The sequence below is a fragment of the Scomber scombrus genome, chromosome 5 (genome assembly GCF_963691925.1).
Source record: "Scomber scombrus chromosome 5, fScoSco1.1, whole genome shotgun sequence".
NCBI lineage: Eukaryota > Metazoa > Chordata > Actinopteri > Scombriformes > Scombridae > Scomber > Scomber scombrus.
In genome coordinates, this window is record NC_084974.1 from 4316016 (window position 1) to 4460194 (window position 144179).

Consider the following 144179-nt stretch of genomic DNA (forward strand, 5'->3'; position numbering starts at 1 on the left):
AGGTCTGTTGAGGAGATAATTTTATATATTCAGGGTGAACTATCAGTTATTTCATCGTTAATATGTTCAATTGGTTTAAAGGTGAATGAATGTTTAACGTTACGTTAACATAGCGCGCGGGGAGAAGCGCATGCTGCATTCAGGGCTCCTCGTAAATTCAGGAATGTATTGCCAAATGTACAGGAGTAACTGTCTCTGATTGGTAAGCAAGGTTGTGAAGGTAACTTTGATAACTTTGAAATGATTTATATGGGAGATCATTTCTTATAAAACAAGACGTATCTCTCATTTGAAAATGTATTCATTAGTTCATGTAGATTTTGGAATATAAAATAAAGATATTTGATGAAAAAAGTCAAAAGTCTGGCATGAGCTTAATTGGTACTGTGACACCATTTGTGCTCCAAATAAGCCCACGTCATAATTTATTTACAAAATAAAAAAAAATATTGATTTCAGAGAATTAAAAACAGCAATATATGTATTCAGTAACATGTTAAATATTAAAAAAATGAGGACCCCCCCCCCCCCAGCAAAATCTTAAAAATCTGACTTCAGATGTAACTCCCTTTGTAATCAACATTTTCATCAGTAACTGTAGTTTAATTAAACATTTTTTTCTCAGAAACTGCAACAGATTACAGTTACATTTATTTTGTAATTAAATTACATAACTCCGTTACATGTAATTAGTTACTCCCCAACACTAAGATTACAAAAGACACTCAGTTTTAAGCTATATTTCAAAGCTACATGACCAATTAAGTCCTGAGCTACTGTACAAGTGACAGATCCTTTCTCAGGTATGGATTAAGAAGGTTTTTGGAACATAAAAAATGTCTCTTTTAATGAGACTAACACAAACTGGCTGTCTTGGACATGCGATGCCTCAACCCCCCCCCCCCCCCCCCCCCCCCCCCCCCCCCCCACCACCAACATACACACACACACACACACACACACATTTTATTCCATGTAGCCTGGTTGGATTAGATCAATGGGATTATACAAAGGAAGATTAGAACTACACTGTGAGCACAGTGGATACTGGATGAAGCTGCTATAAAGCGGTGGGTTTAACTGCAGATCTATGCTGCTGTCCGGTGTCAGCAAAGTGGTTTATTTCAGTGTGTCGAATAAAACCATAAAGCAGCAACAGAAGCTAAAGAGAGTAAATTCATACATTCAAGAATATGTGTAATAACAAAAACAAATAACCTACATATACATAGTAAACAAAATACATTTTCATAAACATATTCAATTTACAATAATTCACATGCTGGTTTGGTGCAAAAAACAAATGTATCAAGTAAAGCCAGACTGATATATCGCTTAACCAATATCATCGGCCGATAATGGCCTTAAACAGATAAATCGATATATATGTTGTCTTATATGCACCGATACATTTTTTAAGTTATATATAATATATATGTTCTGTGTGTTTTATTATTTATATTCACGGTTCCCATACAATGAATACCACCGACTTTCAATGACGCAATGAGGCTGCCATTTTGCTTTTTTAATCAAATGTCTCTACTGGATGGATTGTCATTAAATTTAGTGTATATATATATCAGGATGGACTGTTATACTAGTCCACTAGTAATCATCAAGTCAAAATTTGAATTTGTCAAATAATTACCTGCAAAACTAATGGCATTCCCATCAGCCTGGGTGCTAATTAGCAAGTGTTGGCATGCTAGCACAATAAACTGAGATTGCAAACATGACAAACATTAGCCTACTTAACGTCAGCATGTTAGCATTATCATTATAGCATACTCCCATTATTGTGTTTGCATTTAGCTTGAAGTGCCAGTGTGCTTAAGTACAGCCTCACAGAACTGCTAGCTCTTATAATATTAATAGGGCTTCATGCAGTATTGCTTCATATAGCTTAGCATTGGTCAATGCTATCATAGTGTTTTGAATCTCAAACACAAAGAAAAGTGATTCAATATGCCAGAAACATGGATATGTATAAATACTCAGAAGTTTTATTCAGTCAAAAGGTGTACAATGTTGTTTTTACAATAGAAACACAGTGTGACCTGCTGTGCAGGATAGCATTAGCAGATGGTTGAGTTGCTTGTGTTTCCAGCTGTTACATACCGTATAGGTCAGCAAGAACAAAGAAAAAGCTGGCCACCTGCTCTCATTAGCAGGTGGGAAACTGTTTGCATCCATACATTTGCTCGCTCACAGACCTGCTGTGGCATTAGCTCGGTAATAATTGCTGTGGAGATTCTGAGAAAGGCTGTCTTTGTAAAACAAATGCTACTTAGGTGGAGAAATGAAGTAGAAACTAGTTAATGTCAAGTATCTTCCTTAATAACTGTATTTAAATAAATGACTTGCACTAACTATAGTATAGAATATGTAGATGCAGGGAAACACTAAGAGGGAATTTGACGCTAAAAAGACTGTACATTTGTCAGATATCCACTTGATATGACTAACTCAGACTTAAGATGAATGGAGAGCAACCATTGTTTTTGCATAATCTTTTGCTAGATAGATATATAGATATATAGATAGATAGATAGATAGATAGATAGATAGATAGATAGATAGATAGATAGATAGATAGATAGATAGATAGATAGATAGATAGATAGATAGACAGATAGATAGACAGATAGATAGATAGATAGATAGATAGATAGATAGATAGATAGATAGATAGATAGATAGATAGATAGATAGATACTTTATTGATGAACAAAAACAAAAGACATTAAAATGCAAGTCAAGGTCCAAAGGTCATGGAAAAGAACCAAGCTGTATTCAACAAGTTACATTTTAAATCATCCTCCATGGCTTATATCTGGTGTTGTTGTAAAACAGACCAACTGTGTTCGCCTGTGGAACTGGGAGTCCAATCACTATCTAACTCATTCAAATATTTAACAGGAAAGAATGGGAGTCTTGGAGGATGTTTATGAATGTGATCCCTGAAGAAAACAATCATTAAGGATAACATTTTTATGACTCAGTCTCCAAGTTTAGACAGTGTAGAGAAATGTGTCTTGGTGTTGTTGCAGAGTTGCATGGAAAATGTGGAGGGGTTTGGACATTACACCATAGCATATAAGAATGACTTAGAGAGAAAACAAATGTTTAGCAATGATCCCCTGTCAGAGAGCACTGGAGTCTCTCAGGAACTTGAGCAATGACTTAAAAGTGACAATGCTTTTAAGGTCATTTGAGGCTATAAAGAAGCCGTGATCTGAGTTTACTGCAAATGCCCGTGCCCTGTATGAGCATTTAAACATTTATCACCCATGAGCCCAGCGAGACCTGCATATTGCAGCTGCTTGTTCATGAAGAGTTGTGGACTGTCAGAAATACTGCTATACTGTTTGTAGTGAGGCAGCTACACCTTCGATGTCTCTGCTTCTACTAAACCATTGTTGGCAATTTTGCAAATCAATGAGCAGGCCAGTATATTTTGATTCAATCTTGTGATGTACTGTAACGATTTGATTTAAATTGCTGATTAGACAAAAACCTTAACAACACATTCACATCTAGATATTTGATCCAATTAAAAATCTCCCAATTAATTTTCCATATAATCTCCTATAAGTATGGCTTTGTGATTGTGATTTTAATGATATATTTTATGATAGAGGATTTTAGTTAAACTTAAAAACAGTTCTGTTTTCTGGTGAGAAGTCTTATATTTAGACAAATAATAATACATTAAATATTTTACATGCTTTGCAAATACTCATTTGTGGTTAAGATTCTATATAAATCTATAATAATAATAATAATAATTCTACTTCTGTATTATGTAATATAATATGCTAATTCTATGATATAAACAGTATCTTACTATTCTGACATTAGATGATATTTTCACCCTCAGTGAGAAGTGTATTGTTGCTGAGAGTTGGTAAGAGTTTGTGTATGATATATTAATTTAACTTAATAACATTTTCCAAACGTTTCACATAATAATGTCATCATTTTGTAAAGTGAGTATTTTTTATGTATATTTTTCATGCTAGGCTTGATGATACGGGATACATTTGTTGATAATGTGGCGTTATCGGTTTCATATTGTGTTTTTGTCTGTTTTTATGTGACTGTTGCTGTCTGTTTTTTTAATATGTTGATTCGTGTTTATTTTTATGTTCGTCATTGTGTGTTTATCGCCTGCTTTTGTCTCTCAATAAAAAAAAGACATTGTGTTGGAGCAATCGCAGGCTTGTGAACAGCCTTTGTGTGCAGGAGGCTGGTTCTTCCCGACATTCCCATGGCTTGTGAATACAGCATGAGAGCGACATCGCCGCCAGTAGAAGGAGCTCTTCAGTCTTACCTCAGTCCGGAGCCAAACATACACAAACATGGCGATATCACAAGCGGGCAAGATGCAGTCCTCTCTTCGGTGTTCGTTTTATTTATTAGTCCTCTGGTTTGCTGGAATTAACCCGTCGACTCTTCGTCTTCACCCCGAGCAGCGTTACATGCTGCCGCAGAATAGAGGATATTTCACGATACACGCAAATGAGGAGTTACCGGACGGGGATGGAGGAGGCGCCGCGGCTCGAGCGCTGCGACTGGCCGCTCTTGGTGCGGTGGAAGGCGGACGGGACTCCGGCGCCCTCCCGCTGCATCGAAGTCGCCGGAGCGCTGGAGAATCGACCATGCCAAAGGTGTACGGACAGGTAATGTGGTAGCATCCCACGGCACCGCTCAATAACATTTTGAACACTGTGTATCACCTCAGACTGTCCTTAGCTGGAAAAGGGTGTCTTGGAGAAATAACGCCACGGTTTTTAAATTATTTTTTATTTAAGTCACATTATTTCTTGCACCTTCTGCTGAAGTAGCCCTGCTTGTATTCACTGTTGTATGAAGATAAAGGGACCCAGAGCGCCCTGTTTAACCTCAAAACAGCATTTTCGAATACCGTTTTATGAGTCAGTCGGTCCACTTGGTGTTTTCGACGCAGCTGGATAACGTTACAATCTACTAAACACGGATACAAATGAATGTCAAGTCATAACCCTGGTTTCCTTGTAGTGAGGTTGATGGTAACCTGTGTTTGGCAGCTCCATACGTACAAAGAGAAATCATAGAAAAAAAGTATATAATGATAGTCGCAGTTTAAATTGAATTCACACAGAAGTTACTAGAATACCTTTTTTTTTTTTTTTTTTGATTTGACGCCTTTGTGTACGACCGCCGATAAAGAAGGAAACCAAACAATATGATTGTGTAACAGAGATGCTAATGCGAGATGAGGGACAAACGGTTGTAGCTGCTGTTTGCCTTTTATTTGCCTCCAGAGTAAGTCGTGCTGGAATTGAATTTGCAAAGTTTATGTCCAGGTTTCCAGGCAGGGACCACACAGATCCAAAGCAATTAAGCTATGGAGCCAAACTTCATTCAAAAAGGTGGCAATTTAGTGCACTTAGCAGTCAAGTGCTACACACACACACACACACACACACACACACACACACACACACACACACACACACACACACACACACACACACACACACACACACACACACACACAGAAGAAAATGACTTTGAAGACATTTTTGGAAACAGTAGCAGAAATGTGTTAGTTAGGAAACTGTGACAACACATACCTTCTTTTTTTACCTCCATCATATCCCCATCAACCAATGCAAATTCTACTACAAGTTGTTAAATGAGGTGGAAATTGAATATAGACTTTCAATTATCTGGATAACAGATAAACAGTCTAACTTTTCATTCATGTATAGCAAAAGGAAATAATCGGTTTTTAAAAGGGCTTTGGGGTAGAGGTGTCTTCACACATGACAGAACACAACATATTGGTGCTAGCTCTAGTTCACCAACCCCATTCTGTCTAGATTTGAAAGCAAACATTTATACCTCTGTAACAGTTCAGCAGCTGCTACAGCTGTTTTTCCCAGGCTTTACTGTAAATTAGCCGTATTTAAACAAATCAAACTCTCATGTAATTACACACACATTTTGTTTGTGACCAGTATGATACTTATTGATAAAAAGCAGTCAGACATAGGTGTTGGTTTGCAGAATTGGTGTATGGTTATTGGCGGCAGTGGAGTCATTAGTGCCGGTACAACATTATCATTCATTACAAAGACATTTCATCCAGTGGTCCGACATTGTGCACCGTGCTGCCGCGCTCTCCAAGCCCTCCTGGCATTATAAAACCATCGGACACTGAAAACACGGTGATTGAAGAGGTGTAATGAAGCGTCTCGGAACAAACTGCAACAGTCTCGATTGCCTGGGAAAAACATTTCATCCCAAATGAAAGTGAGAGTTAGGGCAGTTGTCATTGTGAAACTTAACAGAGGACTGAACTGGTTTCGGATCCTGTGTTGGTTCCACAATAAGCACAAATTGGCTCGATAGGGAATCTGTGCATGGTTAGAGGTTTGATTGGATGCGGGACCACCCAAGGGCCAGTCACGGGCCAGATGAGCAAGATAGTTAATGGTAGAGGCCCATAGAGAGTAGAGCCTGAACGATATATTGGTCAGCCGATATTGGCCTATCATCAGTATGTATCAGCTTATATGTTCTCCAATATATGCCGATAGTTCTTTAACTTATATTGATAACTACATTTAAGGGATCAATACTAAAAATGTATGTTTATGCATATATTCTAAATTTATATATAAGATTATCGGCTGACATATTGATATTAGAAATTTCTACTCCTTCATATCGGCATGGGCATCAGACCCAAAAATCCAGTATGGGTTGGGCCCTGATAGATAGCGATAAAATAACTCTTTCACATCTGTAAAAGCAGATGCAAAACCTCATTCAAACAATGGTGTAATTAAGCAAGTGATTCACTTAGTAAAAGTCCCATGTTTATGGTTCAGTAGTGGTAATTAAGTAGCTGTAAAGTACTCCCTGTCATAATTATTTTATGTAATGTTTATGTAAGTCTAGAATATTATATAAGTTTACAGGGTTAATAAATGTTTCAACATGCAAGACCAGTGTGTAAAAAAGGTAATAAAATCATAAATGTTTGAATAGATAATACAGACAGGAATAAAAATAATGTGAGCTTGATGGAGGAGGAGAAGTTAAGCAAAGGAAAGTGTTTTCTCTCTGTTGTCCGTCACCAGTGGAACACAGCCTGCCTCCTCAAGCAGACAGCCGCTTCCTTGTCTGGTGACACCCGCAATCCAAACACAGCAGACGGGACAAATAGCCTCCAGAGTGTGATCGGGATCAGGTTTCTTCACAGGGATGCAACTGGAGGAGGTTGTTATTAAATGCTTAGCTGGTCAGGTGCTACATGTTGTTTTTGTTGTTGTCCCTGTTGGCTTGTAGCCGTATGACCGGACTTGTTAAGAAGCTTGAGCGGGAGCTGTAATTAGAGATAATGGCTCGATCTGAGCAGAGTGCGGTTTGCATTCTTAATCATGCATCCATTGACCTGTAATCTGTGGGGAACGCACCCCGTGTGAGGCTTGATGGTGGATAGCGTTGTGCTTCTCCATCGCTAAGGCCAATGCGATGCACTCCTTGATGCAATACCAATACAAGCAACTACCAATGTGGTAGGATTTGATATAATGGTATAAGGTTTGGTATAATTCAATTTAATACAGCTATTTAATTTCTTATGCATAAAGCGAATGATACATTTACTAAAAAAGTTACATTTTTACTTTACACATTTCTTTCTCCAGTAATGCAACTCAGTCAGCATCCCATTCTACTGTCTATTCATACTCCAACAAACCCACTTGGACCTTTTTATAAACAGACCTGTTCACAAGTCCTTTATAGCGTAGTGATCTCTGTCTCCAGTTGACGTGCATACACTCCGTGGGCCAAACAATTACTGTCAAAATAGTTTAACAATCCACTTAATCTGCTGTACGGATCAATATTTCTAGAGTTCCACCCGTAATGTTTTGGCAGGGGCACCACAGCGGTAGCATGTTAGCACGCTTGAGAAACCGTTTAGAGAGGAGGAATCAATTTAAATACCAAATTATTGGTCACATTTCCAAATAGTGAAGGCATGGGGCCTCTACTGATTAATATATAAATAAATAGAATTAATTAGTAATAGTTGTCATCCCAAATTGTAACACTTTTTTAAAATTGGGGTAATTGTATCGTTAACATTTCACAGTTACTGGCTGTTATAAGGTCAGAATAGTCTGGCCATTAATAAAATAGGCCTGAGTGTTTCTCAGTATATTCTTTAGTAGGCTTGTACAGACACCATACAAACCACACAGCTGCTGCCATTGCTGCTCTTTGGCTAAGCAGGTACATTCTTCATACGTTCTGATCAGTTTTCTGTGTGGGGAAAAAAGTAGGCGTACACAGGTTTGTAACCATGTACAAGCTTCACTGTTTAACCAGTGTTTGATTAGGAACCGGTTCTAACCCTGTGCAGCAAGCGTGAAAGGGCTGTGCCGGTTGGGAGCTGGTGAGTGGAGCTAGCTTTAGCCTGAGAGCTAGCTGTAGCTACAATCTGTCATCATCTAAAATGGATGAAAGGAGAGAATATCTTTACAGCATTTGTTCTCCTAGTTAAAGAAAAAACCTGCTACGCCTGCTGCTAATGTAGGATATAGATATAAGTATCAATAAAAAAACTATCATTTGTAAAACACTAAGCGTGATAAAAATACTTCGTACGAGGGACATCACAATTATAAACTGAAAGTGTCTGCTCTGTGACTATGTCAGGACAGAGTAGCAGTGTGAGACCCCTGTCTTCTCTCCTGCTCTCTGCTGTAAACACACGTAGTAGTTAGTGAGCAGCTGCTCTCATGGCTCCCTGGGTCTCCGTGCATGTTTTGGGCAGACACTCTCCAGCTGTAAGGCTGCTCAGCCTGCTCTCAGATGGTACCTGGGTTGCTCCAGTAGCCACAGCCTCACTGTCACAAGCTCTCTCTCTCTACTGCACACTCACTCCACACGGAGCTGATTCTTAAATGAGCTATCTACTTGTATAATGCATTTTTTTTAGAATTTTAAAATGCATTGAAAAAAATCTCAGATGCCCAGGCCCGGCGGGCCGCCAGGCTTACAATACACTGGCGGAAACCCTGTATATCTATTTTGATTAAGACATTAATCCAGCCTTTTCAATCCTCTGTAGGCTCGCTTTGTAAACAAACAAACCACACAGAATCTGAAAGACTCATTACAGCTGAAGTCACCATAAAATTGCTGCAGATGCAGAATACTTAACTCCTGGACCGCCTTGATGATCTGGAGAATAGGTCCCTTCGAATTGTAAACATTCCCAAGGACAGCAAAAATGGCAGGACCTGTGAGTCCATGTCTGAGCTTCTGAGGGAGGGCATGGGTGCTGATGTGTTCCCAAAGCCCCCAAAATTTAGCAGATCACACCACACACTCTATGTTGTATTTTTTTAATAACCAAAAACCAAAAAACTTCCAAACTCTCTCTGGCACAAGCTCTTGTAGTGCATCTCCAGTCTCTCTTTCTTCCTCCTCAATCTCTCTGTTCTGTTCTTGAACACACTGTAGTGACAGAGCCTCTACCAGCTGTTAACAGACTGTTATGCTACCTGTACCCAGCATGTCCTTTGGTTGCTATAGATGAACTGGTGCCCTGACAGTGGAAACTGGAACAGATATCGCCAAAACAACCAGTGGATGTCTTGCTTGCCTACTTTTGTTTTCAGTTTTGTTGACTGATTATGATCATTACCTCACATATTTTATAAATGGAATTAAGTAACTGGAACACATCATTTATTGATGTTAAATTAACTATATTTAAAAATTTAGATCTCATATCACCCCGCCACTAAGTGCTCTTCAATGAAAAACACACATTTATTAAAATTTTCTTTTGCTGATTTTCTGGAAATTTGCTTAATTTGGAATGTAACATAGCTTGCGTTAAAGTTCTGAAAAGTTGAAATTTTGGAGATACAGTACGTTTTTTCATCAAACAACAATATGCTAATGAACAAAATGACCTAAAATGAAGAGTCACATGACAGTTTTAACACATTCTATACCTGTGTGAATATTTTCTAGGGCTCCAACTAACAATCATTTACATTATCGATTACCTTCTCTTCATTTTATCGATTAACAGTCAACGAATTGTTAAAAATTCACAGCCTCTCGAAGCTTACATTAATCCCTTCAGTTGGTTTTCTTTTGTTCGACCGACAGTCCAAAACCAAAAAATATAGAAGAAAAAACGAAAAGCAGGAAATCCTCAACTGAAACCTTTTAATCAATTAAAAATCAAAAAAAGTTATCCATGACTTTTAAACCCAAAGATTTTCAATTTACTCATTACTGTTTTATAGAACAAAGAAACATCCTCACATTAGAGAACCGGACTTGGGACAGTTTAGCAGTATCGCTTTAAAAAATGTATCAAAATGATTGTAATTATTTTTCTATTTAATCTAAAATGACCACATCAACAAGTGTCAACAAACACTGAAAATGAGAAACTGTACAATAGCATTGTTAAATTAAAACTCTTTGCCCTATTTTAGGTCAAATTCACTGTTCTAAAAATACATCACGTGTTTGGTCACATTGAATCCATTAGCTTCTTAGTTCATAAACCTGTCTCAGTGATAACAGATCATGGTCAGTGGTGTAGGATGAATTAACTCTGCTTGCTGAGAGAAGCATCATAATGACAAGTCAAACACTATTAAATCCTCATATCTGCTGTTCTTTCACCAGCTGCTGTTGCTCTTGTTGTTCTCAGACAGTGTCACTGCTATTTTTGGTCTCTCAGCGTTACAATTAGCCCTCTTAATCATCGTGTGCTGGTGTAGTGTGGAGTGTAACAGTAAGAAGCGACGCAGTGTGAATGCACAGTTGTTTCAAACTATTGGTGTTTGGCACCCCTTTTCTCAGGAAGTGGTGCTCAGTCAGTTTTCGGGAAATATAAATGTTGAACTGATCCGACTCAGTTTACCTAATAATTACACTCAGCTGATTTATGTCTGGTGACCGTATAGGGAGCGTCACAATTTGATTCAATTCAGGTTCCTTGGTATTCTTTGTTGAAAACTGCTTCTTGATTACACAGAAAAGGGAGGGGCGCTGTTTTCAGGCTCTCAAACCAGTAAAGGCAATATAAAACATGATGGGAAGTTGAACTAACAGGTTAGAAGAAGGTCTGACTGAAGAAAAAAGAAAATTTACTTCTCCTGTCACTAATATTAACCGTGGCCTGTTTCTTGGACGGTATATTGTCTCACAAATAATCGTGATAAACGATATTATTGTCATTTGAAGATCATTTTATACCACTGATATAATGATAATATAATAGCATTATAATGTAAGGAGGGCGGGGGAGGGGTGGGATTGGAAAGTGGGCGCTACACTACTGTAAAAACACATCCCAGTGAGGAAAATGCGTTGAGTTTTTTTGTGATTGTTGCGGGCAAAAATCCTTGATTATGCGTCACGTTTTCTTGAAAAATGCGATGGAATATACGGGATATTTATGCAATTTTATGCGATGAAATTGCGGGAACTTGCAAAAATTGCGGACTTCGGCGATTCATGCGCCGAAAGTGCGGCGTCTTTGAAAAATTGCGGACCCCGCATAAATATGCGGACTTTGCCAATATTGAGGTCAATAAAATGATCAAGGTCCATGTCCATGTATCATATGATAAGTCCATATATAGACATGATGATGTTGATAATTATGTTATTGTACGATAAGTCGATAACGTAATTATCGTGACAGGCCTTACCACTACAGAAGGGTTGAGAGTTGAGAGTTATTAACATTAGGTCCCCAGCAGTGGGCTATACTAAACCCATCATTACTGTATGGCTGCAGTCATTGAAATATTAACTATTTCTTACGTGCTGTGCTCTACACCATCTCTCATCCCCTTTTTTGTTCCCTTAGTATAAGAATCACATTTTGAAATCCACTCTCAATTACATCAAATTAAATTTCATTTCTTACTGAAATCCTTTTTATCCCCTCGATGCTTAGTGCCAACACTGGAGCCGTGTGTCGTGTAGGAATACATCATTAGAAACTGTTATCAGTAAATGTCGAGAGATATTGTAGTTGAACGCTGTTGTGTTTGGTGAGTGTGTTGACCGGGCCGACCAGTGACCCAATAAAACCTCACACTGCTGAGAAGTCTTTTTTGGAAAGCTCAGTTAACAGCTTCCATGGTGATAGATGTTTCCCTCCAACATTTCAGAGATAAAAAAAGAAGCAATGCACCAAACCCAGATCTTTGTCTGTGGTGTGCCTGCATATACCTTTTTTGAGGGAATTCACGCTGCATTTAAACCAATGAAAGAGCCCTGCTGAATGATACTAAATCACCTGGCACACACACACACACACACACACACACACACACACACACACACACACACACACACACACACACACACACACACACACAGCATCCTCCAACCACCAGACACACACTTCACACACCTTCATAACAAACTCCACGCATCTTTACCCGCAACGCTTGCGTGATGACAGCGACTCTCAAATCCTCCTTAAAATTAAACACTGGCTCTCACTCCCTGAGCTCTGGCTGGAGGCACAACAGCCGGCTCTATGTCTATGTGTGTTTGTGTGTGTGTGTATGGTAACACAGCACTTTAGCCCTAGTATGAAAACATCCTAATTTGTTTTTTTGTCCGGTCAAGTTTGTGCAGCTGCCGTTAGGGCATTTCAAACGGAGCTCTCTCCCCCTCTCGGCGTGGAAGAACTTTATGCCTCTTCTAATTCAGGGTTAAAGATAAAACCTTGCAAACGCTCATAAACGTGTCGCCCAATTTAGCTTTTATCGTCTATTTAAGGTCTCATCTCGCCATCTCGGTCAGTCAAGACGTCAGTAAAAGTTAAACCTGAAAAATAACCCAAATCTAGAGGTCTGTTGTCACATAGCAGACAAGCACAGTGGCTCAATAATGCTTTCCCTGTAGCCACAAACACACACACACACACACTGGAATAGCAGCTAGCACCTGACGAGAGCGGCTCAAGCCTCCGTCCCCTGCCAGTCCTGCAGAGATGATGTCATCGTTTGAGACCGGCTGTGGCGCTGATGCTCTCCTGGCCCACGATGCATACATTCATACCCTCCCCCCCCCATCCACTCCCCCTACCTCTACTCCACTCTTGCTGTTGAATAATGGAGAGCTCAGAAGTGAAGAGAGAAGGGGAGGGTGAAGGGTTTTTTTTTTTTTTTTTTTTTAGGCTAGAAGCCCGAGCGTATTTGTGCGCTCTCCGTTCCGCTCCTTGGTAGTACCAGACACAGAGCCCCAACTCCTCCTCCTCCTCCTCCTCCTCCTCTTCCTCTCTCGCCACCAACGGGGATATCCAGAGTGCCAGAAGGGTGGCGAGGAAAGAGAGGAATGCAGCAGAATAGAATTAAAAGTGGTTTCTGCGTGTTCACTGTAAAAAAGCCGGAGCTCCCAAGTTAAAACAAGTGTCATTTTTATGGATGCTAAAGCTCTTTTCTGTCTTATTTTGAAAGATTCTTGTTTACAGGCAATATCAGAAGAAGTAGGAGAAGGAGAGAAAACCTGCCTGAGAAACAGGGTGAATGATCTCACTTTGCTGGCAGATATTTGATCTTTCTTTAAAGTCAGATTTCATGAGTGAATAAGAGCTCATATTGGAAGACAACAGGTTAACAGCATTGTCTGGAGTTGATTTAGACCTTAACTGGGATGGCGTCGGCGTTCTCGCTTACACCGCTTAATCCATTGCAAATATATGCGTGGCCTGCACTTGTCTGGTCTGGATGACTAATGCCGCAAGAGCCCGGGCCTGTTTCAGACTTACATTTTTTTTTTTTTTTTTAACACTCTCCCCATAGCATTTAATGTGATTTGTGAAAATTAAACTGTCTAAATGGCACTCGTCCCATCCTGAATAAACAATACACAGCACATTGATTGCATAACCGGTAAAGATGCTTTTTAAGCGTTGTCAGGCTGCCAGTTGAAAGCTCTCTCTCTTTCCTCCCTGTAGCCAGAAAACACCAGAGGCATTTAAAAAAAATGTTTTGGATCCACGCTCAAATAAGGAGTGTTAGCCAGTTTCTCAGCGGCATGTAACGGCTTGTTGGTGAAAGGAAAAGCCTCGGGATGTGTGACACAAACGAGTGTGTGAAGGGACAACAAATGGCTTCTTTTTTTTTTTTAGAAGTGATGGAGAGGGTCGTTGGAAGGTATGATATGAGATAAAGTGCACAAAAGGCACTGATAACTTCTCCAGTTGAGTGATGCTCCAGGAAATGAAGAGAAGTCATTTGAGGACAGATGATTTAGCCTTTAGACTGTGTTTTGTTATTCTGTTCCAGGCTCTATTTCTCTAATTTGTCTCTCTTGTTCTGTTCTGTACACACATCATCTATTGCACGTCTGTCCGAGCTGGGAGAGGGATTTAAGGAGTTTTTCCCTGTTCAAATCGAGGTTCTAAGGAGGTGTTGCTGTACAGACTATAGAGCCCCATGAGTCAAATTTGTGATTTGTGTAATGGGATGATACAAATTGAAATTGACTTGAATGTGTTCTCTCAAGGTGTGATGGTCACCTGTGAGCTGGTGGTTGACTGACTCTGAACTGGGTTGAAGTTTAACCACAACCACACCAGACTTTAGTAGAGTATTCCAAAGATTTAACGATGGACTCACAAAACGTTGTTGGACAAGATGGACAGTTAACCCTGCTGTTGTCTTTCTGTCGACAAAGCAACTTTTGTCCTCCCTGGTCAAATTTGACCTCGTCTTTTTAGCCAACTTCATTCCAACTTTTTACCACGGGCTTTACACATATTTTTGGAAATTATGGTCAATAGGTCTCATTTAAATTAAATTATACCTCAAACAAAAAAAAGCAAAGTTAATGCAGTTTGGTACAAAAAACAACGATTAATTGACTAATCGGATCAGTGGTGGTTCTAGCTTGTAAGGCTCCCGGGTGAACTCCCCTTCAGCGCCCACCATAAATATAGATCGATAGATAGAAATAACCATTTATACCAAAATGATATGTAATCATGAATACAAAAAATGAAATACAAGGAATAGAAAGACATTTTGTAAATACATAGAAGTAAGTTATTTTAATTATTACGAATTATAACATATTGCTAATAAAAGTAAACTGCACAAATCCCATGTCACACACAAGTAGAACAACACATTTATAAATCAATATTACCATCCTCTAGCAGTGTCAACCAAGAGTCAAGACTAAACCATTTCACCTTGGTGGTGTGAAGACTGATTTTAATTTTTGCATCATTAGGCTACCATACAACATGATGTGCGCTAGACTCCTCAGTGGAGACCTGAGGTCAACCTACTGCTGCTCCTCTCCTACTTCTGACTGAGATCTCAGCAGGTAGAAGCTGTTAGTTCATAAACTAGAAGTAAGGCGCGCAGTGTAACAAGGTAAACTGATCCACACGGTGACATTATATCATTGACGTAAATGAGCGATAGTGTGTGTGTGTGTGTGTGTGTGTGTGTGTGTGTGTGTGTGTGTGTGTGTGTGTGTGTGTGTGTGTGTGTGTGTGTGTGTGTGTGTGTGTGTGTGTGTGTGTGTGTGTGTGTGTGTGTGTGTGTGTGTGTGTGTGTGTGCGCTCCGTGCTGCCCCCGGTAAGATGCTGGCTGCCCATACTGCCACTGAATCGGATGAATTACTTATATTATTATTGAATAATATATGATATTATTATATCAAGGTTTCCTAAGGATTTTTGAGACAAAGGTGACAATATCTGGAGAACATGTGGTCTCCCACAGGGAGAGCAGCCTCCAGTTAGCTCCGGGAAAGTCATCACTGTCCAACACACAGAGGACGCAGTTATTTTCTTCACCTCAGAGTTGGGTTAAGTTGTTTAATGCTGCTGTGTGTGTTTTTCAGCTGCTTTTGTTTGTTACTGCTGGAGTTCACCGCTCCGCAAAGCACGAAAAACACGCCTGATGACGTAACCGACAATTATCCACTATTAAATTCGTCGGCGACTAACTCTGTCATCGATTTTTGTCGACTCATCGTTGCACCCCTACTCCAAACCACAAGATGATTTTTGTAAACCCTGCATCAATTAATTCAATTAAACCTGGTTTGACCCTACAACAAAACAGTTGGTACATGTGGTTAATATTGGTCTCAAGCTTGCTCGTTGCGTTAACTCACAGTATATGTTTTAATCGGCCCGCCACACGGCCAGAACCTCAGTTTTATCTAGTGACAAGTCCTATAAAGTTAATACAAACAAGATGACTGTGTTGACAAATAGAGAGAAAGGCATCGTTACTTTGTGAATTCTACTATGAATGGAAAGTAAGAAGGAAAAAAAAAAAGACAAATATGGAACCAGATGTCTGGAAGATGCAGACAATATGATCTTTGTGTTCTGCTGCAAAGTTCAGTTTTTATATCACAGCAGTCTGAGTCAGGAGTACAGTTTGCAGCCATACCATGTAAATATACTCATTTCAAAAAAGGATCTTCTGACAGCAGCTTACATGGTAAAAGTCCAACTGATCATCCGACAGCCAGATCATGGATTGTTCAGGGCATTAATGTAATGTCATTTTATTTGGACAAGGACCATGTACAGTAAAAAAGAGAGAGATGCATTGTACTAGGATTTAGCAAAATTGCTGTTTTCTGTAGTCCCTGGGCAGGTTGGTGGAGCAATATCAGGCACCACGACATCCCTTAAACTGAAAATTGGTCAGGGGGTGACCAGTTTGGGGCTAAAATCGGGCTTAATCACTACAGGGTCTGCCAGGCCTTTCATCTGTACTCAGATGGAACATTTAGAACAATCTACAGATAATTAAATTAGCTAATTTTATTAATATCATTGACAGTAATAATAACATCACAGTAGAAGTATTAACTAAAGTAAAGATGTAGATTAATGATCATAAAAAATGACAGAAGTAATTTCATTATGTTCAGTGTTTAAGTGTTTTGCATTACCCCAGCAGCATAGTCAGCCTGTTAACTGAAGCTTTGGTTGGATTGCAGAATATTTATGTTCCTGTTGTTCAATTATATCAGCTCCACATGCATTTCTGAGAAGTCATAATGTCATAACTAAAATGTATCTACTCATGCTAAACCTGATGGATAGCCCCCCCCCCCCAATTTAGACTGAAGTACAGTCCTATTTAAAGTGAGAAGAAATCACCAGCTCATCAAAGGCTCTCTTGCTAACAAGCTCCTCGTTAACTGCACTGGCTTTGCACAGTTCCTGCACCACTTGGCACCTTTATCAATCGCCTTCAAAGTCCACCTTAATTAGATTTTCTTTTTCTACTTTGTTAATGAGACATCTTGTCTTTTAACAGGAAAAAGAACCAGTAACCAAAAGGGAGAAACATCAGTTTATATTTAATCTAAGGAGATTGAGAATGTATTCACCTGTAGCTTTCTTGAGGAAAAGTACACTTGCTAATATTGTTATTAGAGCTGGGAATCGTTTAAGATTACAATAACAGTACCAATCCAAGGACCCTTAAAGTGATACCAATACCAACTGAGTACTTTATTTGATACCATCATGTGAATAGAAGCATTACATTTCATAAAATGCCACCACTCCTCCACATCTAAATGATTTGATTTTTACACAAATGCATTTTGAATGTCGTCAAATTATTATAAATGATTATCAAAGACTTTTAGATGATCACATTGCATTAATTTGAAGAACGCTTGCGTTGATTGGATGTGAGCAAGTCCATTCAAACAGTCATATTTTCTAGGTCTGGCTACCAAAAGCATCAGTTGCAGGTATCGTTTGAAGGGACACGCTTCCATAGGACTTAGTATCGATTTATTTCAGTCGATACCTTAAAGATATCGAGTACTGATACCAACCCAGCCCTAATTGTTATTTACATGGAGAAGCTCTTCAATCAGCTCAAAAATATTCTAAAAATGTCAAGATGTAAAACTACACAGATTCGTTAACACAACTGCTAACCATATACTGACTTTGACAGACTAAGAACAAGCTTGTCCACATTATGTCTCTGTCCCCCTGTGGCTCAACAGGACAAAGGAATGTTCTTTCTCTATGAATGTTAATTGACTGAAAATCACTTTGACAAGATTATAGGTAAGGGAACCCATTTTTGGGCTCATTTGAGTTTTACACACTAATAAAATGTCGTAATACCTTTCAAATATTTATATACAGACAAATAAAGAAACTAACTTTTGCATGACAGATGGTAGAAGTAGCACTGCTTAGTGTTGAGCCAATTTATGGTTTCTAAAAGTCTTTATGGCCTTTTTCCAAATTGCCTTTCTGCCAGTTTCAATTCTCTTTTAGGGACTCAGATTCAACACAATAGCCAGTGTTGGCCATTTCACCTGCACAGACGTCTCTGTAAAAGTGCTGAGTATAAAAAAAGCTGCCCAACAAAATGACATTTGTTTCAAGAGAAAAGAATGTTCAGTGAGTGGATTGATCACCGGTATTGGCAGCGCAGACGGTCACACAGCCTGACCGCATCCTGCTACATAACACAAGAGCCACAGAGTCTAAACAACAACCCACATTAGCTTTCCTGCTAAGTCTACTTTTTATTTAACTTCCAAACATGAACACGTGTCTTGTCCTGCACGTTAGCTTGTTTAATGAGCCACCAAACAAACACTTATGGTGGTTTGCTCTTCAGAATCCCTGTTTAGCGTCACACTGTCTGTCCATGTCTTGTAGCTACAGCAGTTTGTTTCCACTGTCTCCGTTCTGTAAGCTCACATCCGACTTTGAATAGTTCCAGTTTAGAAGTCAGAAAACCAGTTCTAGCCAGGTTAGTCACTGATAGTAATACCACATTTCCCATTTTCGCTGTATTTTGCTCATACAAACATTGTAGCAACATGTCCAAATATAGAAGTTGGACAGTGCTGTGTGTATGACTGATTTAATGAGACACAATTATTACTACAACTTTAACACTGTTGATGGGGGGGGGGGCAGCCATCTTGGATTTGGAGGTCAGGGCTGGTGAGGTTCTTCCGACTTTCAGAGTAGGAAATCCGACTTAGGGCGGCATTCCAGTTGAAATTTCAGACTGGGAACTTGTAAATTCTGACTTCAGAGTACAACTGGAACACACCATAACACCAGCAGTCTGGTAGGCTGCCAGCTGCTGTCAATCAAACACAGACACCCTCACGCCCCTCCAGTCGACTCAGACAAAAAGGGGCATTTCTGCACTTTTAAAAGCCATACTGAAAATGAATTAATTTGAATAACTGATTCATCATTTGAGTCGTTTTTTTTTAAAGCATTTGAAGATGTCACCTTGGACTTTTGAAACTAGGCTTGGCTTTTTTGTATTATTTTCTAACATCGAATGGACAAAGCAATTAAACGACAATGAAAATAATGTTGTTGCCCAAACTTGTTTGTGCGTGTGTTTATGCTTTTGGTGGTGATACTAATATGATATTTCAGTATCCTGTATCATACTGTAAAATATGCTCTAATCAAACACTGCATACTTTTATTCAGAAAAATTCAAAAAATGTAAGTAAATCAGTGAGTTTATCAGTGATTTTACTCTGCAGAAAAGTCAACCCGAAATGATAATTAATGGTAGTTTTTAGTATTTGATGCAGGATGTGGCAGTGCAGACATAAATCTAACTCCCCTCCCACCCCAGAGGGAATAGGTGACTATTAAGATGGCGATAAACTCACTGTTCCAGTCTGTTGACTCCTCAAGGTCTGACTGAGGAGCGACCCATCATGAAAAAGAGAGACATCCCTCTCCTCCGCTTCTTTCTGACTAGTTTGCTGAATCCTGTCTGCTACGTCAGGTATGAAGGGTTCGTACAAGATAGCTTCTGGTGAGGCGGAATGCATTATGCGTGTATGTATGTTTATGTGTATGTGTGTGAAAGACACAGACAGTATTGTAGGCTTGTTGTCTGTCTGCGATATGCTTGACTCCACCCCCGCTCCCTGCCCAACCCCCGACTCCCCAAGTGACCACAAAGCTGTCACAGAGATCGATGGACGGGAGCAGATAAGGAACACCTCCCTGTCACTTATAAAGCCACCTCCAGACTAGCCGCCATGTTGCAGTGTGAGGTGGAACAGGAAGAAAACAAGCACAGGCGGTTTGCTAAATAAGAGTCATACCATATTCACATAGAATACTCAGTGGGTGTGGTAGTATGTATACTCAGATTGGACCAGAGTGTGCATTATTTTCACCACATATTTCAAACAATGCAGCCTCATCACTACTCTGAATTCATATCCAAAGGTGGCTGATGTTTTATATATATACCTCGAAACAATATGCATTGAGTTTAGTTGCACAAATAACAGGAAACATAATGCATTAAAGAAATAAGATGAGATTTAAAAAAACAATAAAATCTACAAACATTTTTAAACAAAATTCACACAACATGATACACAGCTGCTAGAAGATATACTAGATGAAAGACCGAAGTCCACGACATAGAAAATAGGGCTGCAGTTAATGAGTTGTCAGTATCAATCTGTTGATTTATCAATGATTTGTTAAATAAAATGGTGAAACATGTTGTTCACCGTTTCCCAGAGTCCAAGGTGACGTCTTGAAATGTCTTGTTTCGCAACCCAAAGACGTTCAGTTCACTGTCGTAGAGGATGAAAGAAACACATTTGAGAAGCTGGAATCAGAAGATATGGATATTTTTTCTTAAAGAAATGACTGATAGGAGTACACATCCATCCAAAAAAATCAGTTAAATGATAGAAATAACTATTAGGCTGACACACACGCACACTTATATATAAAACATGAATTACATATTTACAATAATGAATAGTCAGCTGTCAGAAATGTTGCTGTACTGTTTATAATGTGGATCTTATTAACATCTATGCTTATACAGTATAAGACCAGTGTGGACAATGTTGCAAATCAGCGAGCAGGACTGTTTTATGGTTTTCTGATTATCTCTGCCTCAATGTGATGAAGCACTTTGTTTTGATCAGTTATTTAATCAGCCACAAACTGTCCCCGTCCGGCTATTTCATCCGGAAACCATTGCTGAATTGATTTTGAATTTAGCATATCCCAATATAAAATGATATTACTGATGGAGGATTTTAGCCCACCATCTTCCTCTAAAGGCACTACAGCTGTTAATGGATAACAGCTTCCTCTACTTGTTGGACTAGTAAAGTAATCAGGTTTTTATGTATTGACTTATCTAATGCCATCGTGGTGCTGGTACAGAAGGGCTCGCTTTGGACAAAGCTTGTTCCCTGCAGTCACAGCCGCCTTAAAGAGCAGGCTTCATTGAACAGGCCTGAGTGTGTACTGCTGCCTGTCATCTTATGTTACTATTGCTGTTATTGTGTGCTGTTGTGTGATACGCACAGTGCTGCGGAAAGGAATTTCCCCTTGGGGACAATAAAGTCTTTTTTTTCTCTATAGAGCATTTTGCCTTAAAATACAGTACGAATAAGAGGACTCCAGCCCATTTACTCATGAAAACTACTTGCACAGTTTTCTGTAGTATTTGAACTCTAACGTTGTGTAGGTCATAAAATATATTTAACCCTAACCCTAACCCTGCCAGAGCGATGCATTCAGGTGCATGAGTAAAAATGACTTCCCTCAGAAGTAAGCTGACGAATGCAGCCCTGCTGTAAGTGTTGGGCCTCCTGGTCCTCTGATCGACACTGCAGGTAAATGCTGGTAAAACACTGCTGAGAAGTGTCATTAATGATGACTGATGTCCCTGGTGAGGTTCAATACTTAACCAGGCACAGAAAAGCTGCAAAGTGACAGTCACTTGGCCAGTGTGTAAAGAAATGAACACCTGAGCATCCGTGACCTGAAAACAGTTGTAAAACCTTAGTCATGTGTGTTTTGAAGAGTGTGTGAGCTGAGCCTGTGAGTTGTGAGCCAAACCCTGAAGGCTTTAGGGTATCAGGCTGAGATTTGAACAAAGATCCTGCCCCTTTTTCTGCACATATATGCCCATCGTCGTGGTCGCAGTAGCCCCTCTCTCCCCAGTTTGGGCCACTACCTGTCATCAGAGCAGCCACATTAGCTGCCGCATTATCCGCAAGCCCCCTCTAAGCGTTAACGCTGCTGCAATTTGCTGCAACCCGGCAAATTGTTTTTATCTTCACAGTCATCATCATTTTCTAGATTCAGCTGTGTCAGTCCGCCGAGCCGCTGGCATCCATTTCGGTCTACGAACAGCGCAGCAAATGAGGCCTAAAAATGCAGAGATTTACTGCCGCAACACCTCAGCCTGAGAGACAGCCCTGTTTTTTTTTTTGTTTTTTTTTTAACTGAGGCGGCCCTGAGGGAGGCAGACTGAAGAAGATGGAGAGGAGGAGGGGGAGGAGCGGAGGGGCGATGACTAAAGCAAGAGATAGAAAAGCAAGTTGTCTATCAGTGAAGCTGGCTTTTTTGACAGTGGCTCATAGTCGTCTCATAGTTGGAAGTTAAATGAGGAAAAGGTTATATTTGTGTCCCGCCGGCGACACAGAGTCTAGTCCTGCAGGATGTCGGCTTTGCTGTTTTCTGGCGACGACTTCAGCATTATGTTAACGGAAAAATCCACACATGGGTCTTCGTACTCTCATACATCATCAATCTACGGTGTCCAACACTTTCCAGGAGCTCTTTCGTAATACAGCCTTTTAATTTTCTCAGTAGTGTGCTACATTTCCCAGGATTCCCCAACACCTTTAATCAAAACACAATATGTGCTGTTACTGCATTGGTGTATAGATTTTTTGAGGCCACTGTGGGCGGAGAGATATTACCGTCTCTGCCTTTTCTTCAGTGCATTTCTCCTCATAAGATCACTGTTAAATGTGCAGAATGGTGAATCCATAACAGGCCCAATGCAGCCGCTCTGAACTGCTGAAATGTTTACAGACCCAATATTTTTATGAAACCGAAGCGATCATGACGCCAATGTTTTGACGCTGTCACCCGAATTATTGTTGCGATAGTAAAAGGTACAAGGCAGAACTGGGTCAAGGGTTTGTCTCTGATCGCGGCTGACAGGGATAGCAAAGATATTTGTTGTTTATTTCACAGAGTAAGCCACTAGGAAAGTGCGGAGAAAAAGCATTTGAAGCAAAAAAAAAAAGGGCTTTCTGAGGCCTGCCCCTCACAGAATCATCAATAAAAGATAAGGGAAGGAAAGCAGCGAGGACATGAGATGGTGAGGCAGTGACAATGAAAAAGATGAAATAGCCTATTTCTTTTCATGGAGCTATGGGCCTGATGGGAGGTGCAGCGAAGGGAATTAGTGTAAGTTACAGCAAGTCAACACTTTGCCCACCCTGTAGACATACTGCACCTCCACATATGTACACATGGTCTAAGCTGGATCAGTCAGGTGTTCATATAGGCGAAAGGATGATGCTGTTGATATTCTGTGTTTTTTATCGTGAACAATTACCATTAAAAGAGCCAAACTAGCAATTCATTGATTATCAAATCCTTTTATATCTTATTCCTCTTTGCCACAGAGCTCCAATGCTGTCCAAAAACTGTTAAAAACAGCTGCACTGGGTGACATGTTGCTTCATCACCATGAACACACACACATTGTAGTTAATATTGACTCAGTCCTACTGCTGTAAATACTGATTAGTGCACCAAATTTTCCTAAATGTTGTATTATTCCATGACTGAAAATAGTCTGGAACAAAAGCAATATTTACATGAATTAAGTACTATTGCTAAAAACTAAAATGCCCAGCTGTTTTAGGAAATGACTGATGTATACACTATATGGTGTGATGTAAATATACATTTGTACACCTTCAATGTCACAGACAGGCTAGGAAAGTAGTGGAAGACTAACACATTGTTTTTCATCTTTCCAATGGATTTATTGACAGTAATAAAAATCAGCTTTATCCTTGAAGACTGTGAATGTAGTCATTGTAGTGACATAAAACAACCGTTTAAGATTGGCACTTTAAAGCTGAAATAAAACTATTTTTTGAGCCACTTGAGGGGAGTGGAACAAGCTGAAAACACAACATTAGCATAGTATCACCATGTGAAGCTGTTAGCGTGTTAGCATGAACTGTTAAACATTTACACATCCAGTAGGAAGCTAGAGCAAACCTAGCATTCATTTGGAGTCATGTTTTCTTTTTCTTTTCTTTTTTTAGAGAGAAGAAGTTTTATAAAGAAAAAAACATTTGAAGGAAACGTAAACAACCTCACATTTTATATGAGTACATGGTTAACGTGTTAGCAAACAATTTCCTATTTACATCTCACAGAAATGAGCAAGATTAACATTGATTTAAAGTCATTTCTAGCCACTCAAAAAAGTCACTCTTCTTTAAGCTCTTTGCTTGTTGTCTGCCAGTGAGCGAAATATCTGGCTCTTTAGCCGCTAAATGCTTTGCTATGCTAACCCTAGCTAGCTAGTAGCTATCTTTGTTTTGTGTCAGGCAGGTCGTGTACAGTAGTTCTATCAGAGCTTTTTATGCTGAAAAGAACTGGAAATGAGGATAATGAGAGTGGAGTTTGTGAACCAGAACACCCAAAAACAACAAGCTAGAAGACTAAATGTTATCACACATTTAATTAGCAAACTTATACTGAGTTGTCATTTGGTCTGCTCTGACATACAGGCTCTGCAGCTTGAGGTTATCTCAGGTCATAGCCTTTTGTGTGAGAATACTTTGGTGAGTTGTGATAAAGCTCTGAGGGCTGGTGCACTTTCTTGTGTGCTGTTGGTCATTGTCTTGTCTACATTGTTTCAGTTTGACATGCGGGTCATTGAAACTGGAAAGTTGTAAAGTGCGTCTTTAGTTTCAAAAATGAAAGAAGTGAAATGAGCGTGACTGACTCAGTGCCTGGGTCTAAATCACTACAGTCTTCCAAGGTTTATGACTGAGGTTTTATGTGAAGACACAAGTCTTTTGTGTGTGTGTGTGTGTGTGTGTGTGTGTGTGTGTGTGTGTGTGTGTGTGTGTGTGTGTGTGTGTGTGTGTGTGTGTGTGTGTGTGTGTGTGTGTGTGTGTGTCTGCTGTAGCCTCAGATTCAAGCCATATGTTGAGCTGATGACACGTTTACATTCATTCTCGGTACTGTGAGCAGATCAAGCTGATTTATTTGACTCATTCTTCTCTTTAAGTGTCAAACATGTCCACCTTAATAATAAGAGTGGGTAGCTTCATTTTAACACCAAGAGGTCATCATGGCATATGTCATTTTATATGACAGTAACAATATACAGTGTATGATGGTATACATTTTCAGGGAAATTCAATTAAGAAACCATAACCATAGATACCATAACCAGATGGTAATTGGTACTAAGCCATATAAATAGATAAATGTAATCCCTTAAAGGCGCAGTGTCATTTCTTCTTTCAAATATTACATAGTCTCAATGACCCTTTGCACACCTATAAACCATTCAGCTCATTCAAGGGTGCTGAACCAGTAACAAGATAAGCAAAGAAATTCTAGCACACATCAGGAATGTCTGCATTGTCTTTAGTAGCTGAGTCATAAACCCAGAAAACAATGGGAGCCGCTTAATGATCAATCACCTTTAATCTCTCTGTTTGTTAAGTAGTTTCTCTTATTCTATTGCAGCAACCCTGTTTCTCTGTTGCAACATTCAATTTGTCATCAGTCTGAAGATAAACATCTGCACAGTGTTTCATAGGCCTGATTGCCTTTGTCTCTTCCACGATGTTCACCTGTTGTTCAACCTGTTTCACCCTGCAGGCCAACCTGAACGACTCTCATAACCAGATGGTCGTCCACTGGGCTGGAGAGAAGAGCAACGTCATCGTAGCCTTGGCTCGAGACAGCGCAGGAGCCACCGGGCCCAAAACCAGCTCTGTAAGTAAGAGTTAAAGCACTAGACTAGACTAGACTATATGTTCACACTTCCCGTTTATCCCTCCATCTGCTACATTGACCAAAACAAAAAACCCACAGTCAGAAAAAGGGGATGCCCAGTCATTGAACACAACATTTCCCATAGTTGAACACACAGCGCTCCCTCACACTGATATCTCTCCTTTTTCTTTCTTTCTTGACTTCCTCATCTGGCTCAACGCTCACTTCTGTTCTTTGAACATGTCTGACTTGTGAAGTGAAGAAACAGACTTACTATAATTTGTTTCACTCATAGTGACATGTAGCATACTGTATACAGCTGTATAAACCAATACATGCACACAAATGTTTTTATTTTATTCTATATTTATTATTAATATTACTTTACTATCACTTTTATGTAGTCATATTTAGGTTTCAAATAAGCCCACTTGGGTTTTCTGCCTCTCTCTGCACTGTAAATTATTTGTTCTTGGTATTTTTTTCGTGTTCTTTGGAATTGTGCAGAAATAAACTAACTACTAGTTTTGAGACCAATACAAATACTGATATTGGAATGAAGCTATTTCATGTCATAACCAATATTTTTCAATTTTGACAGTTTTCCTTCTAAAAAAACTCCCAAACTGTGCAACAGTCTAGTGTTTCATCAGTATTAAGCAAATAAATAGACAATAATGTTATTATTGGACCCAAATGGACACATAGGCTAGGAGTGAGATGAGTGAGATGAATGAAGAGAGTTGATTACAAGGGCAGTACTAGTGAGTAATGGAGGTGGAATGAGCAGGGAGGAAGCTGGAGAGCTGGATGTTGATATGAATGAGGGTGAATGGCGTGGGCTGGCAGAAGGTAGCAGATGTTAAGTGGGTTGGAGAGCGGGCAAGCAGGTAGGCAGGCAGGCAGACGAGTTCTGATCCCAGAGCACAGGAGAGTCAGATAGCAGTTAGTGAGGAAGTCCACATTAAGAAACGAGTGGAGGGGGTTAGGCAAGAGGAAAACAAAAAATGGACGACATCCAGCTCACTCCCTACGGCACTCACGCAGGCGATTAACTTAATGGCCAAGGAAATTAATTCATCTAGGCTGCCTGACTCATCCCTAGCAGCTAGCTCATCTTTAAAGCAGTCACTAAGCCAGCTCAAGAAAAACTCCCTGAAGTGACTCATCATTCCACCCAGACTCCGCCGCAAAAGTCTTAAACTTAACTAAATAACTGAATAGTCCGCTACACCGTGGAAGCCCTGCGACAAAGTTAACGTAAGGCTGTGGCTCAGGACGTAGAGCTGCGTGGGCAAGATACTGAACCCCAAGTTGCTCCCAGAGGCTGCACCATCGGTGTGTGAATGATTATCAGCCTGCTTTCAGTGTACGAATGTGTGTGTGAATAGGTGAATGTGGCTTGTAGTGTAAAAGCGCATTGAGTGGTCGGAAGACTAGAAAGGCGCTATACAAATGCAGTCCATTTACCATAAGATTAACTAATGGAAGGGGAACTACTTCAGAGCACTGCTTCCCATGCTTTAGCCTTCCTCATACACACCCACACAATGTAAGCTACTTTGAACTGTGGAGTGTATCGGTGGCTGTTGTTCGAGTACTAATGAACACTGGAACAAAAAAGACCCGCATGTCCCCACATCTCCATTGTAGCGCTCCGGCACTGACACCTGAGGCTCTCTTGGCAGATAGGCTGGCATAACAGGAGATGGGGAATGATTAGGTTGAGCTGGCTCTCTATCTTAGACGCGCTGGCTCTGAGGCCGCTTAATGCTCCACAATTTCTTGAGGAACCCGGCCACACTGACTCACGAGGGGCCCCTTGTTGGCGAGGGTATGACGGAAGTTGGCTGTCGCATGGCAGACTTTCATCAGTGGCAAGGTGGATATCGTCCGAGCCTGCTGGGTCCATGTTTGGCCAGATCGTTCATTCATGATTTGTAAAGTTGACCCAAACACAGACACAAACACAGAGGGTGCATTCTGATACCCATACAACCATATTATTTAGTATATACCATTTAGTATGCAAGAAACAGATTTAGTATGTCCCAATACATACTATGTGAAATACAGTACACCAATAGTTCCATGATGTCCTATTACATCTGTTCCCATTGTGCAGTATGCAAGCCAGCATGCTTTTCTGGCTATTCTGACCCACAGTCCTCTGCATAGGGGAAGATACGTCATACCAACTGAGCCGCTAAGAGAAGCTAAGAGAGCCGCAATGACAGATAAAGAAGTATATCCTAATTGTATGCATACTGCATGCAACAGACCGTACTTTGTAAGGGTGGCTGCAGTACGTACGTAAAAGTAAAAAGTAGAAATATATGATTTGGAATGCAGTTAGACAAAGGAGCACAAGGAAATATAAGGGAAACTAGAGGCACAGCTGTAGCCATGACAAATAATTCATCAGTCATCATGTAAGAGATGAAAACACCATTTACACTATATCAAACTTTTCAGGCCAATATCAGCCCAAAGTAGCAGCCCAACACATAATGGTTCATTTATAACACGCCTTTTTTTCTTTCTTTTTTACAACCTCAGCCTCTAATTAGACCATAAAAATTTAGAAGAAAAATTGTATTTTCAAATTACCCTTATCTCTCACATACACCCACAACCATAAAGCCAAATGTATCGAGCCAGAGGAAGTTTTTAAAATGTGTAATAGTCTCTTGAGGGATGTGAGTGAGGGGATTCTTAAGCATTTTTTTTGTTAATTACAGAATAATGTGATTTAAATAATTCTAAATGAGTGAAAATAGATGTGAATATATTCTTTTGCATTAGGATTATGTCTGTGTATAAATTCAACTCTCTATAATCCAGAGCCGTTCTTTTTAACCACTTACCATGAAACTACAAGGTGTACTGTAGTCGCTCATTACTTTCTCTTTTTATCTTTGGCTCCAGGTCTACGTGTCCTATGACTACGGGACCGCTTTCACGCTCGTCTCCGACAAGTTCCAGCTGGCAGGGGCCAAGGCCAAGGACGGCAGCAAGCAGGTTATCTCCCAGTTCTACCACAGCCCTGCAGACAACAGGAGGGTAAGTCACAGCCAGTGCCTCGTACCTCTCAGATGAAGGTGTGCAGTATGATCACGTGCTCCACTATACAAATTAAGGTAATTGCTCCAAAGCTGTTAGGAAATCTCAGGACCATCCATCCAGGTCTTTAGACTTCATAGCTTTGGTTTCATACTCTGTTCAACCATCCAACATGCATTCTGATTTAACCATACACGCACCTGAAGTGAGACATGGTAATCGGATGAATTATACTTGTTGAAATTTTTGCTTAAAGGAAGGAAAAGTACAATTATGGAGAGAACTGCCAAGCCATTGCAGTCGAGGGAGTGGTTGCCTACAGTGGGGTAATGGCTTGTGGTCCTGTGGATTGGTGAAGCTCTTGCTCCTGAAATTGCTGGTAGTTATTATTCAGAGATGCAAACAACTCACCATTCGAGCAAATTTTTATTCCGCCTCGCTGTTCTGTATAAAAAGGTCCGGACACTGAATGGGGGACAGAGTTGCTGCATCAGTAAGCAGCTACAGGACACTGTTATTAGCAGCTGTGGTCGAGCGAGCTAAAGAGTGAATGAAGAGAGGGAGCGCTGACAGTAAGAAAGCCGGTGAATCAGATCAATAAAACGTTATTATCTGATTGTTTCACAGCGGTTACGTTCAACAGTACACATAAACTTCCCCACACATCTCCACTCAACCCTGCAGCTCAGCCTCAAACCTCTGAATGTGAAACACCTGCGTGGTATTTAAAAGCACACAGCAGCAGCTTTATGCTGCTTTAGTTGCTTCAGTTTAAAAACGTCTTAATGACAGATCTTTATTTCCATCTGTACAACTCGGATCCTGATCCACTTCTAAGACATCTGGAAGTCTTTTATTGATAAGACAAGTTAGTTTAGTTATTTGAAGAAACACAATGCAAACTTGAAACAATGTGGGACAAGATATTTACTGAAAATGTTAAAATCTAACAGTATTTTATATGTTTCTCAGTAATGAACAAGTTGAACTTAGATATTCACTTCTGCTTTCTTTGTTTGAGCTAATATATGGACATTAGTTTTTTGTTGGTTTGTTTGGAACATTTATTAACTGGTTTTCTTTCCCCATGCTCTGTGGGTGTGTCATCATCATTTATATCTATACAACCAGCAGTTAAATATTATAATATTTATAGATATAACGTCTTAATGTTGCTCTCAGAGTGCACCTGAACGATGCATTTGACTTAAAAATGTACAAAATGGGTCTCACTACCATAGTCTCTGAAAATGTTGTGGGATACACTGAACCACTGGATGTAATATCAAATTAGAAGTGTGTTGTTTTATTTGTGTGATATAGGATTCTTGCTATTAACTTTTATTGGCAATGTATATATATATAAGAGATAGAGTGAGTGTTGCCGCCAGTGTGAGTACCCCCCCCCACGCGTGCGTCATGTACTCACCTTTTTCAGTCCTTACCCGTTTGCATCCCTGATTATTATTAGTCATTATGATCAATTTAACTGCTACAATTTAAAATATTTACCATATAATTATTAAATGAAATAGTCCACTGTTGCAAAGGTCAAGGATCAAGATCAGGATCCTTCCAAGGTGGATTCATATCGTCCCAATGGCAACAAGTAATAATAATGTTTCTCAGGTACTTAACAGCTATTAAATACCAGGTGTTTCAATACGTTGCGTAATCATCATTTGATAAAGCGATTGATAGTTAATCTACTTAGTTGCTGTATGTCAGGAACAGCAGGGAGCTCAGCAGTAATGATCAGAGCACCCGGCCTGTGGAGAGGGCACATGGCTTCACAAGGCTGACGGACTGTCAGGGGGTCATTAGTCTGGCTCAGATGGGTTCAGTACAAGACAGAGCACAGCAAAGGAAGGAGGGAGTGGATAAGGGGAAGCAGACAGAGATGAAGTGATTGTACTGGACAAATATAGGTTAGGCAGAGAGAAATACAAAAAGCAGGATCTTCTCCGGGTTTCTGCACAATCTAGAAACAGGATTCCTAGATCAGAGCTCTAGGAATTATAAAGGGAACAAAGCTCCACTGTGCATGCTGGCAGACAAAAGACTGATGGTTTTTACATCTTTACAATCCACACCTTTAGAAGAATATTAGCTGCATCATATTTCAAGAACTAAATAGAACTTAGAGTTTATTTCTTCCTGCAGATTTTCATTTCTAAACTTTTAAAGTGTATTCGTCTGAATGTATTTCCCAGGGGTTTGAATACATATGAAACCAGATCTGCACAGCTACCTGTTCTTGTTTTGAGCCTGGTACCAAGCTAACCAGATATAACCTAAATAAAAGAGAACTCTGCTTGATGTAGTGAGTTATCATTTTCCCACAGGTAAAAAATCCCTTATCCCTTATGACAGTGAAGCCAGATGTTCAGTGGATGTTGGGTTTGCTTGGTTGCTTGATCTAAGACATGAGATGCCGTTGCTGTCCAAATGAGCTTCTAACTTTATTGTATTTATTTCTTTCTTTCGTACAATTCCATAGCTAAAGACAACTATTAGGATTGAATGTTATAATGAAGGATTAAGGGTCCTAAGGGTGTACAAAATGTTGTCTAAAGACAAGTGTTCATACCTGTTCCAAATGGCCAGTCTGGAAGGTGAGGTGAAAAGCCTGCTGTCATAGCCTAGCCTCCTCTGTTCACATCGCACTCTCTTTCTAATCTCTCTGAGAACTTTGTATTTTACATGTCTCTATAGTCTCGACAAGATGTTGACAGCTGTGCACACTGTTGGTATTTCATCTCTAATCCTAACCCTGACTACAGAGTAGAATCTGCTCAGTGAATCTTGAGTTTATTAGAATTTTTAGAATTTGAGTTTAACCTTCAACCAAAGTTACTAATCACTAAATTGACTGCTATAATCCAACTCTGGTCATGTTTTTTTTTTATATCAACCAGTGAAAGCTACATGCTAATTAAAGTGTAACGTTAGCTTTAAAAAAGGAGATAGTTCATCTAATTGCATTGCCAGGCTGAACCTGGCTAAGCCTATCATTCATGGTGGTACGCTTTGTTCTTCACACTATAAATAATGAAATTCATTATGTGAAGAATGAAATTGGAGAGAAACGTGAAGTGGAGGTGAATGTCGGATTGTCTGTCTTGGAAAAGTGAAATTGTTAGACACACCCTGATTATTCTGCTGTTGAATAGTAATTATTACACACTGCTAGACTCTTAAGTGTACTTTATATGCTGATGAAGATAAAGTAGCCAATAAACCAATAGATATACATGAATCCCTTTTTATTCCTGTATTAAAAAGACAGTTTTTAGAATATATTAAGTTAGCGTTGGCTCATACTAGGACAAGATATCAAAGGTTTTTGAGACTGTAGCAACAAACTAGACCAGCCCTCTTTTATTCAGACACGCAGAGATTTTAACAAAGTACTGACATAAAAATATATACTCTAGTTGAGGAAATGGAACGTTCTCCAACTTTCAGCTCCTGGTTTCATCCCTGCTTCTTGGTACGTTGTTATTATTCAGCGTACTGCACTCATCTGAACACTTGAACAGGCTCCCGCTTCCAGTGGGACTGAATTAGCAAAGCTCCATTGTACATTAGTGATCTGGCACCTCAGCTTTTCCAACACACTGCACACTCAGATATCACTGAAGCACATAGAAGCACCAGCAGACATTTGCTTCAGTAAGTTGTTGGGTTTTTTTTTTTTTGGGGGGGGGGTTAATGGAATTATACTCAGTGTCTCAAATGAATCAGCACAAAAGCTCTAACTTGAGATATACAAGAGGGGTACATATATATAGATATATGTTTCATCATAAAAATCCTTTTTTTTTTTTTTTAATTCTCATGTTCCCAATGCACCATTTCAACAATATAAAAACTGTTACCCTCCACCAATATTTACACTCCAAAATCAGTTTGTGTCATGTCTTCTGTGGCTCTGGAGGAGCTCGGGCAGTCTTTAGAAAAAACAGCCCTAATGATGTCATAATGATGTCATCAGGATTATCTCAGCTTGGGCTCAAAGACGATTATTATAGAAAAGCCAAAGTTACAAATTGGGGGCACTGAGTTTGAAACACCAGGAAGGGAGGGTTTAACAAAACAATGTCACTGTAGCCTTGTGGGAAATGTAGTATTCAGTCAGTATACGTCTGCTTCTGCTGCAGTTTGAGTTTGACCATTCTTTTCTTAATCTATCTTTCATAAACCCCCCAATTTAATGGAAGTGTCATTCTAAATTGCTGGAGTATTCCTTTAAAGACTGCATTAATACTCAGTAGAGAGTTTTAATTTAATGTCATGATTTCTGGATAAGAGGCGATTAAAAATCCTCCTTTTATGTAACTTTATTTCTTCTGTTAGTGTATCATGTGAGTCCATCTTATCAGTGCAGCTATAATGTGCCTTATTCATACAGGACTGAGAGGTTAATAGTGCAGTGTCCACTCAGAACAGGCCGATAGCTTCTCCCCTGGCTGCTATTTCAACACATACAGAAATGAATACAGTAGATGTGAAAGAACAACATGAAAGAAACTAACATTCTATTATACACAGATGATATAAATAAAAGACGATGTACTCTTACAGTAAATACATGTTCTTTTCTCATTTCATTAAAATAAGGGCTGGATTTAAAAATAAAAATGCATCAAAAAATAACATGTATGGGCTCTAAGCGCTTCCAAAACCCAGGTGACCTACGCCAAATCATGTACCTGAACGCCTCATTTGTCGTCACTTGCTGCTAACTCTGTTTTCTGTCTAGATACAAGTTCAGAGTGTTCATTCTTGATTAAAAGCACTGTTTTTGCTACTTTTCTCTCTGTAGAGCACTTTTCACTGACTCGTATCACGCCTTTATCTCTGCTCTCTCCCAGACACATTCAGGAGTCAGTCTGCAGAGCTGGTTTATTCAAAGTTTATTAATATTAGATGTATCGCGTGTCCAAATTGCACTAAAATTCAACACGACACTCCCTTTCCCCTTCCCCAGCAATCTACCCGCCAACTGTGGAGTTGAAGGAACTCAGAAAAGTGGGATGAGCACAGTCTAATTATAATCAAACTTTGTAGTGGCGTTTGGGAATACATGTATAGATGGTATGTTACTCTAAAGTAGCATCCAGGAGAGTTCTTACATCCTTTTTTTTCCTTCTCCCTCAGTATCTTTTCGTCGACTCCACCAACAACTACCTGTGGAACACCTTCGACTTCTGTAAGAGCGTCCAGGGCTTCTCCCTCCCCTTTAAACCCACAGACCTGTTGCTCCACAGCAGAAGATCCAACCTGGTGCTCGGCTACGACAGCTCTCACCCAAACAAACAGGTAAAGGCTCACTCCGCCTGCAGCAGCACCCACAGCCGCAGCAGCAACACGCAGTCATGTTGTTGTTTTATGATATAATCTCACGTTTGAAACCACATGAATGGCACAGGCATATTTGGCATGAAACCTGATTGAAATCTGTTTATTCAGCTTGAAACCCTTTTGCTTTCTTATTAGTCACTTCTTTTACAGTTGAGAGAGATCTCATCATCAAACGTCCCTATTACACAAAATCATTTTAGCTGCCAAGAGAGTTATATTTTCTCATACAAGCACCTCTAGTCCAACTATAAACAACGAGTTTGATCTATTTGTGGTTTTAGTCTTTTTGAAAAAAGGAAAAACACAGAAGAAAGTCCACACACTTCAGCTCCCAATGCAGGTATACTTAAACTATACCTGCATTGGGAGCTACAGAGTGTGGAATTTCTCCTACCTTTACAGATTTGGTCCAGCACCTGTTTTTTTTTTGTTTTTTTTTGCTCCAGATGCTCACATCTGCTACACAGCTTTTTAAAGGAATAATACAAAATTTGCTTTTCTTTATCATACATGATAATACAGTCGATATATTTAGATTTGACTGTTTTACATCACATGCCCTGCTATGAACAAATCTGAAATCATGAAGTATGCTGTAATACTTCACACCAATCCCTATTCATATTCTTGCTTCCATCCATCAAATGTCCTTATTATTTAAATCAGTGGGAAGTGTTTCCATTTAAACATTTTCAGCAGTTGTTTGATTCAGTATTTTATTACAGCACATGTTAACCAATAGTAGAAGTTTGGGTTTTTGCATGGAAGCTTTTTTTCGTGTGTGTATTTTGTTTCCTTGTCTCAAGTTCAAAGCACAATAGCGGCTGCACAGCTCTCCAGTGTTCTCCTTGTCACATGTGCAGGAGCTAAAACGAAGGAATGAGCTTGACCTACATTTTTACAGTGCACCATCCCCCCTCTTCTTCTTGTCGCCCCCCCCCACCCCCTCTCCTCCTCCACCTCCCGCCACCCTCTTCTCCCCTCCTGCCTCCGTAGCTGTGGAAATCAGACGACTTTGGGGAGACATGGGTGTTGATCCAAGAGCACGTGAAGACCTACTTTTGGTAAGATAAGCAACGCCTCGGCTCATGATGAGCACAATATGCACTGTGTAGAATACATACTGTAAACTGTGTTCTGCATTCAGTGGCTTAAGGAGGAAATGGAGGATAAAGATCATATATGAGAATGATGTGGCTAGTTTCACTTTCATACATTTTTTTGGCAAGCACAGTCAATCAAGCAGAGCTGATTCTCTTCACTTTAGATACAATTCAACCAATTCCCTGTCCAAAAATGTTCAAGTGCTCAACCACTCCCCTCTCTGTCTTCATAAACTAAACAAAGGTAGAACCCATTAATGTGCATGCAAGTCTACACTGCACCTCAGAGGACAAAGTTTCCCAAAAAAAATCCAAAATGAGTGCTGGAAATGAACTCAAATATTTCATCTTTGAATATAACATCATGTACTAATATTGTTCAACATGACAGGGATTGGTTACTTGTAGGATTTTCATTGACAATACATTATTTTCTGTGTGGTGAACCATGAATTTAAATGTCTTAATCATGGCTCTTCGACAGCTTTTCAAACAACTTCAATGGAGTGAGCATTTTTTTGGACATTGCGGTCATTCAGATGTTTTTTTCCCTCCCATCTCATGTAAAGGCAACACTGTCTGGATTCTGTTAACAGTAGTGACAGACTGTGCTTGTCTTCTAGGAAGAGCCCGTCAATGGGTCCATTATTTGAGTTGGTGAGCAGGATCAGACCTGAAGGCTGAAGGGGGGGGGGGGGGTCATGTTTACTTTCACTTTGTCAGTATATGTGTGGGTGGGTGTGGCAGTATTAACGAATGATGATGCATTAGAGTGTCGGTACATGTCACAGCAGCCTCAAATGTGTATATTATACATATTTTATACTCAATGGTGCCTGTTGTAACTGCTAGCAATACTGCGGTTGATGTAGTCACATGTTTAGTTACAACAATTAATGTGGTTGAATCTGTGAAACATCTCAACCACACCTCGGATTGTTTGAGGAGTGGACTAAATACCAGCAGAACAAGAAAGATAGATGCATCTTTTGAACATATTAAATGAGGAAATGAACTATAAAGAAGTTGTGATTTATAGAAGCTGTATCTCCCATCTCCTGTAGTCCCCAGGCGGCATCACAGAGGTCAGGTAGAGACACACTTGCTCAGTTTTGGCAGCCATGGAGATGAAAGGTGATCCAGATTATCTCAGGTCACAGAGAGAACTCGTTCCCTCTGTGCGCTATTTATATTTTATTGGAGCATTACTTATGAAATAAATGTCAACACCTAACATCAGTCAGTGAAACCTCAGAGTGATGGCTTCAACCTGACAACTCACACTTGGGATTTGTGTGCAAAGATCATGGTAAACAGCAAAAGGCAGTGGTGGAGATGGTTTCATGTATGAAACTCCAATTTCTGTTTTTGTAGTTTGATTAGGAAAAAAACCTCAGTGCAACCAGGTGATCCATGAACATGAATGATGAATACTTTAGCAACCTTACCAGAACAACACCAATTTGGGAGTTGGCAGTTGTGTTGAGACCAAACATGAGGTGAATTTTTGCCTTGCGTTATTTGTGTGAGTGTTGACCATGGGATCATTTGTAATTATTCGTCCCAAATGGCCAAAATACATTACTGTGCATTAGCCGTAAGCTAGCAAGTATTGAAAGGCACCAACCATCACTGAGGTTTTTTTTGCTCAAGTTGAAACCATTTCAACTCGCGTACATGCATATTTGCATCAGTTTGAGTCGCCTGGCACAGATTTGCATCTTTGCATTGACTTTGAATGTAGGCCTGTCACAATAACTGCTTTTGTTAGATGATATATTGTCTCAGAAATAATAATGATAAACGATATTATTGCCATCTGAAGATCATTTTATACCACTGATATAGTGATAATATAATAGCATAATAATGTAAGGGGGGCGGGGGGTATGATGTTGATAATTACGTTATTGTACGATAAGTTTATAATTATTATGACAGGCCTATTTGTAATAAATTCACTTAGCGTTCGGTCTGAACACCGTCACAACTCCACAGTAGAAATAAAAGCTAAACAGAACTTGACGGGAGGCAACCCTTTCCCGTTCTTTCCTGTTCTTTGTGGTGTGTTCAGGTGCATCTTTTGACAGAAGGCGCGAGTTGACGTGAGGCAACACATCAGTCAGTCTTTGTCGGCACTCGATGTGTGAGATCAGCTCAGGGTGTCAGGGCTCTTAAGGTCTTTATTAAATGTTTACTCGCCTGTGTCTTGCCCCGGCTTGTTGACTCTACATCCTGTTAGCCAGGCCCAAAGTTTATTGACGGGTGAATGAAAGACTTCGATAGAGGGTTTTTAACATGGGTCTTGTACTCTATTTGATTTTGCTCCTAAAGGTGCTTGTTTTAGACATCTGTACTGAATCATGTGTGCAGTATGTGGATGATAACTTACAGATACCTCTCCAAATGATTCTTGATGACAGGTGTGATTGGAGTTCAGGAAGGATAAATGGTGGTTTTAGAAAAATAACAAAATACAGTTTGAGTCATAAGATATATCGGTTAAGTAGATTAATAGTTACTGTAAGTAAGCTAAGTGAACTAATACTTTAAGGTCAGAGGATATATCATGCCTGTATATAAACAAGGAATAGGAATCATATGCCCATACATACACATACCTATACATACATACACATATATATGTACCGAGCACTCGTGCAGTCCCACTCCTGCTCCCTCACAAATGGACTCTTACCTATTCTGTCAAGTTATTTTATATATTTATAAACAAAGTGGCATCAATACAGCTAAGTTCATCTTATAATTGTCTAACTGTCACATTTAAGGTCATTAGAAGTATTATGTGTTATGTATCTCACCCATTTTTCCTATCTTTCTTCAAAGACATGAACTTGATTTCTGTTTCTCATAGTATTTTTTTCCATTTCCATTTTTCTTTACAAGATCCCTCCGTTTAGAGTTAATTAAATAGAGTGCAATTATTAGTTGATTAATAAATAATAAATTTATTTAATGACATCAAAACTATTTGGATAATTGATGAGTCATTTTGAGTCATATTTAAGTAAAAACTGAATATCTTTGTGTTGTGACTGTTGAAGATGTGTGACATTTGAAGACTTTTTTTCCCTGACATTTTATAAACCAAACAACTATTCAGTCAATTGAGAAAATAATTGACAGATGAATCGATATCAAAACTAATCGTTAGTTACAGCTCTAATTATAAAGCCTGTGAAGTATTTATTTGCACACTTTTTTTGTCGCCTTACAGGGTCGAGTTTGTCCTCATGATGATTTTAGAATTAACAAATTGTGTCTGAATGATTTCCCTTTAACAAAACACACACTGACTGGATTCAGCATTGCCTCCGAACAAAAGAAAAGATTACTTCCTGCTGTTAATCAAAACAGTTGACATATAGTCTGCTTAACCCAAAGTAGCCTTTCTTTTACTGCCTTTTGAGCTCTACCACCGCCAGCAGCCAGACAATGAAATCAGTGATTGCGTATCCCCTTTCCTCTGCCAAAAAGTTCAGCAGTCTGAGTCTGACGCTGTAAATTTAAATGAAAGCAGTCGGGATTTCGGGTCAGTGCTTCAGACTGTAAAAATCATGGGTTGTGGGGAAAATTAGGAAACTAGCACTGAACAACACAATCAGACCTCTCTGATGTCTCCCAGTTGATAAATGAGATGAATTAGATGAATAAATGTCTCCTGCAATGCGGTTCGTGTGGTTGCTAGATGGAAGCTCCTTTTGAGACGGATCACATGGAGCTGCGGGTCGCCCTCGCTGTCGCTCCACAGCCAAGCTAAATTACTTTTTGCAGAGAACACAGGCTTCTGTCACCGATAACAAGATAACACACACAGCGTCTGCACACAGCCACCCACACACCTCACCTAGATCATGTTCCCTTTTTTGCAAAATTGAAGGCTGCTGGATTTGAGAACTGATAAAGAGGAAACAAACCACAGGAAACTGTTGTCACGAAAACACCTGATTGTCAGCACTTCCTCATACACAGGAAAATAATGCATACCTGAAATAATACATACTTAGAAAATAAACAGATAGAACTAACAATAAATATACAAATAGAACAAACTAGAAAATGAACCCTTAAACCAAAAAAAGGCAGGTGCAAAGACAGTAGACGGGTTAAAATGTCGAATTTGAGATGTGTTTTGGGTTTAAGCCCTGTAGGCTGTTGAATTGTCAGTTTTGTAAATTGAAAACTGAAAGTAAAAGCTGAAAGCAGGTGAAATGTCAACACATTTTTAAGTAAGAGCAGCTAAAATGTCGGTCATAGTCTTAGAAATGAAAGCAGCTGGGATTGAATTTGATGAGTAAGCCGAAAGCAATTATCTGTAGGTAAGTATAAGAGATGAAAGCATCTCATATAACAACTGAATTAAAGCAATATTAAATAATCTGTATTCAATTGAAGTCAAAGCAAAGACAAAACTAAAACCATAGCTTTTTTTCCTCCTAATAAAAAGTCTATTCATGTCTATAAGGTAGAATCCATCTCACTTAATATCTGTCATGTGACTCCGAGCTTGTTTACTTGGTCTCAGTTGTCATTATCAATGAATGAAAACCAGCTTCAATCTATTTAATCAATTCAGGAAGGACAAATATGTGCCTCCGCTAATATGATAGAAGCTTGTTATTAGTTATTAATCTCAGCAGACATAATTTACCTCCTCCTCACATTTGTCATCTAACTGTATTGTCAGATCAGGTGAAAAGGAGTACCAAGTCAACCATGTTATCATCAATATTTATCCAGTCAGTCAGTCAGTCCAAACTTGAGAATTTAGAAAGTACTCCTATCACCATGGCAACCCGTGTAAAACCTGTGATAATAGGTTGGAATGAAGTTGGCTAAAATTCTAACACAGATTTGGGTGATCATTTATACCTCATGCTTCATAAACAGTCAAACCAAACCAGGTCAAATTGACCCACGAGGACAAAAGTTGCAACAACAGGGTTAAATATTTGTGTAGTCTCACAGTTTGCCCCTAACAGCAAATGAAAAAGGGTTATTTGGCTTGGATTGTGTGTTTGGACCACAAAACTTACCAGGACCTCCAGCTCCGTCTTTTATTTACCTCCAGACTACTTTTGTTTTGCGTTGTTTTGGTCCCTTCATGAATTGGAATCTTAAAGCTTGGCAGTAAGAATTTTTGACTTAAGTTTTAGTTTGTCCGGACACATCTTCCGTTCATTTTGGCCTACCCAGAGCACATTGGCATCCAATTACATCCTTGAAACACCTTTTAAAATCTTGTCCAAGTACAGTTTGTTTTCTCGAGCAACAAACCTCGCTGTGTTCTTTCAGTGTTCTTCATAAGCTACCAAGTGTCCTGTCTACAGCCCACTGTAATCACTTAACTGAGCCTTTTAGTTTCATCATCCTTGATTCATAGGTTTCTTGATTTATTTAGCTAATGATGGCATTTTGTGGTTGGCCGGTTACATCTGATAAAGTCTGTAAAAGCTACACCACTGCAGTGGTGAACCAGCCAAGAGAAACTGCAAATTATCTGAGGACAAAAGCAGCACAAAAAAAAGGATTGATCTTAAACTCTCCCCAATTTGGCTCTAATCCTGTTTGTTCTGGCTTTAGCGGTAGGCGCTACTGTTGTGCTGCAGATCAGTCTAGGCGCCGAAAGCCAGAGAGACTCGAGCCTTACTCGCAGCCTGCTGCTAGATGCATTCAAAACCAACCCAATCTGATGGGTCGATCCCCCACCCAACTCCTAATCCTCTGTGATCTCACTGCTAGGAGACAGACTGAGCGGCAAAATCCTATGTGTATACAACGAGAAGTGTACAATCTTTTCTTCCATATGGATTACAGACAATGCTACAAATCCAACAGAAAGAGAGATTTCAAATGCATTGAGAGAAACAAAAGGGAACAGGAAGAATAAGAGTCAGGGCATGTAGAAGGTTAACATAAAGCACATGTGATCGGAAGGACTAAATGTCACTACAAGAGAAGGGGGAGAAAAGCAAATTTGTCAATGTTGACTGGAAGTGAACACCTTTCTGAATGACGGTAGACATACTTACACATACTGTATGTCAGGAATTCTAAACATTTGGTATGAAAATTATCACGTCTATTAAAATCTTGGCTGTTGGCATCCTCAATTCAGAAAGGCTGGTATTGTCCTTTTAAAGATTTCAGGGCAACCCTTACTGAATAACAAGCAGAGCTGGTAGCAAATGGCAAAACAGGGAGGAAGGGTGTCAAGGAAGTGTTTAGAAGGGTTTAATTAATTCAAAGGAACAGGGACAGAGACAAGACTCTTCATGCACTCTCATCCCAGACAGTGTCCATCAGTTGAACAGGGACCTTTGAAAGAATGCCACAGAGGCCGAGCTCAGCCGAGACACTGCTCTCTCTGTTTAGCTCTCGAGACTCTGGAGGAAAACACACTGATTTGGAAGGCAGACGATAAGACGCAGTCAACCTCCTTCATTCATTCCAGATGACTCTCCGTGCCACGGTTTCTGAACACCCTTTTGCTGTACACTCATAAGCCACAAATAGTTTGACCACTCGGTTTTTCAAGGTTGACACACAGACAGATATTTTCAGTTTGAATACGCTGATGGTCCGTGTTTTTCAACATTTATTATGTTGAAATGTTGCCATTTTTATTGGGGGAAAAAATGATAAGGACTCTTTGTCTGAGTCAAAAAGCCTTTGAAACAACTCAGTGAAAGCCAGAATAATTCTGTTATTTTAGGTGTTGCAGCAGCCTCCCGAGGCAAAATTCAGTACATGTTTTTCAGACAAACACCTCTGTTGAGTAAAGTTCTTCACGCTATGACGATTTCTTAGATGAGGCATCTGAAGCAAAACTGGATACTAGCATTAACTCAACACCATTCTTCAGTCTTCAATTCATATCACCTACATGTCTCTGAACGCTGGGGGGGATAATGGGACAACCATTGGAAACCCACAAGAACACAGAAAGGACAAGCAGTCGCCACACATAAAGAACAGAGATTAAACTGCTGTGAAGGGACATTGCAAACTACTGATAATCATGAAATGTGTTTGACTAGCTGCAACAGTAAATGCAGACAGCTGGCCCATATCCGACTTTATCTACTGAGAGTGTAGCGATGCGGTTGGTCTGCTCCATCAGTAGGCTGGTTTAAACCACTTCAGCACTGATGGGTTGAAAGAAAAAAAATATCCTCAAATGACCCATAGTGGGAACTTTTTGACCTCTAGTAGCAGTGGCAGTTGTTGATGATATGGTGTCCAACTCCCTTCCTCAACCCCCTGCACATGAAACCTACTAAAATCTGCCACATTGCTCACTTAATGTATGTAGAGACTGAGATACTGCTGTTTCATATTTCATTGCTCAAAAATCTGAAAAGATTATAATAATCCAAAATTATAGTATCTGCATGGAGAGATACCACTATGAGGAAGGGGTGAAATATGTTTGTTTTTAGTCATTCAGGTCAAATGATCTTTAAAAGCGACCATGTAAAACTGCCACATGTACAGCACCCCTCATAATTTGGACACGCTCATATTGCTGTGAAATGCTGCAGGTATTTAATCTACTGAAAGAAAAGCAATGCATTGACGCCCTCGCCAATTGCCAAACCAAAAATGGTACTGCGTTTAAGAATGTAGAAAAGAGGCTGTGTAGGTGGTAAAGTGAGCATGAGATTAACGGTTTCCCCTATTTAAATTACAAAGTAATCCAAATTGCGCTTACATGCATTTGATTGGCTAATGCGGTGTATTGCGCGTTGACGACACAATGCATTGCAGCAAAACTCGAGCAGGATTCAAGCTTTTTGCTGCACAAGCCGACATCACCCCCACTAATGCTAACACATTTGTTCCATTGAAATGAATAAGGGGGCTGCATTGATGTCTCACAGTGTTAATGTTGGTCTGAACAACATCTTGTGGAAAATGGAAAATGGAGGAATGTTATCGTAACATCATTTAAGTGCAGTCGCCTTATCAGTGGTTTTCAATGTATATTTGTAGCAATGAGCTAAACTTTGGTGACACATATCCCACCACTGACCAAAAAAGCAAGCTGTCTTGACAGTGCTGACCTTTTGTGATGGGCAACCCGAGACTCTGAATAATTAACCGACTCAGAATCATCCACTAAATGATTCCTCTAAAAGTCAGTATAAGACCATATTGAATTATTTCCCAGCCATGACCTCAACAAAAAGACCTCAATGAGAGTGAATAACATTTATAATGAATTGAGACAGCTACAGCTGGTGATGAGACATCCTGTAAACCATGCAAAAAAATGCTGGGCCATGTACTGGATGTTATTGGATTATAAATTATTGGAGTGGGTAAAGTGACCTCTAAACATACAGCGTTTGGTAGGTGGAATATATACTGTACAATGTATATCATTGCATGAAGACATGTCTAACTAATTTATCTCTTGTTCTCCCATCTTTGTGGTTCTTTCCTCACCTGCTCTCATTTCTTCATATACCTTAAACTCTTTCCCTCCAATCCACCCTCTATCACCTCCTTCCATTTCCTCCAGGGGTGTGGAGCCCTACGACCCCCCCACCACAGTGCTGGTCCAGAGACACGAGCCCCAGGGCGTCTCCACTGTACTCAGCAGCACCGACTTCTTCCAGAGCGAACAGAACCGCAGAGTGATCCTGGAGCAGGTGGACAGCTTCCAGCTAAGAGACAAGTACATGTTCGCCACCACCACCAGGGTAAGTGAGATGGGGGAGGGGTAGCTGAATGCTCAACAAGGTTCGGAATGCTTTAATATTTTCAGTGAAGTTTAGAAATGATGGAAGGAAGAAGTAGAAGTTTAGTATCTTTTGCCTGTTGTTGTTTTCTAGCATATAAAAATGACATGGCTTCATAACGGTGAGCTTTATGAAAGGTGAAAACAATGAAACAGGCCGTTAATTAATTGGTTATGATGGTCATTTATGGCAGTTTTTACATCCCAACAGTATTTTTTTGTAATGCATCAATAAAAAAATGTTGCTTTCTTGGATGTAAATGGAAAGTTATAGTTCAATATTTTGGGAAATGACATATACTTTCTTTCTATCAGAGACCAGAGACCATCTCCAGCTCTGTACTTCACATACAAACATGATAGTGGCTCTAACTTTCTCATCTCACTTTTCACAAAGAAATGTAAATACAAATGTATCATCATATAATCAACTGTAAAGTATGCAGCTGCTAAAAAAACTTTCCTCTGAAACAAAAACGTTTACTCTTTACATAAAAATCTGTGGTAGTTCTGCATTTAAAATATGTCCCCAACCCTAACTTGACCTGTTCACACATATTTAAAGACCTTAAGTCAACTGATAACATTATTCAGTCGCTCTGTTTTCTTCTGTTTGGTTTTGGAGACTTAAAAAAACAACATCTTTGAGAATAGTGAGCACAGCTGAATAGCATTCACTGTCATTGACAGAAGCAGTCTGGTCAAGTGGAGCCTTTTTATACTTGATAATTATAATGAAAGGAGAGAGAGAGTGCTACAGTACTCACAGCAATCTGCTGTGCAAAATAATGAAGCTTGAAAGCAATGGTTGATGGTTTAGTACAGAACTAAAAAGACAAATCATTAATTCTTTTTTTGTTAGTTTATTTTGTTAGATAAATGTCATGTCCCACAGTAGTCTTTACTCTTTGGTTAAACAGTACACAGACATTTAATACAGCAACTGAAAGTAGCCATTTGGCCCCTAAAGTGCACCTGCATGCATATTTAGGACCTGTTTGTGTGCCTGTGATATGCATTGTAGCAATGTGGTGAACCACCAGTTTCCTATCTCAGCATAACTGACATTAGTATTTGGCTGGCTGTAACATGAAGCTCTGCATGTTTATCATTGTTAGTCCAGTGTTTGTGTAGTGGACGCTTCACTTAGACAGCAGACAAACAGACAGCGGAGCAGATGGCGAATATGATTTGGATCTCATCTCCTCTCTTGTTTCACACGCGGCCTCGGACAGATTTACTTTCCTCTGCGTCACATGTCGGCTCCGGCGTGGGCCGACAGCAGCTACGACGGTTGATTGTAAGGAGAGGTCGGCCGTGAAGGATTTGTCTGATCTGGTAATTAATATCAGATGGTTCGGCATACTAAGTTAATGCTTCTTGTTGTAGTTCAAAACCGCAGGGAAAGCAGGGAATTACATTATCTTTCAACACTATGATTAAGTGCCTATTTGCATAATTCTCAAATTTCTCTTCACCACTCGACTGTGTCAGCTGACGTTTGATATTTCTCTACATAATACATTTAAATGGAATGCGACAAACATACACTGATTTGAATGAATTAAATTACTGTGGCTTTGTTGCTATTTGCTATTAATGCTATTAATAATTAGTGTGGGTTATTTGATTGATGAAAGTGTGAAGAGACAGGTAACAGGGGTAGAAAGCAGAGGGAATCAAGCTGTGGATGTTGCCCTGATATGGTGTAGGTCTGAAACAGTAGGCTTCCAGAGTGGCCCTGCAAATAATACTGGATTAACAGTTTTATACGCCTCAGTTAGGCAGTAGATGAACAGTATGGTGCAAATTTACAGTGTACACACAAGCAGGTGGTGTTAAGCACTGGGCTAATGAAGTCAAAACAATACGGGGCTCTAATAATTCCACGGTGGCTAATGTGGTCAAAACCAGTGAGCATTGCATATTTCAAATTACTTGTGTGGTCCAGTGAGACACAGTGGTTGACCTGAAAATGTTGAGAAACCAGGGTGGTTTTCTGTTTTGAATGTGAAGCAACATGTTGTGAAGAGAAAAAAAAAGAGTCATGTGCATTGTCTGAGCCAAAGTGCACCATTGTGTCAATAACCCCTTTTAAAATATGAAATGTCCCATCATAAAAAACCTCCCTGCACCAAGCTGTCAATCACTGCTGTTCTCAGGCTTCTCATTTTCAGACGTTATAAGCTGAATCAACATTTATCTTGTGGGTTAGCCAAGCTGCTAAACAAAACTGTTGGCTGTTGCTAGTAAATGTGCACAAACATGTACGCCAAAGATGATGCGATAGAGAGAGAAACACCATACTGTTGTTTGATGTTTAAAAGTGAGGATTGTGTGCTTTTGTTCTTTTAAAAGACAGCGTGTTGAGTCTGCAGGTTAAACAGCCTAGTGTTAGCTTTCCAGCCCTACGTGTTAGCTAGGTAGCAGGCTAGTCGCAACTAATAGCACACACTGGTTGATGGCAAATATTAGTACTAAGTACGTCATATCAGTTCTAATCACCTCAGTAAGGATGTCTGGACATTTAGAGCTGAGCAGCAGCTTGTCCTGTTAGTCTGTGGAATTCTAATGTTAGCTAATGTTACGTTAGCTCAGCCCGCAAAGGGGGACTAGCAACCGTCAACAGGACCAATTTACATATTTGATATCTTCAACTTTTAACTGACAAACATAACCAGCAGTTTGTCTTGATAACCACAAGTAGACAACTACATGGCAGTTAATTTGAATGTAATAAATATAATGAAAATGTTATTTCTAGTATCACAGTAATGCTAGTGTCACTAAATGTTAGCTACAGTGAATTAGCCTGATTCTTTCTGAAGTTTTGAAATTAAAGTAACTTTGTCAATGATAAGGTTCATCCCAGGTGAAGGGGTGGGAAAATGTCTCGATTATACGATGCATCGCGATGCGGACCTGGACGTGGACGACTCTGCATTGATTAACAAAAGTCAAGAATTGACTTCCTCATGACCTGTAGTTCCCATATGGAACCTAGGTCTCTCTGCTTAAGTCTGATGATCTTGGAGCAGGTTCTCACAATACTGTTGAGACTATTTCTGTCCTTGAGTGACAGATTATTAAACCAACAGATAAAAGAATAAGTTAAAAGGCTTTCAATGAATGACTGATAAAAACCACAGAGAATCACTGGACTGACAGAAAAAGGAATTCAACATCTGAAGGAGATGAATCCTCTGCTGTCCACGTTTGACCAACACTTCAGTATTTTTGCATCCCATTTAAGCTGGTTGTCATAAACAGTGCCAAGATATTTGTAGGAGCTGACAGTTTCAATCTTCTCTCCATCTATGACACTTTCAGTGAAGGCCTTCTTGTCACGTCTAAAATCAATCAGCATTTCTTTATTTTTAGATGCATTTAATGTGAAGATGTTTATGTCAAACATGCATGTTGAATGTTGACATTCAGATTTTTAAAGTACTTTCAAAATAAAAAAACAGAGTTCATATTTATCTAACTTTTTGTATCAATTGATGCAAAATTAGCCATGCAGTAAGAAAGAAAAATGAGGATGCATCAATAATAATTTTAGAATCGATTCATAGCCCTTTGAATCGGATTTTAATTGAATCGTCAGCTGCAGAGATTCTCAGCCCTACAAAAGGTCATATCATATATGATTTTATATATGATTCCTCACTTGTTTAGTATAAATGAAAACAAACCTAGTGACCCCTTAAAAGGGACATTTTACCCCCTCTCAGACATTCCTGGCTCACTGCATGTAAGCTCAGATCAATGCATGTTTTACACCATCAGATGTAGCTACTACATGCACGGGTATAAAGGACGCAAGAGAGGAAGTGCGTTATCTCTATAGAGTGTTTGACTGACTGCGTTGCAGGAAATTGTTAAATAGCACATTGGCTGAAGCAACAACAATTTCACAACAGGAAGTTGCTGCACAGTAAATAAACATTCATGTGCAATTTTGAAAGCTGCTTTGAACTGATATGAGAAGTAAAGATTAGAGGCTGATTTCACTCAATGATACAGTAAAAATGTGAAGTGGTGCCAACATTACCAATACTGTGCACACTCCAAGTCCACTTACTTTCAACCACATCTCATGGTCTTCATCAGCCGGTGAATTTTGTATAGTTCTCATTATGGGATCTAAGTATGAGATTTCTGTCACATGAGTGCTAGTGATGAAAACCATGAGATTTAGTTAAAAGCTGCAGAAGAAAGGCAGGAAATAGACCTTGAGTGAAATGATTTAGTCAAACTATTTTCAAGGTTGAGAAAGAACGTTTTACACTCAATTCAGATCATAGTTTGCACTCATTCTAACAATAACTCTTCACTTACAGAACAGATGGAACCACCGTGTTAAATTATATCAAATCCAAAAATGTGTGCAGATCGGAGAACAAAACCTTCTCAAATTAGTCTGTGACCTAATACTGATCCATCTGGGGCTTGCTGACATGGAAAAGACAGAGACTTTAAGGACAAGAGGATGAAAAAAACACCCATTGGCATCACTTGGCATCGCTTGTTTGGGTTCTCTTTCTGAAGTCTTTCCTCAGAGGCGGTCATTTCTAGAACAGTTCATCAGAGCAGCATGTGATGAAGGAAACAAGAGGAAACACTAAACATTACCGATTTCTAGATAAGCTCAGAGACACTTTAATGTTGATTTAACAGATGTGGGAGTAATGGTGCCAAAGAAAATGTTATTTACTGCTGTTACTGTAATGTACCAAAACAGCTTTTCCTGCTTAATACTGGTCCTTGTAATGTTAGCATCATTCTCAGCTGAAACTGTTTTTAACAACAGCTTATGTAACTTATGAGAAAAGGAAAACTTTTTAAGCCGTGGTCAGACTGGAAGTGGTGTTAATTGCACACTTTCGGTCTATGAATGTGTTCATTTGACAGCTTAGAGTTGGACTAATTTCAAAACCTTCTATTAACTCCAGCTGTTTCTCTTATTTTCCTCTTTGATTTTCAAGTTCATCTCTCTATGTATGAATTCGTTATATAAGTCATACAGTCTTCAGATTAGTGCTAGTTTTCTTCAAAATAACACGTTTTTAAACCCTTCACCACTTAGATCTGTTCACATTCACTTCTGCTTTTACGTTGACGCGGCATACAATTGCCTCACCTCTGAAACAAACCTTCAGTTACCATCAAGGCCAAAGACTGTAGACTTTCATTCAAATGGAAGAACAACAGGATAATTCACTCATTTGTTTTCCCATTGCTGGTTGAAATAACCATGCACTGGCAGAAAGGCTGAGTATATTTTATATTTCTTATATTGTCAACAGGTTCCATGGACACACTACTTTCACGATTTTCGCTAAAGCCACTATCACCATCATTTATTTTGTCAGTCCCACAAACACAATCCAGATCAGAGGGAAATATGTTGATGGTTTATCACAAACTGGTACATTTCAGTTTAGTCAGGATACAGTTTTGAAACCATTTCAAATATTTGAATGGCAGCACATAATCACACCTGTTGTCCTCCCGGGTCAACCTGGTCTAGTTTGACTGTTTACAAAGCATAAAGTACAAATTATCACCCGATTCTATGAAAGTAGTGATGATTACACTTGCAATGAATGGAATGTAGTATAGAACCATCCATGTGAATTTTAGGCAATTATACAAAATCAATCCATATTTCTGATATAAAATGGGTCAAATTTGACCCAATGACATTAATCCAAATAGTTCACATCTAATGCACTATTTACTATTGATTTGGTAACATTTTCTGAAAATTGCAAGGTCCATTTATTTTAAGGAGTGTTGTTTTTTTAAAAGTCAAACAATGTATTTGTGAGTTTAAAGATTTAGGTCTTCAGTCGTAGCCAATGAGCTTCGGGCTGATAGCCAAACATAGGATAGGAGAGCTAGAGAGTATTGAGAGATAGACGACCACATTGTTGTTTTTCATCAGTAAGAAAAATAGAAAATATCAGCAGCTTTTCTCCTTCTTAAAACACACACTGACAACAGGGTTTGCCCACAAGTTGTTGTGATTGACCCTTGTGAGACCTCCCTCCACACTGGGCTTTGACCCAGACCTTCAGAGCTGATTAGACAAGGCAGATAGACCAGCGCAACCCTCAGTGCAGCCACTGTCCCCGAGGCTCGTACAGAGACGGTTTTGGACGAAGGGGAACGGAACAGATACAGACTGACCCGTCACAAATCCTCAGCTCTCTTACACTGCTCCCTTACAGTGCAGAGCCATCTATATCTTCAACTATGCTCATTAGCTATAAAAAGACTAATTCCTCTAGTCTAGTCTCAGTTACTTTCTCTCCTCTTCTGTCTTTAGTTTGCACTAATAGGATTAGAATAATGAAATATCACAAGTGCTTCTGGCAGTGCCAAGCTGCTTAAGCTAATTAAAGAGGCAGAAATTGAGAGTTTTATCTAACAATAGGGATCCTGAGGAATAGAGTGCTAATCGGACCTTAAAGACCCTCAGTCTTCAGTCTCATTGAGGAGACCCAGGCAAGATAACTGGCTTAGCAGATGTAATGGGGATGTCGATAAGGCCCATCCTGTCTCTTCCCAGTTATCTGTGAGCCATATTCCTGCTAATTTAGATCACAGATCCTCTCCAAAGAGAGAGACAGAGGCAGAGAGAGAAGAAAACAGGAAGTGGAGGTAGTAGGAGGAAGGATTCCTCCCATCAAAGTGTAGAAAACTTTAGAGTGGCTTTTGAGGCCCCTCGGATACTGAAAGTTTTCTGTCTAAACAGTTCAGTTTGGTAAATATTGAAGAGTGCTGAAAATTCCTGGCGGTGTCCCCTTTTGAATTACATTTTGTCACAGTTTTGCTAATTAGAGGGAGCTGTTAATAATGAAGTTCTTAACATCAATCATCCTATTTTGAAGCAGAAGGTTAAAAGGTTAGGTAAAATCAAGGGCATAATTTACACTAGGCACAGGGGGGGGATGTTCTCTCCTCACTTTCCAAAATCCTACTCTCGCTACCCCTTTTCAATTTGAATCTCTCTAAACATAACGCCCATAATGCAGATGAAAGAAACACTGAGCTGATAAAAATGCAAACATGCTCATTTTAGTCATTTGTACTTGTAATGTGCTCACAGCAAAAAGCTTTACGAGCAGCAGCAAGTGCTGTGTAAACTTTTTATTTTTAATTTGATGCCCCGGGTTTCGCCTCTCAGGCTTTATAAAAGTTGCAGTCTGATTAATGGAGCTCGTTGGGGCCGAAAGCACGCTGCATGCTTTCTTACAGCTAGAAATGTAACATCTTGTTATTTTTGCATTTATAAAAATAATTTTATCCATACTGTACATGACAATTTATGATTATAATACTATAACAAAAATAAACTAGATTTGAACATCAATCAACCAAAGACTTTTCTCTTTTTAAAAATGCAAATATGTCTTTATCTATCAGTAAACCTGGAGTTATTTTTGGCCACTAGATGGCAGAGTAACAGTCAACTATTAGGCTGTTGTGGCATATACGTTGGCATATACGTTCGCAAACAGTTATCTATTTACACATTAAGCAGGCATTGAGCAAAATAAGCATCCAATATAAGATGTGTTTTGGTGTCATTTTGATGGTTTTTAGTTCACTAATCACTCTTTACTTCATGTTGCTCTCCACAGGCTATTTAGAAAAATCTCTAGCTTTTTAGTGGCTAAATGCCACTACATTCACCAGCTGATTGCTAACTTTGTCTGCCTGCCATTTGCTACTTGACAGGGTGCTTTTTATCAGGGCTTTCTGACTAAAAACAGACAATGATGAGATCAGCAAGAACGAACTGAAACAATAAAGTTGCAAGCTGTAAAACCAAAACAATGAGCTGAAAGACATTAAAACGCTCAGTAGAGACGAAGGGAACTGTGGAGAAACAATTATTGCAGCTTTAAGTCAGGTGTATCAATGACACTAAATGTGTTTGTTAAACCTCAAGGACTCACACAGTGTGTGGATGACAGTTAATGGTATAGTAAAAGACACATTATCTTTTATTTGTGTTAAATTTATAACTACACACAGCAGACCCCAAGAGAGACAAGAAACACATGTGGGCTACTACTTGTAGCATGACAAAGGACAAATGTTTAACATCAGGGATTAAAGTCAGTCAGTACAACGGATTTCCATCAATTGGACTGCCAAAAGGCCTTATATGAGATCAATGCAGATCTGATGAGAATTTCAAAGGTATGATAATAATATAGCCTATAATGTGATACCCTAAATTATTATCACAACAAACCCACAGAGCAGACATGGGTGGCCTGCGAGACAATTTCCAAATATCAATAAATTGTTAAAATGGTGTTGCTCTTCACCGCTGTGTCTGTCTGCTGCACGGAGGCTCACCCTAACCCTAACCCACCTCACTGAGAGGAGCAGCTAACGTTAGCCTCTGCTGCTGTGGTTGAGCGAGCTAGAGAGTGAATGAAGAGAGGGAGTGCTGTCAATCTGATCAATAACAAGTTATTTTCTATTGTTTCAAAGTGGTTACGTTCAACAGCACAAATAAACTTAAACACACACACCTCCACTCAACCCTGCAGCTCCGCCTCAAACCTCTGAATCTGAAACACCGGCGTGCTGTTTAAAACACAGCAGCAACATTGGGTGGTTCACGGTAAGAAAGCAAAGTCTTACTGAGAGATCTTCTTTATGACTATGATGATGATCTCTGTATTAAAGAGCCGTATGTTTCACCTCGGGTGGAACTGAGCCCTCAAGGGTGTGCTGCTCACACAGAGACAGTGAACCAGGTGAAGACTGTAGGTGACAACTACACTCTTTGTGTTACTGTAAGTGCAATAAAATCTACCAGAGTAAAAAAAACAAGAGTAATTTAATTTAATCCACTAATTTCCTTTTGTATTTAGAATAATAAATAATACAATTTCTGGAAAACAGAAACAAAAAATGACCCGTTTTCTCATATTCTGAGACTGGATGTCATCACGGCAAGAGCAATAAAGATCAATAAAAAATAAAAATCCTCTCCATGTCACCGCAACGGTCTGATGGAGTGATTGAGCTCTTTTAATGTTAATAACAATTTTCTGAAGCCCATAAGGTGCTAAAATAAAACACAAACGATTTCTGAACATTTATACCTCAGACCCCCACTGTGATTATACAGACTGCAGTAGGCCTTACTATTGCCTGTAAGCTTTTCCATTTCATTTAGAAAAGAGCAGTAATGGTTAGTGGGTGAAAAATAATCTTGTTTAGCAGAAATAATTGCCGTTTTCTTAGCTGTTCCAACCTTGTTTTACCTTTAAATCCTAGGAAGCGACTGATTTCTTTATTTTTTGCTTTAATCCCTTTAACACTAAAAAAAAAAAGCACCTACATAGACATAGAAAATATAGATGTAAAAGAGAAAGATATGTTGGCTTTACAGTGTATTACAATCCCATCTGAATAACAGCATTGCCTGAGGAGCATTGTGCTGATGGGGTCATGAATATGTAACAGATGAAACATAGGCTGCGATGGATCACAGAGGCTGCTGCTTTGCCAAAACTGTAAAGCAACATAACGGTCTGATAGGATTCAGCAGCACAGCAGTCGGGTAAAACGCACACTTTGCCTCAGAGCATCGGGCTTGTGACATTTTGCAGCTTGTTTCAGTGTCAGCGCAGTCCCTTTTCATTTTAATAAAATGTCAGCCTTAAAAAGTGGAGCCAACAGTGAACATGCGCTCTTCCTCCGGGCCAGCCATTAACAAATGTCACCTTGTTGCTGTTCACAATGTGGGAGTGGAGTTCTCACTCTGCGGCCTTTCTGGTTACAAGGACATTTTGAAGATGCAATTAGAGTGTAGGTACGTTCATATGTAAATCCAGGAAGATATGATTTAGTTAGATTCAGAACAAATGGCTAATATTGATGCATGAAAGATACGTTTCTGATTGTTTTCAGAAGCTTCCAACGTGCAGGGTCTCTCTTGCTACAAAAGAAATGTGTTGGTCTTGTAACATGTTAGCAAACGACAGCTGAAACATTAGCAAATGTAAGTACAGTATTCACTCCACTTTCTTTTCTGTTTTGGTCTCCAACAACTATTAAAAAAAAAAAGTCTGGTTCATTCGCTGCTAAATGTTCACCAGCTAGTTGCTAACTTTTGCTATGTCTCAAATCACATGCTTTTGTTTTAACACTTCGGTGTAGTACACTGTGTACACTATGTACTTAATTATGCAGTGCACAAATTTCAATAGGTTAGTGTTGTCTTCAACACGGCCGTTGCACACTTACTGGAAATGATGTTTAGCTAGTTATCAAGCTAGCATTAGCCAGCTAGTGTTAGCATTCCTGTTAACGTCCAAATCATTACAGACTGCTAAATTAACCCAATAAACCTACTGATGGCTTATATGTGACAACAACATAGTGGTGCTTAGTGCAAAAAACACATGTATATTGCATTTGGATAAAGTAGTGATGTTCACTGTAGTCAGGCTACAATGTCTTTGGCCATAATTTCCTGTTTGAAAAGTGGTCCCTCTCCTTCTGCTACGTAGCCAAGATGGCAACTGTTGAGAATGTGAATTGTCCATTGTTCCACACTCAGCTTTTTGACCGTTTTGAGTGCACCATCCAGGTACTTACAGTGCACTGTATACTTCTCAGTGTGAACGCATTTATGCACTCAAAATATTAAATGCAAGTACAGAAGTACACAATTTGAAACACAGCATTTGTCTTTCTGCTGATTGCTGCTGGCCAGGTACAGTGGTGCAGTTGGACAGGATGATCCAGAACAGTAAAAGAGCTAAAACAGGTTGAAACTTAAAAATCATTTCTTGTGACAGATTGTCATTAGGGACATATGAAATGAATGGCTAGTACAGCTTTAATTGTCAGAAAGTCTGATGTTTTAGATATATTTTAGAAGTATTGGTAACTATGTGAGTTCATCACATTTTATGTCTGTATTATGTTGTGTCCTCAATACTCACGTGTCTTTTTTGCCACCCGGGCTGTGCTGATCCCAGGCCCGAGAACCACATCTCAATTCAGGAATTTGTGAGTTTAGAGAGGATCAGTTTGAGAGAACATGAGCACAGTGTGGAATGTGCGGCTCACTTACAATTGCCATTGCAGTGCAATTTGTGGTTTGAGTGGAAAAATATATCATCACTATGCCACTTACATGTGAAAACACATAGTAGACATTCTCCTGTCCAATTTTCCCTCTTGACTCACAAAGTAAACTGACCTAAAAACTTTGATTAAAGTATTTATAGGGTGAAGGAGAACAAAACTCAAAGTTCCACACCCACAATTACAAATGACAATGTATTTCCTTCAAAACAGACAATTAAATGAGTAGAAACATAATTTTCTACCTATGACTGCTGTAACTGTTTGTTTGTATGAGTCCTGTAATTAGACTCTTCCTGTCCTGTTATCATTCTGTATACCATTTATGTTTTTGTCTTTGTTCTTCACCTCCATCACCTCCTTTGTCTCAGCGTTGCTGCTGCTTTGCTTTCGTGTCACACCACCAAGTCAATGTTGGCACTGTGGTTGATAATAAATCAATAGACTGAATGGAAAAGGCTAGAATGCTCTGCTGGAGACCGTGGATGCTCAGGCACTCAAGAACACACGCAAATCCTCTCATTCAGACACACACACACACGCTTCACTGTAGGCTCTAACAAGATTTTTGAAAGTCAGCATTACTGTAGTACATTACAGTTGGGGTTGCTCATAGATGACTTTGTGCCTTTCAGTAACTTGTGGCAACATAACTGTGCAGTATAATGACTGTTTATACTATTTTCTAATAGTAATAGTAGTTATTAGTTTTCAATTTAATTGTAGTTTTCAATCATTATTCAATAATAAATCAGTTTAAAATATCTGCTGTCCTGTTCTGTATGAGCAGAGTCGGGCTCTGAAAGTTGCTTCTTAGTTTGGATTCAGTTTGCAGACATAAATATATGCTCACAAATCTCTTAATCAACCTTTTTATCCCTCGCTCTTTTTTACTAGCCAGGGACAATGTAGCTAATGCTAGCAGGACACTAATGTTTAGCAACTGTCGTTCTCAGGGGAACGAAATGACAAACGTCACAGATGCCACATAATACCAGTTGTAGCTTTTTCGTCTTAAATCCTAAATTCAGGAAAATGAAACATTATTTGCTGTGAGAGAAAGCCGAGAAGTTTACAGCTTGAGCTAGCAGACTGTTAGCTTAGCTTAGCTTAGCATGACTGAGCAGAAACGACCGGAAAACGGCTAGTTGGACACTGTCAGAAGGTGACAAAAAACTGCCTACAAGAACCTCTGAAGCTGACTAGTGAACACGACATATATTTATCTTGTTTAAGTCTACTTGTCTTTATGCTAAGCTAAAATAAGCTAACCGTTTTATGGCTGATATGCCAGATATGAGAGTGGTATCAATCTTCCTATCTAGTTCTCACCAACAAAGCAAATTTCCCAATATGTTTAACATTTACTTTATGGTCATTATCTTAACAGTTCTGAAATAGGACCTCTTGTATTTTGACAAATAAAAGGACAATGTTAAAGTTAAAAGTAAAAGTACATTTAATTTTCAGGTTGTGAACATTAATTAGAATAAACCTAAGAGCTGTATTGTTTCTGCCATCTCAGCTGAAAAAGATGATCACAGATCTATAATTCTTTGACTTGTAGTTATTTGTAGCTGGTTACATTCAAATATTGACAGCTAAACCTAAGGAGATGGTGGCAATGTGGGATTTGAAAGGATTGGATTCAATAAATTGATTTGATGCTGGATTCATGCTATCAACTGACACTAAATGCCTCATACAGAATGCGATTATCAATAAATGTCTAGATTCAGCCATTCATATCAGTCTAAGCAGTGTATTAATCTAATTGTACGACCCCAGACAGAATGAATAGTTGATGTGCAGCTCTGCTCTCTGAATTACAGCCTGACATCTTTGCTCGACTTCAATTTATAGCTTTCTAAAGCTGGCCTCCTGCTAGCTCCTCTCTGCTGATCTTTCTCTGTTTAACTCCCTGCTGGCCTTTTTTCTGCCTCCCTCTCCTCTTTTCTTTGTCTCGCTTCCTCATTTTTTCTCTGTATCTGTTTTTATCTCTCTCTCTTTGTGTAGACGGTGCTGGTGTTAAAGCCTCGAACAGGGTGGTCCAAACTAATCCAAAGTAAAAATAATGAAGCTTCTCGGTTCTCTGTAAGTTTGAACAGAGCCACAAACACAAACTAAATTTACAGCCGGTTGAGCGAGGGATGAGAGAGAAACGCATAAAACGAATTGGGAGTAAACTGTTAACACAATGTCATTAAGGCTACAGAGCAGGGTCTTTATAAGCACAGACGGCTGGTTTATTCACCAAGAATAAAACACACTCCTTTATTCTCTTCCTGTGGATATAGATTAGAAGATTAGAAGAAGTATTTAATGTGGCTAGACATAGTTTCAATTCAAATATCTAGAACAGACAGAGATGCAGACTAAATGGTTTAGGTGGGTAGGCAATACCAGATTTTTGCAGTCTCAGACATATAGAGATAAGACAGTTCAGAGCTGAGGTTTTTAAACTGAGATGTTTCTCTCCATGGGGGCCCAAGTGAGTTGAAGGGGAGCCCAGTAGGAGAGATGTGAGGCCGGAGCTGTAATATGTGGCAAAACTTGTAACCCTTCTTTGACTCAGTGAACTCAAAGACAAGATGTATACATATTTTTATCATGGAAAAAAGATGCTCCCTATTAGCTCAGAATACCAGTGATAGTTGTCTGTACATGTACATCCATGGCTACATTGCAAACAGACACTGCTAATTCGGCAAAATATTAATGGTCAATTATATCTGAGGGAGGGCCCACAGTGCCAGACCTTGAAAACCTCCGGCTTGAAAGGGTTCCACTTGAGCAGTCTGTAGTGAATTTGAAATAATTTCCAAAATATCTGAGTCTCCTTGAAGTCATGTGACACAGTTCCAGTGAGCTGCACACTCCTCCGCACTAAACTAGTTCTTTGTGGTTGATAAACAGGAGAAAGAAAAGCTTCAGCTGGCATTCATCACCAGGGAGTCCAGCTGTGTCTCACTTTCTTTTCTCTATTTTTTAAGGAAATGGTTTTTATGTTTTGGGTTGAGGTCTCGAATCCTGCCCCTGTTGTTTAAAGTGGAGATCCAAATATTTTTAAAGGCCGACTCTGCTGATTTAGCATTGCACTTCTGTTAAGTTCGCAGACTAACAAGAGACAGATTGAAAAGAGGATGGTCCAAATCTGTGCAGCCATTGCAGAAAAATCCAGAATTTTAGACTCCTAGTATGCGTCAAACTGCTAAAAACACCAGCTCCTACACTTCCTATGATGCAACCAACAGCATCTTTTCATTTTGTCAGCCTAAAACAAGATTGATGTTCTCTTCAGAGCCACAGACAACATTCTACAACTGTAAACTGACCTTTAAAACGAGCCATTCATTTCACTCAGTATAAATCAAACTGTCAATTTTTTTTTTTCCTCTCAAAGAGGAAACAAGAAATAGTCACTATTTTCAAAGCTGAGTGAATGAGCACATTTTCATTTTCATTTTTCTTTAAAAATGACTCAAAACAATGATCATTATTCATAGTTGGTGATTGATTTTCTGTCAATTGACAAATTGGTAGTCAGTTTTTTGCTGAGACCAGAAAAGAATAAGAAGACCAAAAGCTAGATTTGTTGTTGTCTATGGATCTTGATGCACATACTGTATCTGTGTCCGATTGATATCATCTTAATGTGTTATATCACACTGCACCACTTTAAAAAAAAAACAACCAAATAAACCAACAAAAAAAGAAGGTTGGATATAGCATTTTAATGTTTTTTGCTGCTATAGTGGAGGTCAACACGGGCAGAAATTCCCAGAGGCACACATTATTCAGCACAGCAGCTTATCTATCCAGAGTGTGTATCACTGTATATACACCATATGTATCTATATATAGTATGTCATTATCACTGCATTTGTTCACACAAGTCTGATTGGTTCTAGAGTATATCCCCTCTGGACTCTGGTCAGAAGTTTCTCTCTCTTTCACTTTCAGACTTTCACATCTCTCTGTCTCTGTCTCTGTCTCATCTCTCTCTGGCGCACATACACTCACTTAGAAATGTTCAAGTCCTCCACCCTGTCTGGTCTGCATGCTTATAATTCATAAAAGACCAGAACTCTGCTCCTTTCCACCAGCCAGCTTCCTAATGTATTTCTAATGACAATGAGACGTGCCCTTGGACTCTCTCTCGCTCTCACACACACACACACACACACACACAGATTTTTCTCCCCCACTGGGAGTCTTTTTGAGTCTGGACGTTTAATGTTTTCTGACTCAGCTCTGGAGCCATGTACTACGAGGGATACGGAGGCAGAAAAACATCATCAGGACAGCCCAGATAACCAAAGCCTCTTCTCCTTTTCCACATCCTCGCTGCTGTAGAAACAGCACTGTCCAGCCTGCTACACACCACATGAGACAGCAATGACCTTTATTGCATTAGAGCTGTGAGAAGCAAAACTTCACAGCATGACACCAGGCTGGATAGCTCAGTTATATTGTGGTTGACATCCAGTTAATGATTATAGTTGAATGACCTGTGATATCTCTGTGTCCCTGTGTCTCTCCAGAAACTGTTTGGCAGCCACGAACCTTCATCTGTTCAGCTCTGGGTCTCCTACAACCGCCAGCCAATGAAAGCTGCCCAGTTTATGACCCGCCATCCAATCACAGTGAGTCTGTGTTTTGTTTTGTTTTTAATGGACAGGAGTAGACTAATTGATTAATTGGTTTAAAGATTCAAAATGTTGTGTTCTTGTCCTGATTTAACCCTCCTATTGTGTTTGAAAAGGGTTTAAATAACAAGCACTGAAAAAAAAACATATTTGTTATCTGCTGTGACTTATTATTCATCCATTACTGTAATATATATGTACTTACTTTGATATTTCAAGTATCTTAAACCATACTTTCCGGATGCACTGTGCATGTGTAAATCCTGTGCTCACAGCTGTATTAGTTCAAATAAAAGTGTGTCTATTCTGTTAGACGCCTGAAAAACACAGTGGAAACACGTCATGCGTCAACAGGTCTTTAAGCTGATTACAGTCACACTTACTCACACACCTCACAGAGTCATCATCAGTCTGAGGCGACTGTGCAGATGACAGGTGTGCGACTTTATTCTTCCAATTAGGATCACCGCCATTATTCCAAACATGCTGGTTTTTTGTAGTATACGTCAGGGATTTTCAAGCAGTGTAATATGAATACAGTCTGACAAAAGTGATTAATGAATATAAGGAGCAGTGGAAGGTGGACATTTGTTAGAAGCCAAAGCTTAGAAACTATATTCAAATCAAAGATGATTACTACACAGAACCATACATGAAGCTAAACTTACAGAGAGGTCCTTGTGTGCTCAGTTAAGAAGTGGTACTTTACCACTGGCATCTGAGATAGCCAGATAAGAAGGTGTGTCTGAAGAACCAGCATGTGTTTTTTTGATCTTGGTGTTGTTGAGGCTGAATTTCGTTTTGTATTTCATTGCCCTTTGCACAGTGATTTTAGGGATTGTTTATTTTGAAAAGATCAAATTGAAAAATTCAGATTTATTTTGGTTGTCCAAAGTTGATGTATTGAATTGGCTCTTTAAGATGGAGATTTTTGATTTAACCAGATATATAGGAGAATCTTGGCTGCTAAGACATAAAACTCTGTTTCCATCTCAACAGGACATGTCTGCCATGTAAACTTAATGTTATGCTGTGTTCTCTAATTGAATATTATGATTTGACATGTAGCCATCCTGGTTGTTATCGGTTAGTGTCTTGTAAGCCCATATGGCCTGGGCACTTGAAGGTGAAAAACACTTAAATAAATGAATCAATCAATCAATCAAACATATCCCAGATATATGTTCAAGAATGAATGTTTTGTGTTGGGTCTGCAGTAGAATGTAGAAATAAGATGGGACAATTGTCAAGATCTTTGTAAGTTGTGAAGAATCCGTGTCTGTACCAGTCCTTCATGTCCTGATCATCAAGAAGATGCTTCCTAAATGCAATGAATCATCAGGTATACAGTATTACGCAGCATTCAGACGGCAGTTTGGTGATTTTTTTTGTTCAAAATCGTTCTTATGTCACGAGTTGTGCTTGTTTCGTGTCTGTTCCAGTATACTGTGTAAGCAAACTGCAAAACAACAGTATGGATCCCATTTCTAAAAATATATGACATCCTGATTTTAGTGGAAGAACCACCTACACTGTTCTCAAGCTTAAGTTCATGCTTAAATGTCTGATATCCCGTCTTTTCACATTTAATCCACTCATGCATTGTCCTTATCTACTCACACAGTAGGTCAGTGAACTAAAGATGACTCTCTCTCTCTCTCTCTCTCTCTGTCCCTCCCTCTCTCGCCTAACAGGAGTACTACATAGCAGATGCATCAGAGGACCAAGTGTTTGTGTGTGTAAACCACCTGAACAACGTCACACACCTGTACATCTCAGACACGCAGGGCCTGTCCTTCTCTCTGTCGCTGGAGAACGTTCTGTATTACAGTCCTGAGGGCTCTGGCAGCAACACCCTCATCAGGTACGAAACACACACACACACACCCTCACTATCTGACATTTATCATTTATCAGCCAGGGTTCGGTCACAGCACGCTGAATGTTTTACATGGCTGCAGGTATTCAGCCGGTCTTCATCTGTGCGGCCAAGCAAAATAGCCAGCATACCAGTATCCTAATCAGATCCCTGAACCACCCAAACTGGTTCCTTTTAGAGCAGCAGTTCTACTTCAGCCTCCTTCTAGATGTCTAAGATCTCCAACTACACCTCTGTAGGTCCTAAACGTTTTGGCTCAACACTGTTGCCATTTCTACTAGACTTCTTTGCTAGTTGGATACTTTTAATAACAAAGTGTTATGAAAGGACACTTTACTCGACAGTCACTGCTACATTGCTGAAGAAAACACAGTGCAGTTTGGCATCAGTTGTTTGAGCTCAGCTTCTCTTCAGGTTGTGCATATTTAAAAGCACTTTGCTTATTTTGTTTGCTGTCAGATCCACATAGATCGCATCACAGTGGAACGAGTCATGCATTCAAGCGTCGACCTAACACTTGTAATCGGGGGGAGCGGCCAATCCCTTTGCAAGATCATGTACTCTATTTGTAGTTTAACACCTTTCTCGTGGGATTTGCATAACAAGTGAACCTTTTCAGGGCACAGAACATCTTACATTAGAATGAATTATCCACAGTTGGGTAGTAGGTAGAGTATTTCTATCAAATAAATGTTGTGGATAAAAAAAGTACAGTATTGACCTTTTTAAATGTCGTGGTTAGTAACAAGTATAAAATAGCATGTAGCTGTAAATGATTCCAGGTTCAGTTTCATTAACAAAACCATGTTTAAATACACAAACATTGGTGCTGTGTTGAGCTCAGCATTGGATCGGACATTGCATTGGATGACCCTGATGAAGGCCGCAAGCCAAGGCTGGATTAGTAGCCCCATGGGCCCCTGGGCACTGAAACTCATGCTCATTCCACTAGCTGATCATTTTCCCCACATAGTTGTCGATACAAACTAACCACAGCACGTTCAGGCCATTCAAACCATTCATCAATTCAATCAGTTATCTGTCAATCAATCCATTTTCATTTATGTAGCACCACAAAACAATAAAAGTTGTCTCAAGGCACAATCATCACTTGCCCAGCTATCAAATTGACAAATAAAACAGTCAATCATGAGACTTATTTTACTGGAAACAACTTTTATTTGACTCCGAATGCTGCTATCAGATGGAAACCCTTTAACTCCATATTTAGTTTTGGACATATTAGGTTTCTGAGAGCAACAATAACTATCAACATCAAGCCTTGTGTCTTATTACTGTGGAGCCTGATGGGGAAAAAAAGTGCACTTTCCCAGATAGCCTATGGTAGATCCATGCTGCCCAAACATGTCAGTCTATTAATAAAGTTGTTCTATACTACAAGTGTTGCTGGACCTTTCACTTTTTTGGACTTTTTTCCCCTTCTTCCATACACCTTGGAAGTAGGTGAAGTTGTGCCGGAAACCTCCACCCCACTGAACTCAGCATTAAAGTTAATTCTTGACCTTAAACAGTTAGAAAGAAGTTTGAGGGTAGCTCAGTCTCTGGCACGTCAACAGATCCATCTCTATGAACTCAGAAACTAAACTTTCTTTGTATTTCCTGTTGAGTGACTCTGATGTTTGAGTTAGATTTAATATAAACACGAAAAAGGGAAATACAGGGGAGGACATGGGAGACTAAAAACACTTGACTCATAAAGTTCAGGGTATGTGAGATGGTAAAAAGCAAACAAGTCGGTGCTGCTTTGTCTCCGAGATTAGGAATAACTTGTATGTCTCATATGTAATTAGTTGAGTAAAGTTTCCTCCACTTGCCTTCATATTAGTGGTACATTGTAGCAGCATGTAACAATGAGTTCAGCATGCAAGTCTGTGTGTACCTACATACGCAATAGCAGGCTTGCGACAGTAGTAATTAAATAGTTCCCGTAGCAACCCCCGGGCATTGACGGGAAGACCTCTAGTTCTCATTACTAATGTTTGATACCACCTGATGACACAAAGGCTTTGCGAGCACAGACATGCAATGCTTCCTTATCTAATAAAAGACAATTTATTGATCTGATGGCAGAGAACTATGCGACCTCTGAGCTCCGTATTCATTGTTTTTCTGCTCAGTCTTGTCTGTAATCACATCAGGGAGGGCAGTTGCACTGTTGGCTCAGGTGTATGCCTGCCAATGATGACACACTGACTTCTGCTGATGTAATTAACCACAGATCCCTAAAGATTGTTTTTGTGTTTGTTGTAAAGTTGTAGTCGTGCTGTCAAAATTCTGATGTATTTATTTCAGCTGTGTTTACCCTCATGTGTAAAGAACTCTCTAATCCACGCAAGAAATAAATCAGCAGAATGTAGTTCTCGGCTGGAAATAAGAATAAAAATAATAAATTGCTTCACAATGTGGTACGTAGACAAAAACCTCCCCGTTTCGGGACCAATCTCTGTGTGTTGCAGATACTTTGCCAACGAGCCTTTTGCAGACCTGCACCGCGTGGAGGGGCTGCGAGGCGTCTTCATCGCCACGCTCATCAACGGCTCTGTCAGCGAAGACAACATGCGGTCCGTCATCACTTTTGACAAGGGAGGGACGTGGGAGCTGCTTCAGGCGCCCACGGCTGACAGCCTGGGAGGAACTGTGGACTGTCAGGTACACCTACCAATCCAGTCATGTCTGATTTCTGTTAGGCCATATCACAAATTGGTTCATTGTCGTTATTCGTTCCTATAACGGCAGTTTTTTTTTTTCCTTATCATCTTGTCTGGCTCAGTAGCACAGTATGTTCTTTTGGCCCACCTGCACCAACACAGAGTACATGACCTGCACTTCTAAATAATGTGGAGCTGTTGTAGAGTAAAGTATCTGGGCTGGATTTCAGGGTGTCTGTGTTGTGCAGAAACTATAGCTCTATTACTACACTGTGCTGAAGTGACTAGATGATAATTTGATCAGTTAAGTGAGACAAAATGAACCAGCATCAATTTTGACATCTAATAAATAATTTAAGCCAATGGAATAATGAAATTAAATGGCGTACAATTCCAGTTCCAGCTTCTCTAATTTTTTTCTTGTTTCTGTTAATGGAATATCTGAATTCTGGTCACAAGACTGGATTATAGTCTTGGAAACTGCCTCAGGATGCCAGACCCTGCTCACCCCGCCAGAAGCCAGAGGTTCACTGTGTATTAACTGGAACTGGCAATTTGATTCATTAAGTATTAGTTAGAGACTCAGCACCACTGACGAAAAATCTCACCTAAAGCAGGTCCTGCAATATTTGCTCATCTCATGGTCATGTCTTGTAGATCTAGTTATAAGAGCTTTTTAAATGTATTTAGTTTTGTGGTCACATGATGCATATTCCTCTAATGAAGTTTTGTTTAATCAAATCCCCACAAATGAGACTTAACATTAGAGGTGACTGAGTAGATACACATTGCACAGATGGCTGTAGGTTGGGGGTCAATAGTGACTCAACTGCATATTTTTGCCACAGGTTAATTTGGTCATGATTCAACAAAATAAGCAATTTAGAGCTGATGGACTTTTTATATTTCTTGTTCTGTTTCTTTTTATTGGCAAAACAATTCTTTCTTTTTTTAAGATTTATTTTGGGCTTTTTATGCCTTTATTCAGACAGTAACTGGCAGAGAGGCCAACAGGAAACAGGGGGAGAGAGAGAGGGGGAATGACCTGCAGCATAGGTCCCTGGCCGGACTCGAACCAGGGACGCTGCGACCACGTGGCATGCGCTCCAACCACTCGACCACCAGGGTGCTCCGGCAAAACAATTCTTGATGAATAATAAAAGAGATTAATAAAAATTATAGTAATTACTGTCAAGTCGCAGCTGCATTCTGCAGTACGTCAAACACATCCTCATTCCAGATGTGGTGTTTTAAAGAGGATTTGACTGATTGAAGCAGCCAGTAGTTTGTGCTCAAAGCCAATATCCACAACTTTAAAAGCTAATCTTAGAATTTAGTAATTTTGTTTTCAATATTTTTCATTATCATTATATTTCTTGTTGAAAGTAATCTCAAAAATGTGCTTTTAATAACGACAGTTAATCAAGACAAGATGTTGGGAGTCATACTGCAAGTTTGACAAATTGTAAGTGTAGTTTGCAGTATGAAGGGGAGAGTGAAACATCCATCATAGTAGAGGTGGCCGACCTTAACTGTTTAAAAATTCTATCTTTAATTATATTTTATGTCTCACACTGGTGTACTTCTAAGTTGATATAATAAGAAGCTGAGGGTGTGAAAGGAAACATTTCTCAATGTAACATGGTAGTAAAGCAAAGAGAAGAGAAAAGAACAACTGAACTCCATCGTCTGACTCTCTTCTCCTCCCCTTCAGCTCAGTAAAGGTTGCTCTCTCCACCTGGCCCAGCGCTGGAGCCAGCTGTTCAACATCCAACTCAGGAGGATGCCCATTTTATCAAAGGACTCTGCACCAGGACTCATTATGGCCACAGGTGGGACAACACTACTCCATTATGACTAGAAATCTGTAGAATCTGTGTGATGGACAGGAACAAAATCTCAAAAAAAATGTCAGTAATTTGGCCAGAGATGTTCTGCACATCCTTTAAACAAGACAGATGAAGACACTTTTGGTGCCATCTGTTGGAAAATGACTATTCTTACTGACAGATCTGGTGCAAGGCAAGCTCGTAACTTTCTGATAACACAAATAAGTCAAACACAGGAAACTGGAGTACTGCCTTTCTCTCTCTTCATGTAAATAGCCTCTTCCTGTATTGCCCAAAACACGGGAAATGTGGTTTCACTGCTTGAGAAGGTGCTAGAAACGTCTGGTTTGGCATGGCATGTGTTTTAAAATGCAAAAAGAAAACAAAAAGTCATCACTCAAAAAAATGCATTCATCACAATGAAGTGGAATGAGTTTCTGCATGCAGTTTAAAGCCTCTTCGCCTGTTCACAGCTGGTGGAAAACATTGATTTGTTGGGGCTCTTCAGTGTCTAGGAGACTGCTTTCCCTGCACCCAGTCAGTCCCCCTAATTAAATTCTTATTAGATAATGTGCATGGAGAGAGAGAGAGAGAGAGAAGAGGAAAGACTGGCAATCAGCGGTGCCATTCGTTTCGTTATCGCTCTCAAACAGATGGTCTAATTACTGCTGCAGCACCCAGCGGGCATTCGACGGGTCAAACACACTAATGAATACAGGCAGGCATGTACACACACAAGCTGCACAGACATGTTTACATACACAACAACCTGAATAAACTGCTCACATGTTCCTATAGGGGAGAGTGGGGAAAGACAAGCTAGTTTTTACATATGTTGTCCTCTAGGTAAGGACAAAAAAAGGGGACAGAAGTAGAATGAAAACATTTATCTCTATTTCAGGATGTTCCCTATCAAATGAAAATGTAAGAGTGTATGTGTAACAAAGGGGATTGAAACATCACTTCTCCCAAAGAAAAGTGATTCCTGTGGCTCAGCTTGCCCCAGGTAAGGTGGTAAGTTGATCCAAGTGGGTGGGTAAATTGAGCCACCTGAGGATACACTGACTTAATAAGATCATTAAACAATCAAAAACAACTATTAAACATTCCATTCATCAAGGTTGCAGTTCCAGCCTTTATAGCCTCTTCAACTCGGTGGGAAAGATGCATCATCATTTTCCTTGAATGCAAAGGTCTTGCCAACTATCTTGAAGGATGAATCCCTTTCCAAACATGTCGTTTCAGGACTTCAAAGAAGGGGGTGATGCAGCATAACATTTTTTAAGTAATCGCCACCTAAACATGGGCTATAAGTCATTCTGTTACAGTGCTATATTAAACTAAACAATATAAGTTTGTGTGTGCTGACCTAATGAGTCATGTAATTTTCTGAGCACCCTGCTAAACCCTTGTCTTTCCAGTTGTTGGAGACAGGAATGTTGTTTCTTTCGCCAATTCAAATGCCAGTTCACATAATTTCTTTGGACTAAGGCCACTAAACTAGTAAGCCAGCTTCTTGATATGGTCTGCAAGCTCCTTCCCTAACTCGCCTGTGAGGACCAACTTTGCTTCTGCCGTTCCACTGTAGCCTACTGTTTTTACTTCCTTTACCTCCTTTTTTATGACCTGTCATTACTTCTGTCTTTTGCCACTGATCTGATGGATTTTCCATTCTTAACATCATTGGCTGCTCTCTGTTGAGCCCCAGTTGGTTTTTCTCTTGTAGATTTTTGGCATGATAGCTTTTCTACAATGTTTAAGTGCAAGTTAAACCACTGGCTCAATTTACACTATAGTCACCATTTAGAAAAAATCAAGCTAATCTTTAGCTAAGTGATTCACATGGTTTTACACATTAGCAAATACACCATCATGTACAATACATATTGTTTAGATTGGATAAAGTTGCTGGTCAAAGTAAGTGGTGTTCTTTTCTGATACAATGACTGTTATGTCAAAGAAAAATACATTTCTGCGTAAAAAAAAATACGTACAACTCTTCTCATGTAGTGATGCCTTTGAATTTATGGTCACATGACAAACATATGCGCAGTTGTCTAGCTTAGAGAGCTGAGAAACATAGAAAACGTCAGACGAAACAGAAACCTCAGACGAAATGTACAAACATCAGGAAAAACAGAGAGACATCAGTCAAAACTTGATAACAGTATAGTGCAGCTTTATGGCTTTACACAGCTACACATTCTTTCTTAGACCAAAATAAAGAGCCAGTGGTCACCATTTATCAAAACCCAATGTCAGTGATGTCAACCCTTGATATGATGGATATTTTGTTGTATATTATCCACAAGTGCACAAATACTAGATCTTTAGCCTCAGTACTTTTTTGGGAAATGTCTATAGCACTAGTATTGAAAACTTTCACTTCAAACCATACTCAGAGATGCTTATCACATTCTCCCTGTGCCCAAATTATCTTCTTTATTTTGTTAAGTTTGCAAATTCCCAATAAAATATTAAATATGCAAGTTTTTAATATGTCAGCACTATTACAGCACTGATCATTATTATGCTGGTTTAATTCCCCCAACTTGTTTTAGAATAGACCGTTCATAGTCTACATAGAAGACACAAGAATTTGTTAACAATACATTATTGTCCTATTCCTTTTCTATATATACGATTATTGTTGCTTTCAAAGAAAACACTCCTCCACATGTCAATAACATTCCCAAAGATACGGACATGTTTTGGCATGAGATAATAAGTTTAAAAGATTCATTTTGGCAGAACATATTCACTGTCAGAGGTTGCACTCCAAAAATATTGGCACGTATTTTAACGCTGATATGAATAGAATTCCAGTACACAAACACATATACAAAGAAAGTATATTGCCAGTTTCATATCTGTACAGTGGCGAGAGAGAAGAATGTTTGTTTATTGTCTTGAGTTTCTGGCTTCTTGTGCGATGATATATAATGAGAGTCATTAGCCTGTTTTACACGCAGACGAGATGTAATTCATTTCAGAGGCTTTATTACAGCCCTCGACAGAGACATGGCAACCATCTATTAATCTGCGCTTCTTGAAGTCATTCACCCTGAAATGAGATTTGATGAACATGATTGATTTCTGCAGATACAAGCAGGTGTCTGTCTGCTCTCCAGTGTCAGAGGCAAACAACTGCTGGTATTAATCATCCAGTCCATACATTCCATTGTTCTTGACGTAAAGAGGTTTGTGTGTGTGTGTGGAGGAGGAGGTCTTTTTTTCCAGCTTGACATTTACACAACCTTGCCTCTTTAACTGTGAATCCATACAAATGATCTATTAAAAAAATTACATAAAAAGCATCTTCAGCCTTTAATCTGCAGCTTCACATATTTACTTTTCACTGTTTTTCTCTTTTTCTCCCTCACCTTATTTTACATGATGAATATAAACTCTACCTCAATACTCACACAATAGTTATTTTAACATTTCATTCCTCTTAACTTTATACTGCGAATACCTTTACCCTAATATTACTTTTTTATTGAAGTTTTTAATTATGTAGATAGCAAAATATGAGCAAAAGAAACAGAAACTGAGACATCTAACTTCATTATGCTAACAATGTCAAAACTAATATGATTTTTAAAAGGTGTAATGTTTAGCTAATAATAACTAAGCACAGAATAGAGTCTTAAACCAAAAGTGAAGTAAGTAACATTTTATCCTGCTAACACTGAATGAAAAGAATCCAGAAGATGTCCGTGAATCACTCGACTGTTCCTCTACTGCCACTAGCAGTTCAAAATGTTAAATTATCCAGTGAAATATCAACATCTTCCAGATGGATTGGCACAAAGTTTGGTACGTTCCCCCGTAGAACAAACATCTTTTGGTGAAGACATGAAATCTCTCAAGTGGCTCCACATGTTGACATCCTTAGACACACAATGAAGAAAAACTATGCAACACCGCCAAATACTTACATCATGTTAAAACTCCTTTGCTGTTGGTTACCAAACGCTTTTACTCAGAAACAACTCTGGACAATTTTTAAAATGTACTTAACCGCAACTGCTAAGATCAAAACCAAAAAAAACAATGGTTGGTAACTCTTGGCTGTATGGCTGTCCACTCTCAGTATAATTTAGTGTTGTGGAAAAACAAGGTAAAAAAAATGAGTGTGGTAAAGTCCACTTTTGTGTGTTTTTCAGCATGTTTCCTTGTTATATGCAAGCAGATCATTCCTGGTGACCTGCCGTATTAAATAACATTCTACTGTTGGTTGAAAGTGTGGACACATGACCACATGCATTGTAAAGATACAGAATGCTACTGTATGGTTTGTGTTCTTGGGTTACAGATTTTCCATATGCGAAAGCAAAAGCAGCGGCCACATCAAGTCTATTCAGGGAAAACCCCTATAATGTATGTGTGTGTGTGTGTGTGTGTGTGTGTGTGTAAAATGACCTTTTGTCTTTTGCTTGCAGGATCTGTAGGCAGGAACCTGGCCAACAAACCCAATGTGTATGTATCCAGCAGTGCGGGAGCCCGTTGGAGAGAGGTCAGTGCAAAATCTGACACAGATGACAAGAAAAACACAGCTTGTAAAATTGAGTCCCAAGCAGCTTTTCTATCAAACAGGCCACGGTGAATTTCATTCCAGCGCCTGCAAATGTAGCCAAGCATGATAGTATTGAGTGCAAGCTCACCAACTCCTCAGGATAATATCAGTCTCTTTAGCTGCTAAATGCTCCACTATGTTCACCAGCTAGTTGCTCATTCTGACTGTCTGCGTTAGTGCTGGGAAGGTAGCATATTGCCGTTTTATAACTTTCAATGAAAACAAGGTTGATAAGAGTGTAGAGACTGAACCAAACCAAAACACTGTCACTATCTAATCAAACATGCTCTCCTTCCTTTACTGATATTCCTTTGGCGGATGTTTCTGTACCACATTAAGAAAATAAAGGTGCTATTTCATGAGGTCATTAAGATGTCTTCAAGTTTCCAATTAAATTGATGCTTGTATTCACTAAAGAGCTGATTCATCTTTTGCACAGTATGTTCTTGTAGTTTACTGACCATCATGTTTCCTGTACTCCAGGCATTGGCAGGCCCTCATTTCTACACATGGGGTGACCATGGTGGTATCCTGATGGCTATAGGACAAGGAAGCGCAACCAAACATCTCAAGTAAGTCCAAGTGGTCTGATTGAATGCTCCTCCAGGACAGAAAAGAAATCTGATTTGAGCTTACATGCTAAATCTGTCATTCAGTTGGTTCCACCTAAACAAAATAGCTTTAAACATTAAACCCAGAGAGGCTTGTGACTGGAAGGTTTCCATTTGAAATCCCCAAACAACATGAGGAAAACGGGGGAGTGAAGCACATAAATGGCACCTGTCTCAGTGGATGTGGTCATTAGTCAGCAGGAGCAGATTTTGTGAATGTGAAACGGCTTGTTCTTCTAGGGGGAAACAAATAAACCTTCCCTTGGTAAACACCGCTGTGCCAACAGCAACAATGTAGACTACACAAATACGTGTGCAGGTGACAGTATGTATTAATATGGAAACAGCTGACTTTGTTTACGTGCAGAAAGAATTCAGTTCTTACCCTGGTTACCCAGTAACCTGATTTTGGCTGTAGGCTTGATCCCATGTAACTCCTATTCTGTGGTTAAGAGTTGTTTTTTCAGATGTTCTTAACTCTCCTCTTGTTGTTGCCCAATCACAGAATTAGTGGCTCAATGAAAGGACATTCTGGTAACTGTTGTAATCAAAGGGAACACATACACAAATGCGAGTTGGATGATTAAAAAGTTGGCCATGTCCCAATCAGGTTCAGCACCAATGAAGGCGAGACATGGACCGACTTTCAGTTCTCAGAAAGGGAGGTGTATGTTTACCAGCTGCTGACCGAGCCTGGGGAGAAGAGCACCATCTTCACCATCTTTGGCTCATATGCCGACCAGAGACACAGTTGGCTCATCCTGCAGGTCAACACCTCCGACGTTCTAGGTAGGTTGGAAAGTGAGAAGGAGGTTCAGAGGACATGAGAGGAGTAGAGATGGAGATCCCCAGCTCTTAGCAACAACAGCTCAAAACAGTTATGTATATGTTCACAGCTCAGCTGCATTTCTCAACAGATGCTCTCATTTATTTGGAGTTAAAGTCAAAATTAAATGAAAAAGGCCTTTTTAAACCTTTTAGATCACATCCTTGCCATGTTGTACACCTATTTAACAATAAATGCTAAACAAAATACGAAAAATCGGATTCTTTGTATTCTTATATAAAAATGAAATCGTGTTTTCCTCCTTTTAAGCAAAATATGATGTGTACTTGCGTAGGCTTGAACCAACTGATTTCAACCAATAATATTATAGCATCTACCCATTAGCCACAGAGCTAAGATTCATTATGACACGCCCACTTAGATTTTCAAATCAGCGTCATGTTTCACTTGTCTATCCTTTTTTCACATCACAATATGGAAGTTAGATACTCTCGAAATGCTATTTCATCTGGACTTTGATATACCTTGAGGCATCAGGAATTAATATATATTTTTAGAATGTAGCATTAGCTTAGCATGTAACATTGTAGCATATACCAGTAATTAAGCAGAAATTAAGCTTAAATAAAGGAGAGGGCGCTGCTTTACCAAAGATTAAAGTTGTAAAATCAAGCTATCTTGTTTGCAACTGAGTATCATACTTGACTAATAAGTAGAAACCCATTGAGATGTAGAAGCAGAAAATAATGGAGAATTTGCTGTGTGCAAATATATAATAACAAGAGGAGAGAAATGCATGAATTTTCAGGTGTTTTAAAGAGTTGTACATCTGTTTAGTCAGTCTGCCAGATGGAGCTTTTCATCACTTGAAGATCCACTCAAAGTTTAGAGGAGAAATAATTGGAGGGACCACCAGGAACATTAGCATGTAGCTTTGAGCTCCTCATCACTGTCAAGTATCTGAAGTGTTTTTTTCACTTTGTTTCCTCCAGGCGTGCCTTGTTCTGAGGCTGACTACAAGCGCTGGTCTCCGTCAGATGAACATGGAAATGAGTGTCTGTTGGGCAGAGAGATAACGTTTAAGAGACAAACTCCTCACGCGACATGTTTCAACGGAGAGGACTTTGACAGGCCAGTGACCATCTCTAACTGCTCCTGTACACGCCAGGACTATGAATGGTAAGGGACCCATACATGTGCAAAACAGTCTAAATTACATCACCATAATAAGAAAAATACTGATATGTAAATTCAGAAATACCTCACTTAGCATGTACTCAGTATTTGGTGTTCTTTGAAATGTATTTTGTTCGTCCGTGAGATGTCTACTGAACTGGTTTGGAGTCCATCTATAAAAAATGAATTTAATTGGAAATTATTTATAATTTTAACTTAAACACAACAAAACACAAATCTGATTGTGACCATACAAGGCTAAAAGTCTACAGCCATGCTAGCAGCTTTGTGAGGTGGACTTGGACACAGCAGTCCTTTGAGCTAAATGCTAATGTCAGCATGCCCACAATGAGAAAGCTAACATGCCGATGCTAAGAAGGTGCTAGGTTCACCATCTTAGTTTTCATGCTAATATTTGCTAATTAGCACTGAACACTAAGTATAGCAGAGGCTAAAAGGAATATGATGTGTTTGGCAGATATTTGCTCATAAAACAAATGGTAATTTAGACCTGATGGTGGCGCTACAAAAGAAGTCAAGGGTTAGAAGTTATTACAATTCACCTTGAGGAGAGCATGAATATATGAGCCACATTTAAAGACAATCCATCCAGTAGTTGTCAAGCCATTAATATTAGACAAGATGAAGCAGATCCTCACACACCGCATTGGAATGACGTTGCTAAAGTGATAAAAGTTAAACATTTCAGTGTGTATTCATTAGCTTTAGTGTAGGTTGAACCTCTGTCATATCAGCAGTAGATGACACTGACTGGCTGATACCTGACTCTTAATTAAATTTCAGTTCTGGCAACTAATACATTGGTCTCAGCCTACTCTGCACATTTTTAACTGCTCCTGGATCTCCCATCACAGCTCATAATGAGTCTGTTTTAAAATGCATATCATGTGCTGCCATTAATCAGAAGAGGGCAGAAGTTAACTGCCTGTTTTTTTCCCTCTCTTTTCCCTCCTTGTTTTCTTTCTCCCGACCTGTCTTCCTCCCTGCAGCGACTACGGCTTCAAGCTGAGTGAAGACTTGGCTTTGCAGGTGTGTGTGCCTGACCCCGAGTTCTTAGGTGACCTCTACGCCCCTCCAGTACCGTGTCCTGTCGGCACTACCTACCGCCGCAGCAAAGGGTAAGCTGCCATTATCTGACTTCACAGTGCAGAGATGCAGTCTGGGATTCTTTAGTGTGGTTTATTAGCATAATGTTGGCGTCTGCAGCACTAATGTATTCATATTTACATGCCTTTTTCTCATAGTAAGCTTTCTTCCTTGGTGTTTTATTGACCTTATGTCAGGTTTTATCAAATATTTTCATATAGAAGTCGAAACAGCTAAACACTGGGCCTCATAATTCTTTGAAATTTTATTTTTTACATTTTTTTGCAAATTCAAATTTGTAGAATTATTATATAAACTATATCGAGATAAGACAGGAAATAGCTAAAACCTTAAGCTCAAATGCACATTAGCTGAACCCCCTGAGCCAAGTACTTACTAACATAGTAATTATAACCTGCAGTCACCAGCTTTTATTACATTAATCAGTTATTATTACTTGAGAATTTCTCTGAAGAATGCAAACCAGCCTGTCTTCTCTTGGGTTTATTACGGCTATGGGGAGAACTGATGTTGCCGTCATTAGATGAGTTTGGTGAGAGCACCACCAAGTGTCCAACAGAGGTAAAACTCTTTTGGTTTTTCCTTCCTGCTGCAGATACAGGAAGGTACCAGGGGACAGCTGCAGTGGAGGAGATGTGGAGTCCAGACTGAACGGAGAGGTCCTTCCCTGTCCTGTCGGAGGTAAACCTGAAAAACTTGAATCATCAACGGAAACATTTGATATGGATTTCCAATCTTAACACTACTTAATGTAAACTGAATGCAGTATTGCAATATTGCAATATTGTGCAGGAAGAAAAAGCCTCAAAATGTCTGATATGTTACTTCTACCTCAAAACAAGGAAGGTTATATAACATGAAAAGCATCACAACATTATAAAAGTAATTTTAGTCACACTACTGATCTGTTAGCTGTTCCACTTCATTGTTCCTGACTGAAATATCTCAACAACTATTATATGGACTGACATGTTATAGAGACATTCATGGCCTGCTGAACATGAAGCCTACTGACTTGTGATCACCCCTGACTTTTTTTTCTTTCACATGTTCAATACTTGTCTGTGATAGTCTTTTCCCATCAGACGTGTCTCCTGTGTTCTTGCAGAGAGTAACGAGTTCATCCTGTACGCCGTGAGGAGCTCCATCCATCGTTACGACCTGGCCACCGGCACCGACCAGGCCCTGCCTCTGGCCGGACTCAGACAGGCTGTGGCTCTGGACTTTGACTTTGATAGGAACTGCCTGTACTGGGCTGACATCTCACTGGACACCATACAGGTTAGTAACTCATTTCTCTGGGACACGGACAAACTGACAGCTGATTGGTAGAGTTTGTTTACAGCGTCCAAACTCAAATGAAGCTGTTTTTGCTCAGTTAAGAAATGAATGTAACAGCTCAGCTTCAAACGCCACAATAGTCTCATTTGGTTTTAGTCTCATTTGATTCACCATGAACTGCTTCTTTCTCTCTCTCTCTCTCTCTCTCTCTCTCCCCTGCAGCGTCTGTGTCTGAACGGCAGCACGGGTCAGGAGGTCGTAGTTAGGAAAGACCTGCAGAACGTGGAGGCTCTGACCTTTGACCCCATCAGTAGACTGCTCTACTGGGTTGATGCTGGAGCGCAAAAGATTGAGGTATAGCAGAGTATTATGTATGTATATACATGAATATTTGTATAGTGTTGGCATTGTGTGTGAATCATGCTTGTTAGATATCGGTAGTTGATGCTGTTAACTGGTGAGATTATAGACCTCATGCTAGCCAATGTGAGTCAGCACACACAGATACAATGTAGATGTAAATCTGGGTCAAGCTGCCAAGTATCTGCTCTGTGAATCAAAAGTAAATAATAAAAAATAAAGTGGGTAAAACCAGAAATGTGAGGTGGGTTTATTAAAAGGGGAACAAATACAAGAAGAAAATAAAATAATAAAATATTGGAAATGGGATGAACTAATACCAGGATATAGGATTCAACGGCAGCTAAAGGTCTGTTAGGTCAGGGTTACTGAACGGTGTCACCTCTCAGAGTATAGACAGCACAGCCTGACTGTGGAGTCAGTCTAATGGTCAAAACATTATTTACATGAATACTGGGCTTCCACAGGAATGCTCACCCAGTGTTTGTCAGACTTCACTTTGTACTGATGACTGAACATGGAGTGTGTACGACTCAGAGCACTACCAATACAGAAGCATTTAGAGCTTTAGAAACATCTACATCTGGCATTACTACATTATTGTTTCTCTTACTATACCATACTACTTAACCGGATACATGTAAGAACTACAGTACTCTAATTACTATCAGTATCAGTTTTTCACACAAATGTATAATCCGTGTGCTTATAATCATTGAACTTGATGTTGTCCTATGATTCATGTTTCTGTTTGAAGGTTTCTAACCCTGACGGAGATCTGCGTCACACCCTGCTCAACAACTCTATCCTGGAACATCCCCGAGCCCTTGTTCTGCTGCCAGAAGAGAGGTAACACACACGCTTCTAAGTCTAGTCCTGTGTCATCATCATCATCATCATCATCCAAAATATAAAACACAGAATTGAAACCTGCAATCACTTTAAAATTGGTCGACTGGTCTTTTTATGAAACAAAACAACATTAAATGCATTTTTTTAATCTAAGTGTCAAACAAGAAGTGAAACTCTATGTGCAGGAGTATTAGTCACGCTAATGTGGTCAGAAAATGATGGCTTGAGGCTATATGACTAACCTCAATCACTCCCTGAACCTCCAGTAATTGTAACGTTAACCCTTGAGCAGCCATGCGAGGAAGGGATGAGCAGACAGTCTGTCCTCACACAACCTCATTCTGAGAGAGTCAAAATACCACTTCTGCAAATGTTTCTCGGTTTTATTTAAAACAAGCTCAGCTAATCAGTATTACCACACTGGGGCATTCTTTTTTGAAGTTTATTTTTCCCTTATTCCCTTTTGTCTGGGCCAGAATATCAATATATTCCTGACTCAGTGCACTCACTTCTTCTCTCTCTCTCTCCTGTTTCTTATTACCATAAAGGTCTTATTGGAAATTTTACAGCCACTTCCAGACAGCCTCAGTGCTTTCTAACAGATGTCATTTTTGAAGTCCAAGATTGACATAGAAAATCATACATTCAACCAAGTATTGGTTGGTTCAAGTATTTTAACACATTTGCTCCCATTTACTATTTTTTAAATATAAAATGTTTTGTTCTTAGTTCTATTTGTTGTTTTATGTCCAAATGTACCTAAAAGAGGATGCTTAGCTGATCAAATTGTGATTAAGTCCCATACAAATAATAAAACAATACAGTGATTTGTGTAAAATTCCAGTTAAATTCATCCTTTATCCTTCTTCAGTCTGATGTTCTGGACCGACTGGGGAGACAGAGCGGCCGGAGTTTACCGCAGCTACATGGACGGAACCAACGTGTCCTGCATCGTGTCGGAGGGCGTGCGCTGGCCCAACGGGATCACGGCTGACGACCACTGGCTGTACTGGACCGAAGCCTACAGCGACCGCATCGAGAGGGCAGACTTCACCGGGGGCCAGCGCAGCGTCCTCATGGAGGGGCTGCCCCACCCGTACGCCATCGCAGTCTTCAAGGTGAGAACATATATCTTCCTGTCCGCACACTCCTCCAATGTTTGTGGATGGAAAAAGGTGGATTACATTTTAAAAATACGTTAAATGTTCTTCGCTAAGAAGCTTTTGATGTCTGTTGTTTTTAAGAACGACCTGTACTGGGATGACTGGTCCAGAATGGGGATCTTCAAAGCTCCAAAAGCTGGTTCCCAGAATAACGAGCTGATTGTCGGCAGGCTGTCTGGAGTCATGGATCTCAAGATCTTCTACAAAGGGAAGAACAGAGGTGAGGAACCGAGACTGCAGGTAAAACAGAAGAACTCTAAATGATCAAACTGACGTCTTGAACTTTTTTCCACCAGGCCACAACGCCTGTGCTGACCAGCCCTGCAGCCTGCTGTGTCTGCCTCAGCCTGGACACAGACACACCTGTGTTTGCCCAGACGGCGCCCCGACTATAACCAAGCCCAACGGAGAGCTGCAGTGCCAGTGTCCCACCGGATACCAGCTCCAAAACAACACCTGCGTCAAGACCGGTGAGGCGAAAGCACACACTGTAGAATAATGACAATCTAGTGCTGTGAGACATGATTTTCATCTCAGAAGGGCGGCCTGATTAATTAGAGCTTCATATGATCCATTTTCCTCCAATCAGAGCACAGCTGTTTGCCAAACCAGTACCGCTGCTCCAACGGCCGCTGCATCAGCAGCATCTGGAAGTGTGACAGCGACAACGACTGTGGAGACATGAGCGATGAACAGGAGTGTCGTAAGTATTCGGCCGTATCACTCCTCTCACAATGCAGATGCATCCAGAAGCTGTTTCTATATTTTTTTTTAAACTCTTATCTGTGCTCGTTGGTGTTTTCAGCCACGACCACCTGCGACCCGTCCAACCAGTTCCGCTGCGTGGCCTCAGGTTCCTGCATCCCGCTGGCCTTCAAATGTGACCATGAAGACGACTGTGGAGACAACAGCGATGAGGAGCACTGTGGTAAGATAAACTGCTGTTTATTACCCAAACCCCAGCAAATGAGAGAATATTGTGTAATAATTCAGATTTATTTCAACCTGACGTATTTCCCACAGACATGACCACGACACTCATGAGAGTCATGTTGCACTCACCAAATGTGTTATATTGATTTGAAGAAAAGAAGGCTGCTGAGCCTCATGCAGCTTTCCAAAGAAGAATGATCACTAAACTAAAAGAAAACACAAAAACTGGCACAAACCTGGAATAGCCAGTCATGGCTAATAGCACTAGAACTCATATCCAGGGTAACTTGTTTCTATGACTATAAAGTGTCTCTATCACAGAGCTGTTGAGTGCAAAGTAAGCATGACTCATAGAGGTTGAAGTAAAGCAGAATGTTCCTTTAACACTGGCAAATGTACAGTTTGTTCACATGAAGCTGTACATTCAATTAGAACAATTCCATCAATAAATGAAAACAAAGTAAAGACCCACAGAAGTTAAGCTACAAAGCATTTCATTGAAAGATAAAAAGTGAAGGTCAGTAATGGGAGGTTTAATTCATGTGTTATGATCTCTACATTTGACAACATGCAGCTTTCTCTTTGCACTTCAGGAGCAGCAGAGATTAATGCTGGGAGTGACCCAAAAACCAAAAGGTTGTTGTTATCTTAATGAGAGGAAATAAAAGTATAAATGAGCATCATGTCAGCTAAGCATAGCTTCAGTTTTCTCAGAAAGTCAACTGCAACTTGTTTCTGACTAAAGGCCCGTCCACACCAAGAATGATAACTGTAACAATAACTATATGTACAGTAGTTTCAAATCTAATTCTAACTCCAGTGGATGGTGGAGTCCACACCACAATTATAACAACAATGACATTGGTGAACAAAATCATTGGGATCACTTTCAGAGCAATTGATGAATTTGATGAAACAATAGAAACACTGACAGCCAATCAAAATCCTTCCCATTATCCATACAGTAAGACCAAACCTGCATTTATTTATTTTATTTCTTTATTTGAATGCGGTTTTGCTCCTTTCTCACCACGGTGACACCCAGAGATGATTTCTTTAGATAGGTTTGTCTCTCTTTATTATACAAAGATTCAGGATTTGTATTCTCCATTATAATGTAAAAGAACTACAGCTACACTTTATGCTTCAGACTGTGGTTGTGTCTTTCTGTCATAGCGTAATAAAAGCTGGTCATCTGTTTGCTTTGGTGCATCATGCCTCAGCGCCTGCTTGGCTCAGTCGGTACAGTCTGGTCTGTAAATACTCAAACATCATAGCAACCAGTGTCCTAAAATACTTCTGAGCTACACACTGAATAAGTACCCGACTTTGAATCCTTCTGCTTTTCTTTTTCTTTTACTGTGCAACACAAGCAGTAACAAGTCATCAGTAGCTGCTGACACAGCTGGAGCGTGCACATCATGATCGCTATAGTTCTTGGTGTGGACAGTTTTTTATAGTCACGTAATGCTCCAAGGATCTAAGGAACTGCTTCATTTAATTGTGTTGCCCTGAGCTCTGTGGATAATAACCAGGGGCAGACATTCTTTCTGCTTTTAATGTAGTTTTAGAGCTAAGGAGAAGCCACCTCTCAGGAACAGGTCATTTCTAGCTTATCAGTAATATTTGTCTGTTATAATACTTTTTAACAAGGGAGTAGGGTTAGTTTAATGTTCACATCAGCATGCTAACATGATGTCAGTGATGATAGAAGAAAAGTCAGAGGATCACCAGTGTGGTTAGAATGTGTCTTCTATGGACCTTTGAATATATGTTGTAAATTTCAAGCCATCTGATAGCTGTCGAGACATTTCAGTGTTGAGTAGTGAACAGATGGTCAGACGTTGCCGCCCCTGCAGCAAAAATACATGCACAACAAAGGAATACTGATTTTGTAGATTTTATATGCGACATTTATTGGACACTAAAGCACAGTCTGAAACTGATGTAGAAAGGTAAAAGGAATCAGTATTAAAATGTCTGTGGATCTGACGACTTTTTATACTTTTATGCTTTTTTTTTTTTTTTACAAGCACTAACTGTATCTTTGATGTGTTTCTCCAGAGTCTCACCAGTGCGGTCCCGGAGAGTTTACGTGCGCACGAGGCGTTTGTATTCGTGAGGCGTGGCGCTGCGACGGAGACAACGACTGCAGGGATTGGTCGGACGAGGCCAACTGCACAGGTGACGAGCGTGTTCCTGACTACTTGATACATAATGTAAAACACTGTGGAGGACACATACAAAGAAACTGTATGTCCCACAAAAAATATCTTCTTAAATGTCTAAAATGTATCTTTATATTTGTTTGTTCCTAGTGGGCCACCATACATGTGAGCCCAGTAGTTTCCAGTGTCACACAGGTCACTGCATACCACAGCGCTGGATGTGCGACGGCGATGACGACTGCCAGGACGACTCAGACGAAGACCCTCGATATTGCGGTAACTGAAACACAAACATTTACTTTAAAAAAGGATACGATCACATAATATCATAAGTTTTTCTGACATGTGTAGATCTCTAACAAAAAATAACACAAAAAGACATTTGGTTATAAGACACTGGGCCTCATGCAGCAACATTTTAGTTTCCTTATCCTCGACCTCTCTTCCTTTTTTTCAGAGAGGGAGTTTGCTCAAATTGTCCAAAACTGCACAAATTCATCGTAAATTGCTCATTCAGGTTGATGAATGTCACCTGTTTATGAGGAAGGAAACTTTCATAAGATTTCATGAAATATGCTGTTAAAATATGTTTAAAAAGTTGAAAGCCATGAATGTGATACAGTGAGCAAAATAGGAAATGTGCAAGTTTGGTTTAGTTATATATGTTATAAGAAAACTATATCTATTTCTGTATTTTATTTAAATCTCAAAATCAGTCAGGTGAAGACATTCAGGAATGTTTTTTTTGCTGTGTTAAAGTCATAAACTGCCATGTGGAGACAGGTCTGTCCCATTTTTAAATTTCATTGGTACCGCAGAGAAAATTCTAGTAAAGAAATTCTCTAAATCACCATACGTGCCACTTAAGAAATCTACGTATCTATTTGAACAAGTGTTTTCTTGCATGAGGCCCATTGAACATCAGCTTACATTTTCATTTCAGTCAACAACTGTTTGCATCTGCACTCGACAATCTGTCATCAGGCACAGTCAGACACAGCTACAAGTGGGGAGCAGCAACGAAAGCAGCATTTCTCTGTCATTAGTAATGTGTTGTTTTCATTCTTCTACATGTTTACAGAAGGAACTCAATGTAAAGGCTTCCTCTGCTCCAATGACACCTGTCTGTCAGCCACCGCTCACTGTAATGGCATCAAGGAGTGTCCGGACGGTGCTGACGAGCACAACTGTGGTGAGTGATGCACAAAGATGATTATAGTGTATATATACAGTATATATGCATATAATATAATACACTCTGCATCTTGTGTCGTTCCACCCGTAGACCCCCTGTGTACTCGCTACATGGAGTTTGTATGCAAGAACCGAGCCCAGTGTCTGTTTCAGTCCCTGGTCTGTGATGGGATCAAACACTGTGAGGACGGCTCGGACGAGGACGCCGAGTACGCTGGATGTGGTGAGGAACGCTCACACGCCTGCACTGTATATCACTGTGTTGTACCTGAGAAATCATTTCTCTCTTATCCTTGAATTCCTGGTCTTAGCACTTCGTGATGCTCCGAAAATTCTAGAAAGATGTCATCCTACCGAAGGTTTTAGCCTTGTAGGTGCATAGTTTTTCCCAGCTCAGCGTTTGACACAACTGACCATGACAATCACATTTTTGTCACTACTGGAGATCGTGTGTCGGGAGAATATGTTTTGCCTTTTGGTGTTGCTCAGGGAAGCTTTCATGGCCCGCTCCTTGTCTTACTGTACATGCTCCCATTAGGTTCTATCATCAGAAAACAAAACAAACGTTCACCGTTATGCACATGACACACAGCTGTACATTTCACTCAAGCCTAATGATAATAATGACCTGAGCTCCCCGACTGCTGAGATGGATGCAGTTAAAAATTGGATGAGTAGTAACTTCCTCAAACTAAATGAAGACATTAATACTTTTGGTTGTTCCCCAAGCAAAAAGAAATGTACTCTGTCACAAAATTAGACACCTTGCTGCTCAGATTAAATCAGAGGTAACATGTTGAAGCATTATTCTTGATTCAGAGTTGAATTTTAATTCAACCAAAAACAGCTTTTTATCACTTGAGAAATATTGCCAAAATACGGCCGTTCCTATTCCGCAAAGACAGTGAAAAACACATGAATGCATTAATTTCTAATAGATTAGACTCCCACAGTGCTGTTTTTAGTGGACTACCAAAGCAGTCACTTAAAGTACAACTCATCCAAATTTTGCTGACAGACTTTTAACCACAACAAAGAAGAGTGAGCTTCGGTTTTAGCTACACTTCATTGGCTCCCAGTGTCTTTCAGAACAGATTTTAAGCTTCTTTAACTTGTTTTAAAGCTTTAAATTGTTTTTTGGGGATGGGCCTACATCACAGATTCTCAGTCGTTTTACAATCCTTCACAAGCTCTTAAATCATCTACTGCTGGATTTTTAAATACACACAATTATGTGCGCAAGGAATTAGGAAGCACAACTTTCTTCAATGATGCTCCGAAAGGATGGAATACTCTACCTTAAACCTCAGCTGAAAACGTATTTATTTTAATTAGTGTCATTTTATCTTATTTTTACTAAATTGTCCAACTTTATTTTTATTTGCTTATTTGCTGTTGTTTTATTGTGTGGTGTTTTTATTTTTCTCTGTAAAGCACTTTGAGCTACATCCCTTGTATGACAGGTGCTCTATAACCAGAAGTCTAGAAGTGTGTCATTATTATTATAATTATTATCATTCATTATCTTCAAATGAGGGAAAGATCCCTGCAGCAGTATCACTCCAAAGAGTCAATGAGATAAGAGCCACTAACTAAACCTCACATGCAATACATGTTTTTATTGGACGTTCCCTGTTGCTCACACGCCTGTGCACTCATGAAGTTACTCTTGTGTGTCAGCTGGAGCGTGATGGTGTGGATCTGTTAAAGGCTTAAAACCATAACGGATAATAGGAGTCGACACAAAGAAGTTAAAGCAAGAAAATCATAACTTATTTGAATTAATCCAAAACAAAATGTCCAAAGTGTTACTATGTATGCATGATTGTTAAAACAGTGAGTGATGCAAACAAAACCATAAAGCAAGAATAGAGAGCTTGGAGAGTAGAGAGCAGAGTTTCCTCTTGCCCTCTCTCCTCTCTCTTTCATCTCAGAACTCGTGAGATGTGCTCTTATAGCATGGAGGACACGTGGCCCAGGTGTTCCCAGCTGCTAACGACCCAACCCCTCCTGCTGGGCATCTGTAACACAGATCACAAACACAAACACAAGCAGCCCAACAACATCTAACAGCTGCTCTGTTCTGCAGTATCAGTTAGATCATATGTTTCTCCTGTCATTCCTTCAGCTCATGAGTTAAATCTAATGCTATTGGATTCTAACCTGAGGCATAATAAACTATCCCAATACTACATTTACACATCAGATCCTGTAAAAATGACTCAGAAATATTCTCTTCATTTCTACACCATACACACATTAAATAAAATACTGTATTCATTATTTTCTGTCAGCCACGCCGTCTGAATTTGGCAAAGTGTGCGACGCCTATACCTTCCAGTGCGCCAACGGAGTGTGCGTGAGCCTGGAGTGGAAGTGTGACGGCATGGACGACTGCGGGGATTACTCCGACGAAGCCAACTGTGGTGAGGAGGAAGAGCACACGCAGTAACACACACGCACACACTGCACGATTGTGTTACTGCATCTGTTGATTTGACATGCAAGGAAGAAGAGTGATGTCCAAACTTTGCTCTCTGTGTGTCGCAGCTGCTCCCACTGAAGGACCGAGCTGCTCCAGGTATTTCCAGTACGAGTGTAAAAACGGACGTTGCATTCCGACATGGTGGAAGTGTGACGGCGAGAACGACTGCGGGGATTGGTCCGATGAAGCTCAGTGCACAGGTACGCTCGCTGAATGTGGGTTCTGTTGCTAACGACAATAAGCACACTCAAACTTGTGTTTGAATTAATAACGTTGCATCTGAAAATCGACAACAGCAAAACTCCCTCATCAAAAATCAGGTTTCTCTTACTTACATATATTCAGGTTTTCTGAGTTTAATCAGGATTTTGTAACATCACATCCCACCTCCCCTCTGTCTCCATGTTTCTACTCAATGTCTGCTGTCAGCCATCAAGTAAAAGAAAAAAATCCAGAAACAGTTATCTAATAAAAACTGATTACAATACATCTCAGCTGTGCAAAAATCTGAAAAGCTGAAGGTCAATCTTTTAACTGCACTGCATGACCTTTATCAGCAGCAGGCGTTGGTTCAGTTGTCATGGACAACGTGGAGGACTCCTTTGTAACTGAGCAGAGTTTTATTTTGAATGATTGTCTTTTTGTTTCAAGATCAACAATCATCAAGTTCATTAGTCATAGGTATACATTGTTAAAATTGTACTGAACACAAAGTTAAATCAGATAACATGAGCTCTCTGTGTTTTGATGTGCTGTTTATTTTGCTGCCTGAACAACCAAACTTCACAATGTTTCCATATTTCTCTAATACATAGATTGAATATGTCTGTTGCAGGTGGTATTACTCCTCACACTGTTGCTCCTGGTCCCTCTACCTGCTCCCCCAACCGCTTCCACTGTGGCTCTGGAGCCTGTATCATTAACACCTGGGTGTGTGACGGCTACGCTGACTGTCCCGACGGCAGCGATGAGCTGGGGTGTCCCACAGGTACAACCCATCTGATGATTTCATTATGTGGTTCATGCCTCTGCCACAGCGGCAGATGTGGATGGAGGCTTTGTGTTTTCAGGTCTGTCCCATTCTCATGAACTTTAATGAGGTGGAAATCCCAATCCAGTTTCCTTTAAGAAATTCCCTCATTTCTTCAAATTTGGTACAAACCTCCAACTGGACTCAAGAATGGACTTATTAGAATTTGGTGGACAAAGGTCAAAGGTGTGACCTCACATCTGTCCCAATCTCATGAACACAATATCTCTAATTTCATTACATTTGGGACAAACGTCCACATGGTCTCAATTAGACCTCAACTGACCTCTCAAAACACATTTTTGGCCATAACTCAAGAATTCAGACTAATTATGACTAAGCTTCACACAAATGTCCAATATGATAAAATAATGAAGTGATGACTTTTTATATCCACAAGGTCAACGGTCAACTCCACTCTGACATCATTATATTCTGAAAAAACATCTGCATGTTCATGTTCTAAACGTTTGCTGTAGGTTAATACGCCCTCTTTAACAGAACCACTAACAAAAGAAACAGAAATAAACAGATTTAAACGAGAGGCATATCTCTCTGACAGCAGCTAATGGCTCAGCGACACTGGCTCCAGTGCCCACCCAGGCCCCGCCTCTTCCTCCCTCTCCCGGCCGCTGCAGTCGGGGTCAGTTCCTGTGCCGCCGACCCCCCCGCTGCATCCCTGACTGGCAGCGCTGCGACGGCCAGAAGCACTGCCAGGACGGCTCTGATGAAGCCCACTGCCGTAAGTCTCTAGACCTCTGATACAATCATATACACAAGATTGAGATTCAGAAAATATAAGAGACACATTACATTGTATATTTGAAATCATACTGCACCCTAAAACATTAAACATGCAGGATTCAGGCAAACAGTCTTGTAAGTGTTACATATTCACATGCAGGAAATGCAACAACATTATTTTTTCCCTGCAGCCACCCGTGGGCCTCTGTCCTGCGTGAATGGGACTCGCTGTGCTGACGGTGAGGCCTGCGTGCTGGACAGCGAGAGGTGCGACGGCTTCCTGGACTGCTCCGACCACAGCGACGAGGACGAGTGCACCCGTAGGTTCCCTCTATTAAATAAGCAACAAAGATGCTTAAAATGATCTAGAGACTCCAGAGGGGTTAGAATGTATTTACTGGATCATTTTAGCATTTAGTGAGTCATGAGCTCTGTGCTGTAGTTTTAAAACAGTGCAATGCTGCCACCTGCTGGATGTTAGTTTTCATTTCAGGCTGTATGTTGACATCCAAACATGAGAATACATGAGGAATCTCTCTTTTCTCGCAGTGGACACCCTAGCCTATAAAGTGCAGAACCTCCAGTGGTCACCTGACTTCTCGGGCGCTGTCACTCTAACGTGGTCTCGTCCCAAAAACCTTCCACAGGACTCCTGCTACTTCCTCATCTACTACAGGTGAGCTGCACACCTATAAAACTATCATGTTTTACTGATAGATCGGGCAAATATTGATATCAGATATCAGTCAGACACATTACAGTTATATCATCTTTGTCTTCCAGGCTGGTGGGCACACAGCAGTGGACATCCATTGAATCTCACAGCAATAAGACCAGCACCAAACTCACTGTGCTGAAACCAGACACCACCTATCATGTCAAAGTGCTCACACAGTGCCTGAGCAAGCTGCACAAAACTAATGAGGTGATCACAGTCAGGACGCCGGAGGGATGTGAGTATCGTGTGATGGATTTACCGGTTGATGTACTTTTATTAAATAAACTCAATGTTATAAACTCTCTAAATGGTACAAACTTCTTTCTGACAAAAGGCTTATTTCAGTCTGATAAACGTAAAATTGCCACATAAGGTTACCTGTCCTGCTCCGTTTATGGGCAAGTTTCATTCACAAAAATGTCATCAAAGTGTAAAAAGAATTTGAGGTTGCAGAGCTTCAAGTTGTGAAAGTCAGAAATCAGTGTCACTAGTCTGAAACTATTAGAAATGATGAATCCAGCTGCTAACGATGTGTCATCAGAGCAGCTGTACTGTGACAGATATCAAGGGAGAATACTTTGACTTGGAGTTAAATGCTAATAAAGAAGACATGCAGAATCACTTTGTAGTTTGATTTAATTGTGGGAAGTATCAGAAATGCACATCATGTCTGTATTATAATATTAGTCTGCAAGCAAAGACTAAGATGAAAATTGAGCTAAAATAATTGAATCTTAATTATTGTTACCTTCTGTCACTGACTGCAGAAAAAGACACATTAAACTGCTGATTGTGCCCCATGAAAAACACGTCATCCAATCTTCTTATTTGTATTGTGTTTGTGTGCTGCAGTACCTGACCCCCCCAGGAACCTGCAGCTGTCTTGTGATAACGGCGAGGACGGGACGGTGGAGGTTTCCTGGAGTTCTCCCGACAAAGGACACGGCCTCATCAGGGAGTACATTGTGAGTTAGAATTACAGAAACACATTATTACATTGTTACATTGTTGGTGTTAGAATTGGAAATGATATAAGTGACAAGAAAAGCAGAAATGTTTTTTTGTTCCTCTGATATGAACTCAACGTTGATCCTGTTAACAGCAGATGGTGTAAAAAGAGAAAATGACTTCATGCATGTTTATCCTCCTTTAGTAAACACCAGAGGTAATGATTCCACTACAGTATGACAGTTAATATGACAATATAACACACAGCTTTTAGGTTGACGAGCTGTATCAATATCTATCAGTACTTTTTTATTACTATACAAAACAAAGAATACATTAAGAGCAGGATTAGACTTTTAATATATTTTTAGTTTGTAGTTAATCCTGTAATGTAATAATATGTCTCATTTCTCTAAAGTAGCGTCAGCACTATCTCTTATAAACTCAATAATATCTCCATGGAAACAATTTTACATTTTTCATTTTAAAGATATTCAACAGTTACATGGAAAACTAATAATATAAAAAATGTTTTTTCTGCAAACATCTGCTTGTTGAGCAGCTGTTGTATTACTCTTATTGGCTCTGCTCATAAAGGTTTTATTGCCTTTACAGTAACATACCTGCTGTTAGCTAAAAACTAGTCAAATGTAGCAGATCTTTAAATGGTTTTAGTGTCTCGCTGCTGCCACAACTACAAATTACAACTATGTGGTGTCTTCAAGCACTGATACAGAACTGACCTTTAAAAATACTACAAACTTCATAACTGATTCTAATTCAGCAGCAGTAGTTAATATGTTAATGGGTAAAAAAAACACTGCCTCATATAGATGCAGTATAATTTGCTCATAAAAAACAGATTTTTAAATGTTTACAAAATTTGGCACCAGATGTTCTATGCAAGTTTTTCAGCAGGTAGAATAATAGAAGGATCACCAGCAGCACAACAAATGGCTATTGTGAAATTGTTTGCTATAAGACTTCCTTTGGACAGTCAGTTTTCTCCATAATGGGCTCTCAAGTGTGGAACACGCTACCAACCGAAATAATAAGATATAAGGAATTTTAATAAGATTTTGAAGATATTAAAGGCTGGCTGAAGCAAAATCAGAGCTGTATGAATTTTTAATATGGCTCCATTTTAAATGTATTTAATTTTATGTTTTAAATCATATGTTACGAGTTTATTTTTTATTTTTTTCTTTCTTTCTGAAATTCTATCTAGGGACTTGAGTTACAAACTAGCAATAGTGTGCAGAACATCAATGTTCATTCAACTTGTTTGTAACGAGTGGTAGTGGAACTATGTCAATTTGTTTTGGCCCTATCAAATAAACAGAATAAAAATAAAATAAACAGTTCATTTCTTCAAATTTGGCACAAACTTCCAACTGGACTCAAGAATGAACATATTTGAATCTGGTGATCAAAGGTCAAAGGTGTGACCTCACATCTGTCCCAATCTCATGAACACAATATATCTAATTTCATTACATTTGGGACAAACGTCCACATGGTCTCAATTAGAATTTGTAGTCGAAGGTCAAACTGACCTCTCAAAACACATTTTTGTCCATAACTCAAGAATTCAGACTCTAATTATGACGAAGCTTCACACAAATGTCCAATATGATCAAATTATGAACTGATGACTTTTTATATCCACAAGGTGAACGGTCAGCTCCACTCTGACATCATTATATTATTCATCACCACACTGAGGGACAGAAGGAGAGATTGTGACCATATTGGGTTTGATACTGAATTGGTGACATTAATCTCAGGGCCCACCTTGAAACAAAGTGATTGTAAAGACCTAGTTTTTCTGGTAAAGCTTCACTGCTTCATAACTTGTGCGTTCATTCGTTCGTTCCATGCCAGGTTGAGTACAGTGAGAAAGGGGAAGTGGATTGGACGTCACAGAGAAGCCCAACAACCAGCGCGGAGGTGAAGCAGCTGCAGCCAGAGACTCTGTACAGGTTCAGGGTAAGACACACACACACACACACACACACACACACACAAGATAAACACACATGATATTTCTCCACAATCAATGACGTGTGACATCATCATATTGAGCGTATTGTTGCTCTGATGATGTTTCTCAGGTGGCAGCAGTGACCAGTCGAGGTGTGGGCAACTGGACTGAGGTTAAATCCATCACCCCTCAGAAAGGTAAGACGCTGTAACACTCTAACACACACACACACACTCACACAAACTCCAGTTTGAAAAGTTTTTCAAGACTACCCCCTGCTGCTGTTTAGGAGGTATTGCAGGAGGAGGTTAAGGAGCTCTTTTTTGCAGCGCAGACTAATTCTCTCCACTTTTTCACCTGCCTCCTGTGCTGCAGCTCTGCCTCCTCCCTCCGTGATCGCCGACAGCATCACCCAAAACTCCATGAGCCTCTCATTCAGCTTCAACTCCCACTACGAGGTAAGGGCCTCGCTCAAGAACACTAAGAATTCTAAGAATGATTTCTAAGAAGCTTGTATCCAATCATGACGGCTGGATCTCTTGTGTTTTTTTCAAGGTGAAACAGTACATAGTGATTCTGTCCTGGCAGTTTGACACCCACGTGAAGGAGAGCAAGAACTACACAGTCAGCAAGAAGGTCCTCAAAGGTACAGTCGATGCATTTCGCATTTCGAATTTCGAATTGAAGTGAGACAAACATTCACAAGTCTGAAACCTCCAGGCTCCAGGCCTTTCAGCAGGTACTCCACCATGTTGTTCTGGGTGGTCAGCTTCATTCACTTCAGCGCAGTAATTCGAGGTGTGTCGTTCATTTCCAGCTGTGAACCTGACAGCAGGGACAGTGTACGAGGTGGCAGTGTGGGCTCACACCATGATAGGGGACAGTCCCACAGCCCTGTCGCATCATCAGACCATCGGCGTCCAGCCAGACCGACCCTCCCTCAAAACCCGGGCCCTCAACCAGACTGCTGTGGACTGCAGCTGGTCCATCACCGGGACCGCCGCCGCTCAGGTACAACACACACAAGTCACACAGACACACACACACACACAGGCATGATTACTCCTTTGACTCCTTTACAAAAAACAACGTGCAGAGGACAATAAAGACAGAATTGAACCATCTTTAGAATAAAGAGGACATGAATTTACTCAGTTAATTTTAATATGTAGGCTAATTAACATCAGACCTTATGTGTAATTGACATCTTTAAGCCATTAAATAACAAGCTCTGAATGACTGTAAAACACAGTTATTAGATAGGACCAGGAGTTGACTGTGGGCAGAGTGAACACCGATATCATACTTCTGATGTCCAAATAGCTCATATCTAACAGAAATCCATACATATGGAGAGTAATATGCAATGTGTTCTTCCCAATAAACATCTAAAAACATGGACAGTTCTGCAGGTTCAACAGTAGTTTGATAAATGTCTCAAAGTGCCTCCCTTGCTGACTGATTTGGTTGCATATCTGGATAATGAGTACTGTGATCGTCATCATCTCGAGTAAAATAACACTAAAACCATCTGACTACAACTCTTCTACTCAGTCCTTTAATTATTGGGAGAATGCCTGACTGTAAAAAGAAATAATTAAATAAATAAGTAAAGGGTTTCAAGTGGAGTCTCTAGTCCGCAGCCAAGGGTTTCATTATTCAACATAATTATGGGATGAAATCCCATTATCAGAACAAAACCAGTAATTAAATGTTCTTATTTATTTAATAATATATCAGCCACAGCAATTTTTCGTACCTCTAGAAATGATTAAATTGATAGAATCTGAGAAGGAAAAATCATTTGTTGGCCACGTTGCTCAAACCTCTTAAACATATCCAGCCTGTGACAAGGGATTGCAAGTACAACTTCCTTTGTTTTAAGTGGTCATGAGTCAAAAAGGTTGGGAACCAGTGCATAACAGCACTGACCTTACATGGTTCCACATAGACTGGAGCTTTATATTGCTACATGGATTACACAGTGTGTCCCATATGTGTAAATGAAAGTTTAATGTGGTTTTATGAAGACACACTCACCAAGCCATTACCGAACCAGCTTTACTGAGTAAACATGTTCTTTTATTTGTTTGTGGTTTGTGTGTGTTTGTAGACATATGGTGTGTTTTATGCCACCTCCTTCCTGGATCTGTACCGCTGTCCTCGTGTGGTCCACAGCACTTCTCTCACTCTGACCGTCACTGTGGACAGTGATGAACAGTATCTCTTCCTGGTGAGTCTTTGTTGAGATGCTACAAACATCCTGTAAAGTCTTCACAGATGATTTCACTCCACTCAAATACCTGACACTGAAATGTCCTGATCCTGGTCTTTTTTTGTCTGTAATTAAAACATGAGAGCTATTTTTGCATTTAAAGAAATTCTTTGCAGTTATTTGCAGTAAAGCTCAAATCCCTCTAGTGTTAAGTGAGGAGAGACATCCAGGCAGATGTCTGAACTCCCAGATGTCTCAAGTGAAACCAGTCACATCTTTCCACTCTGAAAAGTTTGTTCTGGCATAAAACTGTATTTGTTACAGCTGACAAGTCTGTGAGGAAAACTAAATCCAGGACTAAATTATCTCTAGAGCCATGAATCTCTAGCCATGATCTGCTGCATGAAAGATGATCAAGGCTAGAGAAATGAAGATTGATTGTGCTGAATAACAGCTAGTTTTTAAATATATATCAAATACCCTAGGTCTGTTTTTGCCATAGCAGCTGTGGGATCGTAACATTCACTTGTGAATGTATTTAAGTTGCTTAATTTATTGGATTTGACTTCAGATTAATATTTTACATGTTTGATTTGTTACTTTGTCTTCACATATATGCAGCCAAACGTGTGTGAGAAGGAAATAAATAGAGTGAGGGAGATCCTCTGTTCAGTTCCATCTTACTCTCTTTAACCAAATTCACAATATAGTCGTCGTCACTTACTTATATTACTTCTATTTCTGTTCTTGTGGTCAGATGATGGAACAAATAGGACCTGATCGTTAATGAACTGCCACAGCTGTTGGTGAAATCATTATTTTCTGATCACGACAGAGTAAACAGTAATGAAGGTTAAAAACAGCAGCTGGGCTCTGTGATGGATTGCTTACATCTGCATTTAAAATGAGCGGTGACACAGAAAGTTACAGGTTGTCATAATAAAGTACAGCCACAAAACATCTGTTACCGTCTGTATTTAATGCAATGAAAAAATGTTGGCAAACAAACAACGATGCAGCTGTGACAGAGAAGTGGTGAAACACATCTGGATCCAGCAGACACGAGGCATACTGTAGATTAAAGCTGCAGTGATATGTGCATTATGATATTTAATGTCTTCACATTTGGCTGTGATCATGTGATGTGATCATGTGATGTGATCATGTGTTTCTTCCCAGGTGACTTGTTGTTTTGTTTATGGGCAGACAGAGAAGACTATAATGGGACATTTCATTGAAACTCTCCATGATGATGATATCATTCATTTATGACTAGCATGACTCAACACGTTAAAGTCCATTTCAGTTTAAAGGTTGATTTCATCCAAATTACAAATATTAATAAACACTTTATAATTATAAAATAAAGACTAGTGTTATACAGCCATGCAGATAGTTGTGTTTTTCAAATGTCATCAAATGTGTAGCAAAAGTCACTAAAAATCACTTTAGTCCAGTTCTGTCTTATAATCACCTGATTTAACAAACTAACACTTGGGAGTTGTTGTCTTTATTTTAACGACTGATCTTGGCGTTGTGTCTTCAGGTGCGAGCTGTGGCTCCCTTCCTGGGTCCCCCCTCTGACTACACTGTGGTGAAAATGATTCCTAATGAGAGGCTGCCACCCAGAAACCTCCACCGTGTGAGAATAGACAAGACACAGGCCACGCTCAAGTGGCAGCCGCCGTACGACGCCCCAAACGCACCTCTGGTAAGACTCTGTTTCATGTTCCTGTGATGATGGTGATAGATAATGGTAATGTAGTCAGGATTGTGTCTCATGGTACCTGCTGGGGTGTTTTTAATTCATTAATGTGAGTGTTTGACCAATATATAACCTGATTGTTTGTAATTAGACTTCACAGTTTGTGTCAGTAAACTTCATCTGTAAAAACTGAATTTCTACCCACTCTTCAATTACTGGTATCAACTGTGTTTCTGTGTCTTTTTAGACATATGCCATCCACGTGCGGGACGTTATCCGTAAGGTGGAGTTGGACTACAAGCTGACCACCCAGAACAACACGGTGGAGTACCTGCTGAAAGGCCTGGAGCCTGGAGGACGCTACAGCATCTCTGTCCGCCTCCGCAACATGAGCAAAGAGGCCAGCTTCACTCTGAGCACAGGTACACACACACACACACACACACACAGATAGAAATGAATGAAGCTTCATTTGTTTGGATCTGGCCCTGCAGCAGCCGTCGTACAGCCTGGTGCATCACAAGTTATAAGTGAAACCATTAGTTCCCAACACCTTGGGAGTTTTTGATGCCTACATCCTTATTTTCTGACATTTTATGGAAAATGAATGATACATCATTCAATAATGACCAATATCATGTGCTGCAGCCATAGTTTCAACGTTATGTGCTAATGTGTGTGTGTCGTGGAATTGCTTCTGACACACTGGACACAGAAAAACACATCTTCTGTTTGATCTGAAGAGTAAATGTAGTTATTATTGATCAATGAGGAGACATAACTCACACAAAGCAAAGTATCACTGATGAGACACACACAGTTACAGGGTCAAAGCAGTGGTCTCACTTCACAATCATATTAAAATGATAAACCAACCACTTGATCCTTCTTTACTTTAATGTGTATATTGTCATATTCTATTTTATTTTATTTTATTTTAGTGAGTGCAAACTCATCATTTTCATTAGATACTACAACACATATAGTATGCATTTGTAATTGTGGTTTTTATGATATTAAGCTCTCATCATACTTTAGTATTATCAGTCACTTTACATAAACTCTATTTGTCATTAGGAAGAAATCTAATAATTTACTAAATATTCTTCTTCTGCTGCAGTTCCTCTTCAGGCTCCTGAGGCCCTGAAGATTTTGACGGAGAAAGACCACGTGTTCCTGTTCTGGAAGAGTCTGGCTGTCAGAGAGAAGGGTTTCAATGAGAGCAGGGTGAGATACCAGCTTCCTTTTTCTACCCTTCTTATATTCTTTTAACAGATTACCTTTTTTTTTAGGATTTTGGTTATCAGTCTTCCATAAGAGATGAAACACCACAATGAAAAATGATATGAGGAATGAAGATATATGGATAGCTTTACTGCGTAAGAGTTGTCTAGGGCGTAACACTGATGACAGATGTATTAATGTAATGCAGCAAGTAGCAAAAGTAATGAATATACTGCAGTCCAGTAACAGCCCAGCATTTCCATTCTGTGGTTTTGTGCTCTAAATGTTTGCAGGGGTATGAAGTCCACGTGTATGACAGTGTGACCAATCAGACAGCCTACCTGGGAAACACCACAGAGACCTACTTCCGCATCAGCACCCTGCTGCTGGGACACAACTACACTTTCTCCGTGCAGGCCCGCTGCCTGCTCAACGGCCAGCTGTGTGGGGAACCCGCCCTGCTGCTCTATGACCAGCTGACAGCAGGTACTGGAGCTCACACACACACACACACACACACACACACACATTTATTCTGAAACATGAGCGAATATGATACAGATTTGGATGAAAGTGTTTGCAATATAAGATCAAAGTTAAACACAGACTTGGTTCCACACATCCAGGAGCCAGTGATGCCTCCCGCAGCGAGGGACACTCAGGGGATACGGCAGCGGTGGTGGTCCCGGTCCTCTTCCTGCTGCTGCTCGGAGTGTGCGGGGGCTTGGTGGCGCTCTACCTCCGACACCGCCGACTGCAGAACAATTTCACAGCCTTCGCCAACTCCCATTACAACTCGCGCCTGGGCTCTGCCATCTTCTCCTCTGGGGACGAACTGGGTAAGACAATAAGAATATTCATTTAGATGCACAACAGCTTTGGGTCTTCCTGGTGTTTAGAAAAAAACCCACCAACTTCACACTGCAGAGATAAGCAGGACTTGATATCTGGCTGTGGTTCAACTTAAGTGGGTGCTCCAATGAACACGATTTATAAGATTCACGGGGTGGGAAGCCTGCTGGGGATCATGTCTTTGTTACTGCATTGGCAACTCCCAACGTTGGGTCAGGGTGTCTGTTCACTAAGAAAAGAAAAACCTGAATTAGAGAAGAAACAGTTTGACTCATTTCTTAGTGTTTGTTTTCAACTCTGTCTTGTATTGTTCTACATATTTAAGAATTGCTGCTGAAACAAAAGGTTCAACACTCAAGATACTTACCATACAGCAAAAATGTTGTTTTTTCCCTGCAGGCAGTCAGTGTAAATCACTGTTAAAATGAGACTTTAAACAGAGACGTTGAGATTCTGTTTCCCATGGTCAGCTTGGATCTTGCTTGTTGTAAACAGGATTTGATATATTTCTGAACTGTTAAATCAACCTCTCAAAACCAGGAAAGTGAAGTGAAGCTCTTGAAATGATAAGAATGAATGCATATCACCAGTTCCAGGGGTCAGCTCTTCACATAAATCCATAATTTGATCCCCTTTGTCAATTCAGATTTGATAATTAATGGTGATTAAATTGAGGGTTAGAGTTGAAATAGTTAAAAAAAAAAAAGTATTGAGTTTCACTACAGCTCTACAGAAATTGTCTAATCAAAGCAAAAAAAATAAAAAAAATCTGCTCACATCTTGGGATGTCTCGACTCAACTGATACCCTGCATTTGGAAAAGATGCACTATGTGTTTTCTGAGTTTGGACATGATGGAGATGATGATCTGGAAAAGCTAAAAAAAAATACAACAATGCTACACATGATTAAGGTGCCAATACGTTATTAAGCTGTTGAATGTATGTACACATGCTATCACAGACACTGAGCAACATTAGCAGTCATTTAGAGTCACATTTATGTCAATCTAATGAATTTATGTCCAAAATTCACTCCCTTTATTTAGCTGTGTTAGTCGCTATGTTCACAAGCTTGTTGTTGACTTAGTCAGAGATTTTTTGCTTAAATAAAACAGCTGCCTCCTGCAGCTGGAAACAGGGTTGATGAAAAGCAGGTTGACCATCTGAAGAACCTAAGTAATGAGCTGAATGGAACTGCAGAGTTGTGTAATAACTGTGGGTGTGTCATTATGAGTGACCCTCTATTACTTTGTACATTTTTGTTGATTAGTGCAGCTTGAACCCTTTTATGTAAATGTTCTCCCCCCTCCTTTCACTCTAGGTGATGATGATGAAGATGCTCCCATGATCAGCGGCTTCTCAGACGACGTTCCCATGGTCATTGCGTAGCAAGATGTCCCTCCATTACCTATCTCCCCCCCCCCCCCCCCCTTTCTCTTCCTCCCTCCCCACTCCCCTTTACTTCCCATCAACGGCGCGGTACGATGGAGTGAAGAGCAAACAGGCAGAAACTTTGCCGTCATCCCAAATCAATGGAAGGGAAACCACCAAGTTAGCAGGAAAGATGAAGAAAAATGGAGAAGTTTAAAGAGAGAAAGAGATATTTTTCAAATATACGATGCACTTTTTTTGGATGCGCAATAACTTATTTTTTATAATATTAAATATATATATATGGGGTCAAAAAAGGACTGGGAGGAAGAGGTGGACACTGAAGCAAACTGTGAAGGATTTGAGTTTGTCGAGCGCGCCAGGGAAAGAGAGACCCTATTTGTAATGCAAACTCACTATCCATTGGAGTGGTTCATTGCTTAAAGCCAAAATAAGCATCCAGAGACTGGAATATAGAATGCAAAAAACCCCACACACATACACAGGTTGAAAAAAAAAAATGATATAGACATATGCTGTATACAATATGTACAAATAGAAAATATGGAAGCATTAATTGTTACATATTTTGGTAATAGTACAGTGTGTACTATAGCAGGATGTGTAACATTGGTGCCCCATGTGAGGCATTTTAAAGAGTTAACTGTGGGTCATTTATCATCATCTACAGAATCTGAAATGTTTGTGTCTTTGGTTAATGTCGACAAATTAACAAAGTCTTTGACACTTAGCGCAACCAAACAGATCAGTGATTGGATTGACTTAGCGGCACTTTGCAGTGTCCTCATAGATACACTTTTATTTTCCACCACCAGCACACGGTTGTATGTCTGTATGTAGAGGCAACACACGTACCGAGATCCGAGAATATTCCTGGCTTTTTGAGAAGGAACCGATTCCTCTCAGCAATCGTGGAGATCATCTGAACTGTTTGTAAATACTGGCTTTTAATATGTCCTCTCCTTGTAATGCTGCACCATGTCATTCCGTAAAATGTGTATTTAGTTGTTTTCTTTTTTTTTTAAATCATTCAGGACCATGAAATTATTGTCCCCAGCATTTTGCCATAGCTGTAGTCGAAGAGGAAGTGTGTTTGGGGTTCTCAGGGAACTGTGTCGGAGCGTACACCAGCGCAGCACCACCATCACCATCACGGCTTAGGAAGCACTGTCGATCTACTGTTAAATAGGTAGAGACCTTTGAAAGAGGTACTGGATCAGCTGTGGGTGGAATGACTGGCAGAAGCAGATTATTGTCAGTAGTTGTGATAAGGAGTCCGATTCAGGCTCAGTGTCTGGTTAAGATAAAGATTTAAAGGGTCAATTCGCCCAAAGTTACAAAACAACATGTTTTCACATATCTGAAGCAGCTGTCATGCAGAGAGTCTTGGTTTTATTTCCCAGGTTTTTAAATATTTGACATTTTTAACAACCCCTCTGTTTTTACATAAACAGTGTCAATGTTACTCTGACAGTCCACAGATCTCACTAGAATTAGGTTTTATTAGAAGAACTATTTTCTGCTGAGGAAATACTATCTATAAAAACACTGTTCTGTGGGTTATCCAGAGTAAGAAGCAAAATTCATTAGTTTATCTTCCTGGAATAAGGTATGCTGGAAGATTTGTGACTACTGTGCTCATAGGGCTTGTTGGCAAGCTTCTGTAGCTGGCGAGCTAACTAGTAACATGCTAGCTAGCTGGTAAAATGCTAGCACCAATCAGCACCACAACAGCCTGCTGAGTCGCTGTCAAGCTAGCTATCTCCTAGCAAGCTAGTGAGGTGGGTTCCTAACTGAATTTCTTTTAATCTCCTGAATTCCAGTACTGCTAAAGGTCACTGTTTTTACTCTTATAAAGAAGAAGGAAAAGAAAATAGTGATACAGCAGGACTCTTTCAGTATGTCAATACAAAAGCAATTGGATTTTTCACCAAAAAAAATATTAGAACCATCTTTTTGTTCTCTCATATATCAGCTCTGTTAAGGTCATTTGTAATTGGTCAGTGGTATTAATTTTCAAGTTCATCAAAGTCTAGATCAGAGCAAATAACATATCAATTCATTTATTTTATTTCTTAAGTCAAAATATCCGAAATAAATAAGCGAGAAAATGCCAATCAAAATGTTCCTACGGTGACATCTTCAGAGATCTCATTTTGTCTGACCAACAGTGTCACAAATCACAACTTTGAGGCTTAAACCAGTAAGTCTGCCAAAACTAAACAATTTTACAGTTAATGTACTGTTGATCGCTAAATGGCTTAACTAGCGCTGTTGGATTTCTTTTGCATTTGTGAACAAATTCGCTTATTGCAGCTATTTAATTGAAATGATGGGATTTTTCGGACACTGTTTCAGAAAACACATTTTGGCATATCATGTCTGTTTTAAGTACATCTACATTCATTGTAGCGGGATGGAGGTTAAAATCTAAAAACCTGAACCAATAAACAAAACTATTTGCATGACTACATATCAACAGAGGTTTACTGAGATGATGATGATGATGATTTTTTTTTTTTTTTTTACTTAGTTGGTCCTTTTAAAGACAGCGAGACCATATTTGAATCCGTACCAGTTGCTTGGACAGAGATATGAACCTGTGAGGATATTTTCTCTCTCTGTATGTACAGAAGCTCATTGTTGCACGTCTGTAAATGTGTCAATGTAGAAACCATGTTCGGTCATCATCGTCTTTGTTCTGCTCCCGCTCCCCCTCCCTCACCTGACTCTGTACTGTAGTCCATTAACTGAATTTGATTTTGTGTTTTGCCTCTCGGCTCGAGCCATTTGAACTGATGGTGTTCTGCTTGCTATTGACTTTGTTTTTGTTTTGTTTTGTTTTGTAAAGATGTCTTCATGAATGTATTTTTTATCTGTACTTTTTAAGGTATTGTCCCAGCTCATTATGCTACCACCACCTGTGAAGTTGATGCGCACTCTCGTTCGCCCTAGCTACAGTGAATTTGTAAAGCACCCATCCCATCGGGGAAAACACATGCCTTTTTTTCTTTTTCTTTTGGTAGTCTGTAGACTGGCTTCTGCAGCAAAATCCACAGTTACAACCCTCAGAGCCCAATTTACTAGCCCAGAGCAACAGACATAACCATTTATTTGTCTGGTGGAGCCCAAATATTCTCCAGCCCAAATATTTCCTTCATCATCACGGCTCTTATCCCAGATTACGAACCTGCGTCTGTACCGAAGTTTAAGGTTTCCTCCAGACTTTTGCTTGATTTAACAGAGCTCCTCGCCCTGTTCATGAGGTACTTTGTTCTGTTTTTCTTGGCCTTAAAAACTGATTCTTCTGGCATCAATGCTGTTTTTTGCTCTGTGGAGTTTCTGTTTTTTCTGATGTTTGTTTCTGTTTTGCCACATAATGCCTTATTAGAACACATTGGGTTTCTATGTAATGTACTGTTTGTATGATAGAAAAAAGTGCACACGCATGCATACACACACATTTTACCCATACACAAGGCTAAGGAGGCTGTGGAGGAAGTTACTGTTAGGGCATTTGGTTAATTTTGTCACATCACTGCTCCTTTCTGCACCGGCTGCCGCAGCCACACGCAGTGTGTGCGCCAGCCTCTTTTTAGTCAGGTTTTTACATGTGTACAAAGTATAATTATTGGTTATAATGTGACCGTTTGCTCCTCACTTAATGTCGACTCTTGTCAAATAGTTTGCTTCAAAATGTTGTTTGGCACAGAGTTTGATCCTGTTGGACTTGGCCATGTTTGAAGATATTAATGTCTTGCTCGCTTATCTCAGAGGTTGCAAGAAAATGAGATGATTGGAAAAAACAGTGTGAGGTGTTTTAAAAACCACTTATACTGAAATAAAGTTGCTGAAAATCAAACTGCTGTTCCTTTCTTTTATTTTGTGGATGAAAGTTTGCGTTGTATTATTAAAGACAAAGAAGATGTGGAAGTTAAATGAATGTATATTGTACTCATACATCAGGCTTGGCTTTAGTTAGAATCCTGTTGTTATACCAGCAGACTTTTTTACCCAATTAAAACCTAACATTTAAAGAAAACTTATGTCATGAGAAGGATAAAGTGTAACTTTGTATTCAAAACTCATTGATGTGCAAAAAAGAACCTATTCCATTATCATCTCATCTGGACATACTTTACAACTGTGAGCATCATCATGTCTTGTCAAAACTAAGAGAAGTTGGCCAATATCTAGCAAACAACTCCCTCAAGTGGATAAAAGATGCAATGATGAACTCTATTAAAAACTGAACTCAATATTAGGTTCATAATTGAATTTAAAAGTGCCGGATACATGATAGGAAGACCAATAATCTGAATATATGAGCTGTGTTTCACGCAACTGGAAGTACAACAGATTACTCATAAGCATTTTTTAAATTGATTTTAACTATTTAGTACATTTTAATGAGATAGGCTCAATATAAAAAATAGCTATATTTCTTTAGCTGCCAAATGCTCCGCTGTTCACGAACTAGTTGTTTTTTTTAACTGAAAACATTGCAATAACCTATAAAGACCTACAACCTAAAGACCTATAAATTGCAGGCTTGAAAAAACCAAACAATTAGCTGAAAGACACTAAAACAATTCTCTGCAGATTTGTCGTTACTAGCAATACCCTTTCTACCTTTTCATTCCACATAATCATTTGATCCGCTATTTAAAAAAAAAATATATTGATTAGTGCAGCTTTTACGCCATTTTAGGTCTGGAAACAGTATTACCAGGGGGCTGAAAGGACTGTTGAACAACATCAGTGACTCAGTGATGGCTTGGTTAGTTTCTGGCTCTCGAAACTAACTTTCCAATCTATTGTCTATCTTAGAACAAAGAGGCGTCTGTGTTCATGCCTGTCATTAAAGTGCAGTAATATAGTACAAAACTGTCCAAGATGTTAACAATCCCGAATAGATTAATTTCCTAATGACTGCACATCGCTGTGTGTGTGTGTGTGTGTGTGTGTGTGTGTGTGTGTGTGTGTGTGTGTGTGTGTGTGTGTGTGTGTGTGTGTGTGTGTGTGTGTGTGTGTGTGTGTGTGTGTGTGTGTGTGTGTGTGTGTGTGTGTGTGTGTGTGTGTGTGTGTGTGTTTGTACCCTTAGAGACTACGTAACTAGTTTCTCTTTAAAATGTATCACCTTCTCATTTTACTTAAGGCATCTATGAAAAGGATGACACCAGCAGTTTGTAATGCAGCCTTTCCGTTATGAATTTGTCTTCATCTTTTTAGTCTGATGACATCATCATCAGGGTTATTTTCTCAGACTTGATGAAGCTCCTCCATAGCCACAGAAGACATAATACAAGTGTTTTCACAGGCTGAGTCCTCATCACAAGTAAACTGATCTTAACGTGGAAAATCCATTGACTGCCTCTTTGATATGAACTTCAAATGAGCAATGAGCTTCTGTCTGAGTGATTTATTTGATTTCGCTGCAAATTTTCACTCATTTTAAAGCAATGAAATACTTTCACATTCTTAAGTCATGAGTTGCAGTTAATTCATCTAAAGAAATTAAACCTGACAGTGTTTTCTTCTAAATGTTTATTTGTAAATATATAGAGATTGTAAGTTTAAGTTTTGACAGGTGTGCTGCACAATATTATTCTACCATGTACTGTTGGGGGCAGCACCTTATCAGCCTGACAGTGTACAGTCTTACTGAGTGTTGGTTGATGATGAGTGGGAGGAGAGTGAGTGTGTGTGTGTGTGTGTGTGTGTGTGTGTGTGTGTGTGTGTGTGTGTGTGTGTGTGTGTGTGTGTGTGTGTGTGTGTGTGTGTGTGTGTGTGTGTGTGTGTGTGTGTGTGTGTGTATTTGCTGAGGTGGGATTTGGGGTTTGAAGGTGGAGGTCAAGGGCTGTAGATAAACAGCCCTATCCTGTCCTGGTCAGGAAGTGAATGTTGCTGAAGCACCCACACAGAGCGCTGTGTTGGGTAAAATTAGTGAACCTAAAAACAGTCCACTCCTTTGTAGCACAGTTTTAGTTGACATTGAAGTCTTTCGCCGAGCCTTGTGTTACTGCTGGTCATTGTTGGAACTGAAACCCGGCTGTGTTCGGCCCCTCGGATGGGCCTCAGGTTGCCGAGGAACAAGGATCCACTTTGGACAGCAGTATTTACAGAGCTGAGAGTCATAGCCAACACAGACATGTTCGTGTCAGAAACGGCCACCAGGGGGCAGGAGTGACTCTGCACCAGCTCTGTCATATCAGGTGACGTTTCATTAAAGATGCATTTCATTCAGTCTGCTGGATCTGTGTCATTTTACTATTTTCTGCAGCTCACTGTTTATGCTTTATGACTTTATAAGTTTCAGATTTACTATTAATGAGCTGAGTTATTTCTTAGAAAAATATAAAATGGACTTCAAAGTGCCGGTGAATCAGCACATATGCAGGACAGTGTAATAGATGAGACTTTTGCACTTAACCAACCTGCAGAGGGTTGTGTTACGTCACCAGCTGTTAAGTGGAGCAGAGATGAGACCATCAATAGCAAAGGGAGTGTGATGTGTGATGTGATAGCATCCAACCATTACTTAAATATACAAATACAAACGTACCTCAGTGTTGGTACACATATCCCAACTGCCAAACAGGTTTTTGTTGATCCACACAGGCAACTGTAAGCTTGTCACCTTGAAATGTATATTTGTTGCACTTGCACCCTTAAAGCAGATGAGGCTCTATATCCATTTTCTTTTGGATGACTTTTATTAAAGGCTCGGTTCAGTTACAAAGCAGATTTTTAGTCACTTTCGGCCTGCTACCTTGTTTCCAGCTGTGACAGCACACACCCTTTTTTTCAGAACTTCTCTTAAAGGGACAACGGTCAAACAAATGCAACCTCCTCTAACAACTTTGTACACATAAATCCATACATTTCAATGGTGCAATACTCTCCCCAACTACAAAAAAAAAGAAGATATTAGCATGACCTTTTTTCCATCTTCAGTGTCTCTTATACTACCTCTGACAATTAATGCATCAACTATAAACACAAAACCAATAGACTGTGTGGCATACAGTTACAGTTACACCCCTGAGTACTTACCAGACTACGAAGCATGATCACAGGAAAAATAGCAAAACATTTATTTATTTTTTTAAATCTCAGAAGAGCCACATAAAGACGGTTACAAGAAAAGTTTGGATATTTAACTTACAGTTACTTTTATTCAACAGTTTTTTAATACATGTTGGCCAACTTGTACCTTTTTCAGAAGCTCTTGGCAGGCCTTGCTTCGACTATCTCCCGCAGGATATTTTGCTGCAAATGATGCATGGTGGGTGTCGATGTGGCGTTTAATATTGCATCGTTTCATCGACGCAATTTTGTCGTTACATAACAAACAGGTCGCAGTCCTAGCTCTTTCCACGAACGCGAACTCATCTGTCCCAGAGCGATAGATAGATAGATGTTCTATCTATCGCTCTGATCTGTCCACTCAAGCTGAAAGTAGCGGACTTTCTCTTCGTTTTTTTCCTTTTCGACATTTTTCTTATCTACAACGAACGCACACATCAACGTTAACAAGTGTTCTTGTTGACGGAAATGGAGGGAAATCTGTGATTCTGTTTGATGTTGTCATGGCAATGAGCCGCGAATGTAACAATATTGTGCAGGCTATGTTTACGGAGTCAAATGAGGTGGAAAGTAAAATTAAATTTCTCAGATAGACCTGTGTATATGCCACGAAGACATGTCATTTTAATATAAGTAGTATTGACTGTTGTTTAAGCCTTCCTCTAGGCCTATGCTTATCCCTTAATTTGCAAGTTGTTGTTTTTTTTCGCCAAGCCATTTCGTCCGAGAGCCCCGGCCGTGCAGCAAAGAGCCAGTGGTGGCTCGCGAGCCCCAGGTTCCCGACCCATGCCTTATAGCTTTGTACATGGCATGACTTGTAATGGTAGAAGTAGTAGAGTTGTTGTTGTTGTTGTTGTTGTTATTGTTGTTGTTGATTATTACTTATCACTTATGTCAAGCTCCAAATTGAGCATTCTCTGTAAATTCCACTATATCATTAGAACTGAATTACTCACCAAATGTCTGTTCAACACATCATGAACTCTACCATGAACTAAATCTTTTCTTAGCTACTGCCTCTGTTCTTCCTAAATACTGTGTTTATTGCTGCACTGATGTGTATGTAGGTTGTCCTAGTTTGTATAAATGTAGATCAGGTCTTGGTTTGCTGTCCCCTTGAGGATCTTCTTGGTCTCCCAACCCCAGGATTTTCCTCTGAAAACCCTGATATGTCCTCTTGCTTTTCAGAATCAGAACCTTGCACTTCAACCTCCAAGCCCTGCTGCATCATCTGCAGCACAGTCTCCTTGGCTTGTCTTTCATCCTGAGCAGGTTCTTTTTCCTCTTGAGCCTGACTCCTATCATTCTGGTCAGGTGTCTCAGTCTAGGTTTCCACTCTGAGATGCTGCTTTACTCTGGAAAACTGCTTAGCTGTAGGTTCAGAGAGTTGGGTTTGCAATTTAAGACTGGTGTCCTGGGTCAGCTGAGGCATCGGTACAGCATACTCTTCCTCGCTGCAACTATCAGAATCTTCAGAATGGAATGAATCCTTATTTTCTCTTTTTGTTGTTTTGTTGTTTTTCTTTGATCTATTTTCCTCTCTTTTAGTGGTGTAGCACAAGATTTCTGTGTAAAACCCTCTCTCAACCAGTTCCATCCAGAAGCGTCAGTACATATATAGGACTGTCAGTTCATTTTCTTTCCCTGACTACATGTACTTTGTTTTCCCAGTAAGCACGGATCTTTGCTGTTCCTCCCCCTTCTGACAGCTTCTGAATCAGTCCATGGTCACTAGGTTCAAGAACCGAACTCCATGCTCTATGGTAATAATATGTCTGTTCTCTTTCTGCTGATATTCACATAATCTTTTCTGCAATATAATATGCTTCTTGCAATGACTGTTGCAATTTCTCAGCATACCGTGCTTGACATGTGTCTCTTTTCTTCATTTGGAAAAATAAGATTGATGGGGAGTGTTAACTCCCTTCCAAAGAGAAGAAAAAAAGGTGAGACTCGCGTTGATTCATGCACAGTAGACTTGTATGCTTGGACAACTTTGTTTAGATATTCCAATTAGAGTTCCTCCCAATTAAACTTCTGGGTTTTTTCCAGCTAACAGAGCATACCTAACAATATTCTGCTGTAATGCTCTGCTGGGTTTGACTGTGGGTGGTATGGTGTTGCTCTACAGTGCTGTACACCACTGTAACTCTGCAGTTTGCACAACAACCCATGATGTAGCAGTTATGAGGCAGCTGGCCACCCTCCCCCAGGGGTCTGAGGGCGCACTCCATCAGGGACATCCCATCTTCAATTGCCTTGTTCAGTAGTGTCTCAGTAGAAAACATCTGCCTGGCTGCCTCCTGGTCCTTGACCTCGACCTTTGTGCAGTCATGTCAAGGCCATGACTTCTGGTTCAGTGTCTCATTCAGTGCTTGGTGCATTGTCTGGGGCGACCTTGTCTGAAACAGACTGAGGTGTTTTTTAGGGCGAGTTCAGACTAGTGTTGGCTCGCGCCCAGCTGGGGATACATCTTATCACAGCCTTCTCCTCAGGTTTTAACCAGTAGCGAAGCCCATTACACAGTGGAGCAGGTACGACATAGACATAGTAATTACCTGGATATAACTCCTTTTCTATGAGTACGTGTGTTACCCCCCTAACTACAAGCCCAGCTGGCCCCAGTTCCTTTGTGGCAGAATTTCCATAGGCAGACAATCCGCACGTGTGCAGGGCATATAGAGGGTGAGGGCGGTGGATGCATGAGTTGAGTAATATATCTTTTCTAAGGATGCCTTGGAGGGTGAATTATATAAGAGGGCTACACACGTAGTCATAGAAGTGGAGTTATATCCCAGTAACTTTTACAGTATATTTCATCTCTGATGCTTGGTTCCTGCAGGTAAGGCTTAATATCTACCAGCCCAGTACTGTCTTATAAGCCTGCCATTACTGTCTGTTAGCACTGAGTCCATATAAGGTCAGGGTTATACTTCAATCCTGCCTTGGCTCTGTCAGCTGCAAAGAGAACTTTCTGCCTGAGATCCATTGTATTTAATACGGAACAGATTTCCTTTGTCTGTTGGACAGTATGGGTTAATGCATGATAAAGCTCTGTGGCATCTTTTTCTATGAAACAGGTTCTCAGGATTTGTCTCTACGAAATCAGTGTCAGCTCAGACCTCCTTTCCAAGTAACTTCTCAGTTTAACCTCTGGGGCAATGGACTGAATGACAGCTTGGACAATTTCACCCTCATCATAGCCTTTCTTTTGCCCTGTTCAATTTGTCTTTTTTGGCCAACTTCACCAATTTGATCCACAATCCTGAAATCCTTTCAGTACACTGGATGACGATTCACCTGACTTTTGACTTGAGGTAGCACTCTATCTGCCATGATACATTGCTCAACTTCACCGGTGAAGAAGCTGTGATTACTGCCACTGTCTTTCATATTTCCCAAGCCATTCATTAGTAACATAAAGCACAGGAAGTCTTTGATCTTCCAAAGTGATAACACTTCCACTTTCCAGATGCTGCAATATAACCCATTTTAGTAATTGGCATGAAGACTTTACCTCATCACTTGGTTTAAGTCTCAGTTCTTCAAATGAAGTATTTAGGTCTTCAAGTGATAAAGTCACGTGTGTCCTCTTAATATCAACCATGAACGATTCCTATTAAAACTCCTTATTTATTTCAGTTCATGTGTTACTGTCATGTGTTTGTTACTGTCAAACACATTTCCAATTTTTACAGTGTAATTTTGTTGAATCAGGCGCCAATAAAATGCTTACTGGATCCTACTGGTACTTACATTTAGGTACAGTGGAAGAAAACAAGACTATGCAAGGTAATAAACAATTAGGCAATTTAAAGGAGAGTTGAAATAATTTATACTGCATTTATTTTTTGTAAAAACTAGGTACCTACGGGGTAACAAAACTTAAGTTTGGGGAGAATGGAGTTGACAAAGTTGGCATTAGGCCAAAGCTATAAATTAATTCAAGTATAATTCCTTTCACAGTGCTACCAAAAATGTGAAGGTTCAGTTAGGGAACAAAAGGAGCTTTGGGAAAATCTCTCAAAACTCAGATGGAGAAGTAATGAAACAGTTAACTTTTCTAACTCAGGTGTCAACAAATGAGACACTGTAGTTTAACAATCAGTCAGTTCAAAGTTTGGAGGTATTTACTGAGCATCAACAGCAAGCTTCACTCTAGCTTTCACGATGTCCTGTCCTCTCAGTGAAGCTGCTTTGCTCTCATAACTTCCAACTCTGAACTAAACCAGCTACTGAATGTAGCCTTACCTGTTGCTAACATTAGTAAATCACATAAGAAAACGCAACATATAAATAAAATAAGATTGAAATCACTTGGAGTCACATTTCTTTACTATTGGTGGTGACTATCCGCACTAAGCTAGCACGTATTGGACCAGTCTGTCCACTGAGACCAAACTGATATCAACTCCCCATCAACCTAACAGTAACGCAGCAAACATGGCGACCCGCAGCAATGATGTATTGATGTCAAAATCTTCCCAACAGCACATATAATGTAGAGAAATCACAGGATTTTTTAAATTGCAAACCCCTGATTCGTTTAATTTTGCATTAATTATTGCAACTGCAAGACCTTCCTGGAGGGACTACTATGTAACTTTAGGTTTAATCCACGTGGGGAGTTCCGGTCCTCTGAAATGAGGCTAATGCGGAAGTAATTTAAAACTGCATTCTATCAAAAGGCCACCAGGGGGCGACCGTTTTTGTGTCAAAAGGACTTCCTTCTCTATAGCCTACAGGTCAATGGAGAATTCACCAACTTCTTACTTGATTTCTAACCTCAGTAAACGTTTTCAAAATGTGTTTATGGTCTCAATCACTAGTTTAAAGCCTTCTTCAATGCAGTATGATGTTCATTTGTGAAATTTTGGCCTCCCTGATTTTTTTATTTGACGATAAAGCAGGGTATGCATTAGGGCGTGGCTACGTCGTGATTGACAGGTTGATTGGTTCACAGGTTCAGGAGGGCGCCTCTTGCTCCTCCTGATGCCCATATAAGTAGAATCCGTGTTTTTATTTTTCCCGGCATGCACCTGAAAAGATGCCGCTGCTCAGATCCGATACTGTTGGCCTCCGATCAGCAGTCCACAAACCAATGGGTCACAGATGTTACGTCCATTTCTTATATACAGTCTATGGTTTAATCTCATTAGGGTACAGGGGGCACTAGTCAAAGGTCAGGAGGGGTCAGACTGTAGCACACACACACACACACACACACACACACACACACACACACACACACACACACACACACACACACACACACACACACACACCACAACAAACCACTCTTCTCACTCTCCACAGGTCAAGAGGTGGTCAAGAGGTGCCTGGCTGTTTCTGATTTGTCCGGGGTCAAAGGTCAACAGAATGGAGGCAGACAGTCCAAGGTCAAGAACAGGTGGAAGCCTGCGAGAGAGAGACACAAGAACAACAGAGACGTGTCGAAGCAGAGAAGAACAAAGCAGAGAGTGCTCAGCCTGACAAAGCCTGACAGTCCTCAGAGAGTTGCTTTACCATCATGCTCCACTAAAGGACAATTGCCACCACAGTAAAGGAGGATTACCATAGTTTGAACAAAAGCTCAGCCAGGGCACGTGCTTTTTTACACTCAGCTGATATGGAGAGCATATGGAGTGGTAAAGGTGGCTGAATTCCTTCTCTTCCTTATAAAACACTGCGTCTTAATGATATGGTATGCTCAATTCTGGACAATGTATTAATTGCTCATGTGTTTGGAACAATTTTAATATCCAGGGTTCTTATTAAAATAAGACCAATGTGACCAATGAGACATTATTGGCACTCTCCATAACATTCAATCATTTGGTTCTCACGTTATCATAATACACTATACAAGAATATCAAGGAATGATTTCATAATTCTAGTACTTCAAAGCAGATAAAAAAACAACAGGTAATCACATTTTTTAGCAACCTTGTAGGAATTATATGATTTTTCTGAAGATACTGAGTCGTTGCATGTTCTTCACATGCAATGGTTACAAAATTCTGATACAAATACATTTGAAAAACAGCTTTTCTTAATAACCTGGGCTATACATTCTATTGCTTTTTGATAACGCTTCAACATCCCTGTCTCCGAGAAATTATGTCTTCATACTACTCATTTTCAAAAGCAAATAGGTTTTAAAGAAATGTAATGTCACATGGATTACATTTTAATGATGAAGTGTCAAGCTGCAGACTCTTGATACTGATCACTCAGTGAAATGTTCACTGACAGCATGATTTGTTTTCCTCCTATATCCTCTTTTGCAGCATGATAGCCATAGCAACTGAAGCATTAATACACTTTTGATGGTGATATTTAAACACTTGCAGGATTTGGAAATTGAACATTGTGACATTCTATTAAAAGATGGTGATATTTTGAAAAAGTCAACAGATAATAGAAGAACAAGACTAAACAAGTTTAACTTATTAACATTTAATCGAAACCACAATCTTTCTTTAAAGTCCTCCTCCCCTAAAAAATGTGTTTTGCTTATTATTACTTCAGTTGGATGTTTAAGCTTCACTGTGCAGAATGATTCATGTGCAGTTTGTTTTCATATTCATCTGCTGAAGAGGGAAACTTTCTCTGTGCTCTCATTAAATATAAGTTTAAGGAGTGTACCTACAATAATTATTTCTTCACAACTTGTTTAGTTAGTGTGATGTGGAAACTTGACGCTTCCAGTGCACAAACACTGAGAATGGACTTTATAGTGAAATCACGTGTCTTCAGCTGTTGAAATTAAAAAATATTTACATGTTCACAGTAGGGCTGGTTGTCAGTACTCGATACCTTAAGGTATCAAACGAAATCAATCTATACCAAGTATAATCCAAACGTCTCCAGTCAAACGATAGCTGCAATTGATCCTTTTTGCACCCAGAGCTAGAAAATATGACTATTTGTATGTACTTGTGTAACCCCCACAGTAAAATATGAATACAAACAATTCATTAAAATGCATAAATAAGTTGAAACAGTTAAAATGTCACATTTGATTAAATAAGAGTCATTAAAAAACTGTGTGATAATAATTTCATGGGAATGTTTAAAAATCGGCCTATATAAAATACTTTAACGGTACTGTCCCTTTAAGAGATTCATGGTCCTTTGCCCTATGACCCTGGCATGACCCTGGCATGACATAGCATATATGCTGAACGGACCAGAGAGCAGATGAGAAGAGCAGAGAAACGAACGAATGAATACTTTTCCAGAGAGTGATTTAAGACCTGAAAAATAATAACTACGTGGTTGGTGATTCACAAGAGCCATATCTAATCAAACCACAACGGTTTTGGTGAGTTTCAACTTATTTTATTGTAATAGCGTTTGTAATGTTTACACTTGTGGATGCTAGCTAAATGCTAACGTTGCAACTGTGTGGCGAAGGCTATTAACACAAGGTGTTTAGCTGCTAATATTTTCGGTTTATTAAGGGAACCAATTGAGAGTGCGTGTTGTGTTGTTAATTGAAAAGAGGGTTATATTGTTTTAGGAAAAGTTTTATTATGTGTAAAAGACGGGAGATGCGAGACTTCGTTGCCATTTTCGGTCTGGTTAAACAACTAGCAGTAATGTTACGATGCACAGTAATTTTAAAACTTTATTGACTGGAATTATATTGACAAATTTGATTTATTTTTCTTATGAAAGTTTTTTGTGATGTTGTTCCCGTTTGAAGTTTGAACTTGAAGAGGAGTTTCTTCTGTGGAGTGTGTGTGCGCGCAGAGACTACACACACGCCCAGGACACAAAATGGCTAGCCAGACCTGCGGATTTCGTTTCTAAAGACAAGAGTTCATCTTCATCGTGCTAGTGAGAGGATCCGCTGCGCGAGGCTGCCAGAGAGGTAGGAGTATTGAATTACATTTCTTCTTTTCAAACTGAACTCATCTGGAGTACATAGAAACTGAACTCTGAAGTGTTACATTTTGTATTTTGAAAAAAAGAGTTAACTCAGGAAGATAATTGAACCAAAATAAACGAACTTCAAATAAGATAGTTACAGACTGGTCTAACATAACTAAACTATCTAAACTAAATAAACCATCTAACTAGGGTGGGTTGCCTGAACTAAATTATATCTAACCTAGGAAAAAAAAAAAAAACACCTACAGGCTATTGACTGATTCAAATGTTATGTGTGTTTTTATTTGTATTTACTTCCAGTAAAGTGCCGGCTTTTGCATTTAAATCACCTGGTCTCTGGCTCAATTGTATTTGTTACCCCACTCCATTAGAACCTAGAACTGGTCCAGTAGTGTAAATAAATGGTGTGTATTGGTGATACATATGCTACACTTGCTCACAGCCAATCAAAATAAGCATTCCTTGATTTAATGCGACATGTGATTTAGGGGTGCAACGATTAGTCGGCGTTGTCGACAAAAATCGACGACAAAGTTAGTCGCTGACGAATTTAATAGTGGATAATTGTCAGTGACGTCATCAGGCGTGTTTTTCGTGCTTTGCGGAGCAGTGAACTCCAGCAGTAACAAACAAAAGCAGCTGAAAAACACACACAGCAGCATTAAACAACTTAACCCAACTCTGAGGTGAAGAAAATAACTGCGTCCTCTGTGTGTTGGACAGTGATGACTTTCTCGGAGCTAACTGGAGGCTGCTCTCCCTGCGGGAGACTGTGCACACCGCACACCACATGTTCTCCAGATATTGTCACCTTTGTCTCAAAAAAAACGTGATATAACACTGTGGTGCTGTAGTAATTCATCCGATTCAGTGGCAGTATGGGCAGCCAGCATCTTACCGGGGGCAGCACAGAGCGCACACACACACACACACACACACACACACACACTATCGCTCATTTACGTCAATGATATAATGTCACCGTGTGGATCAGTTTACCTTGTTACACTGCGCGCCTTACTTCTAGTTTATGAACTAACAGCTTCTACCTGCTGAGATCTCAGTCAGAAGTAGGAGAGGAGCAGCAGTAGGTTGACCTCAGGTCTCCACTGAGGAGTCTAGCGCACATCATTTTGTATGGTAGCCTAATGATGCAAAAATTAAAAACAGTCACACCCAATAAACCACAGTTCATACTGTGAATATGTAGTTTCACAGACACATTGTTGTTTTTTTCTGGGTTGTGACTAAAATCATTAAGAATAATGTAAAATCAGTCTTCACACCACCAAGGTGAACTGGTTTAGTCTTGACTCTTGTTTGACACTGCTAGAGGATGGTAATATTGATTTATAAATGTGTTGTTCTACTTGTGTGTGACATGGGATTTGTGCATTTGTGCAGCAATATGTTATAATTCGTAATAATTAAAATAACTTATTTCTATGTATTTACAAAATTTATTTCTATTCCTTGTATTTAATTTTTTGTATTCATGATTATATATCATTTTGGTATTAATCGTTATTTCTATCTATCGATCTATATATATATGGTGGGCGCTGAAGGGGAGTTCACCCGGGAGCCTTACAAGCTAGAACCACCACTGATCCGATTAGTCAATTAATCGTTGACTAGTCGACTATCAAAATAGTCGTTAGTTGCAGCCCTAATGTGATTGGCCGACTGCCACAGCAGCTACAACCTGTTTGTGGTGGTGAAGTTGCAATTTAATGTATCTGTTCACATGATGGGTATCTAATGAAGTACTCAATTGGTATTGGTATCATTTTAAGGGTACTTGGATTGGTACTGGTATCGTAATCTTTTAAATGACAGCCAGCCCTTGTTTGCAGATTGGATTTTTCAGTGAGGTTGAAAGAGTAGATGTAATTAATGGTATTGGCATTAATGGTGGTTGGTTCCTTTAAAACGTGAATTCAGAAAATTTTTAGCAGACTTGAACATTTTTATCCAAGTCAGCCAGCAGCTTTAGCTCTGCTGGAAGGCTTTTTGCTTTGAGCAGGAGCACAGTAGTCGTCCATGAGTCTAGCCTGAAATTAGTTTGTAGGTGACCAGTCATCGTTTGTCATGCTGCCTTTCATCATTTTTATCTCCACCCTGCTCAGTCTTGAGCTGACTTCTAGCAAGTAAAATTGATTCTCACTGGATGTTTTCCAGACTAACATCTCAAGGTAAAACTGAACTTGTTCCATCAAGGCCATGAATTCATTCAGTCAATCTTGTATCTGGTAAGTTACTGAACTGTATGTCTATACAAATGGTTTAATAAGAAACTATGACGTCTTTACAATTTGCCTTTACACTTTTAAGTAAATGTGTAAGAATGTAGGCTTTTAGTGTTTGACAGGTGTCCTAGTGCGTTGGTTAAGCTTCAGTGGGGAATTGATTGACCACCTGATGACCCCAATGAAGTTTTAACCTCCCTCTACACCCCGTCTCAAATATCCACCGTGGCACCCTCCTGGAAACCCACAGTTGGCGTAATCATCTCCACTCACGTCATCTTGGCTAAATGCAGGTCACAAGGGATTGTATCATCTACTACTAAAACAGAAATGAAAAGAGAAATGAAAGAAATACCCTTAAACTTTTAAGTAAATGTGTAAGAATGGAGGCTTTCAGTATTTGACAGGTCTCCTGCTGCGTTGGTGAAGCTCCAGTAGGGAATTGTTTGGCAAGAAGGTACGAGCTGAGCGAGAGGTTGTGGTGGTGTGGGTGTATGTCAGTTTGTCTATTTAGCAGATTTAAACCTTTATTTAACCACAATGAGCTTATGAATGTCTTTGGAAAGAGAGACTAACCAAGATTAAAGCAACATTAAGCTGCAGGTACTCCAAATAAATTGGACATATACACCAAAAATATACATATAATTTTGCTTAACATCATTGTAATATGATAAAATTAATTAAATAACATTTTCCAGTCACAAAATGACATGTACACAGAGCAGTTACAGCATTGATCTAACTATAATATAGGCTTAGGCTTACAGTTAATACAGTTTTTAGATTGCTAATTTTTTATTGTTCATTTTGTTCACTCTATAATCTTAGTGTAGCATTTATACCGTTTATACTGGCCGTTGGCTTTATATGTCTCTGACAGTATCTCAGCTGGGGTGGTGCTTTAGGCTGAGTTCAAACTCTTCCTGTCTGCTTGAGGAGTCACTGCTCTGACCTTGTCAGACACACAGACAGACAGACGCAAGAAGCAGAGAAAGCCTAAAAGAAATGATTATTTCTTCCTCCCGCAATCACCTCAGGGATCTGTGTGTTTGCCTTTTTGCCCTTTAGAAAGATTTAGAGGACTTAAAAGTTTTGAAAGTCTGATGGGTATTGCAGCATGAATATACCCCTGAAGATGAACAGAAAACTAGTCAAACTTTAGTTATTTTTAGAGGAAAGGTTTTATTGAAAGGTTTTATATCTGGAATTTTGAAGCAGTTTACATGTATTAATTGTTTTTTATTAGCAATGCGTCAACGGGTGTTTATGTGATGTAAAAAATGAGACCTTATTCAAATTTCTCAGTTGTATTTAACAGCCTGTGGAATGATTTCTATGCGAAGGACTCGGGATCATCAAACAACCTACACATGAGCACAACGACACAACAAAAATGGTGGTATCTGAGTAGGAACACCCTGCAGATATTAGCTCTCCAGCTAATGAGACGGCTAGCTGCCTCCATTGACCACAACACAGCACCTCAGCAATGACCAGTCGCCCACTCCTGAGCACACAAAGCTAAAACATTATTTCCTCAACAAATGAAAAGAAAACATTCTCCAGAGTTTAACAAATTGTGTTTTGTCAGATATACAGATACATAGATGTACTTTATTGTTCTCAAATTTGGAAACTTGTGATTTAGAGCAGCAGACATTGCATAGGCAATCTAAACTAGAGGATAGGAATGTGTGTCTATAGAAAAAAAAAAGCTCAATGCAAGAATATAATAAAAAGACCTTGGCATACACTATATAATAAAATATAAACATAGGATTAATTAATATATACCTTAGACAATTGTGCAGCTGTTGAAATTGAGCAGCTGTTGTAGAAATGTTTTTGTGCTTTCATGTTGTTCATTAGATGATTGTTTTTGCTTCAACTAAAAATTAAAAAAAAAAAATCAAGGCCTGGTGAGCTTTTGAGAACACAGGTCAGCAGAGGAACAGTAACCCTAACCCTGCATTGTTGTTACATTGCACATGTCACTATAGACACCATGCCATGGTCTTTTCAGTATGCAATAACAATGGCATAGGACTTATAGTGGGTCTGCATTTATTATTTTAAGGGCACTTCCACACAACTGATGTCACATCAGCTCTAGAACCCTCCCAGCCTCTCATCCTGTATTGCCACTCCCATGGATTCCACACTAGAACTGCTCATTTCAACTCCCCCCTGCTCTCAATAGCATTTACCCTCCTAGCTCCTCTTCAGCCTTTTCCCCGGCTCAACATCCTATTTCTATTCCCCTTAATAAATAACGGCATTCCTGCCTCCTCACCTTTCTGTGACACACTTAGAGTAACTAGTTCCAGGTAACAACTTCATTGTAATTGTGTAAGACTGTGCACAATTTACAAATATGCTTGTGTATTATTTTTCCTATTTCTATTGATATTGTGATTGTTCTGTTTTATACTGATATTATTCATACATTAGTATATTATACATATCTATATATTATACAAAGACTATAAAGTACTTTTCCTCTGTGCAATGATAAAGTTGATTTGAATTAAAAAAATTAAATGTTATTACAAACATCTATGTGTCATTTTCCATATTAATTATAAACAAATTTTCAGCAAACAAAACCACAAAATAAATAAAAACAAGTTGAAACTTACAAAGTGAATAAAAAATACTTGTTAAATTAGGGAAATATAGTAAAATTGTCTACACTCACGCATGAATGTAGCCTGAGTATTGGCCCTGTGGATCTGGGTAACGGTCAGGGATCCTTCACATACAGCAGCTTGTTATCACCACTCTTACGTCTCTGACCAAATGGTCCTTGTTGGACGGAATCTGCCTGCATCTCAGGCAGAAACACCAGGTTGGCTGGCCCTGGACAGGGTGGGGTGTGGTTGTCGGGTCTCCAAGTGATGAGGACAGTCGGTTGAACATCATGTTTGGGTCCATCATCAGACAGCGCTGTAGCAGCTGATGAGACTGCTGAAAGTCAAGGTTCTTTTATTATTATGACCAGATGCAGTTATGTGGGGCCAGTGTCAATCTAGAGGTAATGCTGTTATATTGATGTAATCTATTTCACAGGATAGGTGTATTCATGTGGAGGCTCATTGAACTGGTGGCGCCTCTGAAAGAGAACGATGGTAGGGGTGAGTTTGTTTTTGGTGTTCATGTTGTCCTATGCATGGCTACTAGTGGTAGGCAAACTTTAGTGTCAAAGTTTTGTCAAAGCAAACGTTTCTGCTTGCAAACGCAGTGCACACTTGTTCCATACTTTTTTGTTGCTGCTAATGGTTAATGCTAATGTCTTTTAATGATTTGATTGTGTCCTGATCAACGTCAACATCATGGTCTGGTTCCTTGCCTCTGAAGTGCAGGCTAAAAAAGTCTAATTTTACAAATACATCAATGAGCCACACTGTTGCACTGGGTGACAAGTTGCTTCATTACCATGAACACACACACTGTAGTTTGTTTTGACTCCATCCCACACACACACACACACTGCTGCTACTGGAAGAGCACCAAATGTGTATTAATCTGCCGCTGAAAATAGTCACTAACCAATGCCCTTTTTTACTTCTGTTTGAAAAATGTTTGCTAAAGACTGCAGTGGCCAGCTGTAACAGGAAATTACTGAGCCAGCTTTATAGATAATACTTTGTGACTGTGATGGCTCATATTTAGGTTTAGAGAATATTGGTCGTTGGTAGAAATAAGTGGTCTTGGGACTGAGAGCCACAGACAAGAAGGGATCTCTGAAAGTAGTAGAGTCAGGGGCAGAGCTTTGGGCGGTGTGACCTGTGCAAGGCACCGGGGCCCACAGGGGTCCGAAAGGGCCCACGCCCTTTTCAACGTGCGCGATCACTGAGTACTTCATTTTACAATTACTTTAGTGCAATTTACTTTTATTTCTGTGTTTTTTTTATTAGCAATATGTTATAATTTGTGATAATTGGATTCTTTATATATTAGAATTTTTTCTACACTTAATGTATAATTTACTTCTTGGTATTTGTGATTGTATCTAACTTTTGTATTTATGATTGTTATTTCCATTAATACCAAAATTCTCCATCTATAAAATATGATGGGCCCTATGGGCATATGATAATTATATATTTAGAAAATAGAACAGAAGTGATTCATTATAAGATAATTAGTTAAAACATTTCAAAATGCATCTGCATTATTTCCATTTTGTGAATTTCAAATAAAAGAAAAGTCATATATTTCCTCATTGAAGTTTGCTTAAAAATAAAGTTAAAATCTCGTCTCGATTTTACATGTAGGGATGTAGGGCCCAGCGCATGCCCTGGGGCCCAGCGCAACTACGCTACGCTACTGAGTAGAGCGTTCATAGTTGATGTTGGTCGTCATGGAATTTGTTGACTGCTGTGTCTCAAAACTCGTACTTATGTTCTCACACTAAATATTTTGAGTACATAAGTGTGTTCACAGTGAAAACTTTTAGCACTTGAAGTTTTACAGAAGTTTCTTAATGTGTTTTACTTTTTAGTTGCACTATTGTTGTTTAATTGTTGTCTATCTCACAGTGGCTCTGAGAGACACACAATTTCAATCCTCTATATGTACATGAAGCACAATTGACAATAAAGTTGACTTTGAGAAGTATGGATAAATGCACTGTAAATACACTTCTCTCCCTCAATGGTCACCATCTTGGCTATGTAGGGAGATACCACTTTTCAAACTGAAAGTGGCAACCGAGGACGTTGTAACTTCGATGAATATCGCTGCACTACACAAAAGCATAATACATGTAAAACCTAGAAGCCTAGAAAATATTATCATGTATGTGACCTGATCTTCTGCCTCTTGTACACTTATTTAATAAGTGACCTGCTGTTACCTATAAGTGACCTGCTGTCGGAGCATCTGGCTTATATAGCCTCTATGTGAAACAAGTGTTGGTTATACCTTTTCTATGTGTCATAACATGTTTCTGTTGCTATGGCTCTCTGTGACACTGACAGCAGCGTCTGACCTGTAATACTATGTTCTCCATTATATGTCTGCATGCCTGGAAAACACACCTGCAGCTCCATAAGTGAATGATGGTATTTTCACGTTACACAGTATTCTCTGCTTGTTCTGGCATCAGAGTTTGACCAGGTGAATTTACTTAATTTACCATTAAGTGCCCTTTTTGCACTGCTTGACAAAATGTTAATGACTAATTGGCCACTGTCACAGGTTGTGGTTGTTAACACTTTTCTTCGTCGGCTTTAAGGAGTTACCACTGGATGGAAGGTCCAGGTACTTTCACGTATAGTTTTTTTTACACTATACTTTAAAGCAAGACTAAGACTACATCCATCTACAGTGATGGAGAAAATGCTCACAGTGACAATGTTAACATGCTGATGTTTACTGTATTCACCTTTCTATATAACATTTGTTAATTAGCACAACATCCATCGTACAGCTGAGGCTGATCGGAGCTCCATTACTTTTGCGGACATTCATCAAATTGAACCTGATGGTGTTAGATGAAAAGTCAGGAGAACACCAAAGACATTACAATTCATCCTGCGCATAAAGTCATTAAGATTCATGGTCTGGGGACCATGAATTTCTACATAAATTCTCATGGTAAACCATCTGATAGTTGATGAGATATTTGAGTCTGGACCATAGTGGTGGACGAACAGGCTGACCTGTGGGCCATCGTTCTCAGAACAATTGAGAGCACTCAGAAAAACAACGATATCCGGGCCCTCATTAGTATTTGGGGAGAGGAGCAGCAGCCAGGGGTTTGAAGTGTACCAGATGATTTCTGAGCCATTTCTCTGGAAGAAATGGGGATACAATACACAGCCGTACAGTGCAGGGAATTAATTAAAAGATGAAACAAGATTATGGAAAAAATCAAGGAGTACAATTCACACAATATGCCCAAACTACAAAGTGGATTAATGTGTCGGCCACTAAAAGTCTTCTGCCATTAAAACATGAAAGAAGTGGAAACATGAAAGAAAATCAGTAACAATATCAGCACCACTTCTGCCATTGTTTTCTGTCATATAAATGTTTACTGGACTTGCCTACTAAACAGCACATACAAACCATGCAGTTATAATCATACACCATAGAATAGTCTGTCCCACTGTTACCTTTTTAATAATGTACATCTGACAAGTTCTGCTTTGTGAAAAAAAAACAACTGGAAATTCAAGAAAGAACTGAATATCGAAGCCTCAAAAGGCTCTAAAAGTTCAGGTTAAGGGAAGCAGTAGGTAATGTGTTGTTTTAGTTCTAGCAGAGGAGAGCTACACTGACAGTAATAGGAGATCATTAAGATGAAACTAAATGAAGAGCAGTAGATAATACACATGTGGACTATGCAACTAAATATTACAAATAGTATAGTAGTCCACTATTTCATATTTATTTCTACTTAAATCAACAGTAGTTGTCATCCACATCCTCTCTACATTATTTGCATGCAAATGATAAAAAATGCGCATGTGTACACACACTTTAACCCTCTTTACTCCTCCAGCCGACTCCCACCAACAATTTCATTGTTGACCTTTCTAACATGTACTTTGCAGTCCACTCCAACAGCAGTCAAAGGCGCCATAGTAATTGTGTCTGGATGGCTATCACTGTCCTGCTGCTGTGGGACTTTTATTGGATGAACATCCTGGTCTTTCTGGCCAATAGAAGAGATTGGAGTTACATCTCTCCTAGCAACAAGACTCACTGACTGTGTAATGCCACCAGCTAACTGACACCCTGATGAGAAATCATTTAAAAAACAATTCTTCTTGCCACTGAATGACATTGTGCTTTTTGTGATAGTAGTAATGTTTCTCTTATCAACAACACTGGTGGAATGGAAGCTTCAATTTGTCAAAGTCAACAGAGATTTTTCTTCTCTTTAATCATCATGTTTCTTTCATTTCACTCAATTACACAGGTTGATGAGTGGAAAGGTTAATCCTTTCAGAAGATACGATAATTGGTAGATAATATGTTTTGTCATTTTTCTTAACTGCATGATACAGGGAAAGAAGAACATCCATTTGGTAATATCATACAGTTAATTAAGCACTGTTGGTCATTTACCCATGCAGGTTTGTCATATTTTCTCCAGATTTCAAAATGAAAAATCAATCAAACTATTGACTGAACACAACAAAATCTAATATTTAACTATTCAGATTTGGATACGTTTGGATTAAAAGTTGACCAGTACCATGGGCACCAAACTGTCCGTTTGACCCACTGCCTTGTTGACTTATCAATAAACTAGGCTTGTGTTGCTCTCTTCATTAATGCAAAATAGAGAAAACTATTGTGAGCAAACTATTTTAAAAAGTAACATGAGGAAGATTTTTAGTTTTTGACACAGCAGAAAATGTGAAATGTGATTGTCTTACATAGGGCTGGGTATCGTGGCCAATTTCCTAAATCGATTTGATTTCGATTCATAAGGTTCTGAATCGATTAACCACGATTAGATTTGATTCGATTCAATTCAATCTGCTCTTAAATAATGAAAATGGCTCAACTGTGTTACAATATACAAATGTACTTTATTTTTTCTCTTCACATTAAACAACAGGTTTTAAGTGCAAACTTGTAAATTGGACAGTTTGAACTTGAGCCGTAAACAAAACTGTCTCAAGTCTCAAAAGTGCAATTTTGAAATGAGAAAGGAATTGCAAGTGAAAGTATACTTGAACACTGGCGTTGTATATTTGTTTGTTTCCCTATTTTCATATTACTACTGCTGTTTCAAAACATATTGTTTCTGTAAATGATGCCAACCAATAAAGCTTTATAAAAAAATTCATGGGGAAAAATCGATATGAAGCGATAATGCAACATTTAAATGAAATCGATCCAAAATCGATTAAATCGATTTTTTTACCCAGCCCTAGTCTTACAGAGACATTAGTGTGTTACTCGAGTGAAGCAAGCACTGGAAACATGTATTCTACAAGGTATTTTATGATCAGTCAAGACAAACTATTTGTTATACATGAGATCTAATAAATTAGATATAACAAAAGATTTTGTTGGTTTTTAATGAGTTGAAGAAAAACTTTTTTTTTTTTTAACAATATTTGACCAAGTGCTGACAAAGCCAAATTCCTGTGTTTTTAGATTGGATTTTATATCCTTTTAACCCTCTGTACTACATGAAACACTAATTATTGATTCTTAACTCACCATCAACTCAGTTTATAATTTTCATGTTTTGAAACAAGGGTCTTTTAAGTACAAAATACACATAATTACTTTCACTCTCCATCTGACTTTCTTTTCTTGGCCTTTAACTACATTTTCAACATTCCATCTGTCTACACTGTGGCTTCAGCACTCGACCATCAAAACATTCTTATAATAAAATACACTCAGATCTGCAAAAAGTGTTGAGAAGTAGCATTAGCAAGGTTTCAAGTCCAAAGTGCATTTCACTTGATGCCCCATTTCATTTACTTCTGATTTATACTTTCAACCCCTTGACCAAAATGCAGATGTAACCGGTTTCCTTCAGCTCTCTGTGATGTTTGTTCAGTCTGCAGACACCTCATTGTGCTCAGGCTGTGTTTAAAAAGTCCTACATGCAGCACTTTTTAATGACGGTAAATATTCAGAGAGGGCTCTTGGCAAACGAATGCATCATTTTCACCTCTTCAACACCCAACATTCAAGGAGAAAATTGCTTGTCCAAATACCACAAGTTTGCTTCCCCTCCATTACTAATGTGAGTATAATATAATATCAGTCCACACTAACTGCGTCTATGTTTCTGAATTCATGTACCTTTTACAGCTTTAATATTTTATATGATATTAAAGTATTTTCATTTCATTTTTTCTTTGCAAGAAAAGAAAAAACACAACTTGTGTAAACTGTCAACACATATGTAGTCGTCATGCCAACACCTGTCTACCTTAAATACTGTACTTATCCACAGGTACAAGTGCAAAAACAACACCATGTACAACTCATTTCTCTAAAACGGGTTCCTAATAAGTTACTAATAAGAATATAGCCATAAAAGCGGAAATGTCTTTTGTATGGAAGTTGGCAAATGGCGATAATTTATTCTTAAAGGTTTAATTAACATTTCTAGTAATTCTACAGTAAGTAAATAAAGAAAGCTTTAGAAAGCTCTACTTTTTTTCTTCTTTTTGCTTTTGAATTAAATTAATCATTTGAGGAAGAAGGTGTTATTTAATTGATCAAAAGGTATGTTGTGCTGTCGAAGTAAATGGAATAAAATATATTTTTAGTAGCTTTTTCATGGCAATGCCCTCGGTTGACTGCATGTTTCCCTCAGCATAACACCACATTTTTTGTTACAGTTTTCTGTACAGGCATAGCGCTTATAATTGAATTGAATTGACTTTATTGTCCACTGCAGTGAAAATTTGTTGTCGGCTTCCTCCAATACATTAAAAATACAAACTATACACACCATATCATGAAGACATTAAAAACATACACCGAACACTACACAACATAAAAAACATTGTGACAGTTGTGCAAAGGGGCAGGAACACAGCAGCGACCATTGGATAATATATGTTAAAACCTATTAAAAGTTGTCCAAAAAAAAGTCAAGCTTTGTTCCCTTCCTTAAGGGTAAGAACAACAAATGTACTTTTCCCACTGAAAATAAGCAACATTTTAACCATTTCACAATGAAATTACCGATACCTTCTTGTAAAATAAATGAAAATGAACTGAACATAACGACTTGATTGAATTATCAAACGTCACAAAAGAAATGTCAAGTCATTGTTTTCTCTCAATGATGCCATTAGGGGGTAGCAGCATGCATTGCTCTCTGTTAGTGTCTTTCTTGGCACGTCCCTAGGAGCCACCAAATGAAGACATTTTCAAAAGCTACTCATGTTGGCTTTAATGTTTTGTAATGAATCAGTGATGTTCAAAATCACCACCAAAGCAACCATAACAAGAAGTGAAAATAAACTTCTTGTAGAAAACAAAATTTGACTGTATTTTAAGAAAGAAATTGGCAGTTTTTATAGTTCCACTTCCATCAACTTTGATAAAGCTTAGCATCAGCATGTTAGCATGGTGACATTTTGCTCCACTACCACTGGAGTACCACTGTGGCTGTAGACAGTCGATTGTTGAAAATCATTGGCAATACAACTCATCTGTGGCGGTTACCACTTGAACTCAACTAAAAGCATTATGAAAGTGAATCAATCTGCCTGCTAATTTATACCAAACACAGCATGAATTCTGTTGGTATCTGAATTGCCTTCACAACAGAGATTTTTCTTTATCATACATGGCACATGTAACCAGAATGGCACATGTAGAGAAAAGCAAGTTTATCTTTAACGTAGTTAACGACATAGGGAAGGAAATCATAAATACATGTCACAGCAACTTTCTTTTGACCCTGCAGAGGTGTTACATTACTGCAGGCTAGAGTAGGAGCTGTGTGTCTGAAGAGACTCCCTGCAGCTTCTACCAATAACACCCCCCATGAAGCTGTCAAAGGGATGGAAGGATAGAGCCATCCAGGGAGGAGTAAAACCTCCTTTATTGGCAGTAAGGAGGGGTAGACTACAGTAGCTGAAGATAGAGATGTACAGCGCTTACTCCCCAGCTGCTTGTTTGAAGGAGCAGAACATGTTTGATGTGTGTGTGTACTTGCGTATGATGTCCTCCTTTAATCTCTGTCAGCATGCTAGGCCTTCCGAGAGAGTCTGGCTGTCAATATGAGCGCATGGTCGTGTCTGACTTAGATTTGTGTGTACACATATTCCCATGTAGTGTGAGAATACACCCCTCCTTCTCTCTTCCCCACCGTTCTTGGGACAAGGCCCCTCACTGGACATAAAAGACACATTTGTTCTCAACCTTGTGCCATGCTTCTCCGCGCCATTGTTCTGCAAGCCTACTGTTAATATCCGTTGCAAATCTGCTTACTTTCAGATTCCATCAATACGGGTGGGGCGGACAAAGAGAGGACTATAAGGCCCAGAGAAAGGATGCAAACAGAGGTTGTCAGTGTATTCCTTGACTCTGGGAGGGCGCTGACAATGGCAGCAGTGTGAGGCTGCCTGGTGATTGATCAGTCTGATGTTGTGCTGTGTGGGATGGATGTCGCGGACTGAATTAAACAAACAAAGGTTTAGAGGAAGTGGCATGATTTAGTTGATGGGATTTAGAAAGGATGAATTTGAGCTGAGGGGATGTGGTTGGGCCTTCATGTCCCTTCTGTAATCCATAAATTATTTCACACTGTGTCGAGACTGAAGTTGATTAAATTCAAATTACATTTAGCTGGTTTTGTTGGAAATAGTTTTGGTCTGGTCTATCTCATGCAGAAATCCACATGTGGTTGGGTTGAATTTCAGTGGGCAAAAGCAAAAAAAAAAAGTCTAAATTTAGTCACTTTGTAAAAACATAAAAGGGCAGTTTGAAGTTCTCCTCTACTCAAACAATTTTTGTTCCTACTGTTAGATGTTTAAGCTTCACTGTGCAGACTTTGACACTAGAAGGCTCTTTTCACTTTCATCTACTGAAGAGGGAAAGTTTCTCTGTGCTCACTTTAAATCCTTGAAGTTAAATATGTGTATCTGCAAGCACGACTTTGCGACACCAAATATGCAATTTACACACATGTGATGGTTGATGCACACTGATAATGGTCCTCACAGTGAAGTATAGGAGTTACTTCCATCTAGTGTATATTTATACTTTTGAAATGAAAAATATTTAAATAAATAACAATATTCATAGACTCTGGAGATGGAGACTAGCTGTCATTATGAGGATTATAGTGTGGGAAAAAGTGCTGACCTATCCAAGGTGTACTCTTCCTCTTGCCTACCTAAACTATTGAGCACTGTGTGGGTTAGAACCCTTTTTGCAGACATATTTGGCAAGATGACAAATGAAATTGGGTCTTGACTTTTCATCTACTGCCATCATCACATCAAAATTTCAATACTTTGGTTTAAGACCAAATACCTGCAAAACCTGTAACTTCACAAAGGTGCTAGTGTCACTGTACACATGTGTTATATGCAGCTGATTCATGGTAAAGCATCATATATATATCATATATATAGCATCATATATATATATATATATATATATATATATATATATATATATATATATATATATATATATATATATATATATATATATATATCAAAAACCAAAATGATGCTGATTGCTATAGTTAAAAATCTCATTTTAAGGAGTCTTCATGTTTGTGAGTAAGTTTGTAAGTTGGACATTTACAAAAAAAAGGTCAATAACAATTAGAACGAGTGTTTCTACAAATGTGGTAATTATAGCCCACTGCCGGTTCTGGATTTGGCTAATGCTACGACTCGTACTTGTATTACAACAAATGATGATAATACAAATACTTTCTAAAACACTCAATTCTATTCTATTAATTGTAATAGAGACTTCTGTCTCTTTAACTTCTTGCATTACTGGAAGAGTCAAAAGGTTTGATGATGATGATTGATGATTTTCTTTCATTTTCATGTCATGCACACAAAGAGCCCAACTTTCATGGGTTTACCAGACACCAAAAGTACAGTTGCAGTGGTCAAACATTTGATTATAAAATTACAGGTTATCATACAGTTCGGTCTTAAACAACTTATTTTGCTTTTTCTCAGAAGGTTGGCAAATAAAATCTGCTACAAAAAAGATTCTCTTCCTGAAGCTCTTTATGAAGTTTTTCATAATCATCCAACCCAAAGAAATCAATGTAAATTAAGGACATTTTACTAAAAAGTACACCACTTGAAGTTCAGTCTATGTAAAAGACACTGACAGTTGTTTCCACAGTTACTGAAACATGTATATTGTAAAATTTCAGTCCTGTGATGAAAATCCCATGTGAGATGTGTCTCTGATATGTCTGACATGTAAGAAAAGCTTCATATTCTTCTCTAACCTGAGATCACAGCTCACTACATTAACAGCACATCATGTTTCTCTAACCTTTTGTCAGTGTTAGCGTTTGATCCAGCTGTGAAGACTTAAGTCAGATAAGCTATCTGTGATGGCCACTGATGCTGGGTCTGTCATACTGGTAGATTTGTCTTATTTGATAATACTTTCATCCCTTTTTATGTTTTCCCGTAATAGCAGTATCGGTAAATGTGCCCTCTTCTCACGTTCACAACATAGAGCTTGGCTCTGCAGGATGTAGCATTACTGAACTTCAGTCCTACCGTAAAACGATTTTTCTTCTTGGTGCTGACAAGACTTACTGTAAATGCTAATTTCAGACCCCGACTGAGTGCAAAGACCTGACCTGTTTGATCTCACCTGTATCTTTCCATTAAGAACTTAGCGTTATCTTATCTTTGTCTTCAGATGCTTTAAGTATATAAAGGCCAGATAAGACGTTAAGAAGGGATGGATTGGCAAAGGTCACATTATTGCATATATCTTAAACATGCACTTCATTCAATTTCAGTCTTTATCATATTCAACCTTCTGCCTCCTCAGCAGAGGTTATACAGAATCAGTTGTTTCAGGGATATACAGAAAGTACAGATGACTGATCGGAATTGTGCCGTGTTTGCATTGTTTTATTTTCATCTCAAAGTTCCAAGGTTTCATTTTTCATGTGCAAACTTGTTTTATTGGCCCACATCATGGACTTAATGGAAGTGCAGATGATTTGTAGCTTTATAGGAGCCAGACTCAATCTTTTCAGCTGAATATTACCACTGCGAAACTACTGAGCAGGGGAAAAAAAACATGAAAAATGGGAACTTTTAGAGTCTGGGTTCATATCACAGCAGCACTTGGGGACCATTTGGGCACTACGATCAATAACAAAGGCACCATGCATTGTAGGATTCTGACTGGTTCATAGCTGATCCAACTATGGAAAGTAATTCTGGTTTATACATGGTGAAAACATACCTAATCCAAGTGGATAGCTATTGAGCCTTACTTAAACAGATTGCAGGCCACCCAACACAAAATTGCTAAGGTGGCTTCTGTTTAAATGGAAGACTTACTCCAGACTTTGCACTTCCTCAGCAACCCCTTGTCAGTGTCACCAATTAAAGCACCAAATAACATATTAGTGAAAAGTATTGTAGATTTATAATAGATAATGATCAAAAGGAAATTGAGGAAGTTAGTGAATCTAAATATCTAGGTGTCACTTTGGATTCTCAACTTGCCCATATTAGGAAACACATTTTACATACAGTATATCCTATTGTGTGATTATCTGGGGCCAGGCCTCCCAATCCGTAATCACGCCTTTAATATCACTATACAAACAAAGGTAAAGGTATTCAATAATATAATTTGCTAATATCATTTACTTTTGTAACTCTTGTATGAAGTTTACATTCACAAAGAACTATTTAAGTGCATGAGATAATCTGATGATTGATGAATAAAAAATATAGCAAATAATAGCAAATAGCAAATGAGTGAGCAGACAGGAAACTTATGGTCAGTCATCTATTTTAGTAAACTTACAATCATGTAACAACTTACCACCAGGACTAAAAACACAATCAGAACTTAAAGGTGAATTATGCAGAATCTTCCTATAAAACAATGTATAGACTCACATAAAGTAATTCCACTGTCATCATTTACAACCCACTAGAAGTGTGTGTTGGTATATTTATCTGTTTCTGGGTGTCAACCTTTGGGTAGTGAGCGTGTAGCTCGCAGCCAATAACAGTGTGCAGGGGTAAGGCTGGGACTTGTAGTGTAGCGACCAGGTTGCTCCACTCTGCTCTCTGTGTGGAACATAACTGCTGTGAAACAGTCAGAAAATAATGTTACAAATCCTGTACATTATGCCTTCAAACCTTTATCTACACAAGTGAAACAATGGCTGAAACAAGAACAAATACAGTACCATTAACACTGAACTATGCTGGCATGCTGTATTGGCAATGTAAAAACAGTCATATAAAATACATAACATACATGCACAGAAGTGCATATCCACATGTAGGCCCACAGATAGTACCTAAACAAACACATTAATTGATACAATAGTTTGCAGTGGCTAACATTACAAAGCTCCCAACAATTTAACATTAAAGTAATGGTTAAGGATTTTTAATCGTGACGTCTCAAATAAAGCATTTTAATTGTTGTTGCCTTTGATGTTAGCTTTTCAGGAACATTACCTTCTCAGCTGCTAATTACAATAATTCACCACCACACTGGAGTAGGTTCACGGGGGAACGGACTGAGAGATTTACCAATGGACACTGTAAGTCAAGTTTGAACAGAATCAAAACTGGAAACCACTGATGGCCAGTGAAATATTTCCATTTTCTTCAGAAACACATTGACATGACAGTGATTGTACCTTTATGGTTTTTAGAAGCTTTAACTGTGACAAATAGCCATAAATAGGTTTCTTGGATATCAATTTTACAAATCTTCTCTGTGGGGAAAATGCTATACATTACTAACCATATAGTCCATATTGGATGATTGTGTACAATTTACACCCAGTGCCAATGCTGAATGTGCCTTTTTATTTAACAGACATGTGGATGTGATATTGATCTCCTCATTTAGCTCTCCGCCATTAAGCAAATAATATTTCTAAATTGTCAAACAATTCTTTAGTTGACTAACCCTAACCACACCTTTAATCGTAGTTTATTTACCATAACAAAATAATTTCCCTATAACCCTTATGTAAGATATGTACCATGCACAAATATTGTAGAAAGCAAGAATTTTTCAAATGTGGGCATCAAGGCCTGGTCACACCAGCATTAAACATGGCAAAATGACACAGCAAATTCAGTTTATTCCAATGGAACGAATGTGATCAGATTTGCTCGCAGGGGTGAAGAAAATCTCTGTGGATTTGTCATGTCGAGTTTAGGTTTGGTGAACTTTAACTGCAAATTTGTACCAATGACCAATAGCAAGCCGCCTTGACAGTATTGACGAGTTCTGGAGAGTCCAAAATTGAGAAAACTTCTACTTCTTCTTCGTCTTTTGGATGTTCCCATTAGAGGATGCCACAGCAGATTTTCCATTTCCATCTTTACCTATCCTCGGCAACCGCATATATTCCCTCACCATTTCCACGAATCCCCTCTTTGAACTTTCTCTTTTCCTCATTCCTGGCAGCTCCATCTTCAGCATCCTTCTTCCGATATAACCAGCATCTCTCCTCCGCACATGTCCAAACCATCTCAATCTCACCTCCCGCTTTGTCTCCAAACCATCCAACCTGAGCTGGTCTTAATATATTCATTCCCAATTCTCATCATTCCTCACAGCATCTTCAACTGTGCCACCCCCACCTCTGCCTCCAAACCATACAACTTAACTGGTCCCATTACCCTCTTGTAAACCTTCCCTTTCACTGTTGTTGTGACCCTTCCCTCTTAGATCACTCCTGACACTCTTCTCCACTTTGCAGTCTCTTCTTCACCTTTGTTCCACACTCTCTGCTACTTTGAACAGTTGACACCAAGTATTTAAATTCATTCAACTTTGCAAAATCTACTCCTTGCATCATCACCATTCCACTGTCCTCTCTACCATTAACACATGTGTGTTCCGTCTTGGCCCAACCGACTTTCATTCCGCTTCTCTCCTGTAGATACCTCCACCTCTGAAGGCTCTCCTCAACCTGCTGCCTACTCTCACTACAGATCGCAATGTCACATCATATTCCATGGAGACCCCTGCCTGATCTCATCCGTCAACCTGTCCATCACCTTTGGAAAAAAGAAAGGGCTAAGAGCTGATCCTTGACGTAATCCCACCCCCACCTTGAACACATCCATCACTACAGCCCCACACCTCACTGATTTGCAGGGGAAAGCAATCATAGCTTATTACCTGTGTTGCAAAATTAAATTTTAACCTCCTCTGTCGAAGCGGATTAATGGTGGTTTGCAGAGAGTTGGAGTCACTGGTTCAAATACATCTTTTGAATTAAGTGTATTGTCTTGTTAGCGACCAAGCTAAGCTATTGAGATTGCTGCTTGACCTGAGCAAGCTACGTATTTCAGAGAGATTTATTTCCACTCCGCAATAACTTTTTATTGAATAAAATGATGTGCAATGGTGCACAGAATGCCAATAGGAAGTAAGCAGAGCACAGCAGAGAGAGAATAGAGATAAGCTGCTATTGTGGCTGACTAGCGCTAACACAGCCAGACTAGTACGGCCCTATAAAATCTGTTTTATTTTTCCCAAATTCCGTTTTTTCCGTTTTAATTTTTGGGAATCCTATTTTTTTTTACCTTTTACTCTTATTTTACTAACAAAACGGTGTGTTTTTAATGTAAATGACTAAAATGTAAACAAATTAAATAGAATTTTATTTAAATTTATTGAGGTGACAAACAACACATTTCTTCAATACCGTACCATATAGCACATTAAAGTGCATCAAAAACAAGCAGCAAGTAATGACATTTTAGTTGACTTGTCATAAAACAACAACCAAACTTTTAAACTTCTTCAAAAGTAACTTAAACAAGTTATTTAAGCTGTAGGACTAGTTAGTCCTTGTGAGCCACTCTCAGACATCCCAACCTGCAGGAAGTCATTTCATGGAGGCCCATTCCGAGGGGGGGGGCGGGGGTTACACTAGGTGTCTGTCCAGGGGCGGGGGGCAACACAGAGTTATAAGGAAGCTTTGCTCTCACAGGTGCTGCATTTATAGTCACACACACACACACACACACACACACACACACACACACACACACACACTCACACGCGCTGTCACTCTCTAGTGCGCGCTATCAATATGCGGGAGCCCCCCGGAACTTCCGGGAGAGTTGGGATGTCTGTACTCTCTCTTCAAGTTTCCCACCTATCACATTGTTTTGAAGGGGGATGGGCTCAGTTTGTGGAGGGGGCTTGTTGTGCCACCCAGATTTGCTTCCCTCCGTGCAGACATACGTTCCTCTTCCACACGAAAACAGCATTTCAGTCTAATTATGTCAAATTCTGCGATATTCCACGTTAAAAATAAATTCCGTTTTAGACTAGCTAGCAATTAGCAGTTAGCTCGACAGCAGTTCATCAACTTGTCACCAAGCTTCCTGTCCCACTTATTTCGTGAGTATGAGCAATGTAATATTGTGATGTGACCACGGCTTTTAAGGTTTTACGGAAACAACGAATATTGACTTTTTTCTACATATCGGAATGAAAAACATCACACACCAGCCAGGATTGGCAAACATGAGCACACTGTGTGTACTTTACTGATGTTGTCACACTGTATTTCCAGTTTCATTCTCTCTTAATTTCATCTGTTAGCTGCCACTGTGCAAAGCCGCTGACTGAAGCCCTAGATCTAACTGATTATTTATTCTTTTGTTCTTGCTGAAGTATGCTTTGGATGCTTTGCAGGGTAGTGACCTGGCACTGCTGCGTCAGAACAATGGATCCATCCGTGTGAACTCTCATTGTGTCTGTTGTCTGTGTAAGGAAGGAAGTTCTCCCCAGTGATGAACCCTCATCCATTTAATTTTAGACACTCTCGGTGCCCACTGCCCCGCCTCATGGACAATCTCCTGTGGTTAATGAAAACATAACAGACTGTTTAGCTGGTCCGGGCAAGATCCTCATCATCTCCCAGTCATACCATCCAAATCTACTGCCGGCCCACCCCCTTCGTTCTCACCCAAACGGTCCCCTCTACCCCTCCTTTCTCTGTCTCCCCTTTGCCTCATTTACAATGCTCCCCTGTCACCCCCCCCCCACCCCCCCATCACATGCCTGAATGTCAGCCAAACCTATTCTGCTCCCCGCTTCTATATCCTCTGGGCCTCTATCTTCCCCATCACTCCTCAGCCTCCATTCACTTGTCTTCTACTTTCTCACCCCTCCTCAGGCACTCTCTCATCCCACAAAAAAAATGTCTGCCCCCACCCAGCCCACAATTTGTCCTCAATTTGTGCCCCTCCAACCCCAGATCTCATGTTGTCCAGCAACTTTTGCCCCCACGTCTCTCCTTTTCACCTTACTCGTCAATTTCAGGCTGTGCTCATCTCTGTTTTCCTATTTCTCCATCCCCTTGCCATCACTCTGTCTCTTCTCTCCTCCTCTCTTATCTCACTGCACCCTTATTCTCCTGCCTTTTCTGTTCCTCTGTTTGCCGATTCAGTGGATCAGTCCATTTTCCCCCCACAGCCCAGTCTGGGGAGGCTGCCTAGTCCCTCTGAATGCAGCCTGGGAGACATGAAGCCCTGCCAGCTTCCGATGTCATTACTGGAACACAACACGGTCAGACAGGCAGACGCGAACACACACAACGACACGCCATGCACATTTCTGCACACACACACACACCAAAGCATGCACATAAGCCAACACATGCACACACACGCACACAGGGATGTAGTGAAAAGAGAACCCACAAGAACACAGTTTATCCGGTTTTCTACTGGCAGGAAGAGTTTACTTACCGACAGTATTTAGATCTTCATAGAGTACATTACATAGTACTACTGATGCATGATATGCTAATTCATATTTTTTTATATCAACGATAGGTCAAATGACTGGGCATAATGTGAAAGATGTCCTGTGTAATGACAACCGCACTACTACTTACTACCACTACTATCACCTTAAAAGATGATGAAGTTTAGTCTTAATGTGGGCAAATGCTATCACTAATAACTGTCCCATTCATTTAATATAGGGCTACAGAAGTTTTAATTGGCCTTTGAACCCAGCAGTTGAGAAAACAATCTCAACACAAGGTCCATTTTGTCCATTGATCATATCACATGATCTTCATCAGCAAATGAAACTTGTTCAGGCATGTCATTACAAATGTTCCAACTCATTTTTTATCTGACTTTAATGACCTAACGACTGTTGGCTTAAACCATGGACTTTATATACAGTCTATGGCTGAAACATTAAGGTTCAAAGTGTATTTTGGATTTTATCTTGACCAAATGAGATGTAATCGTAAGCTCCAGAACAGCTACTAAATGGACCTTTTGATGAGAATGTTCTTTTTCAAGGTTTAACAATTTACTTTGTACCTCTGCAGCTTTAAAACCAACATAAACTAGTCCTTAAAGTACTCAGAAAAATGGCAATTTAAACAACTTCAGGTACTTGACAACTGGACATCTTCTGATCATGTAAAATCAACTTTTAAAACACAGGTATCACCTTTAAGAAATGTAATTAACCCTGATCTGAAAATAGAAATAGTTTTTGGTACCGGTAGGTTTCCCTAGTGACAAAGACTGACTAGATATCATCATCATTTAAATATCTTTCGAGTGTTCCTGTATACATACAAATATCCCTACCTCTTCATCTATCCCTTCTCATCCTCTTATGTTCTCACACACAGTTTCACAGGACTTTCTCGGAAGAGCCTTCACAGACACATCATGCTTGAGTTGATGTGATTAGTTTTAAGGCTTATAGGATATAGATGAAAGGATACAGATGAAGGCTTTCTGTTGGCTTTTCCCACTGACAGTTGAATAGGCACTCTGTGGCTTTGAGTGTAACCCACATCTTATTTGCCGTGGCAGGCCTAGGTAGCATATGATTTTAAATGGCCACGTCACACAAAGGGAGAGGATATACAATAATCCGTAGTAGATTTGGCACTGTTGATTAAAAAGCTGTTGTACTGTTAACTAAATAGAGAGAGTGGGAAACACATTTTCAGCATGTGGAGTACCACAGGGCTCGATTCTGGATCCATGGCTTTTTCTCAGTATACATGCTATTTAACCTATTGATACAAAGATCCAGTATGAATTATAAACTCATAGCAAACAGAAAGCTGGAGACTCCTAAATGGAGGAAGTCATTGTAGGTTATTGGTTGAGATCCAGCAACTACTATAAATTGACTCTGCTTCTCAAAATAAGCATGGTTTGTACCCAGTTGTAAGACAGGTACAGGTACAATTTTTAAATATTAACTGTATTAATGTATAATTTTGTTAACGATAAAATGACCACAGTTGTCAAAACAATCTCACCACAAGTTCTTAATCTTAACTTTGAAGCTAACAAGGACAAGAAATCCCCAAAGTGCTAAGAAAAATGGACATTTGAGCATTTATACCTCCATTATAACTCAATCTGCTGAGGAGATTGTGCGATACATTCATCATTTTTGAGCAACATGGAAACAACAGGATGTAAGGGTGAAACAAAATGCAATGAGTTACAGCACATTAGAGCAGCAGCATATCAAGCATTTATTTGGCAAAAATCAAATAAAAAAAATAAAAATAAAAAGGTCAACTTAAGCTCAAATACTTTTAGTTCTTCTCAGTAGAATAACTTTGCACAGTAAACTCGTGTATGATGTCAAACCGTTTTCCAAAGTCAAGAACAACCTTGAGTTTGAGCATTAAAGAATCCTTCTCCAACACCTACAACACTTACCTTGAATAAAAAACGGTACATTAGGAGACAAAAACTCCCACTAGGCATAGCTGGAGAATTATGTCATTTCATTTCAGCTATTTAGCACTCATTTCTGGCTTTCTTTTTATTGTCAGGCCTGTTACCACATTTCTATCTGCAGCATGAGGATTGTCCTTGGGTCTTCTCCATTTTCTGTCAGTCTCTCGATTTGCCTGGAAGCATCTCATTGTATCACTAATTAGAATAAAAATGTAATCAATTCAAATGAAAAAGAAAAAGAAAATCTGCTACTGTTGCTACTGAGTACTGGCCCCTATGGTCTATCAATTGGGTTGGATGAATGGATAAAGAAAGAAGAGATGAATACAGAGTGGAATAAATGACAAGAGGAGAGAAAGAGACAGACATGTTTTTAGCAGATGTACATCTACATACACATACAGGTAATACAGGTGTTCCACTGTCTCATTTGTCACTAGTAGCCTATTAAGTTGAATTTATTAGGGTGATCTCATTGAGATCAAGCTCTCTGTTGCACTCAGTACAATGGAAGAAAGAAGTAAGAGATTAGACACAACAAATATCATTATTCATACACAAGCACTTACAATACAAACAGCATCAGAAACAATCACAGACATCTCTGTAAATGTGTTCAGGTAGAAGGTGATTCAAATTATTATTATTATTATTTATTCATAATATTGTACAGACAGAGTAAAGATGTTAGCTGTAGCTAACAACACTTAGCTTTGCTGGCTATGCACAGACTGTGTGTGGCTAGCTATGGCCTGTGTATGTGTGTGGCAGCTCAGCCTCTGACTGATCTCAGATGCCAGGAACATGTCAAATGGATTTATGGCTTCTGAAGAATAAAATATATTGCGTAGAAGCTACAGTAATAGTTTAGGGTTATGCAGAGATAAAGTGTTGGAGTGTGTCTGTTTATGTAGATTGCAAATAATAAAGGCTCAAGCATAAAACCCTGTGGTACTCCCTTGGTGTTTAGAGTTTTATATGAAACCACCATAAAACCGTGGCTCAGAAGGTAGAGTGGGTCCCCCACTAATCAGAACATTTGCGGTTCCATTCCCAGCTTCTCCAGTCCACGTCGACGTTTCTTTGGGCAAGATTCTAGTGGCCAAATTGTTCCGGAAGCCTGTGCTATTGGTATGTGAATGTGATAAGGTCCTCCTGATGAGCAGGCACCTTGCAGACATCCTGCCATCAGCGTATGAATGTGTGTGTGTGAATGGGTACATTTTGCTTGTAGTGTAAAGTGCTTTGAGTGGTAGAAAGACTAGAACGTTGCTTTGTAAATGCAGTCTATTTACCATTTACTACCAGTGCAGATCACTTATATCAAAAAATACTAATGAAACCAGCAAAATAATCAAAAGCAAGATTGTGTGATTGTATTAGTAAAGCGTAATGGTCAACAGAAAGCCTTAGAAAGTACTACTAAGAATCACTAATGTATCTACATTTAGCAGTGGGCAGGAGGTGAGCAACTGGATAAAAAAAGGCTGTAAGGATGGAATAGAGAGAAGAGAGGAGGAGTGCAACATCAAGGGAGAGAGAGGAGAGAAAGAGGGGTGAGAGAGGTAGTCTTTTGAAGGAGGTGAGCAGGGCAGGGTGGTTTGAGGGAGGTGGAGTTAGTGCAGTGGAGTCAAGCTGCCGTCTGGCCTAATGTACCCGTAGTGTGATTGGCTGGGATTGCTGGCCTGCATACCTGATACTGGGCTCTGGTCTAATCGTCCTTTTCCTGTTGCTGGGCTCGGACAACGCTCTTTTCTCCTTTTATCTCGCCCTGCTCCCCTCCCTGCTCAGATCAGGTTGCTAAAAGAAAAACGACGTTCGCCACCAACTCTCTCTTTCTTTGCCCCCTTGTAGTCCCTCTCTCTCTCTCCCTCTCTCTCTCTCGCTCTCTCTCCCTCTCTCTCTCTCTCTCTCTCTCTCTCTCTCTCTCACAAACACACACACACACACACACTGCTTCCTCCACCCTTTCTGTCCCTGTTGTGATGGCAAGAAACCTGTTTCTTCTGTATTCAGTAAAAAAAAAAGTCTGTCTGTGTTTCCACACTGGAAACTCACAAGATGGCTGCCAGGGGATAACTAGAATGGGAGCGGAGGTTTGACAACTTGCTATGTTAGAAAAGAGATCATCATTTCTGTGAACATAAAACAGATACAGTATATAGTAGAGTGACATTCTGAGGACTGACAGTTGTATGGTGAGATTAAGGGTTTGAATAAGCTGATTCGATTTTATAAAGCTGCCAGTTGCAGATATTTACTATCAAAATCTAACTAGTGGAATCAGTAGTGTTTGATACATCATTTCTTTATAAAGTTGGACGTCTTTTAAAAGGCACATTCCAATATATTAAGTCCAGATGAAATGGCATTTCAGCAGTGTCCAACTTCAGATTAATGCTCTATTTCCAAGTGAAACAGGACAGACGGATGGGACATACGTTAGCTTCAAGCCTATGTAAGCATATGTAATATTTAGTTTTACAGGAAGAAAATGATTGGATTTTGATATAAGGATTTTATTTTGGTACATTTTTCATTTCATTTTGACTTTAACAGCTGTAAAGCTGCATTAATCTGTATTTTTACACTAGCCATAGTACAAGTCATTATGTTTAATATGAAAGGGGTCACTTGTAGTGACACACCCAGATTAACTCTACAGTTCCCATCAGCTCCACGGAACACTTTAGCATCTGTCAGCTCCTTAGTTTAGTTTTGCGGCCCGAGAGTACTTCTTTAAATATGTCCTAAATTAGTGTTTTTGTCGTTGTCTTCCAAACCCACTTGAGTATTTTTAGATCTAGAATTCTTATTGGTCGGACAATATTGATAGTTCCTTACAAAAGTAGCTTAAGCCCCTACAAAATGTACTTGTATTAGCATATTTTGATCTGCCACTTCAGTGGTTACGATTTGATTAAGTTTAGGAAACAAAAAGTACTTCTTAAACAAAGAAAATGTTCTTCATTCTCTCTTAAACCAAGCAAGGAGAGGAGTTATTTAGTTATTAAAAACGTTTATGTAGTTAGGGTTATACCTTGGCACTTTGGTTAAAACCAAGACAAGTCTTACTGCATGTGAAACTGAGCAAACATCTGGCCTCTTCATCCTTCTTTGTATTTGGGTAAGTTTAGAGAAAGAGTGTGGCCACCATTAATAGAAACCATTTGCCTGTTGGAACAATGTACTACAGTGAATCACACACCTAACTTGCTGTGGCAGGCCCAGATTGTGTATGACTTAAATACACAGTGATCAGTGTTAATGGAAGAGATGCCACTGAACTCACTCTTTATTGAAGAGGCCACTGTACTGTTCAGTACTAAAGAGAAAAGGGTCCAATATTGTAGACAGGAATCACATATGGAGTACCACAGGGCTCAATTCTGGGTTTACTGCTTTTCTCTGTGTAGATGCTGTCAAACCCATTGATCCAAGCACCCAATACTAGAAATTATAAACTTGCATTGTTAAGACTGCAAGTTTATTGGTTTGACCACAAGGGGTCACTTATAAGGAAAACTTAAACATGATCAAAGCTGACTTTTTTCCCGAGAGGTCTTATGTGTTTGGTATTCTGTCCGATTCTGTACGATGAAGTGCTGTCCTACATTGTCCTATCCTGTCCTGCCTCCTCCTGTGTTAAAAGTGGAGGGGACACAGAGTGTTGCAGGGACCAGGTGTTGCAGTGTGTGGATTCTCAGTGTCACTGTGCACAGTGGGAGGACAAAGACAGTATTGAGGAGGCAGGCATGGAGCAGGGAGCAGCACAGGATACTCTTACAGACCGGCCAGCGTTTGTGCCAAGTCCTCCCTTCATACACACAACAGACACTGTGTTCAGTTTCTCCCCACTCCCAGCTTTGTCCTGTCTGGCTCTCTTTCTCTCCCTCCTATTCCCTCTACCTCCTCTCCCTCCTTTTTCTTCTTCTTCTTCTTCTTCTTCTTCTTCTTCTTCTTTGTTTAGAGCAGGTTGGCTTGCATCGGGGTTGACATCTAGGGTGTAGATGAGTGGCCCAGATAGCAGAGGGTCTAAGAACAGACTTGGGTATTTGAGACCATTCTCTCAACCGTTAGGACACAAAGAGGTGTGGATTGGAATCAACTTGAAAGAAACACATTCAAGTAGTACTTCAAACTACCTGGCAAAGGGTAGCAATTAAAGGGAAAGGAACATGACTGAATACAAGGTACTTTGTCATTTGGATGATGACTTTGTCTTTCAATTTCGCCTCAGGATTGAGGTCATATTTTCATTGCTTTAAAAAAAACTGGTTTCTGTTTGGACATCCATGAAAAGATCAGATCTCATTACATGCAGCACTGTAGGTCAAAGTATCACATTTATGCTTATAGCACAAGGGAAGCACTAGACAGCTGAATACTCAACAAGCTAAAGAAAGGAAATGATAATTCAACTGAAGAGGAACGTTTAAACAGAAAGCCCCAGAAGCATGAGGAACCTTTTTGCTGTCATGGTTAAAAATTCTTTGGCGACCCCGGCACTTTTCCATGACATATTAAATTGGTTGTATTAGGCTAATAATCAGGCTAAATGGCCATTTCTCCATCATTCAGTCTGACATTGGCCTCCTGTCTGCAGTTCACCGTCTCTTCTTTCTTCTGTCTCCATCATGAATCACTAGTGACTGACATATCCAGCCCTATCTGACATCATCTACTTCCTCATCATAGTTAGCATAAGTTAAAGGTACAGTACACCCTTTGTTAAAGCATGAAGCAGTGCCCCTATATTGTTACACAAGTCACATTTTTTGGTGTGTATTGTGTTGGTTTCCATTTTCCAAATTACATCTGAACATGCCATTTTTTTAGTTTCTTGTTGTTGCATCACTAGCTTCTCCATTTCTGTTACTGGGAGGGGCGATTCTGCAGGAAGAGACAGGGAAACGCTGCTATATATATGTTATATATAGCATACTTGTTAACAGTGTTGTGTCTGAACGTGTTCAATGAACGATCGTTCATGAACTCGTTCATATTTTGGGCGAACGTGAACTGAAGGTACTGTATTTCTGCCTGATGAACGTTATTGTACCCGTACTTCGTTCAAGAGTGCCAGATTTCCACAGAGCCTTCCAGGCGAAAACCCGGCTAAAACACACCGTAAACAGGCCTTAATATGTAGCGGAAAAAACACCCAATCTGGCAACAGCAGCCCCCACAGAGTCGCACTGCCGCATGCGTCATCAAAATGCCAAGCATGGAGGCAAAAACAAATGAAGGCAGCAGCACCGAGCAGCACTACCGCAGACTCTGCCTCCACCATTAATACGGCAACTTCGTATGATTACTTAAAACTATTTTGAAATCTGACTCATAGTTTCAGTGTTAAAACTGATCAAATAATTGCTGTCTGTGGTTCTATATGAGCTGTGGCAATCATTTTGAAAAATAATAGCTTGCAGCAACATATTGAAAAAAACAACTATGAACTAGTTCATTTTAAAATTTGTGAACTGAACTTTGAACTAGTTCATGTAGAAAGTGAACTTTTCCAACACTGCTTGTTAATTAAAAATACCAATAAATTATTTCTAAGGTTATTGTTGTTTATTATAAATGTATTGTTACGCCCTTATTTCCTAGCTTCACTTGTTGTTCCTTGTACCTACAGGTATGTATCCTGTAGGTACTGTATACTGGTACACCATTAGCACAAACAATACAGTGTAAATAGGGAATATTTAGGCTGTATGTTGCAAGCCACAACTTAATTACTTAATCTCACAGCACAGGCAGAGGGTTTTCTCTGTTTAAAAAGACATAATGATTCTAAAAGGGCTTTAGAATGAAAATGTAGACTTTTGCAGCGTGCAACTGAGGTGTTCAGAATCGTCTTGTTCAGCCAAACGAAGCCTGATAAAATCACATCCTACAGTCCCACCTCCAAACACTCTGATTGGCTCCTTTGTTTCCCTTACCTCGGACGGGCTGCTGACGAGGGCGAGGCCAGACCTCTGAGTCCAACGACTGAATTTAAAAAAAACTGGCGGGTGATTGGAGGTCGGCAATGGTTACATTTCAAATAAGGCGTTTGTGTTGGTTGAAATGAATATCCTCTGCACCGCTCTGCACTGGCCAGTCAACCTGTTGAGCAAGTTAGGTTAAAATGATGACAGTTAAACCGTGTGCATTACACAGTGCAGGACACCTGCACACTTCGTTGTGTGCCATGAATACAAACGGTGTGTCTGTGTGATAATAGGCTATGAACTTGTGCAGATATGAGGACTCTTTCTGTGCGTGCGTCTTCCTCTGTCTGTCTCTGAGGGGTGTGATCTGTCTTTTGGATGAAAACAGAGAAAGATGACACTGATGTGATAATGAGAACCTCACCCTGTGGCTCCAAGAGAAGTAGAAAAAAAAAAGCCATGGTCTTCGCAAACAGAAGCGTCATCAGAAAACAGCCGGCAGTGCACATGGTCTGCTCGCTCTATATCTGTAAATAAAGCATCTAATTAGCCTGAGCTGTGCCAGGCTGTCTGCGACACCTGCAAGTCTCACATGCCCTTTATTCTCTCACTCACTTCAGTTTCTTCACTCTGCCTTGACTCAAGTAAAGAGACACACCTCAGAGACAGCAACAATACGATGCTCACAGTATTTAAACATGTGAAATGTTAGCTGTTTGGAAGTAACATGTAGGGACCCCACTGGGTCCAGGCTTTTTTCCCCCATATATTTTATATTTGTCAAATAATTAGCAAATTGAATATTATTAATGCTTTTATCCCCAGTTGTGCCTTGTGGTAAACCCAAGCTATATCAAGCGAGAGACCATTTTACATCACTCTTGGATGGATAATAAAGGAGAAATCCAAAACTTACCAGCTTCTACTGTAATGTTGTAATGTCAGTGACACCAGCAGAATACCATACATTCAACAGGCCAGGACAGGTACAGTACAAGCCAGCAAGTCAATGAACATCCAAATCAAAAGAATTTCCTATCTGGACAGTGAATGTTTTAAACATGTCAGGCTCAGCTATATATTGTCAGACTTTGCTCAACTTTCTTTCAGTCAAAGCTGTACAAGTGTACTTTGAGTATTGTATCTAACCTGTTATAATTATACATTAGCTCTTTGTATTTTCTTTACATTAAAGTACATACAGAAGCTAGTGCTAGTGCGTCCTTGTTATTCTTCGTAAATAAAAACTATAAAAGCGTAATGCTCAGAAACTACTGAGGTAGGACATTTTCAAATACAAAAGACAATAAAAAGCCCAGATTCTGTGAGTGTGACTGATTGCGCCGGCATTCATATTTCCACAGAAACAAACGATTTATCACTGTAAGCAAATCTAGGCTGTTTAGATAAACATTTCTTACATATACCCTTATCAGTAACTAATACACAAAAATAAATATATGTTGGTGACTGAAATCTCTTTTGTTAATTCTTTACCAAATTTAGGAAAACTGCAGCCAACCAAACTCACTGGTAAGATAAAACAGTGATGTTAATGTTGTGAGACACTTGAGGTGAAGAGGTGAAAATGCAACCCCCCCTCCCCCAAAAAAAACCCCAAACCCAACAATTATTGTGATTATCTGGAAATAAATTCAAAGAGTGATAATTATATAATGTATCACATTTAGTTTTTG

General features: G+C 39.5%; 1 protein-coding gene across 1 annotated transcript; it reads left to right on the forward strand.

Annotated features, from left to right (window-relative positions):
• The first annotated feature begins 4359 nt into the window (after positions 1-4359).
• Positions 4360-98058, forward strand: sorl1 (sortilin-related receptor, L(DLR class) A repeats containing). Its single transcript, XM_062419261.1, has 48 exons — positions 4360-4685; positions 25772-25888; positions 28817-28951; positions 34115-34276; positions 35315-35382; positions 43970-44150; positions 59866-59967; positions 61665-61834; positions 64327-64519; positions 66233-66350; positions 70793-70866; positions 71410-71498; positions 72148-72326; positions 73317-73503; positions 74511-74639; positions 75224-75309; positions 75737-75909; positions 76132-76263; positions 77027-77118; positions 77993-78239; positions 78366-78504; positions 78581-78754; positions 78874-78987; positions 79090-79212; positions 81282-81401; positions 81536-81661; positions 82467-82577; positions 82671-82802; positions 84874-85005; positions 85130-85264; positions 85900-86052; positions 86660-86836; positions 87030-87158; positions 87388-87514; positions 87622-87791; positions 88409-88521; positions 90389-90493; positions 90619-90685; positions 90864-90946; positions 91044-91134; positions 91306-91499; positions 92602-92721; positions 94250-94414; positions 94656-94830; positions 95529-95635; positions 95926-96118; positions 96259-96471; positions 97807-98058. Exons 1-48 carry the CDS (start codon positions 4365-4367, stop codon positions 97872-97874), a joined length of 6711 nt encoding a protein of 2236 aa, XP_062275245.1. The 5' UTR covers positions 4360-4364; the 3' UTR covers positions 97875-98058.
• The last annotated feature ends 46121 nt before the right edge of the window (positions 98059-144179 follow it).

Coding starts and splice junctions, on each gene's coding strand:
- sorl1 (XM_062419261.1), top strand. CDS start 4,365: ATGGCGATATCACAAGCGGGCAAGATGCAGTCCTCTCTTCGGTGTTCG. Junction 82,803..84,873: donor CGCCGAGTACGCTGGATGTG/GTGAGGAACGCT, acceptor ATTTTCTGTCAG/CCACGCCGTCTGAATTTGGC. Junction 87,792..88,408: donor AGTCAGGACGCCGGAGGGAT/GTGAGTATCGTG, acceptor TGTGTGCTGCAG/TACCTGACCCCCCCAGGAAC.